Source organism: Trichosurus vulpecula, chromosome 4 (genome assembly GCF_011100635.1).
Source record: "Trichosurus vulpecula isolate mTriVul1 chromosome 4, mTriVul1.pri, whole genome shotgun sequence".
NCBI classification, from domain to species: domain Eukaryota; kingdom Metazoa; phylum Chordata; class Mammalia; order Diprotodontia; family Phalangeridae; genus Trichosurus; species Trichosurus vulpecula.
This window is the reverse complement of record NC_050576.1, coordinates 312,062,609-312,206,787: the sequence shown is the minus strand read 5'-3', so window position 1 is coordinate 312,206,787 and position 144,179 is coordinate 312,062,609. Positions and strand designations below refer to the sequence as shown.

Genomic DNA, 144,179 nt, shown 5'->3' with positions numbered 1-144,179 from the left:
TACGACCTTAAAAATTAGATTGGAGCAAGTGGAAGCTAGTGATTTTATGAGAAATCAAGATATTATAAAACAGAACCAGAGGAATGAAAAAGTGGAAGACAATGTGAAATATCTCATTGGAAAAAACCACCGATCTGGAAAATAGATCCAGGAGAGATAATTTAAAAATTATTGGACTACCTGAAAGCCATGATCAAAAAAAGAACCTAGATATCATCTTTCAAGAAATTATCAAAGAGAACTTCCCTGATATTCTAGAGCCACAGGGTAAAATGTAAATTAAAAGAATCCACAGATAGCCTCCTTAAAGAGATCCCAAAAAGAAATCTCCTAGGAATATTGTCACCAAATTCCAGAGCTCCCAGATCAAGGAGAAAATATAGCAAGCAGGCATAAAGACACAATTTCAGTATTGTGGAAACACAATCAAAATAACACAGGATCTAGCAGCTTCTGTATTAGGGGATCAAAGGGCTTGGAATATGATATTCCAGAGGTCAATGGAGGTAGGCTTAAAACCAAGAATCATCTACCTAGCAAACTGAGTGTCATGCTCCAAAGCAAAATATGGATTTTCAATAAAATAGAGGACTTTCAAGCTTTCTCAGTGACAAGACCAGAGCTGAATAGAAAATTTGACTTTCAAAAACAAGAATCAAGAGGAGCATGAAAAGGTAAACAAGAAAGAGAAATCCAAAGAGATTTACTAAAGTTGAACTGTTTTGTTTACATTCCTACATGGAAAGATGATGTGTATAATTCATGAGACCTCAGTATTAGGTAGCTGAAGGAAATATACATGTACAGATATGCATATATAGACAGAGGACACAGGGTGAATTGAATATGAAGGGATGATACCTAAAAAAAAACAAATTAAGGGATGAGAGAGGAATATATTGAGAAAGGAAGAAAGGGAGAGATAGAATGGGGTAAATTATCTCACATAAAAGTGGCAAGAAAAACCGGTTCTGTTTGGAGGGAAGAGGGGGCAGGTGAGGGGGAATGAGTGAATCTTGCTCTCATCAGATTTGACCTGAGGAGGGAATAACATACACACTAAATTGAGTATCTCACCCCACAGGAAAGAAGGAGGAAGGAGATAAAAAAGGGGGAATGATAGAAGGGAGGTAAATGGGGGAGGAGGTAATCAAAAGCAAACACTTTTGAAAAGGGACAGGGTCAAGGGAGAAAATTGGATAAAGGGGGATAGGAGAGGAAGGAGCAAACTATTGTTACTCTTTTACCACATGATTATTATAGAAGGGTTTTGCATAGTGATACACATGTTACCTATGTTGAACTGCTTGCCTTCTTAGGGATGATGGGTTGGGAGGGAAGAGAGGAGAGGATTTCAAACTCAAAGTTTTAAAAGATGTTCAAAAAAAGTTTTTGCATGCAACTGGGAAACAAAATATACAGGCAATGGGGCATAGAAAGCTCTCTTGCCCTACAAGAAAGTAAGGGAAAAGGGGGAGGGGAGGTGGGGTGACAGAAGGGAGGGATGACTGGGGAATGGGGCCATCAGAATATATGCCATCTTGGAGTGGGCAGGAGGGTAGAAATGGGGAGAAAATTTGTAATTCAAACTCTTGTGAAAATTAATGCTGAAAACTAAAAATAAAAATAATAAATAAATGAATAATGATTAAAAAATAAATCAGTAAATAAAAATCATGATGGTGAAAATATAGATGTCTTTGTTTAAGGGACTATTTGATGGACCAAGTATAGTTTAAAATGTGAGCAAGAGTGCAGATTCAGTAATGATTTGGCCATTATTGAGAAGAGGTTGAAAAATAGGACCACCAAAACCTTTTCCAATTCTAAATTTATGATCTTGATGTGGCATATGTATTCAATTATTCAATCATTCAATAAACACATATTAAATGCCTACTATGTGCCACTCATGCTAAATACTGGGGATGCAAAGAAAGGCAAGAGGCAGTCCTTGCTTTCAAGGGGCTTATAGTCTAATGCAAAAGAAAGCATAAGAACAACTATGCACAGACTATATATACAATAAGTTGATGATAATCATCAGAGAAAAGGTAGCATCTTAAAGGGCATCCAGAAGTTTTTCTTGTAGGAATGAGATTTTACTAAATCCAAGAGTTCTTTTTTACTGATTTCTTTCCCCTTTACTCTCCTTAACCTGTCTCCAAATACAGAGGTTTGTTATGAATGAATGTATGATTCTCAAGGAGCTCACAGTCTCATGGGGGAAAAAAAACACATTGATGAAGTTTTAGCTTCAAATCAGACGGAAAGTCCAAATGTAATAAGGAGCAGTGGCAAAGCAGATGATAATGCATCTTTTTAATGTTGTTTTCATGAACAAAACCATTTTTTGAGGTTGAACTATTTGACAGTACTAAATACTTTGGTGGTGAAACTTTCTTTTTTGGGTCTTCATTAGCTGTGGTTTCTGTGGAGTCAGGGCTATAATGTCTGAAGAGGTAGCTACCAGCTCACATCTCCACAAAGGTTGATCCCCTGAATGATGACTCTGGAGGCTGGAATGGAAATAGGACACAAAAAAAGCTAAACAATTTTACAGTTGTAATTATTTCCCTATCTACCTCAGCTCTCAGTCTTCATTTCCTGGTGAATAATATGGCTTATTAAATGCCACAAAACCCAAAGAAATAGCTTACTTTTAAAAAATGAAAGTTATATAAATGCAGTTCAATACTTTGAAGATCTGTAATTTCTTCTGTGTGTGTCTTCCCTCCAGCAATTTAAATCTAAACCTCTTGATGAACTATTAAATGGTTCTTAAAGATTACTATGATGAGTCTCTTGAGTAATTGGCCAGGCTGGTACTTGGATGACAGACACACAGGTGGTCTGTGACAAGACCCAGACTCAAAACCTTTCCAACTCTGCTTTGTAATTCCATCCCCGATCTTTCTCTTGAGCTCTTGGTACCCATCTTCAACTGCTTATCTGACATTTTGAGGTATATGTTGATATTTTATAGACACTTCAAAATTAAAGTCTGAAAAGACAGAAGAGCTCATTATTTTCTACCAAACCCACCTCTCTTGAATTTCCCTGTTTCTATCCAAAGTACCACCATCTTCTGAGTCACCCAGTCGAACAATCTTAGTGTCATTCTCACTCCTCCCCCTTTGCCTCTCTTATCCAATTAGTTGCCAAATGCTGTCTTTTATTTCTCTGGTAAAGCTCAAAAAAGCTACCATCAATTATTTAGAACTCGGATGTTCCTTTATTTTCTTTTGCAGTAAAATAGATGATTTGGTTCACCAGCATAAAAAAATTATGTGATTTATATACTCCCGCTGTTATTAATATGCTAAATTACAAAGTAACTTGAATGCTGATATTACTCAAAAATATTATTTACTTGGTCAATGGAGAAATGTTCACTTCTTTTGTGTTAGAAATTATGCCATTAAGCTTTCTTGACTCCAGAGAATGTTGCTTCTGGTTACGCAAAAAGAGTTGAAGAGCAGAGCACAGAAAGACCTGAGTAAGTAATCTGGGATTTGCTCTTTCCCTGTTAATGGTCTTTCAAAGAAAGGATGGAAGATAATTTCCAATGAATTATTATTTTTGCATCAGGAAAATCAAATCTCCCTCTGTTCCCTATGTAATAATGCCCAAACACACACGCACACACACACACACACACACACACACACACACACTTTTTGTGCATAATCGTTGCTAATCCTGATAGCAGATACTTGACTAATCCAGATTGGTGATACTAATCTATCCAGAGGAAGAAGTGTTGGACTCATTTGGTTTGTACCATGAACAAATAGTAGTTGAATATCACAACTTCTCTTGATGTGTTTTTTGTAAATTAATTTCGTGCAGGGATACCTTAGTGACTACCTTGGTGTATAAAGATGTATCAGTAAGGCAAGATTCATGACTTTGAGCATGACTGTGAACATGCCTGTATGGTTCAGAATCACAAAGTATGAAAAACTCTCTAGGTAGAAGGCAAAGGAAGTATAACATTTATTTAGACACCAGAGGATTCAATTCCAAGACCAATAACCCCAATTTGATATAGCAGTAATTATATTCCAAAACCAGTAAGCCCATCTCAATATAGCAACAAGGAAATTATAACAAAGTATTATAGCAAGGAACCAAGTCACCCTGTAACCTTCCTCCCTGCTAAGGCCTTCCCTTAAACAATCACTCATAAATCCTAAGTGTCTGTTTGCCTACATCCTCTCCTGCAGTTCTAAAAGCCCTTGTAGTTCTCAGAGTCCTCACAGTCTCCTGGATTCTCTGAATTCTCAGCTTTCCAATCTCTTGATTCTGTAGATTCTCAGCTCTTTGATCTCTGTAACTCTCTTGTCTGCACTCCCAGCTCTGCAGTCTCTCTTGACATTGGCTGCCTCAGTGTCTTCTTGATGTCTGCTTCTCAGTTCTCCTAAGTTCTGCTGCTCTCAGTTCTGCTTCTCTCACACTCTGGGCTCTCTTTATATGCAGTCCTAGCTGGCATCTGATTAGCTAGAACTCAGTGCACATGAAATTGGCTCAGGTCTTAACACCTCCCCTTAGAACTCTGAGGGTGGGTCTGGGGCCTCCTACTTAGTAAGTAAAGGGTGTAAGTAAAGGCCCTGTTGAATGGGTGGGGAAGATCTTTAACCACATTAATATTACAAAAGCACAAAATTCAATCATAGAATATTTCTGTGCAGCATGATAGAATTTCTAGATGTAGTTATTATGAGAGACCATTTTGTAGTTGTAAGCAATTAACTTTTATAGGTAATAAATAATTGAGTTAACCCATATGAAATCTAGGTGGTGCTGTGGATAGTGTGCCAAACCTAATATCAGGAAGACTCATGTTCTTGAGTTTAAATCTGGCCACAGACACTTGCTAGTTGTGTCACTCTGGGTAAGTCACCTAACCCTGTTTGCCATAGTTCCTAATCTCCAAAATAAGCTGGAGAAGGAAATGACAAACTATTCTAACATATTTGCCAAGAAAACCCCAAATAGGGTGGGACACAACTGATGTAACTGAACAGCAATAATATAAGATCTGGATGCTAATTCATCTGTTGGCTGTGAGTGTATTTTGAAACTTATTTCTAGTAAGGCTACAAAGCTGATACTTGAAAGAAACTATTGCTTCTGACTAGTGAATGGAGTAGATATATGGACCAAGGGAAGGTCACACCTTCTGGGGCCACCTAATAATCAGAGAAATCTGTGGTCTAGAATGAGTCTGTCCATTCCATTTATCCAATGTAAGAAGGTAAAGATAAAAAGAATTATCTATTTATAGTTTTGCTTCCTGCCCTAGTCTTGTGAGCCTTGCCAACTAGTGATACGTGCTGGCTATACACAGACGCAGATACAGACACAGACACAGTTGCAGACACACACACACACAAGCAGATCTCTAGCATTTAATGGTGCCTAATAAGGTTTGAAAAGTGTTTTGCAAATAATTTCTCATTTTATCCTCACAGTTCTCTCTTAATCTTTGCCTGGAGATTCTCAGAATGGAGAAACTATACTCTTTTCTTTTCTCCATAACCAGGTAATATAGACAAGGGGCTTTGCTCATGGTGATGAATTCATTATGTCCTTAATGCCTAACCTTACTGAATACTTTTCTCCTCCTATAGCTAAGTAAATCTTTAAAAAAAACCTTTTTTAACAAATTATTGAGGGTTTTCTTTTTTTTTCAAATGTCAAGCCTAAACTACCAGGGGACTATCCTGATTCAGGACCAGCACATAACAACTGCAGACAGATAGATATTTAGATAGATAGATAGGTAGATAGATAGATAGTTATAGACTTAGGTAGAGATATAGATATAGATGTGTAGATAGAAATATCTATATAGAGATATAAATATAGATAAAGATTAGATAGATAGATAGATAGATAAATTCCCCAAAAATGAAAGGATTGCTTTGTTATTAAGGCAAAGTTGTTTTGTTTTTTTTTTTTACAGGATTCTCTTCCAGGAAAAGCTAAAGTATAATCTAACACTTTGATGTGTTTATCTGCTGATAAGTTCTTATGTGTTGTCTGCATGATATACATTCTCTGTGGGTTGAAAAAAAAGGCTATCCTATACCTATATTCATTTAGTATATTGAGTATTTATATCACAGCTCAGAATCCTAATGCCCATATTTTGGGAAACATACACAAACTGTACCATGAATATATTTTACTAGATTTTCGAGAAGCAAATTCAGGTGGGGACAATAACCTATACAGGGAAAGTTATATCATTCAGGTCATCCTTAGAATAGAACTTATCTTGTGTGAGCCCAGAGCCCTGAGGGTATCAGGGACATGGGTATATTATTAGTTATATTATTTAGCTATGTTTTGTGATGGAATAGGAAACTTGGAGTTAGAAGACTTGGGTTTAACTACTAGCTTTTTCATTTACAACTACTAGCTTTTTTGTTTACAACCCATGATGGGCAAAACACAACCTTTCTCAGCCTCCTTTTCCTCACCTATAAACTGGAGATAAAAATATTTTTGCTTTCCCTCTGTAAAACTTAAAGCAAATTATTTTGCCACATGTAGAAATCAATAAGAATGTAAATTATTATATTAATGTGGTTTATTATTATTAGTTAAAAGTTGACATATTAGTTGATAAAATTTTTAAAATTAAGGGTAAGAGGGTTACTAGTTTATGAGTGAGGATGTTGATGAGGAAAAAAACATTGTCCAGAGAAAGCTTAGGAATATATCATCTTTATCAGAATTCACAATGTAGAAGGTGTTGCATAGACTCATAAATCTATAGTTGATTTTTATCAGTTATTGTGACATTCATGAAGTAGAACAAAATATCAAGGGACAAACCAAGAAGACAGTAGCCAATGTACCAGAAAAAAAATAGAATCTTCTTAATTCAACTTCCTCTCCATCCTGTCATTGTCCCCATTTAACTGCAGGGCTTGATTACAGGATGAGCGTAGCTAAACACTACATGAGCAAACCTGACCACTGTGCATACTTAATAATTGATAGTTATTTAATAAATGTGATTTACTTTTTTCTATGTGAAATTTTTGTTAGTGTTTTTTTATAATAGGAAGGAGCTGTTGTGGTTGAATCTTCAGTGAACGATGTCGTGTTTGGGGCAGTGTGAGGATAAGAGGCTTTGGAGAGGTGCCATCTTAGCTTGGATGACCATACTTGAGCCAGGTTGATATTTTGGTTAACTCTGTGTATGTATTGGTCAAATGAATGCATGTGTAAGTTTTAAATGGAAAATGAAAAACCAGAGTGAAAGCTTTTTCAAATAATCATGGAAAAAGAGCTCATGATTATATTTACAGGGACATGAGTACAATCATACTGGAAAATAATTAAATCAGGTTAATCAAATAGGCTAAAAAGAAACCAATGAATAGTTTTTTGGGGTGGGGTTGTTTTCATAAAAAAATCAATCAGATAAATACTTCCCTGACCATGGTCACTTTAACTCAAAACTAATGCTAAGATATGTTTTTTAATTTTTAATTTTATTTTATTATCTATTTTTGTGGGTTTTTTAAATTTATTGCTAGTTTTCAGCATTCATTTACACAAAATTTTGAGTTACAAATTTTCTTCCTATCTCTACCCTGCCCACCACCCCAAGATGGCACCCAAGATTACCCCTTTCCCCACTCTGCCCTCACTTCTATCATCCTGCTCCCCCCATATCCCCTTTCCCCTTAGTTTCTTGTGGGTCAAGATAGATTTCTATACCCAATTGCCTGTATACCTTATTTACTAGTTGCATGTAAATTATTTTTATTTTTTTAGAAAAAATTGCTTTTAGAACTTTGAGTTCCAAATTCACTCCCTTCTTCACTCCCCACCCACCTTCCTTGTGAAGGCAAGAAATTCAATATATGTTATTCATCTCTTGTTATGCAAAACGCTTCCATAATATTCATGTTGTGAAAGACTAATCATATTTTCCTCCATCTTATCCTGTCCCCCTTTATTCAGGTTTCTCCTTTGCCCTTGTCCATTTTCAAAAGTGTTTGCTTTTGACTATCTCCTGCCCCAATCTGCCTTCAATTCTATCATCACCCCTCCAACCTCATCCCTTTCCCCTCTAATTTCCTATAGGGTAAGATGCCCAATTGAGTGTGTATGTTATTCCCTCCTAAAGCCAAATCCAATGAGAGTAAGGTTCCCTCATTCCCTTTCACCTACCCCCTCTTCCCTTCCATAACAGCTTTTTCTTGTCACTTTTTTGTGAGATAATTTACCCAGTCTATCTCTCCTTTTCTCTTTCTCCCAATATATTCCTCTCTCATCCCTTATTATTTTTTAGATATCAACCCTTCAAATTCAACTCACCTTGTGCCCTCTGTCTATATATATGTATATTCCCTTCAACTACTGTAATACTGAGAAAGGTCTCATGAGTTATAAATACCATCTTTCCATGAAGGAATGTAAACAGTTTCACTTTAGTAAGTCCCTTAAGGTTTCTGTTTTCTGTTTACCTTTTCATGCTTCTCTTTATCCTTTTTAATTGAAAGTCAAATTTTCTATCCAACTCTGGTCTTTTTATCAAGAATGGTTGAAAGTCCTCTTTTTCATTGAAAGTCCATATTTTGCCCTGAAGTGTTATACTCAGTTTTGCTTGGAAGGTGATTCTTAGTTTTAATCCTAGCTCCTTTGTCTTCTGGAATATCATATTCCAATCCTTTCAGTCCCTTAATGTAGAAGCTGCTAGATCATGTGTTATCCTGATCATATTTCCATAATACTTGAATTATTTCTTTCTGGCTCCTTGCAATATTATCTCCTTGACTGGGGAACTCTGGAATTTGGCTACAGTATTCCTAGGAGTTTTCTTTTTGAGATGTTTATCAAAAGGTGATCAGTGGGTTTTTCCATTTCTATTTTACCCTCTAATTCTATAATATTGAAGCAGTTTTCTTTCATAATTTCTTGAAAGATGATGTTTAGGGTCTTTTTTTTTATCATAGCTTTCAGTTGCCCAATATTTTTAAAATAATCTCTCCAGGATCTATTCTCCAGGTCAGTGGTTTTTCCAATGAGATATTTCACATTGTCTTCCATTTTTTTCATTCTTTTGTTTCTGCTTTATAATATCTTGATTTCTCATGAAGTCACTAGCTTCCACTTGCTCCATTCTAGTTTGTAAGGCATTATTTTCTTCAGTGATCTTTTGGACCTCCTTTTCCATTTGGCTAATTCTGCCTTTTAAGGCATTCTTCTCCTCATGAGCTTTTTGGAGCACTTTTGCCATTTGGGTTAGTCTATTTTAAGGTGTTATTTTCTTCAGTATTTTTTGGTCTCCTTTAGCAAGTTGTTGACTTGTTTTTAATGATTTTCTTGTATCACACTCATTTATCTTCCCAATTTTTCCTCTACTTCTCTTACTTGATTTTCCAAATCCTTTTTCAGCTCTTCCATGGCCTGAGGCCAATTCATATTTTTCTTGGATGTTTTTGATGTAGGATCTTTGACCTTGTTGACTTCTTCTGGCTGTATGTTTTGATTGTCTTTGTCACTAAAGGAAGATTCTATGGTCTGAGTCCTCTTACACTGTTTGCTCATCTTCCCAGCCAATTACTTGACTTTTGAGTTTTTTGTCAAGGTATGACTGGTTTCAGAGTGGACACTGCTTTGTCCCAAGCTTCAGGGTTTTTGTGCTGCTGTTTTCAGAGCTACTTCTATTCTGAGGTAGTATGATGCTCCTCTTGTGGCCTGTGCTCTGGTCTGTGAGTTCAAGCACTCCTTTCTGCTGTGTAACCATCAGGAGGACTCCCTCTCCACAGCTACCACAAGCTCTGCCATACCAGCACTTCTCCTCCCCTGAGAACCACCAACATGGAATGTGACTCAAATTTAAGCAGGACAAAGCAAGAGATTCCTGCATTCCTGGTTTGATCAGCTGCTTGATTCTGCCCAACCCCATCTGTGTGCCTGGAGCTCTGGAAGCAGCCACAGCAGCAGCTGCTGCCACCTCTGCCCCAGTGCTGGTGCTGGACAGGGCCTTCTCTCACCCAGGTCCAACAGTTTTCCCACTGACCTGCTAACTTGTTTTGGGGGTTGGTTTGTGGGTTGAAAAATCTGGAAACTGCCAAAGCTCAGTGATTCAGGGCCCTGAGGCCTGCTCTGCCCAGTCTGTTCCAGTCTAGTCTGTCCTGGCATGGCCCAAACTGGGCTGTACTCTGCTCCCAGTACGGTGAGATAGACCCTTCCCAGCAACCACCCAGGACATCTTGGGCTGGAGATCTGTTTCACTCTGTCATTTCATGGGTTCTCTAGCTCTAGAATTTTAGAGTCATTTTGTTTCGAGGGATTTGGGGGAGAGCTCAAGTGAGTCCCTGTTTTCATGCTGCCATCTTGCCTCTGCCCCCTAAGATATTCTTTTTATAAAATTATGAATGATGGCTTCAAAATTATTCCAAGAAAATCCTCAGGGACCCCTAGGATTGTTGCTTTTTTTCTGATGGACTGCATGTCTGAGAAGAAAGTGGTGAAAAACTAAGGAATGGAAAGGAAGATTCATTTGATACCATATCTGAAGTCTTGACCACATATGGATTTCTTGGGAGAATACCCTAGACAAGCTATGTCAGCGACATAGCCCCATTGTGAACTGCAGCATTACCATTTCAATCTGCTGAATCAGATTAAGATGTCATTGAGAGCTATTTAACAAAATAAATAATAAAAATACAATAAAATATAGATAATAATATGTGATCTTTCTGAGACAAAATTGGTGTCAATCTCATCATTAATCCTTATTAAAAGTGACCCTCCTCTTCCCCTCCATGGAGCAAAATTATCAATGAATACTTATGCAGGGCTACAGAATAGGAAGTTTCTAAGTCTGCCTGAATAGCCCAGAGACCAGGGATATCTTGGAAGCCTCCTGGTTCTGAGTTAGGGAAGCATTTACCCCATTAATTTTTTTTATGACGCTGGTCATACTGCATGTTTGTAAGCCCCCTCCCCCAAGTATTCAATTAATTAGCACTAATTAAGTGGCTGCTAAATACAAAGCACTATGCTAAATTCTGAGAGCTATAGACATACATAATAAAAAATTTCTTTCCTCGCGGAGTTTACATCCTACAAGAGGGAACATAACATGTACAAAGATAAGTAAATGCAAAATAATTTCCATGGTAGTAGGGCTGGGGTGAGGGGGTCAGAAAAGGCCTCTTGTAGGAAATATATGAAATGAGTCTTAAAGGGATCTAGGGATTCCTAGAGTTAGAGGTAAGGACTGAGAGCATTCCAGGCATGGAAGGACAGCTGATATGGGCAAAATCATGGAGATAAGAGATGGGATGAAATGAACAGGAAATAACAATTAACCCAGACTGACTGTTGTGTCTATTTGTTTGTCTGGGTGGTAGGGAAAATTAAATTATTTTTTTAAAAGCAAGTTGAATTCAAACAGGAGTGTGCACTATAATCATGAAGAAGAGGGAACCATGAGAACTTCTTGATCAAGGGAGTGGGATGGTTACACCTGAACTTTAGAAATATCAAATTGGTTGCCATAGGAAGGACCTATCAGAAAAGGGAGAGGCTGGCAACAAGCAGGCCAGTGGGGCGGGGGGTTTGTTTGTTTGTTTGCTTTAATTATTTAGAAGGGAATAATGAAGGTATGAGGTAATATGGCAATCACATGGGCATAAAGAAAAAGGATAGATGCAAGGGGAATTATAAAGATAACTTTGATAAAACTTGGGAATTAATGGGTTTTAAGGATAGGGGAGATGTGAGGTTAACTTAAAGAATGAGAATCTGAGTGACTAAAATGGTGGTAGCTTTGACAAGAAACCACAAAATGAGCGTGAGGAATGGGTTTAGAAAGAAATATGAATTCCATTTTAAATCACCAAGGGGTTTGTGTGTGTGTCTGTCTGTGTATACACACAGACAGACACACACATACACACACACACATATCATGACCCTGTCAATGGTACACATTATTTCAAATTCATTTAACAGAATTTAATAGCAAACATTGGGACAACCTGCTAGTTGGTTTCCCTGCCTCAATTCTTTCCCTACTCCAATCCATCCTCAACTTAGCTGTCAAATTTATCTTCTTAAAACACCACTCTGACCATATCACTCTCCTTCTTCAAAAACAATCCAGTAGTTCCCCATTACCTACAGGATCAAATATAAAAATCTGTTTAGCTTCTCAAGCCTCTCAAAACCTGGCTCCTTCATACTTTCCAGGTTTGTTTCTGTACTCAGAGATCCAGTGACATAGCACTCCATTGACTGATCAAATTATTTCATTTGTTCTCCATGTGTGGAATTCTCTCTCTTCTCATCTTCACATCTTTCTAGTTTCCCTTCAATTTCTGTTAAAGGGTCACATTCTGTAAGAATACATTCCTGATCCTCCTTAATCTCGGTGGGTGCCTTTCCCCTGATACTATTGAGGGTATAAGCAAAAGTGAAAGCAACTCAGTTTTGTCTATAATTCCTTTATCTTGCCCCTGACCCTGTTTGTATTGCAACCCTCAACCTTTCTGAACCTTTCCTTGCAGCTGAAACAGCAAGGCCAGTCTTATCTATTAGAAAGGGCAGGGCTACAAGAGATAGCCCATCTAAAGAAGAACCTTGTTAAGAGTCTAGCAACAGGCCCTGTCCAATCATGGGATGCAATATTCTTTATTCCTATCCCACTAAATCCCAGCAACAGGCCTTGTCCAATATTAGGGTACCCTATCCCAAATTCACATCCTGCCTAAATTTAAACTTATTGTAAGCTTTGTCATTTGGCTCCTTCTGGGAGTCTCCCCCTTGTGAGTGGGGTTCCATAGTTGGCAAAGTCAATAAACCCTTTTGAGATCCTGAATTTATGATATTTGGTTTAGGTTATACTTTTGGTTTGTGGGCATTGGTTCTGGTATTGGTTCTATTTTAGAGCAGTACCAACATTTTATCAACACTATCTTCAGTTTGTCCTATATAGACATAGCATTTTGCCTGTTGTCTCCCTCATTGTGACATAAGCTTCTTAAGAGTATTCATTTTTCCTCCTTACTATTCCCACTGATTAACACAGTGACTAACACATAGTAGGAGCTTAATAAATATCATGCCACTAATTGAATAAATTAAGCTAAACTATATATATATATATATATATATATGCACATATATGTTGCTAATTTTATTAATATCTTAAAGTCTTTAACTGGTGTGTTAATTTTCAATTTTGTTATTTTTCATTCATTTAATAAAATACATCATCTCACAAAAGGGAAAATAAGACCCTCACTTTCTTTCCAGAAATGTGAATGTTTTTATAATGTACAAATTTGACTAGTTACTGAGTAAATGTCTATGCATAGACAATGTAATTTGTTATTTTATTCCAGAAAGATCTATTCCATCACATTGCCTTGTGAATAATAAGGTATTTTCATGAAATATAAAAATTAAAAGTATGAAAATATTTACATTTAATTAAAGCCCAATTTTCTGCTGATAAAATAAAATTTGGCTTGAAGGATTTTTTGTATTATGATAAATTTTAAGAGTATAAATGTTTGCAATCATATGGAAAACAAATACATTTTTTCTGCGTCCCATATGGAAAACGTATTGATAATTTTAAGTAAAGATACCATTAATAGTAATATAATTTTGAAAAGAATTAATTAGTGAAAATGTTTTGTTAATTTAAAAAAACCTTCAAAATTAATGTGACTCTTTGTGTTAATTAAAACTCCATAAAACACTAATTGCAATTTTCTAGAGCATAATTTGCATTCATGTTTTTGAACAACTTTAAAAAAGGTTTAAAACTGGTAAAATTCTTAAAAATAATATGACGATCATATTCCATATAAGTGGTATGTGAAAATTCCTCTGGTTATATTCCAATGAACTTTTTTTTTCAATTAAAAAAATTAACTCTGACTTCATAGGAAACTTAAAAAATCACAACCTTACAATTTACTTTGGGAATAACTTCAGTGTTCCAATATGTTGCTGTTGTTCAGTCACGGCCAAGTCTCTATGACCCTATTTGGGGTTTTCTTGGCAAAGATATTAAAGTGGTTTGTTATTTCCTTCTCATAGTCATTTTACAGATGAGGAAACTAAGGCAAACAGGGTTAAGTGACTTGCCCAGGGTCACACAGCTAATAAGTATCTGAGGTCACATTTGAACTTATGCAGAAGAGTCCTCTCAAGTTCAGGTCTGTCACTCTATCCATTGTGTCACCTAACTCCTCCATTCCAAAATGAGATACTTTCTTCCCCACGCCTTCTACTTTATCTGGCTTTGAAAATTAATTAGGGCCCAAAATGATAGGTTTCCTGATAGATTTTTCAACCTAGCTGTTGCAGCAATTGAAATACATTCCTTCCATTATAATTTACAATAACTCAGGCTAAAATTATCAAAAGATAGTCATTCCTCTTTATTTGTGGAATTTTCATTTATATTTAGCACTGCTTATATGAAGTTGTGAGGGGTCAAATCTTCCATGTTAGTTTTCAATTCCATTCTGTTCTTCTCAATAGAATTCAATTACCTTACAGAGAGAGATTATGTGTGTGTGTTTGTAAAAAAAACCTATAAAAATAATACTAAAAATAAAATGGAAAAACTATTGGCACGCCAATCAGCTCCCTTATGGCTCCACTCATGACCTGTGGAACTTCCTAAATGAAAACATCTCTCTGACTACTACTCACCAACATATACTGTCTTTCTCTATCAAAATGTAAACTCCTTGAGGCAGATATTGTCTTGATGTGGTTTTTATCTCCGCATACTGTAGTACAATTCTTAGTGAAAAAAAAGTGTTTCACATATAGAAATATATAAATACATGTATACATTATATATTTTTTCAATTCATTAATAAAATTTTTAAGTTGTATGAAGCTGTTCACATATATTATATAATTCACATCTCACATCAACCTGATGAATAGGCACTATAGTTAGTATCTTCCCTATTTTATAGATGGAGAAACCAAAATTCACAGAGGTCAGGTTACTTGCCAATGGTAACAGATAATTTCATGAATGAAATTTTTGCCCAAATCTTCCTGAATTCAAATCATAGACTCTGTCTCCTATACCAGATGGACTCCTTATCTGTATCCCTATTACCCAGCAAAGTTGCTGTCACAATATTTTTCTTCAGTCATTTGTTCAGTTGTATCTGACTTTTCATTACCCTTTTTGGAGTTTTCTTGGCAAAGATAATTGAGTGATTTGCCATTCCCTCCACCAGCTCATTTTACGGATGAGTAACTGAGGCAGAGGCTTAAGTGACTTGCCCAGGGTCACAAAGCTAGCAAGTGTCTGAGACCAGACTTAAACCCAGGAAAATGAGTCTTCCTGACTCCAGGCCCAGAAATCTATCCACTGTACCACCTTGCTGTCTCTGTCACAATATATGTGTTTAACAAAAGTTTGTCAAATTGATTGATTTGAATTCTGAGAAAAGATATATATTTATGGAAAAATGAAGTATGAGAAGTAAAGACCGTAAGCTAGCCATGGATATAGCTAATGGTCTTATTTTCATTCCCCCCCCAACACACACACACACACACACACACACACACACACACACACAAACACCCACATACACACACATACCATAGAATCTGTGGGAAAGAAGGTGACTTAGGGAAGTTATTTAGATCTCCATATTTATCCTTTAGGACTCACTGATAGCAAGTTTCTTGGCTCCAGGGGAAAAACAAACTCTGTTGTAACAAATGAAAACCTGTGTTAATACAAGATTCTTTGCTTGAATGCAAGGGAATGTCTGGGGGAAAAATCACTTGTCACAAGAGTTCATCCTCCTACATGATTCTAGAACATTAACTTCTCTCTCTGCCACAGAAGTGCATGTTACTATGACATAATCTTAGAATATGTCTGTAACCAACCGTGCAGACTTGATCGATACTGCTGGCATTATTTTTTTGAGGGCTACTTTTCATATGCTGAGCATTTTAAAGAAAATAATTTAAGTTGATGAGGACACTAAACCGATTTCCTGCTCACTTAAAATCAGTCATTTCAGCTGTTTCATAAAACTTAGAAGTGGACTAATGATACTAAGTCACTTTAAAATAATTGGTTCTCATCAAGGTGTTCAAAGAGCTGCAAAATCGGTAGGTTTCAAGGTACTAGTTAATCTGAAACAGAAGAAAGATAATTTGTGTTACATCACAACTGAGTCAGAACTAATGAGAAATTTAAGGTTAATTTCACAGTTTGGGAAGATCATAGGATGAGCTGTGAGACTAGAAGTCACAAAAAAAATTGTGACCTTCAGATACTGAGTGGTTTAGGCTAAGTCTAATGGGATAAAGATATATAAACACACACACACACACACACACACACACACAATGTATGTATAATGTGTGCATGCTTGTGTGTTTATACCCATACTCATACCCATACATAAATATTTGAATGTATGCTTTCATACATACAAATACTCATCTAGATACATGAGATCAAACACAGACAGAACCATATTAAAACATAATTGGGAAATATTTAACAAAATACAATAAAATATAGATAAAAGTGTATTTTATAACTGATTTACTATATAGCTCCTGGGATCCTTATTATGGATGAGTGGCTTCTATTTCTATTTGAGTTTAACATCAGTGATTCAGATAATGTAAATTGCAAAATAATAATACAATTTGTCTTCAATTTCTCATTCAAGAAAAAAAAATCTTCATTTTGCATTATCTTAATCAGTACACCCTTCCTCCATTTTTCTGGATGAAACTTTATAGTACCTTTTATGAGTTGACGTGTTAAAACGTACAGTGAATAATCTTTCCATAGGGTTAAGGACAGTCTGCAATTCCTGCTCCTACTCTGACTTTTTATCCTGATTTTTAGTAAGTAGGCTCTTCTTTCCTTTCTTGTGTCCTAGTTTCTATAACTAACTGAATCTGGCACAAGATTCTCCAAGTTAAAGCTCTGAGAATCTTTACCTACCAATAATAATAACTCAGGCAGTGCTTTCATTTGTATGGAGGACTTTCTTGACTCAGCTCAATTATTATTGTCTTTTAAAAAAGGGAAAATAAGAGTCAGATAAGATAAATACTTTGTCTAAATCCACATAAGCTATGACTTGAATTCAGGTCTCCTGATTCAAAACTGAGCATTGATTGGCCTACACTGCTTAGTTGACATGACTCATTCCTTCTCTTTTTCTGAGACTTTGATTAATTGGTGATTAAGCAGTAGGCACTTATTAAGTCCCTACTCTTTGTCAGTAACTCTGCTAGGTACTTGGAGTATAAATACAAAATAAAAGGAAGCTTACATTCTACTGATAGTAAGCAAGTATACTAATACCTGTAAGTACAGAAAAATATTATGTGAGCATATGTGTATATGCATGTATATGTATATATCTTTTTCCCAGATAGACAGATAGATAGATAAACAGATAGACAGATAAATAGATAGCTGGATGGGTGGATGAATAGATATATAGATAGACACACTGGGATATTTTTGGTGGAGATGTGAATTAGAAAGACCATTTATGAAAATGATTTCTAATTCATGGTGATAAAGTCACTGAAAATGTCCATTGAACAAGAAATTCCAATAGTAGTAATATGTTCTAAGGAGGTCATTGGCAAAAAGAAAGTAATTATAAAAATCAAACTATTAACACAGAATTTTCTGCAGCAAGGAATTATTGATCAAGTAAATAGCTGTTTATTAAAGAATTTTATGGAAATGTTTGTGTGAACTGATACATAAATAAGTAAGCAAAGCCAAGAAGTTAACATACAATATGAATATAGAAACACAAATGGAAAGAATAATCACTGCAAAATATTCAAAATTAATGTTACAATAATATAAAAAACAAGCACAGACCCAAAGAAGAGTTATGAGAAGATTCTTCTTCCAACTCCTTAGAAACCAGGTAGGTCCATGTGTGTGGAACATTGAGTAGGTCTTCAGATTTGTTCAATGTATTGGTAAGTTTGTCTAGTTAATTTTTTTCTTCCTTTCTTTTTTTCTGTTAAAAAATTCTTTGTTAAATTAGATTGTTCTCTGTGAAAGAAGATAGGAAGAAATCTGAGGCAAAAGTTTAGTCAATGTAGAAACAATATATCAGTATAAATTAACGAAGCACATGATATGTATCTATATATGTATACTATATGTTTTATATGCATATATATTACACACATATGTGTTGCTATTGTTGAAGAAACTAGGTGGCACAGTCCAGAATGCTGGGCCTGGTGTCAAGAAAAACTGAGTTCAAATCGGGCCTTACTAGTTTTGAGACCTTGGGCAAGTCACTTAACTCTGTTTGCCTCAGTTTCTTCATCTGTAAAATGAGCTGGAGAAGGAAATGGCAAGTCACTACACTATCTTTTCCAAGAAAACCCTAAAAGAAGTCACAAAAAGTGGGATATGATTGACAATGACTAAATAACAATAATATGTAGATGATGTGCTTGTATAACTATTTGTGTGTATATATACATATAAGCATTTAAAAAGCAAGAATAAAATTATTTATTAATTGCTTATTCTATAACAAGTTCTAAGCTAAGTACTGGGTATGTAAATAGAAAACAGTGCAAAGGTCTCTGCTGTTAAGGAGTTCATATTCTAACTGGGGTAGACATATATATGTAACATTTTAGCTGCAGGGAAAATTGTAAGAGCTGAGGTAGCTTTATGTCATCAAAAGGTATGAACATGTGAAATGAGAAAGGTAATTGACAGACAAAATAGAGTTAGGATTTTGTGCTCACTTCTGTATGGGTAAGGATGGAGAGGTGGGGTTCATTTCTGGTCAGCAGAGGGGAAACAGTTTAAAGTAAGATAGGAGAGAAGGGTTCTTGGTAGCAGATGTTTTTGTTCTTTCACCCCAAATGGGTGTATGAATATGAAATATGTGCATTAAAAATGTGTGTGTGTATATATATACATATATACACATATACAGACATTGTGTGTATATATGTATATATGAGTAAATATTGAAGATATACTTTAAACATACATGCATATATGTGTACATATATTTGTATTCATGTGTGTATTTAATGTACATAATATGTATACATATATTGGAATTTATGTATATATCTACAAATATAATCACATAGAGATATACACCCATATGTGCCACAAGACATGATGAAAACATGAAAGGAGAGGAATAAAAGGAAACTCAACTACTTAATGCATGGTTTCTATCCTAGTCCTTGAAGAAAGAAATCACATCACTAATAATTTAGCTGTCACCTGTTCTTGGGACACCTCCTACCTATAAAATCATTTCAAGTTTGTATTACAAAGTGAAGTAGAATAAGAGTTGTCATCAGGATAAATCAGTTGGTTTTTATTTTTTTATTTTTAAAGAAAATCCTCTCTGGCTCAATTATCTGGATGTTACAGAAAGGAGAAAAGCAATTTTAGAATAAGATAGATTGGCTTGAATATCAATTTCATGACTCAACTTAGTTTTGTTTGGCCCATGACTCTAGATGCCATTAGGTAGATCTTTATTTTGCTTGGAAATGTCTGTGCTGCATGTATGGAAAGGGCATCTTTTGTTAATTAGAACTGGGACAATGTAATGATCCAATGTCAAAGAGGATGAAGCAGGTAAAATCAAGAAAAATTCAAATTATCATTTTTCCCAGAATTTAGGCTGCTTGTCTACAAAATTCTTCACTCTCTGAATCTGGCCCATGTCTATCTTTCTAATCTTGAATTTTATTCTTATCTACCCTTCTTGCTGGCCCTTGTAGGTAAGTAGCTGGGAGTTGTTATTTGTGTGGTTGTGGTTTGTCCTTTGTTCTCAAAAAGGAATATGACATTGGGAAGATGATAACATGACTTGCAATTGGATTGGATTTGAGGGTGGGAGGGCTCTGCAAAGTCATCAGCCTCACTTTCTTCTCCAGAGGCTTCTGCATCCAGTGGCCAGATATGGATAAATATGACTGGCAATGGCCCAGGATGCAGTGGAAGACCTTGGTTTTTTAAGCTAAGATCTTTCCAAATTCTCACTTTGAATGAGAACACCTATTCAGTGAATGGGCCTGTTTAAGAAGTGAGTCAAGGCATGGCCCCTTTAGTAAAAAAAAATCAAACTAGGAGAGGAAGACTCTCTGGTTCACATAGAACACTGGGACCAGAGTGAGGAATATCTTAGTTCTAATCCATTCTCAAACATTTAGTAGCTCTCTGATCCTGGACAAGAAACTTAATCTCTGCCTCAATTTCCTGAACTGTAAAATGGGGACAATAATTTCATCTATCTCACAGTGTTCTTCTGAGTGTCAAATGAAACATTTGTAAAACACTTAGCACAGTACTTAGCATATAGCAAGTGTTATATAAATACTTATTACTTCCCCTTCCTTCCCTTCTAGCACAAGACACTTCATCTCCCCAATTTTTGCCTTTTCACTATATGTTCCTCATGTTTTCAATTTGTTGATTTTTCTCATTTACTCTTTTCATTTGTTGTAACTCTGATAATAATACTTCTTTTGAGTTCATTATGCTTTGGCCTTCCTCTCCCAGAACTTGTGTTTCTTCAGTCTTTAAGCAATTTGAAGGGATTTGTTTTGCTCTATGAAAATGTCCCATTTCATTCACTATTTTCTTGTTCTAAGTATTCTTAGTAGACAGCTTTGCCACTTATACTATTAATTTATCTGTGTGCATGTCTCCAGTTTTATCTTTTCCTTCATTTTCCAAATTGACATTCATTGAATCCACCACTTACAGTTCCAGAACAGTTATGACTTTTGTTGAACACTTGTGATGGAAGCCATTGACTTCATTGAAGATAATTGACCTACAGAGAGTCATTCCAGATTTTTTTTTTACAATTTTATTCATTATGCTTGTATAATTTAGATTTTGATGGTAGAAAGGCTAGGACTAATGCATTTCCAAATGACTTATATTAATAACAATTTGGTTTTCTCTATTACAGAAGAAATACAAGAAGAATGGATATGTTGCTCCAGCCCAGAGTTTGATACAGCCATTAAAACAGTAGACTACACAAAATCAGAGGTTTTTTGTTTGGTTTTGTTTTTTATTAAATGATGTAACTTAGTTCAGAAGAAAGTAGAGTGATGAAGATTTAATTAGCAAGGAACATATTTAAAGTAATCCCAATATTGATCAGTAGGGCTTCTAGTTGAGGCAAAAACATAAGAAAATAGTGGAGAAATTGAGGATGTTGACAGTTGCAGCTAAGTTTTCTCTTTTTCTCTCCAATCTTATTGAAATAAAGACATTTGACATAGGACCTATAGTCAGTGAACTCAAGTTCACTTGGTAACTGTTTCTGAACAATAGCCTCAGTTTTGTGAGAAGTATAATCTTTGAATTCATCTCTTCATTATTATCATTGAAGTATTTCCAGATAGTCCATTTGACATTCTATTTGTTTATTTTCCTTTAAAAGTCCAATCACCTATTTATTTGTCTGGGGTTTTTTTGCTATGTTTTTTATTTTTATCTTATTTTATGTCTCAGTTTAGTCTTGGTATTTCCAGTGCCTAACACAGTGATACCTTTATTTCATTTATACCTGTGTTCCATTACATTCCATAAATGCTCTATATTGAATTAACCTTCTGGGAGACAGTGTCTCAGATTCTTGACATGTAATTACCATTGCAGCATGTGGCCTATGCAGCTTTTTCCCCCTTGGTCTTTCTATGTGGCCTTCCCACTTCATTGCCTGGTCACACTTTTTAATGATATTGTTTACATTATTTTCTGCATGTGTTTGTGTTAATAATATTTCTACAATCTAATTATACTCACTAAGAGCCTATCAGTCTTTGGATGACCAACAATTTGGATTCTTCAACAATAGTACCATTTTAATATCTGTAGACTTATAGTGTCACCATAAGAATGTTGGAATTAGAAAAAAAAGTGTTTATTTAAAGGAGTTTAAGTAATTAAAAGAGCTATAGTTCACCAATTGAAACCTAGTGCAATGTTTGTTTTTCTGTTTTTCCTATCAAATTTGTGGTCTAATTCATTGGTCATTTACAATGTTTTTGCCAAGCCTATTTTTAGAAGAATCATTTCTATGTATTGTCTATCTAACTGCTTAGCAATATTTTAAAAAGCCCTTGTTATTTCATGTATTACTTGCTAAGATATATTCAGTTTCATTTTCTCCATGAAATTAGTTTGAACTATTCATTTCTAGTGAATATCATTCTCTACTTGAAGAGAATATGGGAAAACATAAGAAAAGTTTCAGCATAATTAATTTGTATTTAGTTTTTATTATTTCTTGATCCTTTAGCCTAATTCCCAACATTTTTTTTTTGCAAGGGTAGGGTTCTCTGGATCTATCTAAATAGTGAAATCACTTAACATTTAAACTTATGTTAATTTAATTTGGAAGTTCTTACTGAGTTTTTTTAATGAGATGAATTTTTCTCTATTTATTCCACAGACATATTAATACATGAGCTGCAATTATCTTCATAGTGGTCTTCAGGTTTATGTCCATCACTAGCAGTATACCAGTAGATGATTCCATGAAACTATTCTTCTTTTTACCCTTCAAAACTTAATAAGGCTCACCCAAAGACTCCTTCATTTACCTTTTTGAGGAAAATTTAGGAGGATATTTCTTTGCTTGGCTACAACTTCCTTACATGTTCTGCTTTCATTTATATTGATCATGGTAATATGGGTATGTTCCAGTTTACCCACTATTATTTTAGGTTGTAGTTTATTTGGCCAGACTGTATTAAGACTCAAATATTGAAGATGCCTGCCTCGTGGAATAAAATTGAAGAAAGGTGGTATGATGTGTATAAAAAAAACTTAATTTCCAAATAGATTATGATTGAGAAATAAGAAAAATATAAATTTCTATTTAAGATACCAAGAAGGAAATATCAATTTTGACTAGGATGATTAGGAAAGCTTGCATGCAAAAGGTACTATGTAAGCTGTGTCTTGAAGTATCAGTAGGATTAACAAGATTCTCTAGAAGCAAATATATTTGGGCCATAGGGAATGGAAAGACTTGGTAAGGCAGTTATATATAATATTAAGAAGCACAAATTGGCTAGAATGCAGAAGCCATCAAAAGTAATCATGTGACATACTCCTGAAGGTAAAGTTATTCTGACTTATACAGGCTCTTCAATGTCATGATAAGGATATGTCTTGGTCATAAATATGGAGCCACTAACATTTTGAGGAGAATATGAATACAATAATAACATCTATTAATGATGATTAAACTGATGAACTCATGGTAGTGCCAGGATATCTCTTCAGTAAGGACATTCACAGTTGCTCTTTTTTTCCCTTCCTTTCTGTCTTTTTAATAGTCATGTAGGTGGCTCAGTGGACAGAATGCTGGTCCTAGAGTCAGAAGACCTGAGTTCAAATCTGTGACCCTAAGCAAGTCACTTAACTTCTGTCCACCATAAAATGAGGATTATGATGATGGTGATGATGATGATAGGATGTGCTTCCCAGAGTTATTGTGAGGACCAAACAAATAATATTTGAAAAACACTTAGCACAGGGCATGCCCTATAGTAATTGCTTGATATATGCTTGTTCTTCTCCTCCTCCCTTCATTCCCCCTTTAATAAGGGTAATATTATTTGGTAGAGTAGGACAATATAGGAGATAAAGTATACCTTGATTTCAGCAAGGCATTTGTCAAAGTTTATTGCTATTCCTGTGCACAGACAGATGACAAACCAGTTAGATGGATTTGGTACTTGTTTAATGATGAGACCAAAAAATTAGTCATTGATTGCTCAATGTCAGCTTGAATGGAGTTGGCTATTGGAGTGTCTTTCAGATGTGATATTGGCCCAATGCTTTTCAAATGTCCTATCAATTATTTGGATGAAAACAATTGACATAATCATCTAATTATCAGGGAATGTGAAGTTGGGGAAGATAGTTTACTTCAGAAGTATCAAACTTATTCTGCCTGTGGGTAGCAAGCACTCAAAACTCCAGAGTATGAAAGTACCAGATTAAAATGTGAGTGTGAAATGTAAACAAAATAAATAAAAATGTAATATTCATAATGTTAATTTTTTATTTTCTAAATCAGCATAAATCCCCCAGTATAATGGTAATCATGGAAGGACTTTTTGCTGTTCTTGTCTTTTGGGACGCTAATGCTATCAAGTGCCTTTAATGAGTCTCACCTTTGTTTGAATGGGGCAGGTAAAGTGGGATCTTTTTCTTTTGCAGTGTTTCTTGACACTAAGACAATCAGGAGTCATTGATTTGTATATGCTATGGTGCTAGGGATTGAAAAACTGTCCCAAACTCTAAATGCTAAGCAATTGAAAGAGTGATGAGACTCTGGGCAAGCTCTTGAAACAGCCTGCCCTCCCTCAGCTTTGATAACCCAGATGTTGGTAACTATTGCTATAGATAGACTTGTTTGTGTTATTTGCTCTGTTTATAATGTATGCTTGTAATTTCTGTTTGTATTTGCCCTGAAGTTCAGGGGGCTGATCTTTTCCCCCTGACCTAAGTGAATGATATATGTATGTTCAATTAAATTGAGACTGTTAACCTTTTAAAGTTGCTTTCCTTAGAAAAGCAGATCAAAGAACCTGTGTTGGCAGCCCCTCTGTGTGCTGGTATTATGAGCCTTACATAGCCACAGCAGCTGCTAGCAACATTGTTGTTACACCCAGGAATCTGTTTTTCTTGGAGTTTGACATCCCTGGTATTATAGAATAGTAAGGATCCCAAAACGTTTCAACAGAATGGAGTAAACTGAAGTTATATTTATTTGTGATAAACATCAAATATTAGACTTGGATTGAAAAAATCCATTGCTTAAGTACAGTATGTAGAAGACATGGTCAGAGAAGAGTGCATGTGACAATGATCTCTTATTGGACAGAAAACACAAAACGAGGGTGGTAGTGTGATACGGAAAACATATTAGACCACATTAAGGGAAGCTGAATATCAAGAAAGAGAGAAGTAATAGTTGTATTATACAGTGCCCTGAACAGACCACACACTTATTACTGTTTTCAATTCTTTGTGGTTTCTTATACGAATAGTATTGACAAGTTAGCAGGTCACTGTCACAGTAGAACATGAGCAATATTTCATAAGAAGTTCTCAGAGTCATTACCAGTATATAGGGACAACTGATTTTTGAAAAGGTTAGTTAGTCAGTCTTCTTGGCCAAATATTCTTTTTTACAGGGACACATCTTAAACTGTTATCTATATAGGATGTGACAAAGAATTCTACTTAAGTGCACAGTGGGGGAAAACTGATTAGCTAATGTTCATATTTAAATTTATTTACTCAAATGTTAGAATTCTTTTAAGTTTTTCTTTTTCTTTTTTTTTACATGGATAGATAAAGCATTTATTAAGCACTTCCTCTATACCATGCACAATGCCAGAGGCTATGTTTACAAATATAAGAAAACAAAATCTTTCCTGGTCTAAAGGATCTTTCTAATAGGAGAATATAAAACATCAAAAGAAGCTGAAAAGGGGAAGGAGAGGTGGGTTAATGCCATAGATAGGGAAAGGAAGGCTGTTGGTAGGGAGCAGCCCAGAGCATGAACTGAGCTGAGAGTGAAGTGAGCAGCATATCCAACAAATACGCACTTAACCAGCCTTTCTAGGTGCACTCCATCTCTGATCAGAAATCTGCCATCCCCATATTTTAAATTTATTTATTTAATATATTTAGTTTTCAGCATTGATTTTCACAAGAGTTTGAATTGCAAATTTTCTCTCCATTTCTACCCTCCCCCCCATTCCAAGATGACATATTTTCTGGTTGCCCTGTTCCCCAGTCAGCCCTCCCTTCTGTCACCCCACTCCCCTCCCATCCCCTTTTCCCTTCCTTTCTTGTAGGGCAAGATAAATTTCTACACCCCATTGCCTGTGTATCTTGTTTTCTAGTTGCATGCAAAAACATTTTTTTGTTTTTGTTTTTGAACACCTGTTTTTAAAACTTTGAGTTCCAAATTCTCTCCCCTCTTCCCTTCCCACCCAGCCTCCCTAAGAAGTCAAGCAATTCAACATAGGCCACATGTGTATCATTATGTATAACCCTTCCACAATATTCATGTTGTGAAAGACTAACTATATTTTGCTCCTTCCCAACCCAACCCCCTTTATTGAATTTTCTCCCTTGACCCTGTCCCCTTTCCAAAGTGTTTGTTTTTGATTACCTCCACCCCCATCTGCCCTCCCCACCATCATTCCCCCCTTTTGTTATCTTCTTCCCTCTTCTTTCCTGTGGGGTAAGATACCCAATTGCGTATGTATGGTATTCCCTCCTCAGGCCAAATTTGATGAGAGCAAGATTCACTCATTCACCCCTCACCTGCCCTCTCCCCTCCTCCCACAGTACTGCTCCCTCTTGCCACCTTTATGTGAAATAATCCACCCCATTCTATCTCTCCCTATCTCCCTCTCTCAGTATATTCCTCTCTCATCCCTTAATTATTTGATTTTATTTCTTTTAGATATCTTCCCTTCATCTTCAATTCACCCTGTGTCTACTCTCTCTCTCTCTTCATATATAAATACACATACATATATACATACATGCACATTCACTTATATATATACATAAACCTATATATATATATAAACATATATATATATATATATATATATATATATATATATATATATATATATATATATATATATAATGCATATTCCTTTCAGCTACTATGATATTAAGGTCTCATGAATCATACACATCATCTTTCTATGTAGTAATGTAAACAAAACAGTTCAACTTTAGTAAGTCCCTTATGATTTCTCTTTCTTGTTTACCTTTTCATGCTTCTCTTGATTCTTGTGTTTGAAAGTCAGATTTTCTATTCAGCTCTGGTCTTTTCACTGAGAAAGTTTGAAAGAGCTCTATTTTATTGAAAATCCATATTTTGCCTTGGAGCATGATACTCAGTTTTGCTGGTAGGTGATTCTTGGTTTTAATCCTAGCTCCATTGACCTCCAGAATATCATATTCCAAGCCCTTCGATCTCTTAATGTAGAAGCTGCCAGATCTTGGGTTATTCTGATTATGTTTCCACAATACTCAAATTGTTTCTTTCTGGCTGCTTGCAATATTTTCTCCTTGATCTGGGAGCTCTGGAATTTGGTGACAATATTCCTAGGAGATTTCCTTTTGAGATCTATTTGAGGAGGCGATCAGTGGATTCTTCCAATTTCTATTTTACCCTCTGGCTCTAGAATATCAGGGCAGTTCTCTTTGATAATTACTTGAAAGACGATATCTAGGTTCTTTTTTTGATCATGGCTTTCAGGTAGTCCAATAATTTTTAAATTATCTCTCCTGGATCTATTTTCCAGGTCAGTAGTTTTTCCAAGGAGATATTTCACATTGTCTTCCATTTTTTCATTCCTTTGGTTCTGTTTTATAATATCTTGATTTCTCATCAAGTCACTAGCTTCCACTTGCTCCAATCTAATTTTTAAGGTAGTATTTTCTTCAGTGGTCTTTTGGACCTCCTTTTCCATTTGGCTAATTCTGCCTTTCAAGGCATTCTTCTCCTCATTGGCTTTTTGGAGCTCTTTTGCCATTTGAGTTAGTCTATTTTTTAAGGTGTTGTTTTCTTCAGTGTATTTTTCAGTATTTTTTTGGGTCTCCTTTAGCAAGTCATTGACTTGTTTTTCATGGTTTTCTTGCATCCTTCTCATTTCTCTTCCCAATTTTTCCTCTACTTCTCTAACTTGCTTTTCCAAATCCTTTTTGAGCTCTTCCATGGCCTGGGACCAGTTCATGTTTTTCTTGGAGGCTTTTGCTGTAGGCTCTTGCACTTTGTTGACTTCTTTAGGCTGTATGTTTTGGTCTTCTTTGTCACCAAAGAAAGAATCCAAAGTCTGAGACTGAATCTGGGTGTGTTTTCGCTACTTGGCCATATTCCCAACCAACTAACTTGACCCTTGAGTTTTCCAGTGGGGTATGACTGCTTGTAGGCTAAAGAGTTCTATGTTCCACGTTTGGGGGGGATGCGCCAGCTCTGCCACACCAGCACTCCTCCTTCCCCAAAAACCCACAACCCGGACTGAGCTTAGATCTTCAGTAGGCTGTGCACTCCTGCTCTGATCCGCCACTTAATTCCTCCCACCAGGTGGGCCTGGGGCCAGAAACAACTGCAGCTGTAGCTGCCCCACCTCTGATGCCCCGGGGGCGGTGGCTGAACTGTGAACTCCTTCCACTCCTGCAGTTTTTTCCACTAACCTTCTCCGCTGTCTTTGGTGTTTGTGGGTTGAGAAGTCTGGTAACTGCCTCAGCTCACTGATTCAGGGCACTAGGGCCCGCTCTGCTCAGCTCCTGCTCTGGTTGGTCCGAGCAGCTCATGCTGGGCTCTGCTCTGCTCCCAGCTCCCAGCTCCCAGCTCTGTGTGGGATACACCTCACCCAGAGACCATCCAGGCTGTCCTGGGCTGGAGCCCTGCTTCCCTCTGCTGTTTTGTGTGTTCTGCACTTCTAGAATTGGTTCAGATCCATTTTTTATAGATTTTCAGAGGGACTCAGTGGGGAGCTCACTGCTTTCCAGCCACCATCTTGACTCCCAAGTTTTTCTTTTTAAATATAATCTTCCCTTTTTTCCCACTTCTCCAAGTTGTTTTTTATAGCAAGAGACCAGGCTAAGCAAATAGTCATATGAACTTGAAAGATTGTGACTTCATGGATAGAGAACTAAAGCTAAGAGTCAGAACTGAGTTCAAATGTCACTTAAAATAAAAAAAAATAGGAATTCATTAAACATTAAGTACATGCAAGAGACTGTGTAGCTACTAAGGATACAAAAGACAAAAGTCATAATAGTTCTTGCTTTCAAGGAGCTGTTATTCTATTAGGGGAGACAAAGTGCAAATCAATAAGTAAATGAGGTAATTTCATAGGGAAACAGCATGAGAATTAAAGGAATGTGTCCCATGCACATGTCCAAATCACGCCTATTACCCTGAAACATATCATAGAAATCACTTTATTGCACATGAGATTATTAATATCAAGAGAAACCTAACAGGAAGAAATAATGTATGCTTACTAAATGTGTTCATGATTTCACAGATGCAGGCTAGTGAAGAGATATCTCTTGGAGATTAAGAGATCTTCCACATGCTCCACTTTGCAGGTGGCATTGTATTGTATACACCAGGCTCCTGATCATTACAAAGTCTCCTAAATTGCATCCATAATTGCTAAAGTGCTTGGCTTAACTGTCCACACAGGAAAAATCAAGGGGGTGGAAGAATGCTCATTTTCAGGCTATGATACACAGTTTGGTAAACAACCTCATCTATCAGAACATGTCTTATAAAAGCATTACAAATGGATACTGAGCTGGATGCAGAATTGAAGAGGTGGGAGAGAACACTTTATCCAGCCCTTGGAGAATTTTCACAGTTCTTTTTAATAACCCAAAACTTCTCTCTGCCACAAAAGCTCACCTTTTTAACACCAATAGTCGTCTGATGATGTTGCATGCTTTCAGTTCATAGAATACTATAGTTGCTAGTGGGTTGAAATTAAAGGTTGTTCAAAGACATATAGAAAATATAGGGTAGGTGCAAATGAGCAGTAACATATTTGAAATAAAGAATCAAAGTGATTTACTGTAAGGAATATAATCAGAATAATAAAGGGTGGGTTATACAATGAAAATATGGTTTGTCCATTGGGCAACTTACATTTTCCCTTACTATTCATGAAATGTGAAAATAATATAAGGAAAGGCCATTTCTCTCTCCAGCTCATTTTACAGATGAGGAACTGAGGCAAACAGGGTGAAGTGGCTTGCCCAGGAAAACACAGCTAACATGTGAGTCAAAATTTGAAGTCGGGAGGACTTCTCTTCCTGACTTTAGGCCTGCAACACTATCCACTGTGCCATACAGCTGCTTCAAGGAAAGGATACAGTACAGTACAACTTGATTTTTTCTGGGGCACAGTATTTTACATATTGTTGTTGTTGCTCAGTTTTTCAGCCATGCCCAACTCTTCATGAACATGTATGGAGTTTTCTTATCAAAGATGCTAGCATGGTTGGCCATAAGGAAATAGAGGCAAACAAGATTAGGTGACTTGCCAAGTTGAATAGCTAGGAAGTAAGTGAAGTTGGATTTGAGCTCAGGGCTTCTTGACTTCAAGCCTGGCATTCTATTTACTGAATGACCTAGTTGCCTCCATTTTGCACATATTAGGTTTCTAACAAAAGCTGGTTGATTGATTCATTGACAAAATGTGGATGGATTGGGATATACATTGTTCAACAGAAAGTATCTGGGTATTAAGGTATAATTTGGGGATTATGTTAGGCAATATTTGTTTTTAAATTTTTATGTAAAGTTTTGAGTTCCAAATTCTATCCCCCTTCCCAAGATGGTAAGCAATCAGGTATATGTTATACATATACATTTATGTAAAACATTTCCATATTAGTCATTTTGTACAAGAAGACTCAATTTAAAGGGAAAAAATGAAAGAAAGTGGAAAGCAGTATGTTTCAGTATGTACTCAAACCATATCAAGTCTTTCTTTGGAGACAGATAGTATGCTCCATCATTAGTTCTTTGGGATTGTCTTGCATTATTATATTGCTGAGAATGGTCCAGGGGTGGGGTACCTGCAACCTTGGGGCCTCATGTGACCTTCTAGGTCCTCAGGTGTGACATTTTGACTGAATCCAAGTTTTACAAAACAAATCCTTTTATTAAGGGGATTTTGTGAAGTTTGGATTCAGTCAAAAATCCACACTTGAGGACCTAGAGAGTCACATGAGGTCTCAACACTGCAGGTTCCCCAACCCTGTTAGACAATATCAAAATTCAGCAAGATAGTCATTGACAATTTTCATCAAACAATATTGTTGTTACTGTGTGCAATGTGCTCCTTGTATTTTCACTTCATCGTGCATCAGTTCAGGAACATCTTTCCAAGTTTTTCTAAAATCATCCCACTTGGGATTTCAAAATAATATTCCATTACAATTATTTAATGCAGCTTATTTAGCCATTTGCCAATTGTTGGGCAAACCTTGGATTTCCAATTCTTAGCCATCACAAAAAGAGCTGCTATAAATATTTTTGCAAAAATACATTCTTTTTTCCCTTTTTTGAATGTCTTTGAGATATAGAACTAGCAGTGATATTGCTGGATCAAAGGATGGTTGGATCACTTCGCAATTCCACCAAGAATACATTACTGTCACAGTTTTTCACATTTCCTCCAACAAACAATATTTTCTTTTTTTGTCATGTTAGTCAATCTGATAGATGTGAGGTACCATGTCAGAATTGTTTTGACTTGCATTTCTCTAATCAATAGTGATTTAGACCATTTTCAAATATGACTATAGATAGCTCTGATTTCTTTGTCTGAAAACTGCCTGTTCAAATCCTCTGACCGCTTATCAATTGGGCAATGACTTGTGTTCATGTAAATTTTACTCAGTTTTCTCTATATTTCAGAGATTAGACCTTTATCAGAGATACTTGTTGCAAAACATTTCCCACAGTTTTCTGCCTTCCTTATAATTTTAATTTCATTGGTTTTGTTTGCACAAAAAACTTTTTGATTTTATATAATCAAAATTATCTATTTTATATTTGTAGTGTTCTCTATATCTTTTTAGTCCTAAATTCTTCTGTTATCCATACATCTGACAGATAAACTATTCCATTCTCTCTTAATATGCTTATTGGATCACCCTTTATGTGTAAATCTTATACCCATTTTGAGTTTGTCATGGTATGTGGTGTCAGATGTTGGTCTATAACTATTTTCAGCCACATTCTTTTCCAGTTTTCCCAGTATTTTTTGTCAAATATTGAGTTTTTGTTCCAAAAAATTGGCTCTTTGTGTTTATCACACACTAGAGTACAATGGCCATTTATACCTAATTTGTACCTAATCTATTCTTAGCCAGTATCAGATTGCTTTGATAATTACCACTTTATGATACATTTTGAGTTTTGGTACCTCTAGTCCATCTTCTTTCACATTTTTTTCATTAATTCCCTTGTTACCTTGAGCTTTTGTTCTTCCAGACAAATTTTGCTATTGTTTTTTTTCTAGGTCTACAAAATAATTTTTGATATTTTTATTGTTATGGCACTAAATATATTAATTTAGGTAAAATTGTCATTTTATTATATTAGCATTTTGATGTTGAAAAGGCTATGTTGAACTAACCAAACTTTAAACTGATCAACAAATGGCTGATAAATAGCCCACATTTATTCTCTTCTCTAATTACTTCTTTAAAAACATGCATTCTTCTAAGAACTTTCTTAATGTTAACTAGAATGATGAACAGAATCCAAATCCAAAGACGAATTTGTAATAAACCACATTAATTTGAAGAAAACTGAAATATCCAGATGTCAAACATTATTGCTGTTATTTACTAATCAAAAAGTTATTTTTTAATTTGATAGTTTTTTCAATTACATGTAAAGATAGTTTTCAACATTCATTTCTTCAACAAAATTTTGAATTCCAATTTTTTCTCTCTCCCTTCCTCCTATCCTCCCTCCTCAAGTGAGAAAGCAATCTGATATAGGCTATACATGTACAATCACGATAAACATATTTCCACATTAGTCATTTTGGGAAAGAAGAATAAAAACAAAAGGGAAAAAAACATGAGAAAGAGTTAAAAAAGAAACAAAAACAAAAAAGTGAAAACAATATGCTTTAATCTGCATTAAGACTCCATATTTCTTTCTCTGGATGTGGTTAGCATTTTCCATCAAGAGTTTTTTGGAATTGTTTTGGATCATTGTATTACTGAGAAGAGCTGAATCTATCATAGTTAATCATTGTAAAGTATTGCTATTGCTGTATACAATCTTAACCTTGTTCTATTCATTTCACTCAGCATCAGTTCATGTAAGTCTTTCCAGGTTCTTTGTAAAGTCTGCCTCCTCATTATTTCTTATGGAACAATAGTATTCCATTACATTTATACGCCACAACCTGTTCAGACATTTCCCAATTGTTGGCAATCCCTTTAATTTCCAATTCTTGGCCACCCAAAGAAGAGCTGCTATAAATATTTTTGTATGTATGGGTCCTTTTCCCTTTGGGATAATCACCTAGTAGTAGTATTGCTGGAGCAAAGGCTATAAAGTTTTATAGCCCTTTGGACATAGTTCCAAATTGCATATTACATAACTACATATTGATTCATTAAAAATATAACCAATGATAGATAGTATGTATGCAGTAAGTCAATAAGCAGATAGTATAATGAATAAAGAGTTAGAATTCAAATGTAGAAAGCCTGATTTTAGACCCTGCCTCAGACTCTTAAGGGATGTATGATTCTTAGGAAGTCACTTATCTTCTCTAAACATCAGTGGCTATAAAATGGAGATAACTTCTATATCACAGCATTTCTATAGGGATTAAATGAAATAACATGTATAAAGTGCTTCACAAATCTTAAAGTACAATCTTTAAAGTTTAAATGCTATCTGTTATAAAGGAGCTCACATACTAATGTGGGAGATATGTAAATAACTAGCTTTTTACATGATAGAGAGACAGACAGAAATATATCTGACAGACAATAGATATGGAAATAACCTGAAAAGAGAAGGCACTTTCAACTGATAGGACTAGGAAAGGGCTCTTGACACAACTTGAGTGGAATCTTGAAGTCAGGGAAAACATGATGTAATGGTGAAGAGGGAGGGCATTCAAGGTAGGGGGGAAGTTAGGGCAAAGACATATAAAAAAGAAATGGAGTGCTGCATTTAAGAAACTGAAAATAGGATGTGTAGGGTCATGGAAGGGAGAAAAGTATGAGAAGGCTGAAAAAGGTAGGAAGATACCAGTTTACAAAAAAGCATTTAGTGCCAAGTAGAAAACTTAATATTTTATTCTAAAAGTCACAGGGTATCACTGGACTCTATGAACAATGTAGTGACACAGTCTGATCTACACCTTAGAAAATCACCTTGATCAGTGAATAGAGGATGAACAGACTTGAGGCAGATAAACCAGTTAGAAAGCTATTGCGATAGCTTCTCATCTCTCCTGGTGAAAGGGACTGGTAGCAATGTAGTAGCTGTGTGAATGAAGAGAACAGGGTGTAAAAGAGAGATGATATTATGTTAGAAATGACATTATTTGGCAAAAAAAAAACCTGTTTTTAAAGTGTGAGTGAGAATGAGAAGTTGAAGACAACATCAAGGTGTTACAAAAATGCTACTTGCCACTACTGTGGCTGGCTAAGTCCAATAACACCAGCACACAGGAGGGCTACTAGCACATGTTCTTTGCTCTACTTTTCTAAGGAAAGCAACTTTAAGAGGTTAACAATCTTACTTTAATTAAACATGCATATATCATTCACTTAGTTCAGGGGGAAAAGCCAACACCTTGAACTTCAGAGAAAACGCAAACAAAAATTACAGTCAGAAATTATACAAACAGAGCAAATAAACACAAATCAACAGACAGGCTTCTATCTGACCATAGCAATAAATACATAGTTACCAGAGAGAGAAGCACCAACATCTGAGATTTCAAAGCCAGGGGGCTACTTAATGGCTACCCAGAGTCTTCACACTAACACTTTTCCAATGAGTGAGCCCCAAACAAAATGCTAACTTCAGTATATATATACACTTCTTCAGGGTCAGAGGACTTCACACCTCTTATGAATTAATTAGCAAAAGGGTGTGGACCTTCCTACAAACAAAGGCAAGACTCAATGGAAGGTGATTGATTACCTTAGGGCTAAGAAGCACTCTAAAAGAAAAAATAAACAGTAAAAAGTCCCACTTTGCTTGCCCTTATGCAAGGTTATAGGGTACTATTTTGTCTTCTGCATCTATTGAACAAGAAAAACTTAAATAAGTCTACAAACTAAATCATTCCATTTAATTGCTGATGCAACCATCCTCCTACATCTTAATTTATAAAATTAGTTTTCACTACTATTTTTCTTGTTCTGAAAGTGATGGAATATCAATTTTCCTTTTCAAAGGTCAAAAATGATTTTTTTGTGAAGACTATGACCAAAACTAACATTTTAACATTTATTTCAAGTAAAAGCTATTACTTTTATAGCACCAATTATTGAAACATACTCATAAGGAATGCGATGAAGAAATAAAATTTAAGTATGTTTTCTAAGACTAGAATGATAACTTTAATGAAACTGAGAACTAACAGAAATAAAGTCAAATTAAACTATACCAACCACCATGGAAATGATTAAAAATGATAAAAAAAAACCAAGTGATTCTGTTACAAATTCAGAAAAAAAAAACTTGCACATTATGCTCTGAAAAACTGTCTTAAGATGAATTAAAGCAATATGATATATCTTCTTTGCCACCTGCTCTCTCTACTGTAATGTCTAGCTATTGCTTGTTCTAGAATAGGTTCAATGATGCCATCGTGATAATCTTATTAAGATAAATACACAGGCATACAAACCTTTTTAATAAATGCCACACATTTCACTGGAAATGCCCAGCCATGAAGACAAATCTTTTCATGGCATTCATTGGAGTCATATGAAACTGAGGAATAATTTTCAGTTCATTTAACAATAGGTCCCTGGAACAAAATAACCAGAGCATATGTGACAATGTGTTGTACATTCATCTAACATGACTCATTTTGAAAGGGATTGTTGAGTATGACAGGCTCTAATAAGTAAATTTGATTCTATAGTCCAGGGATAAATGGGAGGGATAATGAATAGTAGAAGTGAGGATGATATGCCCCACCAACTACGAATTGATAATAGTTGGAGTTGTTCATTGGCTGTACAGTGCTGAAGATTAAATACTTTCACTTTGGGTCTGAGCACTAGTTGTTTTTCTCTTTTTGGATAATTCATAAGAGAAACTTTTGGTTCATTGTGTAGTTTCCCCTCTGTGCTATCTTCCAATTCAGATTCTAAGGCTGGGGTCTAGGCATCATCTATTTATACATTCTAGGTCCTCTGTGTCTACACTCCTTAATCTGTAGCTCACAGTACCTCACTAACATACTTAACTTTAATTTACATCCAAAAGATATCATTTTCTCAAATTAAAGACATTTATTGAGTTGGAACTATAATAATAATATATATTTATCTTTCCTCTCATAAACCTTGGCAACACTCACAGAAATACATAGCATCGATAGGAAGAGTTATACACAGTTAGAGTCAATCAGCAGAGAGGTACATTCTTAGAAAACATGTGAGATCGAAGTAACACATACCTGTGAAACTGGAGGGCCACATACTCCTTTTCCTTCTTGTGGCATCTTCATGGTGCCCTCCACATGTACCTCAACAATGCTGATCAGGTGGCTCAACTGGGCCCCCTTGGCCTGTTCCATTCCACAGCTCTATTTCAGACAGTCATTGATGACTCTCATTCTGAGAATCATGGAGTTAACCCATTTCAAAGCTGTCACAAACCTCAACACTTGACTATCTTCCTAAAAAGTGTGTGCTAAAGGAACACCAAAGATGTGGTCATCCTTGGCTGGTCAATGGCCAGCTTCTCTCTCATTTCATCAAGCAGAATTACTGCATATCACATAAAGGAGTAACAATAAAAACCCATCTTTGCACTTAGTTTAAAATCTTACTACCTTATTGTCTCTGTTATATTCCTGTTTTGTTACTTTTTCAACTAGATGGTGGATAAGTTCAGCTAGGTGGCACAGTGAATAGAGTGTTGGGTCTAGAGTCAGGAAGATCTGAGGTCAATCCACACTGGTCACTAACTAGTTTTGTGATGTTAGGCAAATCACTTAACCCTGTTTACCTTGGTTTCCTCATCTTTAAAATGAGCTGGAGAAGGAAATGCTAAACCATTCTAGTATCTTTGCCAAGAAAACCTCAAGGGACCATGAAGAGTCGGATATGAATGAAAAATGACCTAACAACAGTAACAGATGAGGGATATAAATTGATGGGGTGGGGGGTCTAAATCAACTCCCTTCACATACTTGTAAAAGTAAATTTATGAAACATAAGCACAGGCTTTTAAAAATAAGGATGTGTAGAAGGAAAGTAAGGTATACCATTATTCATTTGTCATGATTTTGATATTTGTTTGGAATCCTATTTTTTTACTTATCATTATGGGGAAATTTAACTATTTATCTATATATGAAACAATTAAAATTTTCATTTAAGCTATTTTTTTCTTTATATGCTTAGAGTCTATCATATTGTTTAGCATATAGTAGGCCTTTGATGCATGCTTGTTGACTAATTGGTTTCATCTAAGAGTATTGAGATATACAAAGAGAGATGTCTTAGATAAGTCTTGAGTAACTCTCTAATATCTAACAAAGTATATTAGAATTCTTACATGAAAAAAGATTAAAAATTATTTTACAAATTAAATGAATGTTTTAGAGAAAGAAATCAAAAAAAGTTGAGAGATATAAGGGAAAGACATGGAAAGAGAAGTCACATCTTAGTATAAGATATTTGAAATCTTATTAAAGTTACAAACCCCTTGAAAATTAGAATGAACAAAACAGAAGTCAATGACTCACAAAGTGAACAAGAAATCTTAAAGGAAGTTGACATAAATAGAAGGAAAAATAAAGTCTAAGGTACTTTGTAGTAAAAATAACTAACCTAGGAAAAAAAGTCAAGAAGAAAAAAAAATGTAAAAAAAAAGGCTGGATACCAATAGAAGGGCTGGGCAGATTCTAAAACTTTTCTAATGAAAGTATGCTGTAGTAGAGGGTTCAGGGAAAAAGTCCTACAAAAAAGGGGAAAGGACAGGCCATCCCATCTCCTCTTGCAAATATGATGAGAAAGGAAAGAAGTTATGAGAATAATCTACTCTAGGGATCTCTTTCTGCCTAAGTAGCTTCTGGTTATTTTAAGCTGTTTTTACCCCATACTAGAAAATTCATCATCTCTGGAGTTAGGGATATTTATTAATTTGTTATGAATTGCCACATATGAAATCCTCAGCAACACTCCTGGTTAATATAAGCATGTCCCCATTCCCAGAGAAGTATGGCTTCAAATATTTAAGATACTAGGAGTCCTTTAGGGACTTTTTTCCAGTAGGAACCAGGACCCTAGAAGCATACCTAATTTTGGTCTACAATCTAGTCACTGTTCCTTGAGGGTCTGAACCTTGAAGTGGCTCTCTCAGCAAATCTTGGTCCCTGAAAGCTCATCAGCATCCCTAAGGCAACCATCTTTTGTTTAAAGAGAGTGTGGGACCTGAATATCCTCCCAAAATAAATGTCACATGATATTATTTCACCTGTTTTTGCCTCAGGTTAAATTCAAAAATCTCTAGTTTCACTACTATTTTGGGATTTCAGGTTTGCCAAATAAGGCTCAATGACACATGGGTACCAGGTATTTTCACAAGTTAACAATGAAAGTCAAATTCAACAAATGTTCATCTAAAGATATATGACCTTTATCCTGTAGGAAGAAGAGTTGGAGCAAAAATCTTTTTTTTATAATCTTATGATTTGCTATCATTTATGAATCCCTTTCCTATTGACCTAGATGGAGGATCAAGCAACAATTATCAAGAGTGTGGGAATGGAGGGCAGAAGATATATGACAAAGAGGCCTTTAAACAAAAAGAAGTGATTAGAATATTTTATTTTATGCTTGGCAAAGAAAAAAGAAAAGTGGTATCTCAATGCAACAGTACATTATATCCTTGCTTTAGACACATTTCTGCCACTAGATTCTGTAGATTCTGTAGATATATGTTAGCCTCAAGCATTTAAAAATTCATGCAATCAGGTGGGCCATTAAGGTCAGCCAGCGCAAGATAGCTGAAATCTTCAAATGAGCTCATTTTTTACAGTGCCACCATTGGATATGATATCAGCTTTCTCTGTCCATTAACCCTGTTAACTCCATACTTAACTTTATGTTCCACCAATATAGACTTGCAAAATAACAATGAAGGTTAACAATATATTTTACTAGAAGTTACATGTAAAGTCACTATTAGTGTCATAAAATTTAACATTGTATGCATGTGTATACCACATTGGAAGTGAGAGCTGAATAAAATTGAAATGCATCCAAAATAAGGCACAAAATGTAACAAAACACCATAGAACAGGTTCAGTCATTACTTCTAGGATGAAATTTTGGGTTTTGTTTTCCTGACAATATTTTGGCTAGGATAAAGAAAAATACTTGATGTTTGATTTTATTAAGTACTCCTGTCTGTTTAGCTCCTGTATGTACAACTTAAATTCAGCTTGTAATCAAATGTATTATTTCTTCCAAGAAGATAACCCCTCTGTTGATGCCCCACCCTCCTATCAATAATTTAAGACTTCTCTAAGTACCCTAGGGACAATAACTTAGAGTCATATGTCAGTCTGCCTATCTGTCTCTCTCCCTCTCTCTCTCTCTCTCTCTCTCTCTCTCTCTTTTTCTTTCTTTTTCTTCTTCCTTTCCTCCCTTCCTTCTTTCCTCCCTTCCTTCTTTCCTACCTTCCTCCCTTCCTTCCTTCATTCCTTCCTTTCTTTCTTTCTTTCTCTTTCTTTCTTTCTTTCTTTCTTCCTTTCTTTTAAAGCATCTAGACATGTACATTACAAAGACAACAAAGAAATAGTATCTCAGACAGCATACAATCTTTTAGGAAAAACAAAATATACACAGATAAATAAATATGTGTATGTAAAGCATGTGTGATTTTTTTAAATGGAGGACAAGAAGGACTGGCTTCTAGGGGGTTTAGAGAAGCCTTCATAAACAATTGATTTTGAAAGCACCTAGCGAACTTAAGAGACAGCTTAAGTGAAAGCATATCACAAGCATGGGTGATAGAAAGATTATGCAAAAGGTGACAGAAGATGGAATACCATATATAAGAAAGAATGTATTATCCCTCTTCTTTCAGTCCATTTGACTGGACCATCCAGAGCAGAAAGGGAGGAAAGTGTAAGAAGTCTAGAAGTGTAAGCTGAAGCAAGATTGTGAATGGATGTAAGTGCCAAAAAGAGGAGTTTGTATTTTATTCTAGAGACAAGAGCAAGGGAATAATGTGGTAAGAAATGTATTTTAGGAATATTATTCTCTTGGCATTAATATAACTTGCTAAATTTATTGAACTCCTTTCACAATATTATTCACGTTTGTTTTTTCTTTCCATACTTCCTATTACCCTAGCCTGGGCCTTTATTAACACCTAACTTCATTATAGAAATAATCTGATACCTCACATCCCAATCTCTACACTCTCCACAGAATCGACCATTGTTATGTTGATCTTTCTCCCCTCCACAACAAAAACCACAACGACAATAATTGTAAATCTCCTCATTCCCTCAATTCAAAATCTTTGCATGGTTTCTCATCATTAGAGAGTCAAGTCCGGATACCTTAACCTGGCTTTTAAGACACTTTCGTAAGCTAGCTTTGACCTACTTTTTCAACATCCCCCTCATTACATAAAACTCAATTCTGTGACTAACGCAGTCTACCCAATCTTCTCCAAATCTGTTAGGTATATTTCTGCATCTATGTCTTTGTCAATACTGTTCTCCCTTCCTAGAACACCCTGAGCTTCTTTACTAATCATTCAAATCCTACCCACTTTTCCAAGCATATTTGAGGCCATTTTTCTCCATGAAATCCTATTTGAGTATTTTAGTTCACTACCATCTCCCCCTCTCTGAAATCATAGCATTTTATAATATACTTTCATGATATCTCTTGTTGTAGCATATTGTTATTTAGCCAATTTTGTTTTCTTTTTATATATGTTGGTTTTGTTCTGCCAAATAGATTGCAATTTCACAGTGGGCAGGGATTAGCGATCTATTTATTTCCATCCTTAGCATTTCAGATAGTCCTATACATTCCACTAGAGATCATTAAAGAGTTGTCAAGTAAATGAATGAATAATGCCCACGTGTGTTTAGAGAGACCTTGAGCTGTCTCTAGGTAATCCAGAATTAGGTTGTGGTTCCAAGAATCTAAATTATTGACTATTTTCTTTCCAGTTTTCATCCAGATGTTTCTCTGTGCATCCATGAGTGAAATATGTAGTCCATCTGTTATTTTCAGTGATCTACAAGATTAATGCACAGGATTTATTCAACTACAACAATTGGTGTTGATTTTGAAGTTGTTGAAAATAAATGTATTCTTTGCTGCAGTAGCTTTCCAATTGCATATAAACATAGCCTTGAATCTGTGAATTAACATTTGTTGAGTTTGCTCACTCTATCAAAAATTGGGCTTATCCCTAGAGATGCAGCTGCAAATTAAGTCAAAGCATAGTGCATACTGTTATATGCAGGTCAATTCCTATAATAATCAATGTTTATACAAAAAAATCCTAGACTATGAAATGACTTCTAAACTAAAGTTTCTGGCCAATTGACTTGAAATTATATTAAGCATAATGAAATTACATATCATTAGACTGGATGGAACACTAAAGTTTGTCATAATGTATAGTGTTTGAAGTGTATGACCTCTAAGATCCCTTGGAACTCAGGTGGATTCTAAGTTTTTTTACAGCTAATTAGACAGCAAATTTTATCAAGAACTATGGATTTTTTTTTTCATTTTTATTGCCCCAACACCAGACACAGTGCCTTGCATATAGTAGGTATATAATAAATGCTTGCTTATTTGAATTTGTTTAATTTCAATCAACAATTAATTAGCTTCCAATTAATGGAGATATAGAATCTCAACCAAGTGGCAGAATTGTCTGTCATACTGGGTGATTTAATTCTAAAAATTTATCCAGAGCTTTGTCCAAAAATGGCAACTTGTACATGACAGCACCTTTTATATGGTAAGCACCATGCTAGGTGCTAAGCTAGGTACAAAATAGCTATGCTATAAAATTGCTGCTTTCAAAAGGTTACCAGGGTGACTTTCTTCAAAACTTGCTTTGTTACACACTTTAGAGAAACCTCTTTTGGATTGGTCTGTATTTACCATGCTATATGAGTTCCACAATATTCTCATTCCTAGATCCCATCTAAATGCATTAAATAGTGGTAACCACTATGCATGGACACTCTTTTAAAGTATATTGTTTTATTTTTGTAATTGTTCCCAGCGGGACTTCATAGAAAGTATTATAAATAATCAAATATGTTAACATTAAAGAGATGAATAATATTTAATTATTTATAGTCTTGCACATGACTCATTATTAGTTAACTGGCTGAATTCTTTCCTTTGTGTCCAGCTGAATGTTATCAACTGCCTTGCTAAGGGGTGGGGGTAGGGGTGATGAGGCCCTTCTAAATTTGCCTTTCAGTTTTGGCTGCTACATTTTAAGAAAATCATTGATAAGCTGGAGAATGCCCAGAGGAGGTCAACCAGGATGTTGAATAACCTCATGTTCATTCTATATGAGCATCATAAACTATGGAAACTGGTGTTTTGCTAAGAGAAGAAAAGATAGGATGGAGAGAGCAGAACATGTTGACTCTCACGGAGTATAGGAAGAAGAGCTATATCCTAGAAAACAGATTATGCTCAGTCTTTTGACTACACACAGTGGAACTAGGAACACTAGGTGGAACATGGAAGGATGATTTAAGCCAAGGCTTCTTAATCTTTTCTGGTTGTCAATTTTTTTTTTTTGTAGACAACTTTAACAGTTTGATAAAGCCTATAGAACCCTTCCCAGAATAATGTGTCAAAATGCATAAAATAAAATTCACATGATTACAAAGGAAACAAATTATATTGAAATACTTCTATACGAATACTTTAAATTCTCAATTTTCTTTGATGGATCATCATGTATCCCCCAAAGCTCTACCTTAAGCCTTTCTCTCTTCTCCCATTACTGTATCATTTGCTGATCTCATCAGCCTGTATAGATTCAATTATCATCTCTTTGCAGATGCTTTTGAGATATATTTATCCACTCCTGACTTCTTTTCTGACCTCTAGTCTCTATCCCCAATCACCCATTGGACATTTCTAACTGCATGCCTCATGAACCTCTTAAATTCAACATGTCCAAAACAGAAAATATTTTCTTGACCATAAACTCTCATCTCTTTTGAGCTTCCTTATTCCATTTGAGGGCAGCATTATCCTTCCATTTACCCATCCTCTATTTTTCACTTATACTCACACCACATATCCACTGCATTGCTAAGTCTTGGCACTTCTACTTTCACACCTCTCATTTACATCTACTCTCCTCTGGGATAGTTGACACACCGACACAGGCTCCAATCTCCATATACCCATACTATTGCAATAGCCTTGGGATTGTTTTCCCTGATTCATATCATTCCCTTCTCTATTCGAACCTCCACTTAGCTGCCAGTTATTTTCCTTAAGCACAGGTTTGACTATGTCACTTTCTTAATCAATAAAATCTAGTGGCTCTCACCTCCAGTGTCAAACATAAAATCCTTTGTTTGGTTTTTAAAGCCCTTTATAACCTGGCCCTTTTTTTATCTTTCCAGTCTCCTGGAACCATACTTCTACATCTTTTTCTTCATTGTACTGTCCTCCTAACCTCTTTGTTTTCCAATCCCATGCCTTTTCAAAGGCTTTGCTGTATTCCTGGAATGATCTCTCTCTGTCTTCACTTCCTGGTAGTACTCATCAAGTCTCAGTTCAAATTCCACCTTCTACAAGAAGACTTTCCCTAACACTTCAATGCTAGTTCCTTTTCTCTTAAATTACTTCCAATCTACCCTGTATGAAGTCTCTACCTACGTAGCTTGCATGTTGTCTCCACAATTAGATTGTAAGATATTCGAAGGCAGGAACTATTTTCATTGCTCAGCACAGTGCCTCACATTTAGTAAGCATTAAATAAATGCTGGTTGGCTAAGCTTAAGAAAACAAAAACACAAACAAAAATAACTTCCTATATCACAGTTTAAGACTGCTTGCTTTTATGCAATCAAAATCTTCCTAACAATTGGAGCTATCTGCTTCAAGAGGTAATAAGTTTTTCTTTAATTAGATGACTCTAAACAAAGACTGATTGAATGAAAAGTATCTATCAAGCTGTTACTATAGGACTTGCACTGTACTAAGGCTTGTAGATATGGACATAAAAGCACTTTTATTCTAATACAGAAGACAGACATCTTAAGGCTGATGAGTTGGAGAGATACGAAAGTATTCCATGCTCTGTCCAGAAGCAATAGTTACATTATTTTTTATATAGTTCCCAAAGCCAGAGGTGGAAAATATAAGTGGAGATGAATAATTATAAGGCATATTTTAAGGGCAGCTAGGTGGTATGGTGCATAGATTCAGACTTACAAGTTAGAAAGACTTGCAATTAAATCTTGCCTCTAATGTCGACTAAAGGTGTGAGCCTGGGAAATTCACTTAATCTCTGTTCTTCATCTATAAAACGGAGATAACAATAACACTTTTGGCAATTAGGTAGTATAGTAAATAGAGTGCCAGGCTTGAAGTCAGGAAGATTCATCTTCCTGAGTTCAAATCTGGTCCCAGACACTTAGCTGTGCGACCGTGGGCAAGTCACTAAACTCTCTTGGCCTCAGTTTTCTCATCTAGAAAATGAGCTGGAGGAGGAAATAGCAAACTACTTCAGCATCTTTGTCAAGAAAGTCCCAAATGGGGTCATGAAAAGTCAGACATGATTGAAAAAAACTGAACAATATTTTAGAGGAGCTTCTTGGTTGAATTAGATGGCCACAGACCATTTTTTAATCCTGAAATTCTGTGATTTCTTCAAGTGTGGATTTAAGAGAGAAGCTTTATATTATCTTCCCCTGCCCAATAGCACCCTTTTGAGTTTCCATAAAATAGCTGAGAAACTATGCAGTGAAGCCATGGCTAGACTCACAGGCTCTTTCAGGACCACTGGGTCAGAAGGAGAGCAGCATGAGAAAGGAAAAAAAAATATATCTATTTATCTCAATGACATTATGACCTCAGTTGCCTTTCTTTTACTTAGCAGAAAATACTTCAATGAAATATCAAGCAAGCAGATTGTTGCTGTTGCTGTGGTTGTTCCCTTCCAGTTCACAAGAAGAGTACTAACTATTCATTTTCTGTGATTCACTGGGGAGAAAAATTTAATTCAACAACACAAACAGAAAAACAGAACAATAATAACATACTGGTCCAACCCTGGTAAAACACTTTACATAATTATCTTGTTTGAGTGTCACAATTTTTCTGTGATAAAGGTTCTATTATTATTCTCGTTTTATAGATAAATGCACCAAGGAGGAGAAAATACATCATTTACAAAATCTACAAAGCTACCAACTGGCAAAGGCTATATTTTAACCCAGCTCCTCTAAATCAAAACCCAGAACTTTTAACTATGTCTCAACACGCTACCTCAAATAGTATATGTCATTTTGTCTTCCACAATTTTGTCACACACATTTTTTAAAAGACTCACTAATTAAAAAAAAAAATAAAAATAACTTTGACAAATGAATTTTCATTATTTTAATTACAAAGATAATTTGTTTAATGGATAAATTACAGTGTTAACAGTTTGGTCTCAAATTTCAGATGTATCAAATGGTAATAGGAAAAAGAAGAATCTGCTCTGGTAACTGGATGCTGGTAAATCCTACTTTCATTTGCCTCATAACTGGTAGTTGAGTACATGGGAAAGAGAAATTTTTTTTAAAAAGTGGAAATAAAGAGAACCAGGTATGTATTCCTTCCTCTATAAGCATCTACACATCCAAATATTTAATAAATATTTGTTGATTGAAAATTTAGTCTTTGCAATCAAAGAGATTACTTTGCCTTTGAGAGGCAGGGCTTGTGGATATGCAGGACAAGATTGATTATAGACTACCTACAATCTACTACTAGTTTGGGGGAAAAATTTGTAGATGAGTCTCTGGTTTCATGCATATGATCACTTGCTTCTCCAATAGTATTTACACTCACCTAATGCCTTTTGATTTCCTGTGACTTTTATTTGTTTCTAGCTATTTTGTGTTTGTTTTCAACTAAATCAGATACCAAATATTTTAATCTCTTTTTTTCTTACTGAGTTGTCAACTTTTTCCCCACTAGAAGTGTCTTTTAGATGAGTTCTTGACACAAAGTCATCATTGTTGTTATGTTACACAATGTTAGTACCTATCATATATCATTAGGTTCATTTTTGGTAGTTATAGTAAGGCATAAGTATGTAATAATCATATTGGGCATAGACTGGCTACTTCATTTGCCAAAGGCCCATGGACTTTTATTTCTTTTCAGAGTGGGAAGGGGAGACCATATGGGATTGGCATTCCGAGGTAGAATTTTCTGTTAAGCAATATTTTTTTTTAAATCTTTCCTCAGAAAGAAGGAGAGATGCAGGGGGAGAGACTTAGAAAGAGTCACTGATGTCAGAAACAAAAGCAGCAGAAAGAAGACTATTTCTAGAAGATTGCCTCAAAGCTCCCCAGTAGCCTCAACTTTTCCCCCTAGGTTGCCATTTCCCTTAAGGAAACCCAGTGAGGAGTAATTGGATTTTGACTTCTTAGAAGTCTTTAGGAAAATGGTTAATTTAATCTACTCTCTATTTTCCCCTTATTTTTATGGACAGCTGCAACAGGTGTTATGATTCATTATTGTGTTTCTGTTACTTTCAATTCTATTAAATGACTATTTATATTTTTTTAAATAAAAGCTTTCCAGAGAAAGATAAGACAATTTAATTGTCTTATGTTTGTCCTTATGTTATTACTAAAAAAGTTTCATAAATGGAGGAGGGAGGTGACCAGTGAATACTTACTTATACCAATTCACGTGGCTTGGAGATTACCCTCCCAAAAGGGAAATTAACAAATTGCCTTGCAACTCAGAATATTTTCTGAATTTTATTTATAATTTATATTAAACTTTTGTAACTTTCTAGAGAAGATGAAAACTCTCGTGAGCTAATCTCATTATCTCAAAGCGGGAGATGGCACTCAGCAACATTTAGACTTTCTTCACCCCCCAAAGCAAAGTGAGATTAGGGAGAGTGAAAGCAGACACCTCAAAAAAGTCACAGAATGACCCAGTCTAAATGGGTGAACACAGGTTGAGGAAGAGAATCAGTTTCACACACTCCCTCTAACAAAAGGAGATTAAAAGTTCTTCTCATTCAACCTACCCTTCACAGTGAAAGTTGTTGGGCTTTAAATAAAGGAACATAACCTTGGCACAATGTTATCAATTATGACTCCCCTATAAGGTTGCTTCAAAACGGAAAGCAGATCATTCAAAATTTATTAATGATGATCAAACTTGCATGGATCCCCAAATATAGACAGTATGCCTCGGGTTAGGGCTACAATAAATGCTCCAAATTAATAAGCTTTCCTTTGACATGTTGAAAGGAAGGACAATAACAGCCAAACTCAGATTTCCTTAGCTATGCTCTAGCCAAAACTTTATATCCCCTATTTTAGCTTATCATCACTTTTGAAAGAAGCTAATGAATCATAAATTTCCGTAAGGTATATGTGTATTGGAGAAGGCAATGGCTGCTACAGGGGTATGGAGAAGAAGGGAAAAAAAAATTATTTTTGTTGAAGAGGTAAGATTGTTAAGGACTTTCTAGATATAAATGACAAAAATCATGTAAGTTTCATGTTCCCATACATGCACTTTAAAAGTATTACTTTAGAAAATATGAAAGAAATTAAAATGGACTTTATCCTTTTATATATATTTTCAGTGACCTTCTTCTGGGCTGACAGTTGCAAAGTACACATAAAAATAAGTTCCAAAATATTTCTTTTTTCAAATACGAAAAGGAGTTTTCTGAATTTAAAGTGCATGGCAAGTATTATGGAAACAGATGGATAAAACAGTGGGTGGATATGAATTGAAAATCATATTAGATTATCCTAAGTAATACCATCTGACATCCAGTTAAGGAACTGCTATAAAATTCATTTTCTCTATATATCCATCTGACATCTATTGGTAACATAAGAGGTTGGCATATTGAATGCGGATAATTTCTTTTAGATTCTGTTAGTATTGTAGTATTTTGTTTTGTATTATAACATAGCTTGAGGAAGGCAGCCATGTGTTTCTAATAGTGTTACATAGGTCACCAACTTGTGTTGTTGGTTACCCCAGAGCCTGCAACTTGGTTTGTATTCATAGTCCCTCTCGTCATCCTTTGTTCACGGCTAATCCAGGGATAGAGATCAATTCGTAAAATAAATTCCTAAATATTTTACATATTTTTCAATTGATCAACTAAACTCAGTTATTTTCTCTTCATTATTCATCTTTGATTGGATTATGGTATAATCCATATTTTTTCTATCTTCTGTTAAAAGTAATAATATTTTTAAAATGTTTAGCATAGTGTATGACAGCTAGTGGCCACTTAATAATCCTTCTGTCCCTTCTACTCTTCCTTATTTCATCTCCTCTTCCCTTTTTTACATCCTACTACTCTGCAGTTTAGGATGATATATATATATATATATATATATATATATATATATATATATATAAATTCAGTTATAGGTGGTATATTATGATGTTTAGTCCTTGAGAGGTTTCAGATCTGTTCCTCTATTACCACTTTTTGTATTTGCCTTTGGCTTTCATACTTGTCTCCTCTTCTACTTTTAAAAAGGAATCTCTTATTTCTGGCTTTGTTCTTATGATGTTGTTATTCTTACATTTAAACTCCTGGTATCTTTCTCTTCATAATTTTCTTTTCCAATTTTTTCTGGGCTAGTTTATTTCATTGCTGGTGCCTTCCTTAGTTGCTGTATTTATTTGTCTTACTTATATTTCTGTTGGCTAGAGAGTTTGCAAAGCAAATGATCTGATCACATACTTTTATTTATAGGAATACTATGTAGGAATGCCTCTTTTCAAGATTTTTTCCCCATTGGTGTTTAGGCTTGGGTTTCAAGTTATGCCGCTTTTGGTTTCATCTTGAGCTACTTTGTTTTTCAGAACATGTTATTCCATTCCTTCCTTTGGATCTTGCTAGGGGCAGGATAATCTTGTGTTATTCAAATTTCCCTGGCATTTCAAGGCCTTTCTCCTGGTTATCTGTAGAATTAGTTTGCAATGTAATTTTGTTGTCATTTTTGTTGTTGCTATTGTTGTTGTTTTCCTCTGTCCTTTGTCATTTTATTTCTCATTTTCAGAAACTCCAGACAGTTTTATTGCATTTTGCTGTTCAGGTTTTTTTTGACTTCTCATTTTCTTCTGGAAGATGCTTAATCCTTAATTTTTCCCTAGGTATACCATCTTTGAGATATATGTTTTGCTCCTCCAGGAAGGACCAGATATACATACATACATACATACATACATACATACATACATATATATATATATATATATATATATATATATATACACATACACACATATATGTGTGTGTGTGTGTGTGTGTGTTTCTCCTCCAGGGAGGACCAACACCTCTTGTGTGAGAGTTTACCAAGCCCTTTTCAGGACTGCTATTCCTCTTTTGGTGTCCACCTATCATCTGCTTCTCACCTATGGCTCTAAAAAAGGTGTAGTATGCACAGAGGCCACACCCCAGTAACACCATCTCTGCAGATGGGTTAAAGCAGATGAAAGGTAACCAAGACACCTCAAACACGTCAGGGAGTTAGGGGGACATCTATCAAAAGCATTGGAAGCCTTCCCCCAGTGGAATGGGTGAATAAGAACAATTTGTTCTAACAGTCATGAAGGTGGCTGAAGCAAGTATTGTGAAGCACTTAGAGCTTGGTCAGACATTGAAGACAAGATCTTCCACTGCATTGCAGGCTGTTGCCAGTCATCCTAACTTTAATCTTGCTACTGGACTTCAATGACTGGAACAAACAGTGAGAATGATGATTTTGTGTACCTCTGCCTCAACTAAATTGAATTCACTTGTAAGTTAAGACATCACTTTGTGCTGTCATTGGTCTTCTTCAAAATGGAAGGTAAACAACAACGTCTCACTCATTTTTTATTCATTTCCCTCTGTCTTGCAAAATTTTCTTGAGGCAGTAGCTATGGTAGAAGTGACTTTAGTAATAACTAACATTTATATAGTACTTTAAGGTTTACAATGTACTTGACAAATATTTAATTTTATCCCCCAGACAATCCTGGGGATTAGCTGTTTTTATTATCCCCATTTTATAGATAAGAAAACTGAGATAGAAAGAGGCTATACAACTTGCCCATGTTCTTATGGAGTAAGTGTCTAAGTTGGATTTTTTTTTGGCTGACTCTAGGTCCCATGCTATCCCTGCTTTGCCCATATTCTCTTCTATTATTTCTATCATCTCTGATAATTTATCTGATTATATGTGAGGTATTTTACTGAGTTTTCTTTCTGAGTTTCTTTTTCTTGAAAACTTCAGTATTTTAAGGTTTGTTTCTACACATTCTACTCTTCACCACTCTCTGAATCTTTCCCTTTTGATGGTGGTTTTCCTGAGAACTAGACCTGAAAATTGACTAAACTTCTTTCCGTGCTGAGAAACTAACTTTTCACCAACTTCAATCTAGGCACTAAGTGACTTTTGGGAGAATAGGATGGGCTACAGCTGGATCCCAGTTTACCCCCACTTTCTTTTTCAGGCCTCTAGATTGTGGAAGGGATAGAGTACTGGGCCTAAAGTCACGAAGACTCATCTTTGTAAGTTCAAATGCACTTTCAGACACTTACTAGCTGCATGATACTGGTCAAGTCACTTCACCCTGTTTGCCACATTTTCCTCACCTATAAAATGAAAGAAATGGCAAAACACTCTAGTATTTTTGCCAAGAAAACCTCAAATGGAATCACAAAGAGTTGGACATGACAGAAAAACAACAGAACAAGAACAAAAGAAACATCCCCAAAAATGTTGGCATTTGTTCTTCAATTTTCTGCCTGAGCATTAATGCAGCACAGTGTCATCCCATATTTCTCTTCTACGGAGTGCAATCTTTAGGGTTTTAGCTTTCTATGTTGTAGAGATTGGATAGGGGCTAGTTCTGTTGTAAACAAATAGGTGGACTTGTGCAGGCCAGAAAAAACAACAGCAACAGCAACAAAAACAATATGGTGGCCAGTGGAGGAAGGGTGCTGAATGAGTGTATTAGGAATTGGGAATCAACCTTTCCTATTTCTAGTTCAACTGGTTGCTACCTCATTAGAATTGTTAGAGTCTCAGACTATGGAGAAAAATCAAATTGCTTTTTTTTTTCTATTGCATATAATAACCATTTGGGGGAAGATTTAGATGTCATGAGCATCAGAGAAAGTATTTATTCATTCATTGTTTTTGTTGTATTGTCTATAATTATTGGAAGAACATGGAATGTTTTTTTTAAATTAAAAGGCACAACCTCCCTTTTCCTTGCTTCAGTGCTGCTCATTTATTTTATCCATTAAGGCACAAGCTGTGTGGAGATAAAGTGATAGTGTTAATAGGAATGGAAAAGAGATAATTGAGAACTAAGGATAAATCTCAAATGCAATTGGACAATTCTCCCTTATCTCTTTTTTCAAATAGACAATTGTTGAATAATATTTCACTAGTTAAATGGAACATCGAGCAGTGGTATGAAACATGGAATTTATAGTTTATTTTGTTGTTTATAGCATTAGTTATGGGCCATACCAATCATTTGGAAATTAATTATGTATTACAACTTCCAAGCATGATGTCTGCCTGAACAGAGGCAGACTGTCCAACTTCCCCACACCTATTCCAACAAAAATATACAATGTACACCAGACTATTTACTGATCAAGCTATACAGTGAGAAGCTGCATTAAATGACTTCTTATACTTCTTCTATCCCAGGGATAGACATAAATCAGCCAGCAGCCCCACAGTCAATTAGGGTGAAAAAGTTGGCCTTCCCACAATGATGCTCCAATTCAGAAACTACAGCTATAGAGATGAATGAGTAAAAGAAAAATCAACTAGTTTTTTTTATTGTAGAACTAAAGATAATTCCAAAAAAGAATAACTATGTGTATAACAACTCTAAGTAGAGGTTCCATGGAAAAAGATGTTTTCCACAAGGACTATATGATCACTTAGATATATTTAAATCAGTAATTTTTAAAAATGAAATAAAAATTCTGGAGGACAGAAGTGAAAAAAAATAAACAGCTTATAAGAGAAAGTGGTTAACCTTACCCAAAGAATGGACTCCCTGAAAATTAGAATACATAAAAAGAATTCAATGACTCCATGAGAGAGTTAGAAATATTGGAACAAAATCAAAAGATTGAAAAAAGGCCTGAAGAAAATGTAAGATATTTCATTTAAAAAACAACTGACCTAGAAATAATATAAGAATCATTGGATTCCTTGAAACTATGACTTGGAAAAAAAAGTCTTTGATATTTCAAGAAATTACAAATAAGAACTGCCTGGAACCACAGAGTGAAGTGAAGATAGAATGACTCTACCAAAGACATCCTGAGGAAAAAACACTACAAAAGCAAAAGTCTAAGAATATTGTAGTCAAAATTCCAAGCACATAAGAAAAAAGGAAAATAAATAAATATGTATGTATATATGTTTTTATTTATCTTGTATGCATTTTTGCATTTTATCTCCTGCCTTGATTTCCTTGAGTGAAGACTTGTCTTTTGTCTTTCCTTGTGTCCTCTACTCTAAACACAAAGCTCTTAATAAATGTCTATTGACTGACTGACTGAAAAGATAAGTATAACCCTACAGAAAGCAAACAAACAAACAAAAAGATTTTTAATGGAATAGAGGACTTTCAAGAATTTCTGATGAAAAGAACAGAGCTGAATAGAACTTTGAATGCAAATATAAGATTCAGAGAAATGAATAAAGGTAATATAAAATTAACAATTGTGAAAAAGTGGGGGAGGTATGTGGGAAAAATAAAATTCATAGAAAAGCAAAATAATTAGAAGGAAGTTCAGTAGGAAGCACAAGCAAGAAGGAACAAGTGGAATTTGTTACATATTTTTTAAAATGCACTATGAATTGCAGATTTACAATTTCTTATAATCTCCTTTTTATGTTCTGCTATGAATATGGAAATGCAGTTTTTTGGTGTTCAAGTTTAGAATTTAAAAAAAAATCAGTTCTTGCCTGTTGTCATCTCTTACCCTTTTAAAATTTTTTTGTCTTCTTTAATATTTTGTGTATTAAAGTTCCTAACCATGAACCTGAACTAGATTGTAAACCTATTAAGGTAAGGGGTTGTGTGGTCTTTGCATTCCCCCATAGGAAAGATGCAAATAGTATCAATACTTTGCATATAGTCTGAATGCAATGATATTTTTTGACTCATTGAAGACTTAATGTGATAACCAGTTAACATTTCCAAGATTCATTTTTTGGCTTCCCCGTAAATGAAAAGAAGAAAACAAAATCTGTTATTCCCCTCTATTCACTCCTTCACATAGCCATTGTGAAGGATAAAATGTGGATGAAACTTAGTAAGAAGCAATTCTTAGAATTGCCTACTCCCAACTTTTTTTCCTATTTCTTAAGTAATTGTGGTGCAATGAAACTGAGCTTGCCTAGTTCTTTGAAGCTCTCATCATTGTTTTTTCTACCTTCTTTTTATTCCCTCTGATGTCTTCTCTAGACCACATCCTTTCCAAAATGGATAGTTATCCTCTCTATTCTAAGGAGTTTTTCAACGCCTCCAATTTGTGCTTTCATAAAATTGAAATAATGGATAAATATTTGTTGAGTACTGACTGGGTGCCACACAATGCAACAGATGCTGTGAGAGATATAAGATGAGATATGAGTTCTGATATAAGCAGTGCTAAACTCACTGATACTATAAAAAAATAATGTAGGCATTTAGAAACAGTAAGGAGTAATATAAGCTGACATTTTGCACATTTCCTTTGCTTTAGGTTAGACAGCAAACTGATTTTCTTCATATTCTTAAAAAAAGGTTAAAAAGTTATTTTATGCATAAAGTAATATTTTCCAGGTCCCATAGTTTTGATCTGTTTAAAAAAAAAACCTTCCCACTCTTCCAGTCATCTTTGTTCCATATACTTACTTCCTTTTGAGCTTTTTCAACTTGTTTCCTGGAAAGCTTTAGATCTTTTTTCTTTTTTCCTGAAAGTTAATTTTTACTTTTTTCTGATTTGAGTTCTTTCTAAGTTCTTTTTTTTAATTCTGAAGATACTGAACTTTCTCTATGTGTAGGTTCACATTCTATGAAATTGCCTTTTATGAATGGACACAAATAGGACTATAATTTGCAAATGAATTTGAAAACCTTTTTTAAAGGCAATGAGCTTGTCTCCAAATCAAGAGTCCACAGTGATGTATTCTAAAACTAATTTGTTTTAAAGTACTAGTTCTGTCATTAACTTACAAATATTTCTGAAGAGGCATATTCATTGACATAAGGATAATACAGTGTTTCTGCTGCCTCATGGAGAAATACTGCTATTAATGTAATTCACTTCAGTAGGAAGGAATGTCATTCAGTTATGATTTGGGAATTTTTCTACCTTTTTTTCTTCTTTGAAACAATCTTAAACTATTGCATGAGAGTGTGAAGTACACTAGATGAAGGTTTTAAAGGGGAGAAAGTGAGCAAATTAGTTCCAATTTAATAAAATGCTATCTTCCACTTGAATCAAATTAGCAGAAAATATTTCATTTCCTCCAGTCAACAGGTCCAATTTGGGAGGAAAGTCACAAAGAAGCCTTTGTTTGACATGCAGCCAAGTGAGGTGCTTTGTTATAACCACATATGCCATGAGAAGTCATTATTCTTTACATCTCTCAACCACTGATTTGTTTATACTGAAACTAACTGTTCATGAAGCTTCTTTGTGACAAGAGTTTTAATATGTATGTCAAAACTGGCAACCCACCCCAAGTCCTAAGTAAATAGAACGTTTGGCCTGTCTGTCCCTGATAGAAGTCTTTTAATTCTTCGTGTTTAGAGAAGTCAAAGCTCCAAGGATACTGGGTGAACAATAAACACATGACATCTTATTATATGTCCTCCTTGCTCAGAAGGTTACCTTATTTTAAGAAAGTCTTATATAAATCTGCACTTTCAAAGTAATTTAAGTATTCTATATAGAATAGGATTCTTGACATTATAAAAGGATTCAACCTAAACCACTTTTAAATAACAAACTCTTCCCAGATTGTAATATAATTCTAGCTACAAACATGTAATGTACACACAGTTTTTTTGTTTTTTTTTTTTTCGGGGAGTGGGGGGTACTACTTATATTGCGTAATATGGTGAATCTTCTTTTGGTGGTAATGGGGAAAAAATTCTTCACTCAAAAATCTTTTACAGTGTATTAACTATCATAGAAAATCAGCTAGATTGCACAGCAGATGGAGTGCTGGGCCTGGAGTGAGGAAGACTCATCTTCCTGAGTGCAAATCTGGCCTCAGACACTCATTAGCTGTGTCACCCTGTGCAAGTCACTGAACACTATTGGCTTCTATTTTCTTTTCTGCAAAATGAGCTGGAGAAGGAAATGGTACAGTACTCCATTATCTTTGCCAAGAAAACTCCAAATGAGGTTATGAACAGTTGGACATGACTGAAATGACTAAACAAAAACAACTATCGTAGGCAACCAAGGTTTTGCCACAGAGCCCCAACATCTGAGAAAGAAAATGTTTCCTCCCGGTAGCAACTGCCATTCCTAGACCCCATTTCATAATTCTTTTCTGGCCAGCATCAACATTCTGTCCCACCCCAAAATGAATTTGCCAGAGGTAAGCACAATAATTTTTGTTCTGGTTTTACTTTAAAATATTGTGAGGATTTAAAAAAAAACCTGGCACAGGATTCAAAGACTTGATTCCAATCTCCTTTTAGATATTTAATATTTTTGTAGCTTTGAGCAAGTAACTTATCCTCACTGGTCTCCATGGTCTTCATTGTCTAATGAAGAGGAGGGATTATATGTCTTCAGGGGTTTCTTCCTGCTTGATCTATATCTTTGATCCTCCTTAAGTGATTCCTTCCTTGAAAATTTAAGAGAATTACCAATGACTATGTTTTTGTTTTTGATTTTTTCCCCTAGCACTACTCTAGTCCCTTCCAAACCTCATAACTTTGGAAATCCATGCTTTGGACTAGTTTGCTATAAGTATGATACACAATATTGGAAACATGCCTTTGAAGTAATAACTATGGTTATTCTGGTGACAACTACAGAAAAACTTTCCAACAAGGAATTTCAATATGGCTTTCAATGCTATTATTTTTTACTTACAACACAAACACATTGAGGTTTTTTTTAAAAAGCCATGCAAACAAACAGCTGGTGTTTTGCTACATGGCACCAAATGCCCAGTTTGGCTGAATGTTTTAAAGGAAAAACCAGTTTGGGGATTTTTTTTTTGGATATTAAAAACAATCTCCTTTCAAAATTTAATTTGAGTAGAGCCAAACAGAGATGTAACTATGAGGAAAAGTAAAGGCAATCAGATGTAGCTCTTTAGATGGTTTCTGTATCTTTCATTCCATTTCTTAGTCACTTCAATGGAAAGGTAGGTTAACTTGTAGAAACTGTGTTTTTACTGTCCAAACATGACAGGATGGCTTCCCTGGACCTCTCCCCAAAATGGAGGCCCTGGGAAAAATTTACCAGTGAGAGCAGAAGTCAAGAGAAGCAGGGTAATGTTTCAGAGTAAGAAAGTCCCAGCTGCTGATGGAAGGTCCAAGGTGAAAATATAGACCAGGCATGTTGTTGTTATCTAGAAAGGCAGAAGCAGACTCAGGAAGGGATTGTTGTAGATTAACTACTTTTCTGTAGTGGAAAAGGAGTTTCTTCAACTTTAGTTATCTATACTAATGAGGTCATGGATCTATGGAAAAAAAGAAACAACTCTGTAACATAAATAAATGATAATTATCATTATCATGATATATGAGTGGTAGCTGGACATAGTAAATAGAGAGCTGAACTTGGAATAAGGAAAAAATCTGGTTCAAGCCCCACTTTTAACAAGGGGTGTATGTGCACACACATGCATGCATGTGGGTGTGGGTGTCTGTCGGGAGGAGAGAGGGTTGAGATAGGTTAGGAAAAACTTTGCACCACCGAAAGGATTTTATATTTGATCCTACAGGATTTAGGGACCCACTGGAGTTTATTGAGTAGGGGGATAATATGGTCAGACCTGTGTTTTAGGAACACCACTCTAATACTTATGGGCAACAGTGGAGAGACTTAAGGCAGGGAGAAACTCAACCAGCAAGCTATTGCAATTATCCAGACATGAGATTATAAGGATTCACATCAGTATGTGGTAAGGATTGTAATAAAGACCTTATTTTTAGGCTACCAAGAGTATAAGTTGGAGAGAAGGTGCTAATCTAAATGGGTAGAGGTCGTTTTTCTCACCCAGGAACTCATTACACCAATGATTATAGAAATCTGGTCCCTACCCTATCCTATTATTAAATATAATGTACTATTTTATTTTTTCTTGGATATAGCTTAAATACATTAGCAGGTATGGGTTTTGTAGAATCTTTAGTTTTAGCTAACTTTTTTTAAATGTCAAGGGTTCATGTCTGATGATTTTTCATTGTGCCCAGACAATTAGAATCAATTAGTATTTCAACTTTGTAAGCATCAGTATATATGAATAAGGCATAGATACCCACTATATACAACATCTTTTCACTTTAAAAAATCTATTTTTGGAAACAAGTTCAAAGTATTTGGAAAGGAACTACAGCTATCTTCACCAAAAAAATGAGGTAGATATCAATAAAAATGAACCTTTTCAGTAAAGTATCTCTAATGATTTAATTCAGAATATCATAGCATCAAGTAAAGATTGTTTGAAGCATTTTTTTCGGGATATTGCTCAATTTGCAAGTTCTTCGAGGAGAGCAAAATCAGACGGTCTATATATTCTAAAAATTCCCAACATGTTTAGTCTAATATCCCATGGATGTTCATTAAATATAACATCTACGAAAAATCTGAAAGTTATAACTTGTAGCTTCTAACGAACAATAGGATTTTCCTCTTTTTGATCTATAATTTGAAGTCACATATCTTTTCCTGTCTAAGCAAGGGATGGATTTAATAATCTAATAGGCCTTTTCCAGGTCTATCTATAATCTATCATTAAATATTCAAAGATATAAGGAGACATGAAGTATGGGAGTAGAGATTATACTATTATGATTTATGACCCAATTCTTCAAATTATTTATTAGAAGAACTTAACCCAAGCCTTCAACCATGGCCAGTCATCATTTAACTTTGTCATATAGCCTGACATGTAAAAAATGCTCACATTTACATTCTTCCATTAGAAACCCTAAATCTTCTCATTGTAAAAAGAAGAGTAAGTCCATAGCTTAAACCCATAACTGAATGCACTGTCCCACTGAGGACTTTGATTTTCTGTTTTCCTATGTATATTTTAAATATAGTAAGTAACAAAATGGAATCTTTAGGACAAAAGAGGTGGCTGATTCACACTTGAAATACATAGTAGTTATGCCTTTGAAATCCTTTAAATCCATGGGAATGAGCGAAAAGGATTCAAGTCAATAAACATATATATTAAATGCCTACCATGTGCAAGACAGCAGACTCTGTGTAGCAGTGAGTAAGGGGGAGAGGATAAAGACAAAAAAGGAAAGATTGGTAGCCTATAAAGAATTTATCTTGTGTCCTTTTGTAACTAGATCATAGATAACACTTACATAATGTTTTAAGGTTGGCAAAACCAAAACAAAAACTTTCATTTTCTGGGTATAACATTTATTATAACAAACTCTTTTTGCTGTGGACATACTGGCTCTTCCATATGGGTACTTCCTCCTTGCTCTTTGTCTGGAGCCCCTCATATCTGTAATTTTCAACAATGGATACTGACTAGATTTCCAGTAGATCTGTTAAACTAAATATGTCTAAAAGACAACTCATTATGTTTTCCCCTAAGACCTCCCCATTCTTAACTTCCCAATTAATTTGGAGGGCAACAGCATCCTGCTAGCCCCTCAGCCTCACAACCTAAAAGTTATCCTAGACTCCTCCATACCTTTTACCACCACCATTCCCACACAAACTGTTGCCAGAGTTTGTTGGTTTTAGCTTCACAATATCTCTTGAAAATACCCTCTTCTCTCGCCTGACACTGCCATACCTGGTGCAGGCCCACATTACCTCATGCCTTGATTAATGTAATAGCCTGCCGGTGGTTCTATTGACTCAAATCTCTCTTCACTCCAATCCAGCCACCAAAGTGATTTTCCTAAAGCACAAGTTTGACCATGTCATTGCCTTATTCAATTAATTCCAGTGCCTTCCTCACCTCAGCTTGGGGGTCATCTCACCCAAGGACTAGATGCATACTCATTCACAGATATATCTTATCCCTTTGGTGAGATGACAGTATATTGATCTTTCTAGTGATTATGATCCAGCTATATCCCTTCTTTCTCTTGCTATGAATTCTATTTTGTGGTCCTGAACATCCCATTGGGTGACAAGTTTCCCCTTGCGTGAGTTAAACTTGTGCTTTTCTTGATACATACTCAGGGAGGTTAAAAATGCCAAAAGTTCCATAAAAGGAAATGTGGTAATTTCAAAAACAGTAAAACAAGTCAGCTATATTGGGGGGGAGTTAAAAAATTAGGGAGAGCCAGGGAGAATAAAGGAAACATCCTCTTGGCCCCAGTGTGAAATTGAGCACCATGCTGGGGCCTCAGTCTGAAACTGGACACTCTGATGGGGACTCTCGTAGAACTGGATAGCCTTCTGGGGCTATAGAAGAAATAGGGCACTCTATCCCAAAAAAGTTAAATCCAGTGGGTTTTAATGTAGTTTTTACCTGAGTTTATCATGACCAGATCTTAGGGGAAGGAAGTAAAGAGGCTGGACCTGGAGACTGTCAATGATCTATGCTTGTAGTGAGGAGGAAAGAGTGCTATATTACAGGTTTTACTTTGACAGGGTGACTCAGCTTCCTGGGATGGGGGAGGCTGAGCTTACTGGGGCTTCTTCATTTAATGAGTCTAGGAGGATAGTCTAGTCCTTACAGTACCAAATAAAAGCCTGTTGCATTTAACATTTGCTCCCTGATCTGGTGGTTCTATGGAAATTTCTAAGTCCCCAAAAATCATTTGGCACAGTCTGAATAAGAAAATGCTAGGTGGCACATTAAATAGAGAGTCAGTCCTGGAGTCAGGAAAACTCATCTTCCTGAGTTCATATCTGGTCTTAGACACTTATTAGCTGTGTCTGGGAAAGTCACTTAACCCTGTTTGCCTCAGTTTCCTCATCTGTTAAATGATCTGGAGCAGGAAATGGCAAACCACTCCAGTATCTTTGCCAATCAACCCCAAATGAGGTCGTGAAAAATTGGACACAATTCAAATGACCAAAAAACAAGAACAACACAAACAAGAAAATGATAGCTATGAGCTTAACCACAGCGTTGCCACTTCTTTGACTAGCAGCCATGGAAGTTGCATGACATAGGAAATCATTTAATGTGCTATAAAATATTAGTATTAAAACATTCATTTTTTTTCGAAGAAGTTGGTCAAGGCAAGTTTGTGGGATATGGAAGAAAAACAAATGCGAAACCAACGATAGTAAGTAAAAGATTAGACAATGAAGTAGAGGGAAGTGTATGCTTCCAACAAACAAACGAAGTATCTACTTACTATATGTAAATCACAGTTGCAGGTTCTGTGAGGGATATAAGTTGACATGCTCAGTACTAATCCATTCCCTGTCAGAGGTTTTGAGCTTAAGGGGCCTTCTCCATTTAGTGGATCAAGGAAGCTATTCAATTCCTAACAATGCTAATCAGTGCTTACCCAATTTCTCACATTGCAATTGAGTAGAATATGAGTACATGAACTTCAATAATTATAATCCAATGTGCTAAGTACTGTAAGAAGTATATAGAAGAGTATTACAATGATTCAGAAGAAAAAAGGAAACAATGGGAACAATTAGTAAAGGAATAACAGAGATGAGATAGTGAATTTGAAGGATAAGTAGCATTTACAAAGGCAGAAATGGGGATTGCTTCTTGGCAAAGGGAACAACATGTAGAAGGAAACAGAAGTGGATACATCCAGCAGCCCAGTTTGATAGGAGTTTAAAAGAGTTGTGAAAGCATAGTGAGAAAACCATCTGGAGAGGAAGATTGGGGACAGGTAATGGAATTCCATGAACAGATTGAATGTTTTGGAGGAGCAAATTAGGAGATGAGATGAAAGTGATCCAGAGAATTCTCAAGCCCCCCAAAATCATCTTGTCCATCCATCTGTCTCTAAGGAAAAAAGTTGTCCCTAAGCTGTTCTTGGTTCAATTGAGAAATCTTCAGAATGACAAATCTTTTGAGCATAGCAGAATATGCCTATTTTTTCCCATTCTGTCATTTAAAAAAGACTAGGGAGATCATCCAGATTTCTTTGTTACTTAGTATGTGAAGAAGTGAAGCAGATAGTTAGCAGAACACTGACCAGATCCCAAATAACTAAAAAGGGTAAAACTCAGAAACGAATTTTTAGATGTTGTTTGAAAGGTAGCGAGAATGGAAACAGGAGGATGCTTATCAAATCGGCAAGTGAAAGAATCCAAGCTAATCAGGATCTATCAAACTGAGAAGCTCTAAATTCAATGTTACAGAAAATTTTTACTTTTTGTTTTCTTTTGGTTTTCTAACTGACCTGTAATAGTAAAGACAGCTGTTAGTTAGGAAATTCCCTCTCCCAATGAAGTTTTTCATATCTGTTCTGCCACTTGTAATTTTAGAGGATTCACTGGGAAACTGAGAAGTTAGGCAAATTGCCCAGCATCATAATATCAGTTTATATTAGAGATAGTATTTGAACCCAGATCTTCTTGATTCTGAGAGCACTATCCTATCCAATAATAAACAGTAATTCACAGAGGATCAGAAAACCCGGTAGTTATCAAATAGGAAATCACATGGTATTGTGGCAAACACAGGGGACTGAGTCCAAATAGATTCTTCTACTGGATCTATATGTGAACTATTCCACTTGTCATTTGTAGGTTTCTAATTATAATATTAGCAAGAGAAGCAGCTCTTGTATTACTTTCTATCTAGAAGTCAACCCACACACTTTCATTCCCTACTATATACTAGGCATTGGGCTCCAGCTGAGAATTCAAATACAAACAATAAAACAATGCTTCATCTCAGTTAAATTACATTCTAGTAGGTAATACATGCATGCACATACACACGTGTGTGTGTATAAAGATTAAAAGTCCTGTATATCTATAAAGTGAATATATGACAGATAAATACAAGGTAGTTAGAGAGGAAAAACATTTGAAGGGCCCAGGAAAGGCCCTTCAGGTGATGCCTGAATTGCACCCTTTAGGATCGAAGAGTTTCTATAATTCAATTTTATTATATTAAATAAATAGAACTGAATCAAAAGAGATCCCTCCCCTGTCTTTTTCTAGTCAATCTTTGGGATATTATAGTCAAATAAAATATTTTATAGGGGCTTTCAGCCTATTATTTTAAAACACAATTTAAAAAGCTTTTAAAATAGTAATAATTAATTACAAGCTATATCTGAAAGATATAGTCTTTGTATCCTCAGTCCCTAGCACAGTGACTTGCATATAAAAGGTGCTAAATAAATATTTATTGTGTAGTTTAGGTTGATGTTTTCAGTAATAACTCTATTGTAATAGATCTATAATTTAGCATGATCAGAAGAACAGTTATAGAAATGGATTTGGCAAGACTTCACAACTCAACAGTGAAAATATTACTTTGGTTTGGTGTGCAGTTCAAAAGTTAAAAATGAATTACTCACCATGGACCTGTATGCAGCCCAGATCTTCACCAGCATTGGTCACTTGTTGACTGAGTAAGTTATAATGGTTAAGATGAAATCACCACTCTTTTCTTTTTGAGAACCATCTTCTCATTGTAAAGGCAACTGATTTGATCATCACCCCTTTTGGGATCAGTATCAAAGTATCCTATTTTTTTTATCTTGTATGATATGAGGTAAGTTCCTCATTCACTTCAAGCAAGCTACATTCAGAGCTTGTTGTAACTCTTCTGTTCTTTAAAAGTATATTTGGTAGGTCAAGAACTCTAGAAATTACCAGCTTGCAAGGTCTCATAATATGTTGAGAACTGAAAAGGACATCAAAAGCCTCCTAGTCTAATGCCATTCTTTGAGAGATGAAGAAACTGAGGCCCAAAGAAGTTACTTACTTGTCCAAGGTAATACTGATAGTAAGTGGAATTAAAAGTTGAATATTCCTCTTTGAATGCACCCTTTACTATGAAGAATTAAAGCCATTCTAAGTCTATCTGCCAAGACAAACCCAGGGCCTATATGAACAAAATTATGAAACAATTTTCACATGAATAAAGTCAGGTCTAAATAAATGGAAAAATATCAGTTGCTCGTGGTTAGGCCGAGCTAATATAATAAAAATGACAATTTTACCTAAATTAATCTATCTATTCAGTGCCATACCAATTGAACTACCAAAAAATTATTTTACAGAGCTGGATAAAATAATAACAAAATTCATCTGGAAGAATAAGATGTCTAGAATATCTAGGGTATTAATGAAAAGAAATGCTAGAGAAGGTGGCCCAGCCATACCAGATATTAAACTGTATTGTAGAGCAGCAGTCATCAAAACTACCTGGTACTAGCTAAGAAACAGAGTTGTGGATCAGTGGAATAAGATAGGTACACAAGATGGAGAAGTCAATGACTATAGCAATCTACTCTTTGATAAACCCAAAGAGGCCAGCTTCTGGGCTAAGAATTCACTATTTCACAAAAACTGCTGGGAAAATTGGAAAATGGTAGGGCAGAAACTGGGCATAGACCAATATCTTACACCACATACCAAAATAAAGTCAAAATGGGTTCATGATTTAGGAGTAAAGGCTGATACTCTAAGTAATTTGGGAAAGCAAGGAATAGTGTACTTATCAGATTTATGGAAAAGAAAAGAATTCATGACCCAACAAAAGATAGAGAGCATTACAAAATGCAAAATGGATAATTTTGATTATGTTAAATTGAAATGTTTTTGTACAAAAAAACACAATGCAACAAAAATTAGGAGGGAAGCAGAAAATTGGGAGAAAATTTTTACAACTAGAGTCTCTGATAAAGGCCTCATTTCTAAAATATACAGGGAACTGAGCCAAATATATAGGAATATAAGTCATTTCCCAATTGAGAAATGGTCAAAGGATATGGACAGGCAGTTTTCAGAGGAAGAAATTAAAGCTATCTATAGGCATATGAAAAAATGCTCTAAATCACTACTGATTAGAGAAGTGCAAATCAAAACAACTCTTAGATACCACATCTCTCCTGTCAGATTGGCTAAAATAACAAAACAGGAAAATGATAAATGCTGGAGAGGATGTGCGAAAATTCAAACATCGTTACATTGCTGGTGGAGTTGTGAGCTGATCCAGCCATTTTGGAGGGCGGTGTGGAACTATGCCCAAAGGGCTATAAAAATGTTCATACCCTTTGACCCAGCAATACCACTTCTAGGGTTGTATCCCAAAGAAATCACACAAGCAGGAAAAGGACCCATATGTACAAAAATATTTATAGCGGCTCTTTTTGTGGTAGCTAAGAATTGGAAATCAAAGGGATGCCCATCAATTGGGGAATGGCTGAACAAGCTATGGTATATGAATGTGATGGAATACTACTGTGCTATAAGAAATAGGAATGATACAGACTTCATAACAACGTGGAAAAACCTACACGACATAATGCTGAGTGAGCGGAGAAGAGCCAGGAGAACATTACACAACCACAGATATATGGATTCTGTGAGGACCAACCCTGACAGACTTTGCTCTTCTCAGCAACACAAGGTACAAAGACAACTCCAAAGGACTCACGATGGAGTATGCTATCTACATCCAGAGAAAGAACTATGAATTATGAATGCAAATTGAGGCACACTTCATGCTAGCCTTTTTTTCCCCCTTTGTTTTGTTTTTCTTTTTCTCCCTCTTGTTTTTGTTTTTGGGTTGGTTTTTTTTGGTCCTGTTTCTTCTTTTGCATGATTCATTTCATTGATCACAGTTTTTCTCCATAACTTGACTAGTGTGTAAATTAATTCAATGCAAAGTTATACATGGAAGCTATATGGGACTCCATGCCGTCTTTGGGAGGGAGGAGGGGAGGAAGGGAAGAAAATCTGGAAGTCAAAAATATGTAGCACCGAATGTTGTATACTAAAAATAAAAAAAATTAATAAACTTTTAAAAAAGCCATTCTAAATTTTACTTCAGGAATTTAGGCTATAAAAGTACAAACTGGTGCTTCTCTATATTCGTCTGAAGATTTTTAAAAGGCCCAACACTAGTAATTGTGTGGTTCTCTGTATGGCTCTAACTACTCTTTACAGGTAAGATGAATTCCACATATAAGAGGTTCTGAGGTCATTTAAAAATAATAATATCAAGGTCAATTAAATCAACAAACATTTATTTTTTCCTTGGTGCCAGATAATGGTGATACAAACACAAAAATAAAACAGACTCTGATCTCCAGGAACTTAGATGTTTTACTGGAGTGAACCACTCATGTAATTGAGGAGGCATTGCTTATCCCAAAAGTGTCCCTCGTCTACGTAAATTTAAGTACTTTTAATAGTTCCATTTCAAAGTTTAAGTTGCCACATGTAATGATGAGAATTTTTCTTTCAGAGACTGCATGAAATTTTTGCACCTCTTTACTCCTGTAGTTCAAAGCCTATATGGAACAAAATGAAAACACATCTCTGCAAGTACATATGTAGCAGGACTGGTCTGGTTGTATCCTTGTATTTAAATTGCATTTCTTAACATCATTTAGCCTACTTTCACATTTGGATACTTTATAGAAATAGGACTATTTTTGAAGAGTAATTCTTTGAATGATAGATGTGAGATGAGTTTCTTTACTGCTCTCAGATTATCAACTGTATTTGATAAATGCTTAGGCCACTGGCAATAGAGTGCACTGATCTGACTCCATATGAACTAGATTTGTTAAACCTTAAATTATTTTGCTCTTTTCCTATGGGAGAGTTCTTGACAGTGATAGTGTATAATTTATACACTAACTCTAATGTTTTCACCTCTTTATTATTTACTACCCCATGTAAAATGACTTAGAATTGACTAACCAGAATAGTCTTCAAGTTCCAATTCAAAAATATATTGCTACTCTAATATAGTTGCCAGTACATTAAAAAGAGAAATGGAGGAGGAGGGATTTTGAACAAAGTTGGTGACATGAAAGGCATCTCAAGAACAATAGTAAACCATATAGAATTAAGAAAGGCATTAATAAATAGCATGGGTTTAGTAATAGAAGCACAAATAAAATGAAAGGAAAGGAAGAGGGGAAAACACAACAAAGCATCTCCTATAAGCAAATGGGTCAATAGCCAGTTTGACTCATCCTGACATCCATAATCCCAGGCATAAGTAAGGAAGAAGTAAGAAATACAGAACAAGAACCTTGCCTCAGGACTCCCTATCCAAATAACTTGATCTCTAGTTCCTTTAACCCACCTAAGAATTTGAGAGGGTGTGGGATTTGGGATTTTAATCCTTATTTTAGCACTTCTTCCTCCGTACAGGCATGTGGGAATAGATAAACTCAGCATGCCAGATTGGGGCTGTGGCAGAAAGAGTCTGGGAAGCCATCAAGATGCCAGATTGATCATCCCATCTAAAATTAATAGCCCAGGCTAAGAGACCACAATCCTGAAACATTATCCGTATATAGATGTCCCAGACTCAGTCCACTGGAGGGAACAAAGTCACGAGGATATCATGTTAGGCTTCCTGGCTACCCTACTTCAGAACAGTGATTGAGAACTCAGTTTGGCAATTTATACTACTCCATTCCCATCTTAGGTCCTGTAGTGTGAGAATAGAGTGGCAGCAGCTTAAACAACTGCAAAGATAGTTGAAGTGAGAAAGAGCAGTGGCAAAGAACTGCAAAGTAATTGAGCAAACCAACCATTGGGAAATAGCTAGACAAATAGTTGCATATGAATGTAATGGGATATTGTTGTCTAGTAAGAAAATACAAAAGGAGTAGTTTCAGATTAACCTGGGAAGGCTCCTATGAACTGATAAGAGAGTAAAATGAATAGAACTAGGAGAACAATTTATACAACAAACAAGAATATCTCAAAGAGTGACAACTCAAGGACCCTGATCAAGGCAAATACCAACAATGGTTCTATATGGTAAAATATGCTACCTATTTACTTATATAAAAAAGATTAGTCTCAAGACACACAATATTTGTGTATGTTTGTATATTTGTACATATGTATGTATTCATGTGTATATATATGTATGTGTGTATGTACGTTGTGTTGGGTTTGTCTTTTATTTTTGAAGAGGACTATGACATCAGGGAAATGATGACATGACCTGAAGTTGACTTTGATTTGAGTAAGGGAGGGCTGTGCAAGACCACCAGCTGTATTTTCTCCTCCAAAGACATCTGGATCCAGTGACCAGATATTCATCAGGATGACTGGAGATGACCCAGGATGCAATGGGAGACCCTGGTCCTTTTAGGCTAAGGCCTTTTCATGTACTCACTTTTTCATGTACATCAGGGAAATGATGACATGACTTGCAGTTGACTTTGCGTTGAGTAAGGGAGGGCTGTGCAAGGTCACCAGCCTCACTTTCTCCTCCAGAGCCATCTGGATCCAGTGACTAGATATGCATCAAGATGACTGGAGATGACCCAGGATGTAATGGGAGACCCTGGCCCAGTTTCACTTAATGGCTGTATTTTGGGTCCTCTTAGGTTAGAATGAATGTCAATGGTAGGTGTTTCTCTTTGGAACAGCAACCCTGAGAGTCTTCCCCTCCGAGCTTGATTTTTTTTCTAATTAAAGGTGCCATCCTTTTATTCACTTCTTAAAGAGGCCTATTCGCTGTTACCCAACTAGCTGGGTCCCCTTTCAGGCAGCTGGTTGGGTAACTCAACTCATCCTCTCCCTCTCCCTCTCCTTCTCCTCTCCGAAGAAGATAAATTATGATGGCCAAAAGCTGCCCACTTAACTTGGGTTTTACTGGCTAGATTTCATTCTTTCTCTCTCTTTTTTCTTTTCCTCTTTGATTCTATTAATTGAAAAGAAAGAAAGGAAAAAAAAAAGGAAACAGGATCAAACCTCCAAAAGTCTGCAGAAATGAACAAGTAGAAAACTCCCATTGCATTAAAGACATAATAGAAATTAAGAAAATCACAAAATAAAAAATATAATTAAATAATTCCACAGTACTTACAAACAAAATTATAGAATAAAAGTGATTTGGAAAAAAATAAAAGAAGAAATGAAACAAGAATAAAAGAATGACATTAAATTTCTTAAATGAAAATTTGGAGGGAGAATAAATAATGAGAATAAAATATAGAAAAAAAAAATTAAAGTAGAGGATACCATGAAAAATAACATGGAACCAACAGAATCACCAAATGCAATGATATAATAAGAAATATCAAAAGAAAGACAAAATAACAAAATTAGAGTATATTGGTAGCTATTAGGGGGAAAATGAGTGAATGAATGAATGATTGAAGGAATAAGAGAATATCTAGGCTGGAATTTGGGAGAAAAGATCTCAAGGCCCTTGGAGTGTGATGGCAAAATAGATTTTAATGTGTATTATTTAATATCATTTTATGATAAAACCATATCTACTATTGATCATAAATCATTTGACTGGCCCAAGGTCTTTGGTGGTAAGGGCTATTTTCTCCCCAGGTCCTCAGTAGTTTGATTGCTTAGGAGGTACAGGCTACAATTCTTAGAGAAGCATTCACTAGTTCTCATCTACACCAGAACTGATTACCTGGGTGATGGCTATAAGACATGGGATGGTGGGAGAGTTTTTGGTCTGGGAGACATTAGTAATCCTTCAATTGAGGGCCTCAAGTGCAGGGCTTATCACCATCAAGGAAGTGGTGCTTGAAGTGGTGGTAGAAAAATTACTTGACTGACACTTCCTCTACTTTCTCTTAAAGAGCCTTGGTGCTTTGACTATGCTGACTTACCTGCCATGTGATTAGCAGGTAGTCATCAGCTTATGGAGATGTCTGTGTATGGCTTTGTATTTTCCATTGTATTTGGTTCTTTAGATAATGGCTGCAAGAACTGTACTGAGGGAAATAAAACATGACCTGGAAATCAAAGCAAGAAAAGCTAATTTAAATAAAGACCACTAGGCTCCCTGAAAACCATGACACAAACCTTATTCACCACTAGCCCCGTAATAACAACAACAGCAATCCATGAATACTCTATTTTAAGAAATCACAATAGAAAATTAATCAGAACTATTGACACTAGAGGAAAAAGTGAAATTAGAATTCACTGCTCATGATGTAAAAGAATTTCTAAATTTAGGATAACCAGAGATATACTAGCCAAACTCTTGAGCATCTTGATAAAAAAGAAAATAGTATAAACAAAAATAAAATAAAAATAAATAAGAGCTCAGGAACTATTGTAGGAATAACACAAAATAATGTATCAAATATCATAATGGAAAGAAAATCTTGTAATATGATCACCAAAAGGCAAAAATTAGATCATTTAGAGTCAAAAGTGAGAAAGAACTGATAAATAGAACTATATATAGAAGGATTTTAAACATATGTGTCTATATGTATGCATACATTCACATGCACTCATATTTGTAACTAATGGGAAGAAAAATATTCAAAAAGAAATGTATATAACTTTATTATATATTTAAAAGGAAGAGCAAATTGTAGACAATAGATTTTCAATTTCATATACAATCATCTTTTTATTATGTTATAGAAATGCTTGTTTTATTGGATAAATTAAAATTTAAATAAATAAGTTTTTTAAGTAAAATAAGCTGTAGAAGCAAGAATATTACTATAAGAGGTAAAAAGGACCTCAAATATAATTTATTCTTTTCAAAAATTCCTATTAAAGAAAACAAAATTGAATGTAGGAAAGGAAAACTAATAAAAATAACTAAATGGGAGCCAACTAAACAACATTGATGATATTAAAATGTTCATTTCCTAAGAATTCTCTTTTCAAATTCTTACCAGTTACAGAGGTAAAAAAGAGACACCTGGGTGTATAATGTGTATGTATGTATACATGTATATATATATATATATATATATATATATATATATATATGTATGTATGTATGTATATATGTATACATGTATATATCTATGTATATAGATATATACATGCATGTACACTGTGTATTTGTGTGTTTTAAGGAGAGAAAAAAGGAAAAAATGGAAAGGTGGTTTAGTATTTAAGTGCTTAAATAAAAAGTAATAAAATGCATATAAAATTCATAATATGACAACAATTTTGGGATTTCAACTTTTTTCCGTTTTAGCGCTAAATCAATTTAACATAATGACAAAAACGATGTTAATGAGTTGAATAGATTTTTAAAAATTATACATTTTTATATTATAGACAGATGGTCATTACTGCATGAAATTTTTAAGGGATATACATATTTCTTCATTTAGTATGGCATTCCTAAAAATGATAATGTGCAAAAGCATAAAAAATCAACAAATACAGAAAAGTAGAAATTGAAACATCATTTTAGAGTTCACAAGAAAATACAATTGGAACATTTTAAGAAAATATTTAATTACAGGTTAAACAATACAATCCTAGAATATGATTGGTTTAAGGAAAAAAAACATAGAAATAAATAAATATGAAATAAAATTATGATAATAAAACAGTATGACAATTTCATGGGAGCAGCAAATTCACTATTGTAGCAAAAGTATTTATACAAATAATTTTACTAATAACTTGGGGGTAAGGAAAAATTAATGAGTTGAGCATGCACTTTAAAACAAACCTGGAAAATCAACAAATTAAGTCTTTCTCAAACTAAGAAAAATGTAAGTTCTCAAATCAAAGATAAACTAAAATTAAAAACAAAATAAAAATTAATTAATAAAATTAAGAGCTTGCACATTTTGATGGCAACATCAGGAAAACCAAAAATAGAATGGTCTTTAGCTAATTTGATTTTAAAATGAAAAGTAAGAAAATAAAATTACCAAAATGAAAAAAAAGAAATTCACATCTATAAAGAGAAAGTGAAAGATAGTATCCAAATTTGATAAACTTAATGTTATGCCAAAATACTGAAAACTTAAATGCAATAATTAAAAATGTTTAAAATTTTGTTGTTGTTGTTGTTGTTGTTTTTCAGTTGTTCAGTCATGTCTGACTCTTCATAACCCCATGGAAGATAGCACACCTGGTCCTTCTATCCTTCACTGTCTCTTGAAGTCTAGAAATATTAATAAAAAATAATTTAGTAAGTCTAATTTCAAAACTGGAAACCAAATTATCTATACATGAAATCCCTAAAGTAGGAGATGGGGGGAGGCAGTGAGCTCTATTCCCAGATGGACATACAATAAGATTATATAAAAATTAAGTCCTATGTTAGATATACCATTTTCAAATTATATCATATATCAATATATGACCTAAATATGACAAATAACATCATTAAAAAAGATTGAAAGAAAAACTTTTCACAACAAAAGGAAAATAATTCATAATTAGATAAAAGGTAGAGGTGATCATAAAAGAATAAATATGCAGTTCCAATTTCATAAAATTAGAAAAGCAATTGCATGAATAAGAGTAAGGTATCCGAAAATAGAAGAGAAGCTGTGAATTAAGAAAACTTAATGAGAAAGAGATTTGTTAAATATCTGATATTAAAACTTATATGGACAACTAATATAAACATATGCATATACGTATGTATCTATTCTCTAATAAATAAGTAATAAATGGATATACACAATTTTCAAAAGGAAAAATGCAAGCAAAAAGATCATTTGTTTTTCAATTTTGAGTCAGTATGGTATTATGGAAAGAATACTAAGTAAAATCAGTTCATTTTTCCAAAGTGCCTTCCTGCTTCAAATCTATGGTCTTATAACTATGAACTCAGTTTTCAATTTGTACCATCATATTCACCAAAAAATATGTAAATATGGGAGAGACTGCTTGAACATTGTTGCAGTAATGCACTGTTATTGGCACTCTGAATGTATATAAACCCCTTGGGAGACATTTTGGAATATACTAAAGTCAATCAACTATACACAACCTTTGTTCCAACAATAGCACTGATGCATGTACATTAATATCAAAGACATAAAAAAGTAAAGTACATACATACATAAACACACATACACACATACACATGTGATCATACACAAATATATGTTTAGATTTTGTATAGAGGGTATATGTGAATATATATGTACATTTATGTATATGCATACATACATATACACACATGCACATAACTATATTAAACTACTACCATCTTTTTTAGAAGAAAAAAAATTAGAAGAAAAGTAGGTTCTCTTTGATGGGGATGCGGCTAAATAAATAAATTTTGTATTTGCCTAATTTGTTAATATTATTGTGCCTTAAAAATGTTGATTACTAAAAATCCAAATAAATTTGTATGAACTGATGCAGAGACAAAGAAGAACCAGTCTATCAACCTACATAATGATCTCAATATTGTAAAGCATAATAAAATTGAAAGATTTCAGAACTCTGATTAATTCAGTGTCTGATTATGACTTCAGAGGACTTAATATGAAGGACAATAATATTAAAATCAACTGAAAGTTCTTTGCCTTTTAACTTCCCTATAAGAGGGAATAACAAAATGTTTTTCTCCCATTTATGATTGAGGGCTCACATGATGTAAAGGAGGCAATGTTTTCTGTAAACCTTTAAAACATTAGGTAATTCCAAACATTGGTAGAAATAACGTTAGTTCTCCTATTATTTTATCATATTTTTCATTCATCTTTTACTTGTGTTTAACTCTTAATGACACCATTTGGGGTTTGCCACTTCCTTCTCCAGCTCATTTTACAGATGAGAAAACTGAGGAAATAGGGTTAGGTAACTTGCCCAGGGTCACAAAGCTTGTTAAGTGTCCGATGCTGAATTTGAACTCAGGAGGATGTATCTTCCTGACTCTAAGCCTATGACTCTATTCATTTTACCACTTATCTGTCTTAGTTTATCATATTATTTCCTATTAAATGGACACTATTTTTGCAAGCATAAACCTTAATATTAAAGTTTAACACTGAAGAAGCTTTGTATCATCATTACCACTGCCACTACTATTGTCATTGTATTCAGTCATTCTTTTTTTAGAGTAAATTGTCCATAAATTTCCCAAAGTTCATAGTTTAAACTAACAAGGACCAAACTGCTCTTTCTTTATTATTCATTCAAGTATATAATATGCATGAATTAATTATTCTTTAAGAGGTCTCCTGAATATGTATTTTCTCACTTAGTAGATTACATTTCTAGATTCCAACATCTTGAGGTATAGGAAATCCCTCTAACCCCTGAAAAACCCTTGAATCAATAGAGAATTATTTCATTCATCCCACTTTTGAGAAGGCATGTTTGTGTCTGTGGAGCTTGAATAAGAGAACCACAATGACTATTAATAATCCAACTCCTATAGACTAATGGGGAAAAATAGGGACATATCTGGTTTATTTTTTAAAGTCAAAAGATTTTTTTCTGTCAGTTTAGATAATGAAGAAGACTCATTTGTGGGGCTGCTGTATATACCATACTGACAGATTGAGAGTAATAATCAGATATGATGACAGTCTTCACAGAAATCTGGAGACAGGAAAGAATCAGAAAAGGGTGACATGATCTATATATATCAAAGAAATATTCATGCCAAGCTGAATCTCATTTCCTTAAATTTCAGAGAGGCCCCCTCAATCACCTGAAAACCTTTCATAAGTCAAGTTGGAGTCACACAGGTAATGGCATTGATGATGACTTTGATGTCTAAGGATAGAAAGGTTAATGAAAATATTATCTACTCATAAAAAAGATGGACAGGATTATCCCATTCTCAGCAACATTCCAGGATTACTGAAACAATATTTCTTTACAGAATTTTATGACCCCTCCCCACTTTCCTTAATAATGGCAATTATTTTATCCAGAAGAGAGCTGATCATTCCAATAACATCTTGCTAAGGGGGAGAAATACCATGTGTAATATTTAGTGTCTCACGAAGCAAGTATTGATTATGTTTCTGCAAAATCCTTGTTTATGTGGTAAATACAAACATTTAGGTTCAGTCTTATCCTCAAATGGATTAAGCAGTTGAAAAGATTTAAAGTATGATCTCTTCCTTAAATATCTCCCACTCTCTCTGAAATTCTAAGAATTAATAATTAATTTGGTTCTAAAAACCCCATGATATTTAAAAGGGAAATACCTCTAAAAGGCTTAAGATAGATTCTTAATCATTCAGTCCATAGTATGAATTAGTAGTTATAATGATAACGCTGAGAGGATTGGAATTTTGGTGGGTGGGGAAGAAAGCAAGGGTTAATTTCAGACTGAAAAGAGATCTTGGAAGATCATTAATTAAGGCATACCACACTGAAAGAGGAAGGCTTTGGGCAACCATCGGGAAGCCTGAGATCAAAGATGTTTAGTTCCCTTCCCTTCCCTTCCCTTCCCTTCCCTTCCCTTCCCTTCCCTTCCCTTCCCTTCCCTTCCCTTCCCTTCTTTTCCCTTCTCTTCCCTTCCCATCTCTATAATGATTCAGCAGCTAGTGAGTAGGTAAAGATGAGAGAGAGATTAATGGAACATGATCATTGAAGAGATATGAGATGACAAAGTTGTTGATTAGATAGATAAATAGATTGATTAAAATTATTTGTGTGTTTGTGTGTGTGTGTGTATATAAAATCAACCACCCTGCCCTTTCATATCTCCTCAAGGACTGTGTGTGTGTGTGTGTGTGTGTGTGTGTGTGTGTGTGTGTAAGTATGCATGTATGTATCTATAATCAATCACCCTGTCCTCCTCAAGGACTGTGTATGTGTATACCTAGATAGATAGATAGATAGATAGATAATAAATAATTTTGGAAAGAAGAGTTACCTCTTCCTCAGAGACAAAAATAAAGGTGAAGTAAATGGGTAAAATTTTAGAGGAGTTTTGAAGTATCGAGTGGGACGAAGAATGAGTTCATGATGGATTGTTTCTACTTTTTTCAGAAAGGTGGAAAAAATGGGAACAGTTCCTTGGGAAGTGGCAAATGGTCATTAGGGGCTTGAGAAGAGAAAAGAAAAAGCTACTGAGAGGAATGAGGTAGATTATGAATCAAGGAAGAATAAAAATTTCACAATGTACCAGTGAAAGCCTTGTTGAAATTTGATAGACTAAATTTTGGCAGTATAGTAGTATGACTTTGTCTTGTGATGAATGAGGCTGGGACTGATTCAGGGATGAAGACTGAGAGAGCAAACAAAGGAATGGATAAGCTGAGATATTTCTCCCAAGGGTGGGAGAAGTAGAAAAAAATTAAACAGTTCAACTTTAGAATTGAACCAATCAAGAAAAAAAATAGAAAAAGTAAGGGTAATGGACAGACGCAGAAATGGGCAGAGCCCCTGGAGACTACAGTAAGCACAAAGAATAAGTTTAAGAAAATTGAGGCACAATAGTGTGGACAGTGTTACCAGAGGGGAGAATTTCAATGTTCAAAATCTCAGAGGTAGTCTAGTTATAGGGCACAGTGATATTTCTGATATAACTATACATGGAAGAGATAGAGTGGAATTTCTGTCATGTAATTTCCAAAGCGGATAACCAGTGGACAAGAAGACATATGCTTCATTATTAGAGTTGGTTTGGAGAGAAAGACAGAGTCAGATACTGAAATCCATGAGAAAAGAAGACAAGTGACTTGGATTTTGTGGGTCACAGTAATAAGTATTTGAGCCAAGTGATATAGAGAAATGGATATCAAAGAGGAGAGTTTGTTGATTGATGGTTGTAAAGAGCACACCCATATGTGGTAGCAGGGAGTGATGAGTATGTCAACTCCTCTTCCTGAGTCAGTGACTCAGTGAACATGGAAGGAAGAGGCATTGGCATTCTCTGGTTGGCCAGAGGTGCAGAATCTTGAGGAGAGGCAAAGGTATCTAGTTTTCTGTTTATTTATGTATCTATCTATCTATCTACCTAGCTATCTATTTATTTATTTACTTTTGTGCAGAGAAGAGATAGAAGATAAAGAGTCATTTTTAAATGGCTGAATAAGAAAGTCTTATAGGACATGATGGGAAGAGATTAAAGGAGAGACAAAGGACTGAAGAGTGGTATCATTGAGCTAGATGGAGAAGACAGTATATGGAGAAATAGCATGGAAAGTGTGTGTGTGTGTGTGTGTGTGTGTGTGTGTGTGTGTGTGAAGTAGGGTTGTCCTCCCTGGAATTATCACCTATGTCATTGGGAGGTACCAGTGCACTGTTAAGTGCCAAATCATTGGGGACTACTTTCCAGTGTCCTCAGATTTTTGAGAGACATATTACTGTGGAACATGATAGGGGGAAGCAAAAATATTCCAAAACTTGTGTCCAGTTTCTTGAATATAACAATGCTTGAACTTAGTCAAACTTGTCCTTAGATGGCAGGCAATCTTTCCATCAGCTGGTTCTTATCCTTCATACCTGAAGAGGATTAAAATGACATAACTATATTTGGATCAAGGTATAGTCAGACCAATATGAAATCAGAAGGCTCTAGCCCAGTTCGGGCACAAATAGTCGACGTGAATATTTGAAGTGAAATTATTTCTAAATTTGCACATCTCGTGTTTCTTTTGAGCTACTGCAAATCTGCTTTTCTCATAGAGCACAGAGTTTTCTTTGATGCAGGAAAGCCATGTTGAATGGTCCTATGCCAGTGTCTCCCATGCCTTACCATGGATTCCAAAGTTCTTCAGAGAGACCTTGAAAGTATCCTTGTGCTCTTTAGCTTCCTCTGATCTCCATGTGAGCACTCGCCTTGTGTGAGTTCTCTGTAAAATAGTCCTTTAAGCAAACATTTGTTTGGCATTCAAACAACAGGGCCAGCCCATCAGAGTTGTACCCTCTTCAGTAGAGTTCAAATGCTTGGCAGTTCAGCTCCTGAAAGGACCTCAATGTCTAGTGCCTTATCTTGCCAGGTGATCTTCAATATCTTCCTAAGACAATTCAAATGGAAGAAATTCAATTTCCTGGCATGGCACTGGTAGACTGTCCAGGTTTCACAGACATATAACAATGAAGTCAGTGCAATGGCTCTGTAGATATTCAGTTTGGCAAGAAGCCTATTACTTAGCCAGTAACTGAAATCTTTTTATCTTGATAAGACTGTCCAGTCTTGAGTTATGTTGATGCTGTCTTCAAGAATACAGAGTTATCACAACATACAAATAAGGCATTGGAGTGAGTTTTCAATTTATATTTAAAAGACATATTATAGACAAATATAGATTACATCAGAGTGGCAACGACATATTAACTGTCAAGGTGCAAGAAAGCGTGAACTTTGGCCCCAAGTGACCTTTGAACTAAGTTATTCTCCAGGATATCATTTTAGTCAGGTAGGGTAGAATCTAGAAACTATCGAAAGCTAACCATTAGTAAAGTTTAGAGGATGAACCTATGAATACTGATGGACTGAATGGTCATATCATTAACTGAACTATTGGGTAGTATAAGCATGTATCAATAAATAGCAACCAAAATTTAAAGAAAAAGGTTTAGCATTGTAAATACCTTCCCATTATACCTGTTAATGAAACATGTTAATGAAAATCAATAGTTCTTCCACCAACATATATTTAACATGGGTTAGTTTCTGGATTAACAGTGACATACCCAGAAACAAGAAAAGTGCAGCATGTTAATAAGAGCATGGGACAGAGAATCAGGCAATTCTAGACTCAAACCAGTAGGGTGGAATGACATAAGCAGTTTCGACTCTAGAGATGTGTTTCCTTGGTTTGAGTATCAGTGCCAACACTAACTAGGTATATGAACCTCTATAACCCTTTCAACCTTTCTGAGCCTTATTTTATCATCTGTAAAAAGATAGAGTTAAGTTAGTTGTTCTTTAAAGGTTTATGCTAAACCACGATGATTGTGGGCCTGAAGAGCAGCAACATCTTTACTCTGAAATATTAAGCACAGAAAGATACAGCAGCTGTCTTATGATAGAGCTCATAGAATAATAATAGCAATATTAATATTCCAACACTAGATTATTAAAATTTACTTTGTTAATGGTACCAGCACTGTTATAATGAGTTAATGCTAGATTTATCTAAGTTATAAAATATAATAATAAAGAACCTCACACTCATGTTGAGATTGTAACAATAACAAAAAAAAACCCTTTATCATTTATATTGCTCTATTTTTCGTGCTTACAACAATTGCCCCAAGGCGAGCATAAAAAAATAACATTATATAATTACTAATGTCAGTTGTAGTTAGAACTGTGTCCAGATTATCATGCTACTGTCTTCTTTAGACAACTCTGTAGATAGATAGATTTGTCTTAAGTAATGTTATAGTCATAGACATGGTATGGAAGAGTGAATAGAGAGGGAGCTTATGAATCAGAAAGACAGGAGGTAAAGTCTAATCTCTGACACATCTTGTTTGCGTCCCCTAGTGCAAGTCGTTTTTACCTTTTAATGTCCTAGCCAATTCTCCAAAATAATACATTGCATTACAGGTGCCTCTGCATTTGTAGGAGGCATTTCCTCATCAGGAGTTCCTTCTACCAATAAAACTATAGGTCTATTGTCCATCCCTAGACCCAATACAGTAAAATTCAGATTGAAAGATGTAAGAGGGTGGAGCAGCTAGGTGGAACAGTGAGTAGAGCATTGCCGCTGGAATCAGGAGGACCTGAGCTCAAATCTGGCCTCAGACACTTGATACGCTTACTAGCTGTGTGACCTTAGGCAAGTCTATTAACCCCAATTGCCCTTCCTTCCTCTATCAAATAAAAAAAAATTAAAATTTAAAAAAAAAATTAAAGAAAAATGTAAAAGGAGAACATAGAAGCAAATTCCCAGAAAAGTTGTGTATGTTTCTATTATCTCTTTAGGGTTATTTTAACATTAATACTTGTTCCATTTCTCACACATTCTATTTATAGGAACCATTAATACAGTACAATGATTTGCGCAAGAAAAATTTTTATTAATAATATCTCATAGAGTCATAGAATTTAAGAGTTGAAAGGATCTGTAGAGATAGTTTGGTCCAACTAGCTCATTTTATAGATAAAAAACTTAACTATAACTCTGTAGAATAATAAGTTAGTAGAATAATATAGGAAGGAAATGGCCTGGTGCCTATGAATGGTAACCTTCCCAGTCATAATAGATGGCATAGAAAATTCTGTGAAGATGGCAGTGAGGGCAGAGAACAAAGCTATAGAGAATGAATCTGACTTAATTAGGATGAAGACGGAGTATGACAGTAAAATTGTGAAGAAGGTAGTACCGAAAAGAAAAATCTGGTGGATGGCTTTAAAAGCGGGATAATTTTATTTCATTTATTTTTTTAAATTTAAAATTCACCTAATTTCCCTCTGATCCTCAGATTGAAAAACAATTTAAAAGGGAATCTTGTTACAAATGTCCATAGTCCAACAAAACGAATTCCCTCATTGTAAATTTATGTGTATTAATAGATAGATGATAGTTACATTAATACACATGTACATATATGTAGATATATGTATATATTAATGTGTGCTGCACATGTGTATCAATCTGCATAACAAGGTGACAATCAAATTAGGCATGAAAGAAAATAGAACCTGTTCAAGGTGTGCAACAATATCAAATCAAATATATAGGGGGGATGGTTTTAACAATGGCCTTTTGTTTGGATCAGAAAGCTTGGAAGAGGTTGCTGGTTCAGGGGTCTAAGAATTTTGAATTATCTCCCAGTCAATCTGACTCAAGTCTCTTGACTCCCCAATTTATCCTCTATACTACTGCCAAAGTTATTTCCCTAAAGTGCACCTCTGACTATTCCATTCCAATGCTCAATAAACTCCAATAGGTCCCTATTGTCTATATGATCAAATACATTGTAAACAGCTCTGTTTAGATTTTAATGTTTTTATAACCTGGCCCCAACATCACTTTCCAATGTACTATCCATTCCTTCACTCTACAGTCCAGCTGAACAGATCTCCATTCTATTCCTCACTGAGAACATTTCTCATTCCCTTATGTCCCTGTACTCACTGTCCCCTATGCTTAGTACATACTTCTTCTTCACCCATACCTCTAACAATCTTTTATTTCCTTCCAAGTAAATTCTCAAATAATGCCTATAAGATGAAGGCTTTTTCTGATGCCCTGGCAGCCAATGACCTCCCTTCCCAATTTATGGACATGATATCTCTCTGAATATAATTTTAGATACTTTAGGATGGTTTAATTTTTATTTTTGTATCCACAGTGGTTAGACTAGTGCCTGGCATATGGCACACTCTTAATAAATGTTTTGGGTTGATTGATTCATTGATTACATTGGTTAGGAATACCTTCAAATGAAAAGCAAATCTGTATAGATGAAGTACTAAGCAAGTTGCACACTTCTAGAAACAAAAAGGCCTTTAAAGTAAAGTCATTTCATTTAACACTAAATGATAAAAGAATCTCCTTTCCAATATACTTGATAAGTGGCCATCCAATACCTACTTTAAAACCTCCTATGGTACAATGAAAAGGGAACTAAAAATGAAAGTGCACAGGCTTTGCAAATTGTATATTAACTCCTCCTCTTGTAGTTATTGGTTATTGTATGGAGGAGTCAATAATTCATGCAAATCTAAATAGGATGAGTATGAATACTGCCTCTGATATTTACAGCTGTGTGACTATGGACAAGCCTTTAACCTCACTGATTCTCATTGTCCTTACTAGTACTATATGTACCTACTGGTACCTAGTGTACCTACTGGTACAATATGTACCTACCTACCTCTCTAGTACCTACCTCATGGTGTTGTTGGAAGCATCTAACAAATCCAAATTACACATCTTAAAATGTATCTGCATATATACATGTTTTCATGTGTGTATCCATATAGGTCTATATTTCAGCTATTACTATTAAATATAAGGCAACTCATTGCATTTTCTGATATAATCATATTCCTTATATATTGAGATAAAAGCTGAAACCTTACAATTTCCATCCATTGGTCTTACTTCTTCACTTCAGAGCCATGAAGAACAACTTTAAAGTGTCTTTCAAATAAGCTTCTTAGTCTGCTGCTGCAGAAAACCTTTGCCTCAAATCTAAATTATTTCACCAATACATCCCTGGACTTGACTTTTGACCTGTTCCTTTGTGAGACCCCTTGTTGGTTACTGGATTTTACTTTATCTAGAGTGATAGCTATTGAGTTAGTGACCCCTATTTCATTCCAATTATTTAATAAGACTTTGGTAGATGCGATGGTGGGAGAGCCTGAGAGCAGAACAAGAATCGTGAACATGATACTTCAGTTAGTGTAAATGTGAATGAGGTATCCATGTTCAATGTGACAGATAGGGCATGCAATTTAATTCTGGCCACTATAGCCTCTAGTGAAGTATAATCTCAGACCACAGTATAATCATGGGCTGAATTAAATGAATAAATGTAACCTTAAAGGAGCATAATTTCCCAAACATTACCAAGAGTTGGGCACTTGAAATGTTAACAGAAAAAAATATTACCCCAATGTTTAATAATAATAATAACAATAGCAGACAACATTTATAAAGCTTCTATTATGAGCTAGGTATTGTGCTAAGAACTTTACAAATATTATCTTATCTGATCCTTACTACAACCCTGAGAGGTATATTCTGATATTTCCCTATTTTGCAATCTGAGGAAACTGAGGTGGAGTTTAAATGATTTGTTCAAGTTACATAGCTGGTAAATGGGTGAGGTCAGATCTGAACTCAGGTCTTCCTGACATAGGGGCTGCTAGGTGGCACAGCGGATAGAGTGTGAGGTCTGGAGTCAGGAAGATCCATCTTTGTAAATTTAAATCCAGCCTCAAACATTCACTTAACCCTGTTTACCTCAGTTTCCTCATCTGTAAAATGAGCTGGAGAAGGAAATGGCTAACCAATTTCACATCTCTACCAAGAAAACACAAAATTGGGTCATAAAGAATCAGACATGACTGAAACAACTTGACAACAGTTTCCTGACTTGATGCCCAGTCCTCTATCCACTGCTCCATCTAAGCTTCCATAGAATAGAAGGTATTACAAGTCGTAGAGAACAGAAGGGTTATAATCTTTGATGTAGAATGCGACCTGTGGTGTGACACTAAAATTTGCGTGATAGCTGTATGGATATTTGTGGAAAAAATAGAAGGGTATGCTTAAGTTTGTCTAGTTTGGTTCATTCTTTTACATGAAAGGACTTGGTCTTCCTGAAATCTAGAACTGTGCAGGCTTGAGCAGGAGCTATCAGCTACTATTTCTTTTCCCCAACACTGTGCTTGAGATAAGGGAAAAGAAAATGTCTCAAAAACACTCCTATGTATGTGCTGGCTGAAAAGCCTTGGGCAAGGTAACATGATGGGCCATAGACATATTGATTTTATCTGACTCAGATTATGTTCTAATATTACTCCTGCAAATTTCTGAAAAACAAGACTAGTAGAATTTTCCAAAAGATCTCCAATTTCCCAGAACATACATAGTTTGAATTGCCTGTGGTTCATTTCCCATAGAAAGAAAACTCAGGGACCCATAAAAAATCCACACAAAAAACCACACACACACACACACACACACACACACACACACACACACACACATACATACACACACATCCCACCAAAAAATCCCTCATAAATGGAATGAGAAAGGCAAAGAGATTGAATAGAGATAGTGTGACTAGACTTATAATTTCATTGGTAGGAAGTACTGAGCAAGAAAACTTCCTCAACCAATAGAGGTTGATTTGTTCGTTGAAATTTCTAGTGTAAAAAAGTTGTCTGGAACAGATGCAAACATGCTTCCTGGACCACATTAAAATATAACTGAGAAATATTTTTAGATAAAATAAACAAAAATATAATAGAACACAGATAATGTTACTTTGTGGTGTTCTAAATCAATATATAGGCTTCAGATATTCCAGACTTCTTAAATATGATTTAGTGGCTTCAATTTCTATTTGAATTTGATGCCACTGGCCTTGGACATGAAAGGTTAAATGAAAGGTTGAAAGGATGATAGGCAGTATAAATTAGAGAGAGTGCTTCAGTATGCATCAGAGATAGGACTTGATCTCAGGTCTTTCTGGCTTTGAGGCCAGCTTTCTCTCTATTGCATCTCATCAGAATCCTGATGTCTATCCAAAAATTTCAGATGTTATTTTTAGATCTAAGCCCAACTTCATTTTTTAAAAGAATATGTGCAGTGCTTCTCAAAGTTGTCAAGGCATGTCCTGGATCTCTCAGAACAATGAGGCCAATCTTAAACCAAAAAAAAAACCAACAAAAACAAAACAAAACAAAGATCAACCTTCGTTTATACTTGACACTGTCTCTTAGATGATGCCTTCTTCAGGCAGGTCCATAAGGCCATAAATTACAGCCATCAATCCAATAATACACATCAATATTTCCCCTTTGGTTTAATATTCCTGCATTGATCCTCCTTATATTCATATGAATAATAGAGCCACTGCTACTTCAACATGGCTTTGCTTAGATCTCTGTTCTTGACAAGATATTATCTTTAACCTTGACTTTGAAACTGTTTTAGTACATCTTCTAACATAAGAAATTAGAAGAATATATGATCTATCTACTTTTATATTCTTATATTAAATAAGTTTTAGGATTCTGTGTCAAAATCCAATTTACTATATGGATAAATTATTTTGATAGTTTGAAACATTTGTATTTGAGCTAATTCCATTAAGTTCACCTAACATTCTAAGCATCTACTATATGAAAGACTACAATTTTTCCAAAGTAATTCATGTGTATTATAGTAGTGCTTGTTTAATCAAAAAGATCTATTTTCAGGGAGAAATCTATTTGTTCATAGCTAAGGCAACACACAGTTGGAACGAGAATAACAATATTAAAATCTTGGCTCTTCTGTCAACTACTGGCATGAACATGGAGGGGTGGGAATCAGTTTACCTTTCTGCTCCATAATTTTCTCAACAGTAAAATGAAGGAAGGCATTGAGATAGCTGATATAGCTGATGAGTTCCTTCTAGTACTAAAATCATATGACTGCCGTAATTTGTGGCCAGTATTCTATCAAAATACCTTATTAATCATGTTAATGATACTTTATTTCAAAAGACTAAAGAAATCTTAACTAGCCATGCATCCCTCTATCAAAAGTTCACTTCCTGTAGATGATAAGGTATGTTTGTATATCATAGTAAGAATTCAGTGTTAAGTAGTTCAGTCATTTGAGCATAAATAATTATGTTGCTATAATGTACTCTGTCCACCAGTAACCAACATAGATCATTATCTCTAAGTAACCTAGTCAATGGTCTTGAGGGGTCATTATGGTCTTAAAATAAATCACCTTGCACCAATTTTTGTGATTAAACTCTATGAACTTGGACAGGGTGGGCTCTGTATAACCTATACATATTGTCTATCACCCAACTAACAAACATGAAATCTTTTCCATCTTAGTGTGTCCTATCAGAGCCTGTAATTTTCTGGAAAAACTTCAAGAACCCTAAGGTGAGATGTTATTCATCCTTCGTTCTTGAAGACAACCAATGACATCAGGAGGGTGATGTCTTGACTTGAAAGTGAATTGGATTTGAGTGAAGCACAGCTGTGCAAAGTCATCAGACTCTCTCTCCTCCAGAGTCATCAGAGCCCAGTGGCAAGATATGGATCAAAATGACTGGTGATGGCCCAAGATATAGTGAGAGACTTTAGCCTTTCTAAGCTAAGCTTTTTCCTAGGTTTTGGTTTACCTAAGGCAACACCTATCAGTTCTTAAAGACTAGGTAAGAATTGAGGCAAAAGATGGCCTAGTTTGCCTTCATAAAAGAATGAGGAAGGGAAGGGAAAACACTCAGACTTTCTCACTATGGTGAGAACTTCCTTATACAATGAGGTATTGGAGTAGGATCATGTTTCAGGGAAGGGTATACCAACATGCTACATTTATTTTAATGAAATGATCAACCAGAAATTATGTGGGCAAAGAAACACAAAATTTCAAAGTTGGAAGGAAATACAAGGGTACCTAGTTTAACCTGCTTTCAATAAAATAATCCTTATATAAAAAGAATGATATGTCATCATCCAGATTTGACTTGAAGATTTCCAAAAAGATAGATCCATATACTTTATTCGTTAAGAAAATTTTCCTTATGTCAAAAGCAAGTTTCCCTCTTTGTAACTTCCACCCATTGTTTCTAACTCTGCCTTCCAAGACCAAAGAATATATCAATTTTCTCTTAGGCATAAGTCTTTCAAATGCTGTGTTAGACAAATATATATGCTACATGGGCAAAAGGTCCTATAGAGACTTGTCAGTAATAATAACCACCACAAACATCTGGTGACTTAAATAAGGTTGAATGATACTTATGAAGGAGCCAGCAAGCATCATTAAGTATGATGAAGTTCAAATCAAGAAATTGAAAATTTTAAAGGGACACATGTTATATTGTCACTGCTACTAAAACAAAATGATGATAGTAGAAGAGAAATGAACACGTTGTAAATAAACATAAAGAAAATTATATTGAAAAGGGTTCTCATTTTTTCTTTCTTAATTTTTATTGGGTATTAGCCAGCAATGAACTGCAATTTTTGAAGACAATAAAAAATGAAATCAGGTAGATGTGACAAAGAGAGTTACACAATAAATATAAAGAATGAAAATTTTAATTTTTGTCAAAATATTTTCATTAAATCAATTTTTATAAAATTATTCTCTGCCATGCCTGCAAATATAAGAAGAAACATATATGCCATAGAAAGAATAATAAATGAGATCATTAAATCAGAAGATTCATTGCTGGAGAGATATCAGTATTCATATTCTCAGATTTCTACACATCATAATTCAGATTATGAGGATTTTAAAGTGAACTATACATGTTAATATCAACTTATAAGTGTCACTATCATATATCTATATACACTTGCATATATGCATATATACATATATACACACAGATGTGCATATATACACATATATACGCATAAATATATACACACATATGTGTATGTATGTATTTTACAAAGTATTTACAAAGTATGTAGGTATAAAGTAGAGGTATGTAGGTATAACCTGAGGAGGAAACAATTATGAAGAGTATCTGGATGAAGACAAATGAAGAACAAATTAAAACACTATTCTAACTAAAGCATATTGATTATGGAGTGGTCAGGCAATAGATGATGATCTCTTAATAAAGACTGTCAAATTGTTTTGGAGTCAGGAGATAGTGGTTAAATTGTGCTTCAACTATTCTGAGATTTGGAACCATCTTTTCGCTAAATAAGAGCCATTAATATATACACACATACATCCACACATGCATATATGCACATATATGTATATGTGTATATACACAAATATATATATATATATAATTTCTTATTAATTATGAGCATGTGCCACCAGAAATAGAGGAAGTAATTAAGAGATCTATTATGAACCTTATTCTAAACAAAATAAATAAACTAATTGGTGAAGTATAAATGCAGGGAATTTTGAAAGAGGTGACCTAGCCAGCACATAATTCACCAAATATGTACATTTATAAGTATGTACACAGTATGTATATTATGTATACACAGATATGCACACATATGCATATATGTATAAGTATGGAAGTATTTCCCCCATTATGTTCATATATAGGATTAAATACATACACCTATTTACCACAGAATTATGGAATTTCTAAATAGACTCTACGAAATTTCAAAAATTCCAGAGAGAAGATAAGTAGACTCCCATGGCCTGGAATTCCAAAACAGAAACTGGATCAAAAGGGATAAAAGGGTCTCAAAAAAAAATTCTGACACGTTAGCAAAATTGGTTTTGGATTACCTCCTGCAGAAAGATAAATATATGGTTGCCAATGGATTAAAATTTATCCATTGTAATTACTCTTCTAAGTCCCATCGCAATCTAAAAAACTTACTTTTTTTATAATTAACTGTCCCCTTGAATCAGAGCAGTTTTTTCCCCACAAAAAACTTCGTAGAAAAGCCAGCTATAGCCTGGTTATTAAATATATTTTAAATATATTTCTTTTTAGTTTTCAACATTCATTTCCACAAGATTTTGAGTTCCAAATTTTCTCCCCATTTCTCCCCTCCCCCCACCCCAAGAGGGCATGCATTCTGATTACCTCTTCCCCCAATCTTCCTTCCCTCCTATCACCCAGCTCCACCCCCTCTTATTCCCTTCCCCCTTACTTTCTTGTAGGGCAAGATAGATTTCTATACTCCATTGCCTGTATACCTTATTGCCCCATTGCATGTAAAAACAATTTTTTAACATTTGTTTTTAAAACTTTGAGTTCCAAATTCTCCCCCTTCTTCCCTCCCCACCCACCATAGTGGGAAGGAAAGCAATTCAATACAGGTTATACATGTGTAGTTATGCCAAACACTTCCATGATAATCATGTTGTGAAAGACTAACTATATTTCCCTCCACCCTGTCCCACCCCCCATTTATTCTATTTTCTCCTTTGACCCTGTCCCTTTTCAAAAGCATTTGCTTCTGACTACCCCCAAACACAATATTCCCTCCCTTCTATCACTGCTTGCTATCTCTTTCCCCCCTACTTTCCTGTAGAGTAAGATACCCAATTGAGTGTGTATGTTATTCCCTCCTTAAGCTAAATCTGATGAAAGTAAGGTTCACTCATTCCCTTTCACCTCCCCCTTCTTCCCTTTCATTGTAACAGCTTTTTCTTGACTCTTTTATGTGAGATAATTTATCTAATTCTATCTTTCCCTTTCTGTTTCTCTCAATATATTCCTCTATCACCCGTTAATTTTATTTTTAAATATAATTCCTTTACATTCAACTCACCCTGTGCCCCCCCTCTCTTTCTGTCTCCACACACACACATACATACACACAGACATATATGTGCACATACATTCATATATATATACATACTATATATGTATATATATATGCATATATATGTATATATATTCCCTTTAACTATGCTAATGCTGAGAAAGGTCTCATGAGTTACAAATATTATCTTTCCATGTAGGAATGTAAACCATATAACTTTAATAAGTCTCTTATGATCTTTCTTTCCTGTTTTTTTTTTGTCTTTTTCTTGATTCTTGTCTTTGTAAGTCAAATTTTCTATTCAGCTCTGGTCTTTTCATCAAGAATGCTTGAAAGAACTCTATTTCATCTAAAATCCATTTTTCCCCTGAAATATTATTTCCCATTTTGCTGGGTAGGTGATTCTTGGTTTCAATTCTAACTCCTTTGACCTCTGGAATATCATAATCCAAGCCCTTCAATCCCTTAATGCAGAAGATGATAAATCTTGTATTATCCTGACTGTGTTTTCACAATACTTGAATTCTTTCTTTCTGGATGCTTGTAATATTTTCTCCTTGACCTGGAAACTCTGGAATTTGATGACAATATTCCTAGGAGTTTTACTTTTGTTATCTTTTTTCAAGAGTTGATAGGTGGATTCTTTCCATTTCTATTTTCTTTACCCTCTGGTTCTAGATTATCAGGGCAATTTTCCTTGATAATTACTTGGAAGATGATGTGTAGGCTCTTTTTTTTATCATGGCTTTCAGGTAATCCAATAATTTTTAAATTATCTCTCCTGGATCTATTTTCCTGGTCAGTGGTTTTTCCAATGAGATATTTCACATTGTCTTCTTTTTTTATTCTTTTGGTTCTGTTTTATAATTTTTTGATTTCTTATAAAGTCATTAGTTTCCATTTCCTCCATTCTAATTTTTAAGGAATTATTTTCTTCAGTGAGCTTTTGCACCTCCTTTTACATTTGTCCAATTCTGCTTGTTAAGGCATTCTTCTCCTCACTGGCTGTTTGGATCTCTTTTGCCATTTGGATTAGTCTATCCTTTAAGGCATTATTTTCTTCAGTATTTTTTTTTGCTTTCCTTCAGCAAGTTGTTGATTTATTTTCATGATTTTCTTCCATCACTCTCCTTTCTCTTCCCAGTTTTTCCTGTACTTCTCTTACTAGATTTTCAAAATCCTTGAGCTCTTCCATGGCCTGTGAACAGTTCATATTTTTCTTGGAGGCTTTTGACGTAGGAGTTTTGACTTTGTTGTCTTCTCATTGTCTCTTTTGATCTTCTTTGTCACCAAAGTAGCTTCTATAGTATGAGGTTTTTTTTTCCCACTGTTTGCTCATTTTCCCAGGCAATTACTTGACTTTTGAGCTCTTTGTCAAGGTAGTACTCTACTTCCAGTTTGGAGACTGCTCTGTCCCAATCTTCAGTGGTTTCCCACAGCTGTTTTCAGAGATTTTTCTAGGCACCTGTAAATTTTCAGTTCTTCTAAGGTGGTATGATCAAAGGAGAGGTGTTTACTCTTCTCCTGGTTTGAGCTGTGCTCTGTGAGTGACCACAAGCACTCTTAACTTCCTTGGAACTATTAGGATGGTTCCCTCTCTGCAGAAGCCACCAGCATGCCTCCTCACCCCAGGACTGCCACCCAGGACTGGGATGCAGATCCAAGTAGGGCAAAGCAAAAAAATCCCACCTTAGCAGCAACAAAGAGATCCCTGAAATCCTCCTCTGATCAGCCATTTGATGCTCCCACCATCTGTGGGCCTGGAGCTCTGTAAGCAGCTGCTGCTTACTGCCACCTCTGCTCCCCATGGCTGTGGCCAGACTTCGCTTCTCTCTCACCCAGGTCTGACAGAGTTTTCCCACTGAACTTCTATATTGTCTTTGGTGTTTTTGTGTTGACAAGTCTGGAAACCACCACAGCTGCCAGTGATTCAGTTCCCTGAGGCCTCCTCCAGCCCCTTCTATGCCAGCATGACTCCACTCCCAGTTTGGTGCGATACACCTTTCCTGTCCACCTTCCAGGTGGTCTTGGAGTGGAGATTTGTTTCACTCTGTCATTTTGAGGATTCTGTATCTCTCTGATGCAGATCTGCACAACTTGTGCATTAGATATATTTTAGATAAAATTCAATTGAAATATGAAGCAATTTTTAAACCAGTGAAAGAAACACAAAATTAAGATATCAAGTTTCCACTTGGAAACCAAGTGAGATGGAAAATATCTTCTGGGTATATAACTGATATATTTTCTTGCATATCTCTAAGTTATAAATACATACAATTTTCATTTGTGAGTTATATGATTGTAAAGTTATTCTCTGTCTGTGAGATATTCTTTGCAGAAAACATCAAGCATCTGTTTTATAATTAGGCACTTTGTTGTTGTTGTTTTTTCTCTTTTTCTAGGTGCTTATAAGAATCTATATACAAAATTTTCCTGAAAGGGAAAGATTAAGAAATTTCCCAAATCAAATAGAAAAGCTATTCGAAGCTTTACTGCAAAAACTCTATTGGCAACATAAATATAAAACAAGAATAAATTAGAAGTTAATAAATAATTGTGTCCATATATTTATCCATGTATATTTCCATGTTGGTTTATAATTAACTTTGGGGGGAGGTAGAGTCAGTTGATGTAAGATAATTGATACTTGGGTGAATCAAGTTATTTTTGCTCCTTAACCATGAAATATGTCAGAGTGATATTCTTTAATGGCAAAATTGGTATTTATTTATTATTGATTGAAGCCATGGAGAAATAAAATATTTTCTTTACTTATGCTTCGTTTATTTTTTAGATTTATTACAAGATGTGTTAAATATACAGCATATGCAAAAAGCAAAGTAAGGTACTCTCACTGTTTCTGGCCACAGCCTACTTTATCTAAATATAAACATATTTAGAATCTAAAACCTAACAACTTCCTTCTTAGTGTAACAAGGGATAATAAAGAAACAAGAAAAAGTAAGAAAAACTAAGTATGAATCTCATCTTTGGGGGAAGCTAGGTGATGCTGTGAATAGAACACCAGCCCAGGAGTCAAGGAGATCTGAGTTCAAATTAGGCTTCAGACACTTATTAGCTGTGTGACCCTGGGCAACTTAATCCTGATTGCTTAAAAAAAAGTATCTCATCTTTGACCATAATCTGGAATTAATGTGAAAATTTAAACCAAATACAATTTAAAATAAAACTATTGCTTAATCTTAAACAGAAAGCATGCCAATATTTCAGGTTGTTAAACCATTATCAAACTTTCATTGACTATGGGATTGGTGATTATGAAATATTATCGAGGATGAGGGGGAATTAATATGTATATATAAACATACCTCATATGTGCTATTAATAGAAGAAAATTACTTTACAAAAATTTCCTTTGTTGGAAAATATAAAATTCTCTTCTCATATCAGAATATTTACCATGCAAGAATCCTATGTGAAGGGTGAAATATGCAGTATGATGTTCCATACAAGGAAATAATGTCTTTCTTGCCAGTAAGCAGCTCTATGTCATTTATCCTGCTGAACTTGGGGTTCTAAACCCTATTTCTTCTTAAGAATTAGTAAAGGCTGAGGTAAAAAAGAGTCCTGCAACTTAAAGAAGGTTAAAGCAGATGGCCTGTCTTTTTAAAGAAAATTGAATAGTGAACAGGGTAAGGAATATTTCTAGATCATGATTTCCCATTGACAGTCTTAATGACAGCATCTGTTAGTGTTGCTATAAAAGTGGCTCAGTAGAAGAGGATAGGAAGTTACATTTGTCCAGCAGTTGAGCATTGCAGCAAGCATGTTGACTTAGACAAATAGTGAAAAAGGAAATGAGAGGAAGACTTATATGGCTTGAAGCAAGCTTAATAATATCTAGAAGCAAAGAGGAAGAGAAGAAAATTGGTATTTTGATAGAATGGATCAACTGCATTTTAGTTACCATTTTTTTTTACTTTTTCTTTTCCACTTTTGATCTACCAGATTAACTACTGGTCTACCTCATAGGTTCTGTAGGCAGGCTGCCTTCATAGTCTGAAAGTCTCACCAAAACCTATTTGTGCTATATTTATGTTTTGTTAAAACAACAACAACAAAACCACAACTTTCTCTACATATCTTCAATGAGGGGTTATATTACTGATCAAAAAACACTCTGGTCCAAATTTAATAAAAAAAAAGTGAGCAGAAAGATTAAAGAAAAATATAAAAATGAGAATGTTGATCATTTCCTCAACAACTATTTATTGAACACCTATTTGCATTCAAGGCACTGTGAAACCTGCTGTGCTTGGCGTTAGGAAACTTACAATCTAGTGAAAAGGGAAAAAATATGTACCAAAGTACTTATAAACTATGTAAATTAATTTTAAACAAAGAGATTTTGATATCAGGACATTCAACAATAAGATAAAATGTATATAGAAAGATGTATAGTTAGAAATACAGATAGACACAGATACAGGTAGAATTACCGACAGATACAACTTCAATTATAAAGACAAACACGTTTGAGTTATGAAGAAGCATAGATTGTTGGATGGAGAATCAGGAAGACCTGAACTCAATCTTATCTCTGGCTCTTATTAGATGTATGACCATAGGCAAGTCATTTAACTTCTCTCAGTCTCAGTTTCCTCACCTGTAAAATGGGAACAATAAAAACACAAATGAGAATAACAGTAACACCTGGCTTACCATTTGATTTCTCTTTAGGAATAAAATGAGAAATATGCAAAGCAGTTTATAAACTTTAAGGTGTTACATAAATTATTATAGTTATCATCATCAACTTGGACAATACTATTTCAAAAATCTGGAAGCATAAGAGGAAGATTTATTTAGCAAATCTTTTCTCCAGAGTGCCACTGAATGAGCAAGATTACAAACTTTTCAAGTTTCTCAAACCCCCTGAAGCAACCGTGTTTAAAAAAAACTATCAAAATTCAAATTAGAATGTTTTATTCTTGCTTTTGTTTTTAATACATTCTTACTATCTCCAGTAGAAAATGTTTTGTGAGTCTTTTGGAGATACTATCCCCGTATCAATATCTCACGAACTCTGACAAATTCAGTTGACTAAGAACCGACTAAAGCTTCCCTGGTCTCCATTCCCAGTCCAATGGATTGTCAGGGGCTGACCAGCTCTAGTCAATTCCAGCCTCTTATTATTTTGTATATCTCCCAAACTCTCCCCTCCAGAGAGCCCCAAGCTTTCTTTATGGACTTTTGCCTGTTATGTAAAACTACTCACCTAGAGGAAGCGTGAGATGCCTAATCCTTCCCATCTGCAGCCTAGCCATTCTCTATGCATTACTACCCTATATAAATGCAGTTCCCAACCCTCCTCCTGGGGTACCCAGCACTTATTGTGTGGTTCGCTGAGCTGCAACTCACTTACCCCAAGTAATGACCTCCACTTTTTATTGTATTGACTGTTTTTATTTAAATTCAGGTTTACAACTCAAAAATAAATGCAATGGTCAAAGGAGTTTTCAGAAGAAACCAAAGTCAACAAAGTCATCAATAGTCATATGAAAAATGTTCTAAATTATTATTAGTTAGAGAAATGCAACTTAAAGCCACTCTGAGTTAGTACCTCACATGTATAAGAAATGACGTCCTGGAGGGGAATGATTGAAAATAATTATACTAATAAACAGATGGTAGAGTTGTGAATTGGTCCAACCATCCTGGAGAACGATTTGGAACCATGCCCAAAGGACTATAAAATTGCACATATTGTATGACCCAGAAACATGATTACCAGGTGTGTACCCTAAAGAGGTCAGTGAAAAAGCAAAAAAAAAAAACCAGTATGTACAGAAATATTTGTAATGACTCTTTTTTTGTTTGTTAACAAAGAATAAGAAATTGAGGGGATGTGTATCAATTGGGAAATTGCTGAACAAGCTGTGGTATACAATTGTGATGGAATACTACTTACTATAAGAAATCATGAGTGAGATGGTTTCAGAAAACAAGTCAAGACCTGTATGAATTGATGCAAAGTGAAGTGAGAATAGGGAGATCATTGCACACTAACAGTAATGTAACAGTGATGATCAACTGTGAAATACTTGGCAACTCTGATCAATACAATGATCCAAGACAATTCCAAAAAAGTCCAACAAACAAAATGCTATCCACCTCCAGATAGAGAACTGATGAATTCCACATACAAAATGAAATAGAATACAGTAGAATATAGATAGTAGATAGATAGATAGATAGATAAGTGTGTGTATGAGAGAGAGATGATAGATATGGCTAATGTAAAAATGTTCTGCATGATTTCACATACACAATTTATATTATATTGTTTGTCTACTTAGTGAGTGAGGTAGAAATGGGAGGAAGGTAGAAAACTTGGAACTCAACACTTACAAAGAAAAAGAAAAGTTGAAAATAAATAATAAATTAGTAAAAGGAGAAAAAAATCATTTCGTGGACCCTGGATTTCACAGGTACTGGTAATCCCTTCATGATTAAGATTACAAATTCTCTTTCACTCAGCAATTGGTTTCCTTTGTTGATGTAGTAACAGTAACAAAATAATCATCACCTAGTAGCCAATATTCTGATGACAATAATGAATTAGCTCAGATTCTTGAAAAACAACATCATTTATTCTGTACAAAATTGAAGTCATTCCAACATCGCATAATTTACTAACCAAAACTTGCTTTCTATTGGCATAGTTAAGAATCTCATAATTCAAATAAATTATCACTGTAGGGCAGTAATGAAAAGTTGGCTACTATATTCACTTAAGAATTATACAATAATATTTATCTATAAATATTCTGTAATTCTGATTTTTTTTACTAACTCACAGTAGCCTAAAATTTATTTAAAATTGAAGTTTTACTCAATTGAAATAATGTTAAGTTTCTACGGATTTCTTAAGGTGGCAAAACAGTTTAATCTTATCATCGATACTTTAACATGGCTAATATTAAGCATTAGATAAATAGTAAGTCAATGATCCTCTCATTTATGATTTCTATTTCAGACTTTTAATGACATTTAGCCTGAAATTAATTTATGCAAGCTCTGAGGCAATTCAAGTAAGAAGACAGAGATTAAAATCTTTGAAGACCAGGAGTGTTTCATTTATTTTTGACTAAATGACATACATATACAATGTGGTTATGTAAATGTGCGTATATACTTAAATATGTGCATATATACACTTATTTGTGTATACATATATGTGCATATATATGTATACAGGTTTGTGTTTAAAAGAAAAAAATCATAAATCCAAATGAGAATGAATTGAATTAACTAATATAAAGAAAATTTACCTGTATGTAACAAGATTTTTTTTGAAAGAGAGGAATAGATAACATGAAAACAAATTATTTGATGTATACATGAAATATTTATCTCTATCAATTAATTTATATTACTGAAAATGAAGGAATGGCACAAAACCTATTTTTATTCAAGAAACTAAAAAAGCAACGTTGCACTTATGAGCTTATAAAAGTTAACAATAAGCATTAATAATGTCAAGGAGAAAATACATTGTTCTAAAAATCACCATAGATAATGAAAAGTAATAATATTAAATATAGTGTGAATACATTTTAATAAGAAAAGCTAGATGAATTGTTCAAAAAAGATATTGACAGTGATATAATAAGTAGGACATGAAAATATTTCTCTCTCAGGGAAAATTAAATGAAACAGAAAGTATAAATAAAAATGAAGGAAATTGTAGAGTGAATAAATTCCTGGAAAGAGTAGGTTTGTTTAATGGGTATAGTGGTAATCAGGGTGGGGCTATTTGCTGCTCTTCTCTAAAAAAAATGCCTTTAATGATTCTGGTCTTTGTTTGAATGGGGCAGGTATGATGGGATCTTTTGCCTTGGAATATTTCTCAGCACTATGACATTCAAGAGTCATCAAATTGTATATGATGTGGTGCTGGTGGTTGGAGCTTTCCCACACTGATTTGTCACACTCTAAATGATGAGCCTCAAGTGCCCCAGGGGCTTGAGAAAGGTATACAAGATCAGAGGTTGGCATTTGACTTTTGGGGGTACAGGCATTGAAAGAATATGGGTGATGAGACTCTGGGCAAGCTGTTGAACCCACCTCCCTGATGAGACTCTGGCCAAGTTGTTGAACCTGCTCCCTTCCCCTGCCCCTGCCAACTTTGCAACCCCGAGAGAAAGATGTTGGTGCTTCTCTGGTAACTATAAATTGTGATTTGAATCAGACAAGGTCTGTCTTTTGATGTTTGTAATTTCTGTTTGTATTTGCCTTGAAGTTCAGGGGGCTGATCTTTTCCCTCTGAACTTAGTGAATGATATATGTAAGTTTGATTAAACTGAGATTGTGAACCCCTTAAAGTTGCTTTTTTTTTTTTAGAAAAGCAGATCAAAGAATCTGTGTTAGCACCCCTTCTATGGTGCTGGTTGTTGTAGGTCTTGCACAGCCACTGCAGCTGCTAGCCACATTGTTGCTACAATGAGGCAACTGCATGACATAGCATATTAAATTACAGACTTGTAGTCAGGTAGACATTAGTTCAAATCCAGCTTCAGAGTTTTATTTTGTTTTGTTTTGTTTTTAATATATTTTTGCAAGTCATTTTACCTGGCTTAGCCTCAGTTTCTTCATCTGAAAAGTGGGGAAAAGCACTTATCTCGTTGGCTTGTTGTCAGGCTTAAGCAAGTGCGCTAATATAGAAAGTGTTTTATAAATTTTAAAGTGTGATACACATGCATATATGTGTGTGTGTGTGGGTGTGTGGGTGTTATTATCATGAAAACTTCTGAATGGAAATGTTAAAAAATTGACATATTTCCCAACATTCTTTGACAACCTTAGACAAAGAGTTCATGTACCACAGCAACACAATCAAGTGCAAAATGTCACAAAAATAAACATACACTTTCTATATCGTAATGTAAAATTTAAAAAAAAAAGATGCAGATTTGAAGGTATTAAGGAACAATGTGTCATTGCCTTTGGCAGCAATCTCTTTTTGGCAAGTAAGTGCAATGTTTGCTGATTATATTACTTTCTGGGTTCTTTTGGTCTCCATGTAATTAATCTACATTGTTTTACTTTCTGGAAGAAATTATTTTAGTCCATGTCAATGTCACTTCTGTTGTCATTTCCCATTTTTCAGAAATTTCCAATACCTGGTTTAAATAATTTGGTGTTAAACCATCTTAACTAAATGTCATATTCCTTCCTTATTCATATTTTTCTTTAGCATACTTTCTTAGTCTTATTAATTCATTCAAATGTAACAAATGCCACTTCTTTGTGATGTTCCTTGGTATTTGTCATTTTCACTGCCTACTATTTATGTATAGATAGGAAAATATTCTCTCATTTTGCTTTTTTCATGTCACTTAAAATTGTTTAAAACTGCTTCAGGTTTCCTTCATTTATTCTGTATTTTAACAAATTGACTTCGCTCTAGTTTCTCATGATGAATTCCTAAAGCCTCTAATTCTACTAAAGTTCTATTTTTTAACATTATTCAGATACGTTTTGCAAGGATAAATTGTTCTTTCTTATACACTTTTATATTTTCCTTTTTTAAAGTCCTTTTCACATTTTCTTTTCTCTATCTGCACTTTGTATAATTATAACTCTTAGTCCTTGGTATTTGACTATATCCAGTCTACCTTAAGTATTTATTTCTAGGATAGTCTATTTAAATTATGGAAATTTCCCATAACATCTATTTTTTTATCTTTTAACTTTATCATGTCTTGTTGTCTCATTGAATTCTTGAGTTCTCTTTTCTCTTCTATTTGTCTGTGGTCATACTGTTCATGTATATCTGAGGTTTTAATTTATTTACCCACAATTTTCCAATGCTCTTACTGTAAATATTTTTATATATGGTTTGTTTCCTTTTATTATTAAACCATGCATATGAAATACATCGGATGTAAAAATATATTTTGATGAAAGGGCCATCTTAAATGCACAATTGCTTCAAAGAAAAATCACTTAAAATTTCTAAGGAGGAAAAAGTAGCAAAATCTCATTTTCATACACTCCATAAAGCTGGATCTCACTACCCCATATATTCTCACAAACATACACAATAAGTAGGCAGTAAACAAGAAGAATCATATGTGAGGTTACAGAAGGGGAAAGCATGTGCTGCTGAAACTTATGTCTATGGTTCTGGAGGACTGCTGATGTTTTCCAGTGTTATCATTGTATTACTCTTCCACTATTGATTGTCTTTCATTTAGAAGAGGACCAATGACATCACCAGGTGATTTCTTGACTTGCCTGTGAATCAGATTTAAGTGAGGCAGATTTACACACAGTCATGAGTCTCATTTGCTCTCCCTGAGTCATAGAAGTCCAATGGTGAGACAAAAGTTGGGACAACTGGTGATAGCTGGGATGAAGTGGATAACTTTGATGTCTTTGATGTCTGACCAACCTCCAAGTGCTGCACAATGCCTGCTTCAGCTTTTGCCATGACTGTTGGAATACTGTGGTGAGGTCTTCACATGCCTGTGATAGATCCTAACTCACCAACGTGCTTGAGGCCAGTAGGTTACTCTCAACCTGGTTTAGCCTGTCTGCCATGACGATTTTCCGAGAGTATGGCCGTTGAGGACATGACAGCTCCTTCAAGCCACAGATGAGAGTTGGGTGAAAGGTGGATACCAAAAGTAGGTGAACAGCCCTAAAAAGGGCCCTACAAGCCCTCACATCAGAGGTTCTAGTCCTCCGTGAACACACCATACACTTCACTCTCTCACTATGTTACTAATGGATACTACTTGGATATCACATCAGGCTTACATTCCACTGTAATTCTTTTCCTGCTGGGGAACTTAATACTTCTGTTCCTAATCCTGTTCCTCTTTCCTTGACTTCAGTAGGAGTCCTTACGTGAAATGGACACTTTGTGCCAGTTGTGTCAAACTAAAATTGAAGCAGGGGCCACAAATGCATACCTAAGAATCCCTCAAGGAAGCATATTGACTTAGGTTTAAAATGTAATGTTATCTATGTTTCATTGCATTTTTATTTACTTTGTGAAACAATTCTCATTTTAATCTGATTCTCATTGTGCTTGGGAGTGCTTAAGACTGGCCAGCATTGAAATCTTTCCAGTATACTCTGTAAGAAGAAGAATGGGCATTTCTACCTATCTTTTAGCTTAGAGATCAAAGCTTAAGTTTTGTGCTCCTTTTTTTTTTTTGAAGGAGAGTAACCCTTTTACAAACCAAGTTGCTCAGCAGGGGAAAATAAGTTCTAGTCTACACAAAGAGTTAAAAAAATTCTTGTATCTTACATTTAACCTCCTACATGATCCTGTGACTTTAAAAGATAATTGAATATCAGGAAGAGCTCTGCCATAGACTTTGTGTAACCTATGTGAAACTGAGGCACTGTGGGTTTCTCTGTAAGCCCAATTTTTATAAGAGTCTCATGAAAATAAATACATGTTTGAAAACATAATGAAGAATGCTAGGTGAGGCTACTGTGAGTCTGCTGCCTTATACCTCAACATTTTATTCACAACTCAAGCATTTATCATAATATGTGGTTGACAACAAGCATACCAGAATTCAAGCATCCCTAAGTTAACATTTTGCAAGTTGAGAAACCAGACAATCAAGATTGTAATAACTTATTGTGAAGCAACAGTAAAAGCTAAGTAATAAGAGCACATGTTATATAAGGTGCTAAGAAATTGCTTAGAAAAAAATTCAATATGGTACATGAAGATCTTAACAGACATGTTGGGTACTCAGTGTTTTTTGTCTGTCCATTTGTTTTACTTATTCTCTTGTTCCTATCTATGTTCTATATAGGCAAGTCGCTAGTGAATACCGTTTTCTAAAAGGCCACAGATATTTGTGTTTTTTTGTTGTTTTTGTTATTTCTTCATATATTGTATTCAGATAACAGAAGACAATTTTATTTTTTTCAAAATTGGTAGAATTCCTTCTTGTGCTCTAGATTAGACTATTATTTTAAAAGAAAAAAAACCTGTTTTGAACAGGCAAACTTCCACTTTCCTAGCCTCGTTTCCCATGAAATTATTAGTATATCATTTTGCCTAATCTATTGTTTAAAAATAAACAATCCAGTAAAGGCTGAAGTAACTTTAAAACTAGTCTCTAGACAGCAAGCATATACATGATGTATTCCATAGGCTTAAATTCATACAACCCCGTCGACATAATTCAAATTAACAATTAAAAATGTTTTCTATATACTGGTCTCCAGTTTCTGAAGAGCCTCTGTATGTATCAGAATTACTGAGGCGTTATTTACCAGTCATAATACTTAGAATCTATCTGGTTAACTAAGGAATGGATCTAGTTTAAGATAAATAGCAATGAAAAGGAGTCTACATAAGGCAGCAACATTGACTCTATTGCTTTGAATCATCCCCCTGCGAGTGAAGTTACATTTCTTATACTCTCAGATTTGTGTGTGTGTATGTGTATGTATATATATACATATATATATATATATATGTATATATATATATATACACATACACACACATACACAGACATATATATACATATATATATATATATATATATATATATGTACATATATAAAGAAAGAAAGAAAACAATGAAAACATGAGTTCTCATTGCTTTAGGCCTATTTCTGAGAGAACCAAAAAAGCAGAGCCCTGCATCTCTAAGATTTTGAATGACAGTAGCCAGCTTTCTATAGTGTATGGCATTGCTTGAAGGAAAATGCAGCCAGGTAGATCTCCACCACTGAATTGCTTAGATGTGGAAATATTGAAATGCAGCACAGTCATCTCCATTTATGGAAACATTGGGAGTTCCATAGCTGTAATCTGTCTCTAGGTAGTTCTCCTGAACTATTCTGAGGAAGGATTCTGTCTACAGAACAGCAAGTTAGTTACTATATACACAAATTGGTTATCTTTAAATCTCTTGCTAGCTATTAGTAATGTTCTTTAAAACTTATCACCAGAGCTGTGTCAAATACCTACTACAAGAGGATAGCTTTAACCATGAATAGGAAAAAATGATTTCACTTTTATAAAAATAAAGAGGAAGAAGAAAAACAAAATTGATGAAAAAAAGTTAGGCTGGGATGTTTTTGCTTGTTTGTTTTAACTTATTTGCATTTATGATAAACTGAAAACTCTCTCTGTTCAGATTGTAATGTCTAGAATCAAATTCCTATTTTCAGAACACTCTTTCCTCAGAAGTTCTAAAAATGCAGTTTAATAGTAGCAATTTGAAATAAGTTGGACAGAGTGTTCAAAAACCTAGGTAATAAGTAACTTCATAGAAATTAACTTTTATAATACAGAAAAACACTTTCATTCACATAATTGTATGTGTCTGATGAAATTCACTCACCCAGCCAATATACACTCATGCTCTTTGGTTATGTTGGTATAGAGGAAATTAAATTAATTTTCATTGTGATACACACACACACAAACTTTAATTTTGGTACTATAAGGTATTGCTTATGACCAATAGTAATCATGAATCAAAGTATATTAGGTAAAGGTACAGGGAAAGGTATTTTCTCAAAACTGTTAAATTCAAAAATCTTCTCACTTCAAGTTCAATAAGAAATTAACCAGCTGTTTGATAAGAAGATTTATATTTTGGATATGTTGTTGTATTATTATTCTGTCCTTGTTATTTTTCACATTTTTGGTTGTCAGATTTTCTTTTCCAACGTGTCTTTCCCTTTCCACTGCACTAAATTTTACCCATTAAAAATAATTACTCAGCCCATCACTGAGATCACATAATTTCCTCGTATATGCCATTATTTCATACTTTCAACAATGTCATTTTCCAAGGAAAAAAGATATTACTTATCTTTATCCTTTGTATATCATTGGTATGTCCCAAAAGCAGTAGCTACATGACCTAAAATTCTCATTTGTAATAAAATGCCTTATAGGGGAGAGGTTAGACTTGTCTTATTTGACTGAGTTTTTATTTTGGATTCCTTTCTTTGTGCAGGTATTATTTAAAAGCCTTGCTGTATGCTATCAACTTTTCTGAAAGGCCTGAATATGAGGGCTTTCACCACTCAGCCTATAGCAAGCCATTAGCAAATGACTCAAGGATCTTTATCTTAACCTACTCCCTCAGGACTTAACTTACTTCCAAAGGACTCCTTTTGTGGATTATCTCTTGGCTATCTCCAGTAGTTACAGCTCACTAGATGAATGGTAGTGAGACTTGGCAATTTCCTCTAGCCTCATGGATTTTCTTGCAGAACCTGGTACAAGGCTATACTGGGAGACAATGTAAAAACACTGCCAATATTATTCCATTCTGTATTGCTATGGTGCATAACCTCCCTTTTCTCTAGAAGGCCCTGAGATACTTTGTAGAGTTCTGATCTTAACTAAAGACCTCACATCCCTGGTTATTTATTTCCAAGTCTCACTCTGTCCCCAGTAACTGGAAATCTGGGGATGGCAGTAACACCTAATTTATTGAGGGGGTAATTCAGGGCCTTCTGTGGCCATATTCATTAGCAGAACATGATGCTGAATAGAATCTGTTTCTTTTTGATTTTTAACAATAAACTCTGTTTCATTCCACATCTGTAAATTTCTTACATAATCACGTTTCCTATCTTTTAATTCAAACTAGGGCATTGATGGACCTGTTCATCAGGATAAGTCCATTTTTAACAATTCTATTATCGCAGAAATATCTCCTCTGAGTTCATGTGATAGGTAGTTGCTGCTAAAATAAATCTACCACATCATGGAAATTATAGAAATAAGAAAAAAACCTACGTTTTATTATTGTGTTTAAGCATAGGTTCAGATCTCAGACCAAAAAACAAACAAACCTGAAGCCTGATTGAGATTCTACCAAGGACTCTTATAGACACAATGACATCATGTGAAATAGTTTTTTTTACATATTGCAATCTTACACAGTGCTCTTAGGCGGTAATAGATAATGAAAAGACAGATTCATTCATATGTCATATGAATGACATAAAAATTGAAAAATATCACAAAATGACAATGTGATATGTCAATATCATAAAAGTTGTACAAATTTGCAGAATCATTATCATTTACATAAACAAATCTAGTTAAACAGATTTTATAGGTAAACTAAGTCAGGATAATCTACATTTTTCACAGGCTGCCGAAAATCTTTTGGCAGACAGCAGGATATGCAGGCCTGATTTAGAGTGTTCACAAATAGGCTGATTGATAGAGAAGATTTACACCTTGCTATAATGGTAATCAGGGTGGGACTTTATTTTTACTGTTTTCTCTTTTGGAATGCTAAGGCAATGCTGAAGGCAATAAATGCCTTGAATGAGTCTTGCCTTTGTTTGAATCCAGCAGGTAAAGTGGGACCTTCTGTCTTTTGTTTTGTCCTGCTTCTCAGCACAGAGGTAATCAAGTACCTTTGAGTCTAGCCTTTCAAATGCAATGGCAAGCAAAGTGGGACTTTTTGCTATTTTTTTTTGAGTGCTTCTAGCATTAAGTGATCACCATGCCTTTGATTGAGTCTTACCTTTGTTTAAATCAAAAGTCTTTGATTGAATAGGGAGTTTTTGATAACCTATTTAAGTCACAGGAAGGCTTAGGTCACATGGGTTTGAGTCACATGGCTGTGACTCCCTCTTACCCTGAAAAAGGGTATATATACTCTGAGGTTAGCATTTTGTTTGGGGCTTTCACTCACTGAGAGAGTGTTGTGTGATTTTACCAGACAAAACTCTGGGTAGCAGTCACAGAGCCCCCCATCTTTGAAAATACAGATGTTGGCACCTCTCTCTCATAACTGTGTATGCTATGATCAGACAGAAACTTGTCTGTTGATTTGTTTATATTGTCTCCATAATTTCTGTTTGCATTTTCTCTGAGATTCAGGGTGCTGGCTTTTCCCCATGAACTAAGTGAATGATATATATATGTTTAATTAAAGTAAGATTGTAAACCCCTTAAAGTTACTTTCCTTAGAAAAGCAGGTCAAATAACCCATGCTAGCAGCACTCCTGTACGCTAGTGTTATTGGCCTTACACATCCACAACAGCTACAAGCAGCATTGTTACACTCACCAAGATAACCAACAACATTGGTGTCAGGGAAATCCTTCCTTACACAGTTAGTTAAGGGAGCCAACATATAACTAAATCATTTAGAGGTGCTCAAACTGCTCTTTGACTTTTATTGAAAGCAGGTCAAAAAGTCTTCCCTTAACATCATCATTCCAGGTATCAGTTTGTGGTTAGGCAAGTGAGGTTAATAGTAACAGAAGACAGGATTTTAATTAACCAGAGGATTCAGAAGGAATATCCCTGACCTCCAAATAATAAAAAAAAATAATAAAAGGCAATAAAGAATTCCCATGAAAAATCCCATATTTTCCAGCTTATTTTTGCCTATTTTCCCATTCACCCAACTTTACATTTAAATAATAGAATATGGAGCATATATTGTCTTAATTTGGAGAATCTTATAAAATTTCTTCTAGAAGTTTATCTTCCTTCATCCTTTCAAACAAATTCTACAATTAGCTCCAAGGTAGTATCCTTGGTTATGTTCATAACAAGCATATCTATATGACATGCCCTGAACTATTGTTCTTTTTTCTTGGGTGAATGATGGCATCATATCCTGTATTCTCTTCTCCAAGGAAGCCCTGTGAACCACCCTTCTATTTAGTGGTATTAAATGTCTTCTGAATTTATTAAAAGCAATAATATTAACATTCGCATGATTCATTTCATCCAGTGGTATATCATGAATTGGCCATTGGATGATACTCTCACATTTAGAAAGCTGAGATGTAATTTAATGTTTATAGATGGTTTAATAATTAAATGATTCTTAGCAGTATCTACCCCTCCCTTTCAATTGATTAGTATAGATTAGTACTCATTAGAATGGATTTTTAAAGATACTACACACAACTAATGGGCATGTTTACTTGTTTGTTTCAGCTTGTTCATGACCAAGCTTCTAATGATGGGCCTTTTTGAATCTGACTTTTCATTCCAATTTAGTGGCAAATCCTGATTTTTTAAAGGTTTAAACTGGTAAATCAGAAACTCCAACAGGTATTGTCAAGTGAGGAAAAGTTTAAAAAATAGGCCCAGTTACTGAAAATGAAGTGGTTTTCTTAGGACAGATACTAGAAAGAAGAATGAGGATGATAATAATGATGAAGGACAGCAACAATAATAGCATTTATATAACACTTAAATGTTTGAAAAGCAATATACATATATTTTCTCATTTGATCTTCCCATTAGCCCTATGAGGTAAAGGATTATTCGCAGACAGGGAAGCTGAAGTTGAGAAAGCTTACATGACTTGCCCAGGGTCATAAACCATTAAGTGTCTGAGTAGAGATCTGAATTCAGGTTTTCCTTATCCCAAGTCCAGCACTGTATCCACTGTACCACCTATGTGTCTATGACCAGAAGGTTAGTTGCCATAGGATATGGGGTTTTTTGGGGGTGGGGGGAGGAGTGAAGGAGAAGCAACTCATTTAATTATTTATTAAAGAATGAAGGGGTTGTTATACGGTTCAGGAGAAAGAATAATGACATTGCTAAAAGAACAGATTCTTGAAATAGCTAATCACAGATAAAGAAAATCCTACAAATTTGTGTTAGCAACATCACAAAACACATGAATTCAACCTTTGGAGTACAACTTCCTGAGTCCAGAGGGAAGGGCTCAGGAGAATAGACTACTGTGGAATAAATACCCATAGTCAAGGATAGAAAACTAATCACTTCTTTTTCCACACTTTACAAAGTCTGTCTTTCATCCATCACTCCTTCTATTTTGATCTGCGTGCCTGGTGAATATCTTTGATGTCAGAAAAATCTTTCTTTATTCAGCCTTAAGCTGAGTTGCACTTTCCTCCCACCTCCTTTGATTATGTCCTTATTAAATATGACTTAGAGTATGTTTTCCATTAATATTTTAGTGAAGACAATTAAAAAATTCTCTGATTTTTCCTGAGATAAAATATTTCTATTCCTAACCCATTTATCCAGGTAATATTCTTTGGCTTGTTAACTATAGCTATAGGTCTCTTTAGTATAAATTCCACTTCTAAATGTCCATATGTGCTAAGTCAAATCATCCTAATGGTATAATATTTCAAATAATGAAAGTGCTCCACAATTCAATAGCGTGTTATATGTTGGTCTTTATGTAAATAATATGGAAGTGACCATTTTTCAAATTCACATGCTCATAGTCAGGACTTACCGGCAATAACATTTAGGCTACATGGTCTAGAAGCCCTAGACTGAGAGTCAAGAGGCCTGATGTCAAGTCCCAATTGTGCTACAAATATGCTATTTGACTATTGACAAATCACTGAACTTTTCTAAGACTCATTTTTCTGTTTTTCAAAACAGAAGAATTGGACTGGATCTCCAGCATCCTACACATATCTATAAATCAATGACATTGAATTATAAAAGTGATAATATATGAGTAAAGTGATGTAAAGTGATAATATATGAGAACCCAGAATTCTACACATTATAATTAATAGTCTAATGACAAGTAATGTTAGTGTTAGAATGATTAGTTCCCACTTCCCACATGATACATATACTACTACTATTTGTCCATTCAGTATTATGCCTGTTTTTCTCACAAACTTTATTCCTACCTCTTTATCAAATATCTGAAAGTACCATTTTGTGTGTGTACACAGACACCAGATAATACCTCTCAAGTGGCTATTGTCCAATGACAAGGTAATTAATAGACTATGCTTGAGTTAATGATTTCTTTATTTGACTGATAATTTTGGTCCACCTGACATATTTTTTAGCATCTCAAATTGTATGTAAAATAATTAATCCTCCAAAAAATGTCAACCTAAGCACCTAGTTTTCACTTTGTCAGTGATTAAACCTACCAAAGATCATGTAGTGTGCTGACTTTCCCTTCCTCCTATGAGATGAGTAGCCAGTGATAAAATAAACACAATAAACATAACGTTAAGTTGCTGATTAGTGATGGAGATATAAATTAGCGGGATCATTGACATAAATTGGTGATGGGAGATCTCTCTTTTTAATCCTTTTGTATTATAACCTTACTTAATAGAATATATACATGAATCTGGTAATTCCTTGGCTAATAGTACCCTGAAACTTTATGGAAAAGCCCTTACCAAATGGAAAACAATATGAAAAGCTTAGTATTAAGTTTGGGGCATTATTTTAAAATTAATTTTACAGAATCTCTATGGTATATTTGTAGTTTATAAGAAAAGAGTTGACTTGTATTCATCCAAATGTTTTAAATATAAAACCTTCTTGCAGAGAAGAATTTATTGGCATATTTATATAGATTTAGCTAATGGAGTAAGCCTTTTCTTAATAATAAAACCCCTTGTGTTAGAAGGTATTTAGAGGATTCATAATATTGCATTCTTTGCAGTATTATAAAGCTTTAAAATTTAGCTATATTTTAACCCCATACTAAGCATAAAGTTTTGAGTAGTGCAGGAGAGTGTGCTTTTCCTGAGCTCAAAACAACCTATCATTCCATTCTTAGAAGAATTTTTGATAGCTAGGGTACCTCCCTGAGTGCAGAATGGAGTGAATATTTAAAATCCAGGTGCTAAATCCAGGCAAGAACACCTTTACTGTGATATCTTAAATAAAGAAGATGTTCATGAAGAGTTGAACTTTACTTAATTGGCTTTCTACTCCTTTTCCTAGAATGAGAAGTTCTAATAATTCTCTCAATGCTGCAGTCATGGAATATTTATTATTCCCTGTCCCTAAAATCTGCCAAAGTGATTTAGAGTGCTTAAATTGTTGTGGAACCACAGATATATTTTAGGGTCTTTTTTTTGCAGGGGAAGACAGATGCAAAAGATGAACCTGAAATATTTTGCTCAAACAGTAATTTTTGCAATTCTCTCATTTTTCAGTCATATCTGACTCTTAGTGTGACATTAAATAATTGATGCTGATAATAATAATAATAGAATAATTATTAATGATAATATAGTAACATACAATAACATGCAATTATATATTAAGATGATTATAATAGTTATAATCTAATGAGAAAAAATTGCACACCAATTAACCTACTGTTGAGATTGACTTCCCCATCTCAACCATCCCCTTTCCAACTTAGGTGTATATGTTATGTCCATAATATATCCTCTCAAGCCTTATCCTCATCTCAGACTCCTCTAGTTACACTAAGTCCCACTCCAACTCACTTTTATGATTGTTTAGCACGTTCTACTATGTCCTTTGAAACTCCTACTCTATTATTAACAATTTCCTGGCATCATTTAACTTTTTGATCATCATGATTTCCGTTATTTTTTCCTATTAATCCAATGCTAGCCTTTCAGTCTTCTTCACTAGAATCCAATTTTTGTCTGTAGTCTAAAATTCCTTGTTCACCATTGCCACATGTGGATCATTGCTCCACAGCCACCACTTTTCATTTTTTAGTTCTGTATCCTGTCAGAACTAGAGAATGTGTATTTCTTAGATGTGAGGCATAGTTTCCTAGCAACAATACCACCTTGCCTTTTTTCTGTTTCATTCCCCATTTCTCTAGTCCCTACTACATGTGCATAGAAATGGACCTATATATGCTAACTCTATGCTGTCCCTTGATGCTGGCAGAGAGTCAGGAAGAATTTCTTTTTAAGTAATTCCAGGATTATGGGTTTATTATGTGAGTAGAAAGAGAGGACTTCAATCTAACTTCTCCTGAGATACAGAACTATATAAGCATAATCACAAACATCATAGATGTTGCATTTATTTCCTTGATGATACAGACATCAAAGTGACCAAGGTCATACACTGCAACCGAGTCCATAGCCAGTCATTCTGACTTTTGTCTTGCTACCGCAGTTCAGTGACTCTGTAAGAGAGAGTAAAGCAGATGACTTCATGTAATTCTGCCTTACTTAAATCCAATCCATGTGTGAGTCAAAACATCTCCCCATCATGTCATTGCTCCTCTTTGAATCAATAAATATTTTAAGCACCTACAACGTGCCAGGCACTGGGCTAAGGGCTTAGGAAACACAAAGGAGGCAAAAGACAGTCTCTGCCATCAATGAGCTTATGGTCTCCCAGGGAAGAGAACATGCAAATGTATACAAAGAAAACTATATACAAGATGAATAGGAAAGAATTAACAAAGGAAGATATTGAATTTAAGAGGTGTTAGGGAAAGTTTCCTGTAAAAGGTGGGGTTTTAGTTGGAACTTAAAGTTAACCATACAGGTTGGAAGAAGTGGATAATGGATAGTGTTTCAGGCATGTGGGACAACCAGAGAGAATGACTGGAAATGAGAGATGGAGTATCTTGATCATGGAATAGCCAGGAATATGGTATCACTAGATTGAAGTGCTTGGGGAATAAAGTCTAAGAAGACCACAAAGATAAGAAGAGTGCTAAAGGGTTTTGAATGCCAAACAGAGCATTGAATATTTTCTCCTTGAGGCAATGGAAAACCACTGGAATTTATTGATTAACAGGGAAATATGACTGGACCTGAGGTTTAGAAAAATCATTTTAGTGGCTGGATAGAGGATGGACTGGAGTGAGGAGAGAATTGAGTCAGGCAGACTTACCAGCAAGGTTGTTTTTGTTTATTTGTTTGTTTGTTTTTTGTAATAGTCCAGACATGAAGTAATGAAAGCCTTCAAGGTGACAATGTCAAAGGAGATGGGGGATGTAATCAATAGATGTCATAAAGATGAAATCAACAGGTTTTGGCAACAGAATGGATATAGGGAGAGGGGTGAAAGATAGTAAGGAATTCAGGACAACTGCAATTTTTTGACCATGAGGGACTGAGAGGATGGTGCTCTTCTCTACAGTAATAAAGGAGATAGAAGGTAGGGGAAAGTTCAAGAGGGAAGATTTGATGCTCTTTGAAGGGAGGGACTATTAATCCATTTCTTTTTTATCCTCATAAAAATAGAGTGCTAGGTACCTATTAGGTACTCAAAAATGCTAAGGGTTGTTATGGGTCATCTTTGCTTAGTTTTGATGGAGGGAGGAAAAAAAAAACTTTTCCACAGATGTCTGAAGCAATTATCAATAAAACTTTGAAACAACTGCTGTGGAAACTGCCTTTATTTTCTGCCTAGCATTCAGAGTCCAAACATTTCATATTTTTATTACCATTTCAATTCAAAGCAATTAAGTTGTATACTCAAAAAAGTTTGCTTCAAATGAATCTTGGGAAAAGGACAAGTTCTATTTTAACAACTTTGAAAGAAAACTTAAATATCATCTTTTTCTTTTCATTTTTATTCACAGTGCGATCAAAATGAAATTTCTTTTTATCTTAAAAATGTTTGCCAACTACAAAAAAGTGATAATTATAAAAAAAACAGTGTACATAAACCTCAATGAAATAGTTCTCTGTTTCATTGGAATATATTTGTAGTGTGTGTGTGTGTGTGTGTGTGTGTGTGTGTGTGTGTGTGTGTACGCTTGTGAGCCTGTCCAAAACAGTATGTGTTTTCCTTCCACTGTGCCCTTTGCTTGTTTGGAATTGCCCCACTAAGGCATCTTTCTAAAGCACCAGTTTTCTTTAAATACTTTCTTAGTCATGTTTTTTTTAATTAGTAAGAGACTCATAGAACAAGAGGAAAATGGCCACAAAACAAATGCAATGAATGTTCCAAATACATTAATGTTCTTCCAATGCCCATGAATTATCTGTCTTATTACCTCCACATCTGGATATTTCAAATTCCACCCATTTCAAGGTCAAGGATTTGAGCATCTGATGAACTTGTAATAAATGATTTTAAGAGGCTCTCTGGAGTTGTGCCCTTTCCTCCAACTCTCGTGTAAAAGTGCTGGATCAATTAACAAGTACATGTCTTCTAATTTAGCACATTAATCAGAATGTGAATTAATATTCCATTTGAAATGTTCCCTGAATGCCCTCCCCATTCACAAGTTTCTATACTATGGAATATATTTAAAATAGATGTAATATGACCAAAGACATTGACAGGAAAACAAGAGATATGTTAAGGAAAAAAATCAAGGAAACTACATTGGTTAAAGCATAAACACATCAATTAACCTATCAATGAAAAAAAACATTTATCATTTCCTTACTATGTGCATTGTTCCAAGCAATGAAGTCTATATGGACAAAAATTAATCAAGCTCTGCCTCAAGACAGCCCATTTCATTTTTAGAAGGCTCTAATTGTAAAATGTTTAACTAAGGGAGATTTTCCAAACATCAAGATGAAATTCACCTCTGAAACTTTCACTCTTTTGCTCCTGGTTCTGCCTTCTTAGAACCATGTTACTGTTCAGTCTTCTATTCTCCATTCTAAATATCCTTGATTCCAGCAAACACTTTTCTATTTTACTATGTACTCGGTATGTGGGAAGAATGCCAAAACTGGGGAGATACAGAGGATCTTTTCTCCTCTCTCTGCAAACACAGTACAGGTAATAGAACAGTGGAAGGAAAAGTGCAAACTCAGTCTAACTCTCCAACCAACTACACCTGAGTCAGGGCCATGTAAATGTAAGGGAAACTCTTTGTTAGTTTCTATCTAGACCAAGCATTCCGTACATTCCCTCTATTCCATTCCTGCATGCCAAAATGAACTCACAGAGCACATTAATCTAGCAATGACACATAGGTACCTCTGGCTACTGACTTAAGGTTAATGATACTGTGTTAATGACAGCTCCATTATAGACTAGACTAGAAGTAGGGAACTGAGGAAAGTAGTAGAGAGAGAATTTTCTCTAGTCCAGAAGAAACTTAGAATAGGATGATGAATTATAAAAATCACAAGGAGGAGTCACCAGACCACTTACATGACATTAGTACCTGGCACAAATGTTCTAAGAGCACTTTTCCACACCTAGATTTTAAGAGAAATGCTTAAGAGAAATATGCGTGTGTGTGTGCGTGTGTGTGTGTGTGTGTGTGTGTGTCTGTTTTTCCTGACCTAAGCAGTATCACATTTCAGTAATAACTAACTTTATTTGCCTTACTCTAATATCCTTATTTTTGGATAGCTTTTAATTTTGCTAAGAAAAAACAATCTCCAGCCAAATAAGATAGTGTAGATAACATAGTTGTCCCAAACATGAACATCTACTTATATACCTAATTCTCTGGGAAAGAGAAGATTCTCTTCCTAAGACATCAAGGTAGGGGAAGGAAGAGGGATGATTAAAGACAGTGTTCTTTCTTTGGTGAAACTCTTATGAGTTTGGCATTCAGATATATTAGTACTCCAACACCAGGAAAAATTAAAGCCTATAAATTAGAAAGCTAGTTCATTCTAGCAAGATAAAGTGATCACAGGAATTGGGGGCACGTACCTAGCTGTATGACCTCAAGAATGACCATGAACATGACTGTATGGTTCAGAATCACAAAATATGATAAACTTTCTAGGTAGAAGGCAGAGGAAATATCTATTTAGACACCAGAGTATCAAATCCCAAGACCAATGACTCCAATTTGATATAGCAATAATTATATTCCAAAACCAGTAAGCTCAACTCAATGTAGCAACAAGGAAATTATAACACAGTATTATAGCAAGGAACCAAGTCATTCTGTAACGTTTCCCCTTTCTAGGGCCTTCCTGTAAACAATCACTCAGGAATCCTAACTGTATGCTTGCCTGCATCCTCTCCTGCAGTTCTGAAAGCCCTTGCAGTTCTGAGTCCTTGCAGTCTCCTAGATTCTCTGGATTCTCAGCTCTTTGCTCTCTGGAATTCTCTTTTCTGTACTCCCAACTCTGCAGTCTCTCTGGATGCTGGCTGCCCTCAGTGTGTTCTTGATGTCTGCTTCTCAAATTTCCTTCTCAATTCTGCTGCTCTCAGTTCTCTTTCTCTCACAGTCTGGGCTCTCCTTATATACAGTCTTACCTGGTATCTGACTGGGCTAGAACTCAGATCTCTGATTGGCTGAATTCATGCACATCTGATTGACTAGAACTCAGTGCACATACAATTGGCTCTGGTCTTAGCACCTCTCCTTAGGGCCCTGAGAGTTTCACACCTCTTGTGACCTAAATGTTAAAGGGGTGTGGACCTGGATCCTTGAACCTAGTAATTAAAGGGTGTAAGTGAAGGCCTTATTGAATGGATGGGGAAGATCTTTAATCACATTAACACTACACTGGCACATAATAGTCACTACATAAATTTTAGCTAATCTGTTGTTTTTGTTATTTGGTCATTCATTCATGTCCAACTTTTCATGATCTCACAGAGGGTTTTCCTGGAAAAATACTGGAGTGGTTCATGATTTCCTTCTCTAGGGGATTAATGTGAGCAGACAGAGCTGGTGAGTGTCTGAGGCTGGATTTGTACTCAGGTCTCTCTGACTTCAGGCCCAAACCTCTATCCACTGAGTCACCTAGCTGCCAGGTATTATTATTATATAAAGCAACTATGATGTAAAAGATCAAAGGGAATATCGTTATGTGCAAGACATGAAATATAACAATTTTCCAAAGAATTAAAAATTAACATCACACAGAGGCTAGTGGGCATATGCATGGTAAGCGTGAGCAGGCTACATGATATAACAATGAGGATCACTGAAGAAGAGTAATATAGGATGCCCTCAGGAAATGTATTCTAGAAAGAGAAGATGGAATGATCACTTAGGGAGGGCAAGGGATGATTCTATCAAGCCCATCTCCTTCACGGTGGTTTTGCTAAATAATAAGATACCAGGAGAAGTACTATCACATAATAGATAGACATATATATAGAAGTTATAGGTACACATTCAGCTCCTGTTACATGTTGATTATTTGACCATGGGTAACTCATTTGATCACTAGGCAATTTTCTAATTCTACACATTACACACAATTGATTGGCCATATCATTTGCAAAAGTTTTCATGTTATAAGGCACTTAGACCAATTAAATCATAAGCCCAGACACCTAGTCTTAGTCAGCCAAAATAATAATAATAAATGACAAAAATAGCAAAAAAATCTTGATGTCTTAAATATTTGAACTCATGACAATCACCTAAAGAAATGGGAAATACTGGAAATTTTAAAAATCCTCCAACAATCTCAACACACTTAAAAATTTCAGTAGACCACTTCCACAATGTCATCCTACTAAAGAAGACACAATCCTGAGTGGCTTGAGTGAATCATTTCTTTTTGGATCAATTCTCAAATATATTGGCCAGTTCAGGTAAATGCCACTTTGCATTAGCATTTGAGTCAATTCAGTGGGTTGCCATTATTTACCCAAAATAGATGAGCAGCTGCAAACACATCATTACACTGAAATTTAAAGCCATTGAGTGGCCAAAATTCTGAACTTGTCTTGAGAAGCATATTGTTTTATGGATGGTGCTGATTAGATTTCAGGTTGGGCGGTTTGGTATAGTAGATAGTGTTGGACTTTGAAGCTGGCTTTGAATCTAGGTCTTTCTAACATTTGAACTTCCTTTTTATATGATGTGCGATTCACCTAAATTTCTTTAGCCTCAGTTTCTTCTTCTTTGAAATGGGGATAATAATAGTACCTATATTATCAGAATAATTTGAGTATAAAATGTCATCTTATGTGTAAAACAATTTCCAGATCTTTAATTGCTATAGAACTATTAGTTAGCATCATTAAACTTATCTATGCTCCTGGACTCCAAGTTTCTTAACTAAAGACAAACCCAAATAAAGGACTAAACAAAACCATAGCCTTTCAATTTCCATCCTGTCAATGGAACAGCAAACAGCTATATTTAAAGAGAAAATTTCAAGTGTTACTATTTCTTTTGTAGGGAAGGGAAGGGAAGAGAAGGGAAGATAGGGAAAGAGGAGTGTAGGAAAGGAGAGATAAGTTATTATTTTCAATGCAAGCATTTCTCTTCTCTGTCTTCTCTTTTACCTCCACTTAAGAAAAAAGAAAAAAAAACTGCTTTTTAAAAATATTGCAGCAAGTTTTACTAACTTAGATGTGTCTATATATCCAAATAATTAACCTTGTAAAAACTAAGTTTCTGTGTATGCAATGCCAAATTTTAATGAAAAATTTAAAATTCAGCTATATGATTCAATCTACATGAACTAAATAAAATGTGATCAAAAGCCAATTTAATTCAATATAATTAAAATTTGTTTTAAATGCCTACTTTGTACTGACTAGTGGGAAAAGCATTTAGAAAGCTTGAAAAAAAAGTTTAGATAAGATGTGGTTCCTGTCCCCACTGTTAATATCATAATTCTTAATGCACCCTTCATTGTCTTCCAAAATTTCATGATAAATAAAGGTATAACTACTTTTCCCATTATAAGGTGATCTTAGAAAAGTGCACAGCAATGGGTTATGTAACAAGTTTGAAGATGTAGCTTTCTGTTGTTAGCAAAATCAGACTTCTCCCTGAAAAGAGGTGCCATACTCCTGAACATCAGATCTAGCATCAAACTTGAAATCTTAAAATATGATGTTGATTTCAACCCTCAAGAAGTCCTGAGAATTGTATAAAACAGGAGATAATTGTATATTAATTGATAAGACTGGAAGTAGTGGGAAGCATTTAAAGTCTTATTATTTGAGTGACTAGGAACAAGTCATTTAAGTTACCTATACCTCTGTTTCCCAATCTGTAAAATGACTAGATAGATTTTGAGGTCCCCATAAATGTGAGTTCCACATTTATGGTGTTATGATTCTGTGTTTCTATCACTATAGTCTTCTAACAGGTTCCATTGCCTTCATTCTTTCTGCTCCTAACCATCCTTTATACTAAATTATATTTATTTTCTTTATTAATAGATCTGGTCATATCAATTCCTACTTAAAATCTCTCAGTAAATCCCTGTTGCTGATTAATTCTTTTGCTTATCATTTAAGGACATCTTGTCTCTGTCTCATATTCCTATGTAAGATGATTAATCCATGAACGGATTTGGAGCTACAACTAACTTTTTTCCCAAAAGATACCTCAAGATTTTGAAACATTGGACAATAGGTGGGATTCTTGGCTGGTTGATCTTACTAGATAAACATATATATGCATATTTAATAAAAATTTGCAAGTACACAATCTTTATGGAGAATTTCTAGGTAAATAAAGAATAAAAACCCACCAAAGATCACTTTGATGAATTGAAGATATAATTCTTAACATTAATATGAAATTCACAGATGCACAAGAATTCCTGCAAATAAGATAAAAGTACATTACCAACTGCCCTAGATTCAGCTAGGTCTACACAGCCTACATTAATACTGCCATCTGCTAATCTGTGTCTCTGTACCATGCCCTTTCATTCAGGAAAGTAAGCAATTAACAAAGCTACTTTCTGTCACTACCACCACCTCAAAAAAAAGCCAGACTATTCTGTATTCCTTCCTGAAAGATGAAGAAGGGGTATATTTACTTCCTAGTTTACCCTTTAAAATATCAGATTCCCACTGGACTCAATCTAGGATAAACCTGCTCTGAGAATCTTCCCTATCTCCTTGTTTCTGAGGGGATTCTTGATGAAATCACAGAATTTTAGAGTTAGAAGGAATCCATGATCATTCCAACCCTTCCCAAAGCATGTATCCTTGTAACATACTCAAAAAAGCATGCAAGTATGTTAGCTATTTAGATTCTGCTAGAAGACCTCCAGTGACTCTGCTTGGACACTATTAATTTTATTTTTGAGAAGTTGCAATTATTATTGTTATTTTATTTGTTTCCTTTTCCTCAGAGTCCTATTCCTGCCTCCCTCTATTATCACCAAGTGTTCCTTGTTCTGCCTTCTGGGACAAAACAGAAGAAAGAAAAAATGATTAATACTTCTTCCATTTGACAATATTTCATGTATAGTTGGGAGGCATATCCCTTTAAGATGGGTCCTTAAACCATTTTTGGGTTATGGATACTTTTAGCAATCTGGTTGCAGCCTTTGGGTACCTTCTAAGAGTGTTTTTTTTTTTAATTATATTAGAAAGAAGTACTTTTTTAACCATTATATGGGTTATCCATATTTTTTTAAATAAAACTTTATTCCAGTTTATCAATGTTGCTTTTCAAATACAGAGCTCTGAACACCGGGGAATATATAGCTATCCTTCTCTCTCTAGCCACCATATTTCTAGGAAGCAATGCTAAGACCCCACAAAGGTTTTTTCTCATCTCCTTGTTAACATATTAATCTAGCAGTTTGGTAAAATGTCTCAGTCTTGTCCCACACACTTTCCTCTTATTTCCAAAGGTAGCATGATTTTGTCAAATGCCTTACTAAAACCCATTTACAATGTGTCTACCATATTACATTGCCTTAATCTTTAAGTAGATGCACCAACCCTTGACAGAGTTCATCATGATATGTGTGTATATTAATAAAGTAGGCTGACATGAGTTTTCTTTATAACTTTTTGCCTTTCAATAGTGGTCACCTTCTCTCCCTTCTAAGTTCTCACAAACTGTTCTTTTAATATTTATTCTATGACTTTGCCAAGAAGTGATAGGATATTTACTTATCTATATCCCATCTACTTAGCCCTCATATAATCTCCTGGGTTTTCCTTGTCATCAATCCAAACAATTATTACAAAATTGAGTTTTTGTTCAGTATACAATGACCTTACTTCTTCCTTCCATATCCTTCTTTTTCTTGGAGGGAGGAGGGCAGGGTAATTGGGGTCACTTGCCCAATAAGTGGCTTGGCCAAGGTCACATAGCTAGTAAGTGTGTCAAATGTTTGAGGCTGGATTTGAACTCAGGCCCTCCTGAGTCCAGGGCCAGTGCTCTACTCACTGTGCCACCTAGTTGCCCTTTCCTTCCATATTCTTAATCACTGTCTCCAAAACTTCTAATAGACAACTTGAACATTTTTAAAACTATAGGGAGTATACTTGTGCTAAAAGGAACCCTGGGATTTTGGCATCTGGATCCTGAATTATTTTCTTCAATTTCCTTCCATCTTCACAGTCAAAATTTATATATATATATATAATATATATCCTATAAACAATCAAAGATAAAGAATGGGTGGCTGTGGGAACTTTTACCAGTCCAAGGTATTCAATGAATGAACTGCAAAAATCCTTCCTGTCACTCAATTTTTGAACAACCATTGAATATTTTCGCTTTTCATCTTTTTTTTTTCTATTTAAAGCATAACTCTCAATTAAGTGCCTGTTGCTTTATAGCATGCTTCTAATTGTTCTACCCAACCAACGATAATGCTTTTTCTCAGAAGATGAGTCAACAGAATATAATGTAGCAACTTGCCACAATTCTCTGCATCTCCAACCTTTTTTTGTGTTGTTTTTCTTGACATCAGAGCAAATGTATAATAATTACATGCTTCTAAACACTATGGCAAAGAACACATCTAATTAGTTACATTTGAACTTAATTGTTACTTTACTTCTTGAACCCCACCACAATGTCTACCTGAAGAGATCCAGCCCATGGACAGAATAACAGAGTAACACTTAGAAAAGATATCACTTTACGTACTCAATGGAGAAATATTTCTTTGTAATCAGATACATCTTTACTAGCCCAATTTTCGTGGTCACAAGTATTTCTTAGATGCTGAATTGCATTTCAGTCAGTTTTATATCATATATTTACAATATATTTTGCTAGCTCTGAGAATTTATCTCTTACCTAGTTAGTCTATTAAAGGGAAGATAAAGATGAGGGATCTATTCTTCCCCAGAGATATATAAGAACTTATATTAACTGCTGTAAAAAAGAAAGCACAGGAGTATTAAGTTAAAATCAAAAGTTAGCTTTATTGATTATTAATAGGTAGAAGAATTCTATGGTGTCTATTTGGAATAGACAGTGAATTAAATATTTGTTGAATGTATAAAATCTTACATAAATACAAAAACTTCAAAATATGATCATATTCAAAATATGATCTTTGTTTTTCTGAAATTATATTTTAAGAGCTTCATTTTTTTACATGTATTAGGTGCCTTCCCATAGAATTTTATTCTTTTTTTCATATTTAAATGAAAACAACAGAGGCTAAGAAAGGACTATAATATGAAGTAAGTGTTTTGAAAACCATAAAGCAAACTAAAATGCAATCACCATCACCACCACCACCACCACCACCATCATCATATGAGAGGTAGTGTCATATCATAGAAAAAGTACTGGACTTGAAGTAAAGGATAGCTGGGTTCATTTTCTACCACAGACACTATGTCGCAACTCTGGACAAGTCACAATCTCTATGCCCTCTATTATCCTTTATAGGAATATTGTCATCATTATCATTTTCTCATCTTTGTTGATGCTGTTTTTGTAGAAATTGTATTAAGGAAAATTATATCCTACTGTTATTAGTATTTTGTAATTATTTTCCTATAAACTATTGCATAGCTTGAGAAAATAACTCCTTTTTCAGTTGAACAAAAGTACATGATTATGACCATATGTTCTGTAGGCTCATTGGAAGTACCCTTGGTAAAACTCATATAGCAGACGTGGTGACAGAGAGAAAGTATCTCTCATTCTGTTATCAGATGATTCATATGTCTTCTGGGTTAGGTCTGTATTTTGAAAGTTTTTCATTTTATATGGCTCGTAGGGAATGAATATAACTCTGGGTAAAACTTAGTGCATTGCATAAAACTCTCCTCCTTGATGTAGAAAATGATGTCTCAACCATGTATGGCTACATGATACACATAATTAGCAGAGTGCTTGACAGAGGAGAGCCATTCTTCCACCTTTCTTATTTGAAGGAACATAGTAGTTTCAGACACCAGGTTTTAGCTTTCCTTAATATGTTCCTGATTTTCAGCTCACCTCCCTAGAAATTTCAGGGAACTTATCCTTGGGAAAGATCACAGACTCTGTCTTGTTTTAGATGAGACATCTTTCTCTTCATGGAATATCCAGTTTACTCACATTATCTCATATAGTCTAATCTGTATACCTTTTCTGATTTATTTCAGCTATTTGCTTAAATAAATGGCTCTCCTTACTACTCACTATTTGTAATAGGCTTTTATATAACTAGCATGTAGTGGAGGGGGGTCAAACCTTCATATGTAAACTTGGGTCAGCCTTTCCTCTTTAGGGTTTAACCAAGAAGGGGAAATTTTCCTCTATATTAGCAACATTTAGAGCAGGAAGATAAATATATTTCTAGTCTAGTATCCCTCTTAAAGGAGGGCACAGTGACCAGTTTTGTAGCCCTTTTTCCTTTGCCCCTGTAGCCAAGATCAAAATCTCTCTAGGAGAAGGATGGTTAGTATTTTCAAGGTAGAACTTCCCAAAAAGCCACATTTAGACAAAACCCTATTGACCTATGCATAACCTCCCTTCATACATACTCTATAATAATATTTTGTGTGAACAAATTAATGATTTTTTTTTAAACATTAATGTGTCTATTAATGATGTTTTTGTAATGGTTTTATGAATCAAACTTATTTCCAGGCAATTGTGAGCAACATTTTGATCTGAAATAAGCTTCAATTTTCAGTAAAGTTTATTGGAAAAATTCTCCAAGTTATTTTGAGTTCCATATTTGTAATATGGGGATATGCTGTCTGCCAGTCCTTGAGAGATAATGGGCTTCAGATTTACAATTCTAGTCACCAAATAATGTCTTGCTAGGTATTCAGTATTTACTAATACTAGGTGCCATGTAATAACTTTCTTAATATTTGGTAGGTATCACATTTTTTTTTGCAGTCTTCAGTGATGTTTTGTGATTTTTCCCATTTGCTCCTAAAATCTGCATTGATCATTAAATATGGGCTCCTTGAGGACAATGCTTCTGTAAATCTGGGTGTCAACAGCTTGGTCGTGAATTGACAGAATAAACCCCTCACCACCCACAAATCCATATTACCAGGATGATGACAGTGATGATAATAATGATGAGCTAAATTCATATTTCTTTAATCACAGCCATGTTTAAATGCATTTATCTCAATGTTAGTTTGAAAGGGTTTACATTGCTGCTAGCAGACTTTTCAAGTCTCATTATTTTTGACAGTTCAGTTTTTGCTTTACAAACCTAGTAACTTCCCCAAGATCTTGTAACAGTGTCCTGTCCCCAGTTAACACTTAATAACAATGAAGCTAGTGATGTTGAATATTCTACTGAAGAGGCTTAGCATCTTAAAGCTCAAAAGTAGCTTTAAGAGATCACCTTTTTCTACTTCCTGCCAATACTTCCTGGATAATTATTCCTAGTGTTTCAAAATCAGGAGAGGAGAGTACTTAGACACTCTCTTGAAAGCATATTCCTTTCTCAAAGACTTATTTTGATAATGGACAATTTTCATAACATAATTTGGGAGATTAATATTAGAAAGCAATAACCTACGGCACCAGTTCTACAAGTTTCATTTGATCAGAAATGCTGAGTTCTTTCTACTGTGAAGTATTCATTCATAATGCACCGTAGATATTAACAGGGATTTCTATGATCAGAATTATTTTAACATCAATATGGTCAAAAGGGAATTTGATCAAAAATAGATTCAATTACCTTCATGAGATTACTGGAAGTTCTTTTTATGCTAGAGGCTTTGACAACATCACATCAATATAAATTAAGTGCCATAAGAACATACCTTTTTTCAGGTTCATGGTACAGAATTCCATTACATTATTTACAAGGAAAGGAGGGAAAAAAGTCACTTACACTTCTTCACAACATTGACTTTTTCAGATTCAATCATTTAATCAATGGCAGAATGGCCAAGAGAATAAAGGAAGCCTGTTTCTGATAGTTTTAAAGTTTTTTTTCCTACTTACAAGAAAAATACTATAATCATTTAAAGGCAGATGAAATGGCTTCTCTATTCAGACTAAATGGAAGGGTTTACTTGTTCAAGATGTCCATATTTTCCAATATCTTTATGGCTCAAAATTCTATTCTTACTCTAGGTGATTGACCCATTTTTCCATTATTATCACTCACAAAGAATCTAACCTCCCTGGAAAGAGGAACAGTAGTTAGCCAAAAAGGTAAAAGGTATAATGGCAATGAATGACCTCTGCTAAAATGCTTTCAGAGCTGTCATTGACATTATCACTATCATCTCCATCATCCTCATCACTAAAGATATTTCCTATTTTCTGTCTCTTCTGTTACTGCTGCTGCTGAATAGCTAGAAACGTGTGGCACCTCAGAGCTCAGACCCAAAACAATGAGGTCTACCAGGCAGTTGAATCTATATATGACTAAAGAAATAACTCACTTTCACTCAGATGATGGTAAATAGTTGAAATTTGGCTTGATGCTATCTATTTCAGAAAGACCCTGCTTCCCCGAACAACATAAAATATATTACAGGTAAAACATTTAGTAAATTCGAAGAAGTCATTGTAAATTGTCAATTGGTATAATTCAATCCCCCAGGATCTTTGTTTTTACCCTAACATACTTAACTATAGAAGCCATAATCATTCTGGAAAGAAGAATGGAATAATCATTGACTATAGACACACACTTCTTTGGTGTGGTTAATAAAATTAAGAAAAAAGGCTGTATTTTTTATTCCTATTTACATAATGACATCTATGTTATATATGGAGGTGTGATAACTTTTTTAATAGTAGGCAAAATCACTAGGTACACTTCACCAGCTTTGATAACAAAGGTATCATGGATAAAGACCAAAGAATTGGTAGGGTTAATAGAAGTAAAATATGACACTTAATAGAAGTAAAATATGATACAAGGATTCACTAAGACCAATGGTCCTTTTTCTCAATTATTTTAAAGTCTAGTAAACAACTTACAGTCTTAAAGGTTAGATTTAAATATCTCTGGCAAAAATCAAAGATTGCCTTTTCCTTTGGAGTTCTCACATTTTATGTTGCATATCAAAAAACATTTACATATACTTTAAAAATTATTTTTCTACTTCTATTGTTAAATAATATCATAATCACAGTTTGAAGAATTAGAATGGACCTTAGCAATTATATGCTGTTGGACCCTTGAACCCAGAGAAGTTTAGTAACTTTCCCAAAATCATAGATCCTTTTATCGTCAGAGTAAAAAATCAGGTTTTTGGCTCCCCTATCTTTCACTCTTTCCACTGTAGTACACAATTCATTGTCTGTTTCATCTCTCTCTGAAGCTGTAGCATATATACTCAAATCCTAAATTGTTTTTATCACAGGAACTGACTACACTGAAATCAGCACTATAGACTATAATGAAGCTTGTATGAAATTAAATTTGGACCCTACAATATTATATCCTATTGGCAAGAGAAAAGACAAAAGGAATTCAATCCTACACTACAAGAACCCCAACATATAATATATACCTAATTGGTTTCAAGATGATTCATATATCCTTGTTTTTTAAATTAGTGCAGAAGATCATTCATCTGTATTGGATGATTTTCATGCGGATCACCTTGGAAACAATGCACTCCTGTAGACACCTTTTTAGCAGTCCTCACAAAGCTAAAGAATCATATTTTCAAGGCAAAATGTTATGCTGACACATATGAACATTAACAAAATAAATAGGAAAAGAATGGAGATACACACATGAATCATTAAATTACTTAGAATTTGGTAAAAAAAAATCAAATGACAAGTTCTAGCATGTAATTAAAGATTTAATTTAGCATTTACTTTGGAATTTTACTGATATTTGATTAGTGAGAAGAACACTAAAATGAAATCCATGGTCCTTTTCCTTTCCTGGTTTAGCAGAACATAGAAATTTAAATATAGCTGTTAAGCATACTATTATACACACACACACACACACACACACACACACACACACACATGTGGGTATATATGTATAAATATAGACATAGACAAAGACATAGAGATAGACATAGACTGTGTTTGTCCTTCGTTTTCGAGGAGGACTATGACATCAGGGAAATAATGATATGACTTGCAGTTGACTTTGATTTGAGTGAGGGAGGGCTGTGCAAGGTCACCAGCCTCACTTTCTCCTCCAGAGTTTTCTGGGTCCAGTAGCTTGATATTCACCAAGATGACTGGAGATGGCCCAGGATGTACTGAGAGACCCTTGCCCTTTTAGGCTAAGGTCTTTTCAGGTTCTCATTCTCAGTGAGGCAACATCCATTCAGTTAATAGGACTCTTTAATCAAAACTCAAAAAAAAATCAAACTGGGAGGAGATACCCCTTAGGGTTCCCGGCCAAAAGAGAAACAGTTGTTATTTTTTGATATAGATATAGATAGATATAGATATATACTACTTATTTTATAGACAGTTGACATTAAGGGCCAAGAAGAATTGGAAAAGACCGTGTATAAGGGCCTTGTAAGAATGGATAAACGTATTTTTAAAAACTGGGTAATTGAATCAGAAGATTCCTAACCAGAGGCTTCAAAGTCACCTAGATTTAAGTTTGTAATATTTTACATATATATGTAGATGTATATACACATACATACATACACATGTATGAATATGTGTGTGTTTACATATTTATATGTGTGCATGTATGTGCATGCATATATATATATATATAAATATATGCTTCAGCTGATTATGAGTTGGGTTGGTAAAGATATTAACATTACTATAGTGACTACGGTTACTACAGATGTCTTAAAAGGTTATCTTAATATCGGAAATTAATAGTTGGAAAGTACCTCCAAGCTCATCTAACCCAACTATCACATTATTATTGTTGTTATTCTTCTCATTGTTAGTTATTGCCAATAATAATAACTGAGATTTATATATAACACTTTAAGTTGGCAAAGTGCTTTACAGTATGGCCTCATTTGATTTTCCCAATTTTCCTGTAATGTAGGAGCTATAATCTACATATTATGGATCCTAAAAGAAGTTAAGTTATTTGCCCAGGATCATATAACTACTAAGTTTCTCAGATGGGACTGAACTTCCTTTCTCCAAGTTCAATATTCTGTCCCCTGGACCTGGACCTACCTCATACTGAACAGATACAAAAACTGATACTTCAGGAAAGTAAAATGACACGATTAAAGTTACACAGTAACCTATTACCAACCTTTACAGCTTATTATACCATATCTGTCCATTTTTGTTCCCCATCATATGTATTTTATGGTGGATTATATAGAATTAAATAATCACATAAAGATACCTAAGAGGAACTTAAGAAGTCCAGCCTCCTATTTTCACAGAAGAAGCAACTGAGAAAAGTTATTTGCCCAAGGCAGTAACACTCAGGAAATAGCATTTACTACAGATCTTTAAGGCTGGCAAATCACTTTGCAGTAAGTAGTAAAGCTGGGATTTCAACCTAACTGTTCAAAAGTGGCATGAGCTACTTCAAGAGGTGGTGACTTTATTCTCCATATTGGGCATCTTTAAGCAGAAGCTGGATGAAAACTAGTTGGCCATGTTATTTTGCGGATTCCTTTTGTGTATGGGTTAGACTATATGACTAGTGAGGTCCCTTCCAACTCTCCAAATCCTGTGATTCTTGGATTCTGACCTGTTATTCCAAATCTGAGCTTTTCCCACCAAGCTATACTATTTCCTCCCTTTATTTTGTGATGGGGAATCTATGCAACATGGAGAGTTAATATATATATATATATCTAAGTTAATATATAATATCTAAGTTTTGTTGTAGCAGTACAAACTTCTATTGTTTAACAATTTCTTTGCCTGATAACTTCATCAACAAGTATTTAATAAAAGGAACATAACCATTCAAGATGGCTTGTGTCAGCTGTTAGTAAACAACATCATGTCATTGTTTATTCATAAAATTTTTCGCTATGCATTTTACTTAGGTGAAGACATCCATGGTCTTAAGGGCTATGTGCTTGATTGGTTTTGTTTTTCCCTCACAGTTCTGAAATTTGAATAGCCTTCCCTTTTCTCTTTCCTAAAAAAGCAATCTCAGCAGGCTATGGATTTTTAAAAAGAGAAGGAAAAATAAGATTTCTGAAGAGGTGGGAGAAAAATCACTTAAAATATCATTGTGTAATTTTGTTCTAGAACTTTAAAACAGTGAAATAAAATTTCTTCTTTCTCTATCCATGCCCACTATCAGATTTAATGCAAAAATACATTTCTAATAGAATACACAATAAATTCTGCCTTGATGTTCCATTCTTGTCTTTTCCTTTACAGACCCTTTTTCCCTTAGGATACATCTTGAGAGGTCGGTGGAAATTTCAACGTGGAACTACTCTTGACATTAATGGAGTCACAAAACTGAATTCTTCAGAGGCCAAATCATCATCTGAAGACTAGAACCTTTGACATAATGAAAGCTCACCTTTTTTGACTTAGCTAAAAGGGAAGAGGTGGGTAATTCAGACTTTCTTCATTCCTTTATAAGCTTTCTCTGGGGTAGTTTAAGCTTTAGCTGCACTCAGAAAAGAATTATGTTGAGAGGGTGATCCTGATGGAGTGATCTCATTCTGAATATTACTTTATAATTCCAACAGTTCTTTTGGATCCCACAGATGTAATACTTTGAATTTTCTTTCTATTGACTCAGTAGCTTGATTCCAATCTCATTCTTCACCATAAGCCTTGTCTTTAATCCCTGGCTTAGAATGACGAGTGAAAATAATAGGAGGCATTTTTTTCATCTCTATTGAGTAGCTATGAATCCTGCCTTTCACTATTTATTTTCATCAATGTTTCTAAAATATAGCTTTTAAAAAGTGAAGGTATTATCAGTGATGCTTAACATTCTGCACAACAAGCATTGTATCTAAATTGTTTCTTGAAGTTTAGGGTAATCATGGCAAAGAAAATGCCTTAAAGCAGATTTCTACAAGAACACCTGCAGTGAATCTCATGATCAATGTTTGTGTAATTCTATACCACTTATATTTTATATGGATTTAGTTAAAATATTTGGGAAACTTGAGACCTCATAGGAGTTTTGTATTTTATGCACATACAGAGTAAAATCTTGATTATTCCCAGTAATAACAGAGCAAGTACTGTTTGGGGTTTTGGCTTTTATCCCTATAATGTTTTATTCTGGCTCAGTGCCCGGCACATAGTAAGTGTTTTGTACTTGTTGGGTTGTGTTGGATTGAGCTGGAGACATGCCAGAAGGACAGAAGTAATTGAGGACAATAATTAATCCACAATTATTTATAAAATATAAAAAATATAAAATTTATAAATAAAAATATCAAAAATATTTATAAAATACTTGGAATTCATTGCATATGTATATATGTGTGTGTGTGTGTGTGTGTGTGTGTGTGTGTGTGCATGTATATATCACTTTTTCTTTATTCTTTTTTTAATATCATAGATGTGTGTTTTGCCCACCCCATAAATCTCTGAATATTTTTGAGCTTTTCATCAGCTTTCTTTATTTAAAGTTTATGCCTAAATTTGTTAAGCCCACATGCTTGTATTTTCCTGCTATTGCAAATTAGGACCTTTTTAAAATATAATCAATAGGAGAAAGCTTAGTTCTCAGTTACTGAAAACATCATGCTTGTGAAATTATATCTTGTGCATCTGTAGTCTTTATTTCTTGAAAAATATATGTGTGCATATACATATATATGTATACATCCATACACATATACATACACACATACATATGTGTGTATGTGTGTGAATTTATGTCTTACAAGTTTCATGAAGCAGGTACAATCAGTACGTCCATTATAAATGAAAATTTGATACTGGCCAGTTTAATGCTATCTCCTAATAATAAAAAACTTCTCCCTCTCTGGCCACAATCTCTCATTTGTTCCTCTAATAAATCCCTCTATATCTTTCTTCATTCAGCATCCCAACTAATACATCAGAAATCAAACTACAGTATTTTGGTTAACAATTACTCTCAGTAAATTCAGCTGTGATCTCACACCTTAACCAGTAGGATCATGGACTCTACTATCAGCCCTTGCCCCCTAGGTGGGCAAATGGACACACCGATACTTGGAGAGAAGGAGTACAGTACTGCAGGGTCTTTGGTCCCAATCTTCTTGTCATTATGATGAGATATCAATTCAATTCAATTCAAATTGAAAATTCATCAATTAAGTGCTTATTATGTTTAAAGTGCTGTGCTATCGAATAAAGACAGTTTTTCATTATAATGGAATCTTAAAGTAGAGCAAATTATAGGATCATGCTAGGTTATTGGCATAGCATTCTGACTAGTCAAACAAAGGGTTTGACTAATTAGGTTAAATAAAACAGAACATCCTGGAAGCATAGAAAGTGAAAGAAGATTGGAAGAGTGAAAGAAACAAATCTTAAGAGAATCTCAGTACCAAAAGATTGAGTAAGCCACCAGGCAAACATTCAATAATTGACAAAAAAGTAGGAATTAAAGCACCCACTAAACCCAAGTCATCTAAGAGCCATTCAGCAAGCTACAAAAGAGGATATATACAGGGAATAGCAAGGGCAAGGAACAGGCCCCCAAGAGGACTGGTTCATCATGGGAGAACATCTTGATCCTTACACTGGGTTAGACCTGACTCAGAACAATCCCTGATAACTTATATTCATTATTAGAACAAAATTAGGGGCAGATGATTCAGAGCTCAGTGGTGCAGAGCTAAGGGAGAGGAGTAGACTGAGGCAGAGAGAAGGAGAATACCATGAGGGAGACATGGAGAATCTATTCAAGTATGAGGACTATAAGGAAACTGCTGAGTGGCTTTTATCCCATGCTAAATTTCGACCAGAAATTGCAATGATCTGTGGTTGTGGATTGGGTGGGGTTGGTGGATAGACTGACTGAATTCCAGGCCTTTGACTACAGTGAGATACCCAATTTCCCACAAAGCACAATACAAGGTTGCGTAGGGTGGCTGATAATTGGATATTTAAATGACAAGTGCTGTGTGATGATGCAAGGCCGATTCCACCCATATGAAGGCTACCTACTCTGGAAGGTAGCATTCCCTGTGAGGGTTTTCTAACTTATGGATGTACACACCTTAATTGTTACCAATGCTGCTGGTGGGCTGAACCCTAAATATGAACCCTAAATAAATAGGATGTTATGCTGATCTGAGGTCATATCAACTTGGCTGGCCTCAGTAGCCAAAATCCACTCAGAGGCCCCAATGATGAGAGGTTTGGAGAAAGGTTTCCTCCCATGTCTGATACCTAGGACAGTATTCTGAAACAGAAGGCCCATTGCATATGGAAGCAAATGGAACAGTAATGACCACTGCAGGAAGGAACCTATGTTATGGTGGGAGGGCCCAACTTTGAAACCATTGCACAGTGTTGCTTTCTGCAGAAACTAAGAGCTGATACTGTTAGCATGAGTACTGTGCCAAAGGTGATAGTAGCCAGGTATTGTGGCATTCAAGTTTTTGGATTTTCCCTCATTACAAACAAATCAGTATTGGATTATGAAAGCCAGGAGACCACCAAGCATGAAGAGGTACTGGTGGCTGGGCACCTGGCTGCCAGGAGCTTGGAACAACTTGTCTGTACTCTTGTGGAAAACATGCAGCCACCTTTGGAGAAGACTTTTTGACCCACAGGCTGCCTGGCTTCTCCTTTCCCTGCTGCCCACTTTGCATTCCAGACAGTGGTCAGCTTTGCCTCCTTGCTTAAGTCATTTAGTTTCTGCCCTGAGGTTGTGGTTGAGCAGTGAGAATATTGGTATTCCACCTCCTTGGAATATCTGCTTATCTTTTCAAGCCCTTCCTAATGGTACCTAATTCTCTTTTATTCCATTGATCCCTTCCCCACCATGGAAAACTGGATCATTCCATTGTAGCTCACAACCATAGCCAACATCCCAACATCCTTCATTTTACCTCTAGTACACTTGTCTAGGATTAAGTCCACTTTATACTAAGGCTGCTGCTAATATTTTGAAAAGACTACTCGTACATTCCCTGAGGCCTCACCCTGCCATCCTATGACTTCTGAGGCCCTTTGTGGTCCAGAACAGTGTATACTGCAAATTTAGTACTATGTGGCAAAAAAAAACAAAAAAATAAATTAGAGGCAGATGAGTGGTACAATGGTTAGAGCACTGGCCTTGGAATCAGGAGGATCTGAGTTCAAATATGTCTTCAAAAACTTAGCACTTGCTACCTATATGACTCTAGGCAAGCCACTTAACCCAGATTGACTTGCCAAAAAAATAAGAAAATAATAGAAACAAAAAAACAAAAACAAAAAAAAAATAAAATTAGACACTTGTAGTAATTCTATAGTATAGTTAATATAGTTAACCCCCTCCTCTGGGGGAGACAAAATAAGTACTTAGCCACAACAGAAGGATAACTGAACTTGATTCTGCTGTTTGAAGCTCCTTTTCTCCAGTTTCCTCAGTGGACCTATCATGGTCCACCAGTCATACCTGTTGCCCTGGCACTTTTGATGTAGCTTTCTATCTCAGCCAAAGGCATTTTAATTTTCTTTGTGAGAAACAACAGGCCTGTAGGTAAAAAACAAGTGAAAACAGCTTGTGGGCAATAAAAGGGAAGGGAAAGGACAAAACATATTCTTTGACTGTGACACTTTACCAATTTTCTAGGAGTCAGGTTGATCTTTGTTTATCCTTGAACTCCCACCAAATTGACTGGCCTTTTTCACAAAGGCATGGTCCAGACATGCATTTGAATGTTATTTAGGACATTTCCCAAGTGTAGGTCAATTCTTTATATTCATGGGTCATCTCAATATGCATATTATTAAAATGAATATATATGCATATATTGAATGTTCTTGAAATATCATGTATTAACAAAAGCATTTAAATGTCATTTAAAACTGTAGGTATTACGAGATATATGTATATATATATGTATATATATATGTATATATATGTATATATATATGTATATATATGTATATATATATGTATATATATATATAATAACTAAAGGCACTTGATTTTTTTTAAATGTCACTCATAAAACCACAGAATTTTTTTTGAGCTCGAAGATTACTGGATATAATCTTATCCAGCCTGATAATATTGCAGATAGGAGTAACAAATAGAATTTTTCCTTGGAGTTAAGACGCTTTGCCTTCAAATTTTGCCTCTCACATTTATTAGTAATATTGATGAGGATGTCATTTAATCCCTATGAACCTCAGTTTTGTAACCCCCAAAATAGAGATATGAATGGCTGGAGTATTTACCTCACAGAGGTATCATGAGATTCATATGAGGCAATGTATACAAACTGCTTTACATCTTTTGCAAAAATAAAAGCAAAAAAACCAAACCAAAACAAACCTAGCAATTCTGATTATGAGGAAATTGGGGTCAGCAAGATGGCATGTCTTGCCCAAAGTTAATAAATTCCCTTCCTAACCATTTTAATGAATTATTCCTGAATGAGGAAGTAGCAAAAATATCAGCATTATCTAGGAGAGTCAATGGCACCAGGAAGGTTATAAGTAGAAAAGCTCTTCAGAGTACCCATTGCTCATCCACTAATTAAGCTAATGTTTATGTGACATTAATATGTAAAACAACAACCCCTAGCAACTTATGAGTTGCTTACTGTTCTTTATAGCAGGCTAATTGCACCAAATTGTTGCAAGAGATTTGTCTTGTCTAGTCACACCAGGGTTGAAGAATGTAGAATATCCAGTCCTCCATGGTGCATCGTCAATGGTACAAAAATGCCAATGTAAGTACCCACAAGTTATAATCAAATTCACCATGCTCGAGTTTATTTAAGACACTGCAATGACAGTGCTCACAATGAATGATCCACAACATTCAACATCACTATGACAACTAGGTGATTTTTTTTAATTGACAAGTATAGCAACTGAATAAAGATGCTCAGATTTTTTAGAATTATTATTTTTTTTTTTTTGCTTTTTGGCAGGGCAATTGGGGTTAAGTGACTTGCCCAAGGTCACACAGCTAGTACATGTGTCAAGTGTCTGAGGCCGGATTTGAACTCAGGTCCTCCTGACTCCAGGGCCGGTGCTCTACTCACTGCGCCACCTAGCTGCCCCAAGATGCTCAGATTTTTTAAAAATGAAAGCCATGTTTCTTTTGCCACTGATCATCTTGAGTGATGTTTTTTTGTACACAGGGTTTGTATTTGTAAATTACCCAGTTAAAATACCTGATGAAACAATGAATAATGGATAATTTTAGTGTATGTCTTGCAAGAGACTAAATAATTGAAAAATCATCATGTTTCCAAAACGACTAGTGATGCAACTTTTGCACATTTCCATTATTCATCTAACCTGGGTTATTTTCATCTATGACAAATACATACACATAAATAATTTTCCCGCAAAAGGATTGCTTTCTCAGTTAAGGATATTGAAAGTGATGACTTTTAAGTCATCTAGAAGGTTATATTAATATGAACAACGAACTTAGAAACTTCCTACAGAAAGACAAGTTTAAAGCTAGCAGGAAACTTAGAGGTTAGCAAGTTTAACCCCTTCACTTAACAAATGAGGAAATTACTGTCCAAAGAGGTTAAATGAGTTGCCTAAGGCCACAGAACTAATAAGTGATTGAAGCAGGATTTTAACTCATCTCTTCAGACTCAACGTCCAATGATGTTATGAGTACTAACACATTGTATCTCCACCTTGATGTTAAATTCTTTTTTTAAAAAAAAATTTTCTGCTACAATCAACCTTTTTTGTTATTTGCCACTATCAACTTGACAGATGACTACTGTGTTTCCATTGTTTTACAGGATAAAAGTGAGGAAAGTAAGGAAATGCCTCTGTCCCTAAAGTAGTGGGAATTGTGGAAAGAAAATTTGTTATCATTAACACTTGTTTGGGGTGAGAAAGAGAAAACTATAGTTTTAGGAAATAGTTAAAGGGAAATGTGTTCCTGGAGTTCTGAATTGCAGGTTGGAAATTTAGGTAAATTCATCTTTATAAACAAGGAGAAAATCTATATTTCCAGTTTTAGTGCTCTAGCAATGAGATGACTATGACCAAGCTGGTCACCAAATCTTCTCTATGCACAAGTAGTGTCATTTAATCTCATCTTTAGCAGATTGCCTCTTCCATCACCCCCATTCTCTCATCTTCAGCCTCTCCTTATGTACTGACTATTTCCCTAGAAACCACTAATATACCTATTTATCCTTCACCCTCAAAAAATCTTTACTTGATCCATCCATTCTATCATTAGGTCTCTCTTATCTTGCTTCTTTTAGAGCTAAACTCCTTGAGAAGGTTTTCAAAACAGTAGATGCGTCTACTTATTTCCCTTTTACTCTTTTCTTAATACTTCACATTATGGCTTCCAACCTCATCACTCAACCAAAATTTCTCTCTCCAATTACTAATGATTTGGTTTTTCCTAATATTTTCTTTTTCCTATTACATGTAAAGACAATTTTTAACATCCCCTTTTTATAAAAAAAATAATTAAGTTCCAAATTCTCTACCTCCTTCCCCTTTACTGCCCTCCCTGAGGCAGTAGGCAACTTGATATAGGTTATATATGTATGATTGTGCAAAACATATTACCATAATAATCATGTCATTAAAAAAAAGAAATAAAACTAAAGTGAAAGATAGTATGGTTCAATCTGTTTTCATTATCCATCATTTCTTTATCTGGATATAGACAACATCTTTGATAGTAAGTCCTTTGAAATTATCTTGGATCATTGTACTGCTGAGAATAGCTAGGTCATGGTTTATCATCATATAATATTGCTGTTATTGTGCACAATATTCTCCTGGTTCTTCTTCTTTCACTTTGCATCAGATCATGTAAGTCTTTCCAGATTTTTCTGAAATCATTCTGCTCATTATTTCTTACAATGCTGTTATAGTATTCCATTACAATCATATACTACCACTTGTTCAGTCATTACTAAATTGACGGGCATCACCTCAATTCCCAGTCATTTGCCACCACAGAAAGGGCTGCAGATGAACTCATCATTCTAAAATTCTATTTACTTCCTTAAGTTCTTTCTTGTTTATTTTTTGGTTAGATTTATCTAGTTGTTGGAGGGTAAGGTTGAGGATTCTCACTAATATAGTTTACTGTTTATTTTCTCTACTGATTCATTTAACTTTAAAATTTTGGATGCCATGCCATTTTGATGCATATATATATATATATATATATATATATATATATATATATATATATGCATATATAGAGATGGATAGTATTCATATTATTTCATTTTCTATGGTACCTTTAAGCAAGACATAGTTTCCTTCCTTATCTCTTTTAATTAGCTTTACTTTTTTTGCTTTTGCTTTGTCTAAGATCATGATTGCTACTTCTTTCTTTTACTTCAGATGAAGCATGATTCTGTTCCAGCCCTTTACCTTTACTCTGTGTATGTCTTTCTGATTTCAATGATTTTCTTCTAAACAACATAATATTGGATTCTGTTTTCTAGTATATTCTGCTGTCTCCTTTTACTTTATGGAGGAGTTCATACTATTCACATGCACAGGTATGATTGCTAACCGTGTAATCCCCCCCATCCTATTTTTCCCTCTCTCTCCTCTCTCTCTCTCTCTCTCTCTCTCTCTCTCTCTCCTCACTAGTGGTTAGCTTCTGACTACTGCCTCCCCCAAACTGCCCTTCAGTTCTATCAATAATCCACCCTTCTCTCATCTTATTTCCCTCCTACTTTCCTACATGGTAAGATAGATTTCTGTATCTTAGTGTGTATGTTATTCCCTCTTTCATCCAATTCTGATTAGGTCATGGTTCAAGAGGTGCCCACCTCTTATCTTTTCCTCTAATGTGATAGGTTTTATGTGCCCCTTTGTATGATATAGTTTACCCCCATTTTTATTGCCCTTCACTCTTCTTCCAGTGCAATTTTTTTCACCATCCATACATTTTGCTTATTCTGGATAGCATCCTCTGTCTATGAACACTCCTTCTAAGTATCCTATTATTGATAAAGTCCTTAAAAGTTACAAGTATCTGGACAGAGTCAAGATGGCAGAGTAAAAGCAGGGACTTCCTTGAGCTCTCCCCCAAACCCCTCCAAATACCTGTAAAAATGACTTGAAACAAATTCTAGAGCAGCAAAACCTACAAAATGTCACATTGAAACAAATTTTAGCCCAAGACAACCTGGAAGGTCAACAGGAGAGGTCTGTTGCACCAGTCTGAGAGAAGAGCACAGTCTAGTGCGGGCCATGCCAGCACAGACAAGGGCAGAATAGGCCTCAGGGGACTGAATCACTGGCAGCTCTGGTAGTTTCCAGACTTCTCAACCCACAAATGCCAAAGACAACTTAGAAGGTCATTAAGAAAGGTCTGTGATACCTAGTAAGAGAGGAGCAAGGTTTGGCCCAAGCCCCAGGGAGGTAGCAGTGGCAGCAGCAGCAGTGGCTGCTTCTGGAGCTCTCAGCTCACAGATAGTAGGGGGATTCAGTGGTTGATCAGAGGTGAATTACAGAGACCTCTTTGGTGGCACTGATGCAGGATTCTCTTGCTTTCCCATATTTGAATCTGGGTCACAATCCTGGGTGGCTGTCCTTGGGGGAGGAGGACCTCTGGCCTGGTGGAGCTTGTGGTGGTGTTGGAGAGGGAATTCTCCCCACAGTTCCAAGGCAGAAAAGAGTGCTTGTGGTCACTCACAGAGCAGAGCACAGACCGGGAGAGGGGTAAACACTTCTACTTTCATCATACAACCTTGAAAGAAGTGAAAATTTAGAGGTCTTTAGAAATATCCCTGAAAACAGTTGGACAAAACCCCTGTGCTTGGGACAGTATATCCTCCACATAAAAAGCAGAGACCTACCTTAATAAAGAGTTCAAAAATCATGTAATTGGCTTGGAAAATTAGCAAACAGTGGGGAAAAATATCAGACCATAGAATCTTGCTTTGGTGACAAGGAGGATCAAAACATACAACCAGAAGAAGGCCACAAAGTCAAAGATCCTACATCCAAAGCCTTCAAGAATAATATGAGTTGGTTGCAGCCTGTGGAAGAGCTCAGAAAGGATTTTGAAAATCAAATAAGACAAGTAGAGGAAAAATTGGGAAGAGAAATGAGAATGATGCAAGAAAATCATAAAAGAATTAATCAACAGCTTGCTAAAGGAGACAGATACAAAAATGCTGAAGAAAATAACACCTTAAAAAAAAGACTAGCCCAAATGTCAAAAGAGATCCAAAAAGCCAATGAGGAGAAGAATGCCTTAAAAAGCAGAATTGGCCAAATTGAAAAGGAGGTCCGAAAGCTCACTGAAGAAAATAATTCCTTGAAAATTAGAATGGAGCTAGTGACTTTATGAGAAATCAAAAAATTACAAAACAAAATGAATAAAATGAAAAAAGTCAATATGAAGTATCACATTGGAAAAATCACTGACCTAGAAAATATATCTAGGAGAGATAATTCAAAAATTATTTTAGATGATTCAAACAAAATAAAAAAGGAACAAAGGAACGAAGGAAGGAAGGAAGGAAGGAAGGAAGGAAGGAAGGAAGGAAGGATGGAAGGGAAGGGAAGGGAAGGGAAGGGAGGGGAGGGGAAGGGAAGGGAAGGGAGGGGAAGGGAAGGGAAGGGAAGTGAAGGGAAGGGAAGGGAAGGGAAGGGAAGAGAAGAATAAAGAAAGATGAAAGGAAGAAAGTGAAGATAGCACATTTCATCATGCGTCCTTTGGAATTATCTTGGCTCACTGTATTGCTGAGAATAGCTAGGTCATTCACAATTCCTTAAAATACAATGTTGCTGCTGATATGTACAACGTTCTCCTGGTTCTACTCATTTCACTTTAAATCAGTTCATGTAAGTCCAGGTTTTTCTGAAATTATCCTGCTTGTCATTTCTTGTAGAACAATAATATTCCTTCACAATCATGTATCACAGCTTATTCAACCATTCCCCAAACGACAGACAAGCCCTCAATTTCCAATTCTTAGCCATAACGAAAAGATCTACTTTAAATGTTTTTTGTACAAATAGCCCCACCCCACACACAGTTTTTTTTTTTTGTAAATCTCTGAGAAACAGACCTAGTAGTGATATTTCTGCATAAAAGGGTATGTAAATTTTTGAGTACATCTTTATAGAAAATTGAGCATAATTCCAAAATGTTTTCCAGGATTTTTAGATCAGTTTACAACTCTACAAACATTGTATCAACGTCCCAGTTTTCCTATATCTCTTCCAACATTTATGATGTTCCTTTTTTGTCATATTAGCCAATCTGATAGGTGTGAGGTGGTACCTTATGGTTGTTTAATTTGCAATTTTTACAAATTTGATTCAATTTTCTATTTATTTGAAAAATCCAGGCCCTTATCAGAAATACTTGCTGCAAATTTTTCCCCAGTTTTCTGGTTTTCTTCTAATTTTGGTTGCATTGGTTTTGTTTCCACAATATCTTTTCAATTTTATATAACCAAAATTATATATGCTGTCTATTTCTTGGCTGGCCCCAAATTCTTCCCTTCAAAGTAGATCAGACATGTAAACTATTATGCCATTCTAATTTGCTTATGGTATCACCCTTTACATGTAAATCATGTACCCATTTTGACCTTATCTTGGCATATGGCATGGAGATGTTGGTCTATACCTAGCTTTTTTCCATACTATTTTCCAGTTTTCCCAGCAGTTTTTGTCAAATAATGATTTTTTGGTACTAAAAGCTTGGATTTTTGAGTTTAACATATACTACATTACTATGGTTATTTGCTGTGATGTACTGTGTACCTGTTCTACTCTACTGATCTACCACTCTGTTTCTTATCCTGTACCAGACTGTTTTGATGATTATCACTTTGTAATACAGTTTGAGATCTGGTATATCTAGAGCACCTATTTTCACATTTTTTTCCATTACTTTACTTGATATCCTTGACTTTTTTTCTTCTAGGTGAATTTTATTATTATTTTTTCCATTTCTATAAAATAATTTTTGGAAGCTTTATTTGTATGGTACTGAATACATAGATTAATTTAGGTAGAATTATAATTTTTTATTACATCAGCTTGGGCTACTCATGAGCAATTCTGAAGCAATTTTCAAGTTGTTAGAAGGGGAATTTTGGAGGGCTCCAGGTAGTTCCTGACTCACTCTACCATAATGGAACTGAAAGTTTTGAGTCTTGTATTTGTATTGAAAATCAAATGTTCTGTTCAGCTCTGAACATGTCATCAGGAATGTTTGAAAGTCCTCTATTTTATTGAATATTCATATTTCCTCTGAAGGATTATGCTCAGTTTTGATGGGTAGATGATGCTTGATTGTGACCCTAGCTCCTTTGCCTTAGGGAATATCATATTCTCAAGTTCTTTAGTCCTTAAACATAGAAACTGTTAAATCTTGTGTGATCCTGAAGATAGTTGAATTGTTTCTTTCTGGCTGCTTGCAATATCTTAGCTTTCACCTGAGAATTCTAGAATTTGGCTATAATACTCCTGGAAGTTTTCATTTTGGGATTTCTTTCAGGTTATCATTAGAATTTTAAAATTTCTATTTTGCCCTCTGGTTCTAGGATATCAGGGCAATTTTCCTTGATAATTTATTGAAATATTGTGTCTAGGTTTTTGTTTTTTAATCTTGGTTTTCAGCATTAATCTTGAAAATGCCAAAGAGCTCACAGTGGTTAAATACCCACTGTCAACTCTGAAAAATAAAATAAAGTAAAATAAAATAGCAAACAACTCATAGAGGTTATGGGTTAAAAAGAAGGCTTCTTTATTCCTGTTACAGAAGGGAAACTAGACATGTGTGCTAGGTTTTCCTCTAGGACTGAGGAGACCGAAGACATTGACACTAAGTCTTGATACATATACATGTGGCTACACAAAGAACCAAGCAGTGAGGTGTAACCATAGCAGTGAGGTATAACAGCAATAGTCAGGCAAGTTTGCCTAGTGACAAAGTCTTTTCATAGCTAGGATTCTTGACTGGAACATAGTTCCTGCAACTTCTTGTCAAAGCTTGGGGATCACCTGGGGTTGGTTTGAGCTAATTCTTGTTAACTGCAGTAAAGTTCATCCAGAGTATGAGTGCAAAGGACTGTTGTTATGCCATGCTCAGGGCCCAGCTTGCTTGCTGGGCCTTAGCTCTGAAAAACAAGGTGTCTCCTAATAGTAATAAAAGAGAGTAGTGAAAAAAAAAACTGGTAGTCTTGGCATGGGGATCCTAACATCAGGTAGTCCAATCATTCTTAAATTATCTCTGCTGGATCTATTTTCCAGGTCAGTTGTTTTTTGAATAATACATTTCATATTTTCTTCTATTTTTTCACTCTTTTGATTTTGTTTGATGGATTCTTAACGTTTCATAGAGTCATTAGCTTCCACTTTGGCCAATTCTAATTTTTGTCTCTTTCATTTTAAAAAAAATAATTAAAACTTTATTTTAGACTCGGGGGTCAGAATACAAATACAGAATAGAGAAACAGCACAAAACATTTCTAAAACTTAAATATTGAAACTTAAATACAAAGTAAGAAAGAAAAACAGACCTACTGTGTGCATAGCAGAACATAAGAGAGGATTCGAAATATATAACAATAGATTTTCATTTCAAGAAAGCCTATGTGATAAATAATACATGTTGTGTTAAGAATTGTCCATCTTTTCTTTGCTTCCTTGTGAGTTTTCTTTTTTTCTCTTCTGTATACTTTTTTACTTTGTTTTTTTCCCTACCCCCACCCCACCCCTGAAGGCTACAATAAAGTTTAGATATGTTTATAGCTATATATATATATGCATATACATGTATAAATACATATAAAGACATATACTTTCCCAAACATACTCTACTCCTAATTTTTGTTTTTTATTTGTGCATATCTCTTGTTTCCTATTTCTCCTGATTCCTCTACTTTACTTCTACTGACTTCCTTGCCCTCCTATTACTTGCATGCCCCCTTCCAAGGATTTTTCCCCTATCCTCCCATTTCCATAAATCTAAACACCCTTATATACCCCACCTTTACCTATTCTCTCATTCTCTCCTTTAAAAATCCCCCTTGTCCTCTCCCCCCCAATACCCCTACCATTTTATTTCTTCTAAATGTAGAAGACTTTTATACTTTTCTAAATATATATGTAGTATTTCCTCTCAAAACCATTCCTGATGAAAGTAGGTTACCAGAACTAATAGCCTGTAGCAACAATCTTGCCAGCAGCTACTGTGCTGTGTAAGACCAACAGCAACCAGCATGCAGAGGGCTGCCAACACAGGTTCTTTGATCTGCTATTCTAAGGAAAGCAGCTTTAAGGGGTAAACAATCTCAGTTTAATTAAACACATATGTATCAATCACTAGTTCAGTGGGGAAAGATCAGCCCCCTGAGCTTCAGGCAAATACAAACAGAAATTACAAACATCAACAGACAGACCTTGTCTGATCAAATCACAATACATAGTTACCAAAGAAGAACCAATGGGTCTGGGTTAGCAAAGCTGGGGGGGGGGGGTGGGTTCAATGGCTTTCCCAGAGTCTGTCACCCACATTCTTTCAGCGAGTGTAACTCCGAAAGTCAAAATCTCAACCTTGGATCTTATATACCTGTCTCAGGGCCCTTGGCACTTGAGGATCACCATTTAGAGCAAGAAATCACTGTGGGAAAGCTCCAGTCACCAGTACCACATCATATACAATTCAATGACTGCCAATTGCCTCAGTGCTGAGAAATAGATGAGAAATATCCCAAAACAAAGACAGCAAATGTTTCCCACCACCAATTCAAACAAAGGGGAGACTTGATAGTCTTACCATCCCAAAAGGGAAGAACAGGGAAAAGTCTGATTGCTTTAACACAGCCCTCCTTCCCCATCTAATTCCTCTGTATCCTTTCTTCTACTTGCACCTCATATGAACAAAATAGTTACTCTTTTTAGCTGTTTCTAAATAGTTTTACTTTTTAAATTCATATCATAATTATGCTTACCCCCCTTTTTATGAGCTCACCTAATAAGAATCCTAGGCATACATTTTACATTTTAAGTTATATAAAAGGTAAACAGTTTGGCCTTATGAATACCTTATAGTCAGTCTTTGGTATGTACCTTATGTTTCTCTTGGTTTTTGTATGTCAAGTCTTCTATTAAATTAAGGATATTTTTTAACAAAGTCTTGAAAGTCTGAGAGTTTATCAAATTTCCATTTTTTTCATTCAAGATAATACTTAAATTTGCAGGGTATGTTATTTTCAGCAGAGCCCCAAGTCTTTTGCTCTTCAATATATTGCGTTCCAAGACCTGCAGTCCTTTAAGGTGTCTACTGCTAGGTCTTGTGTAATTCTAATTCTGGCACCATCATATTTAAATTGCTTTAATCTTGATGCTTTTAATATTTTATCCTTGAGCTGGGGATTTCAGAATTTAACTATGATATTCTTATGAGTTTTCCTCAAAGGACCTCTTTTAAGTGGTGCTTGATGGATGTTTTGTTCCACTTCTACTTCCCTGCCTTGTTCTAATGCTTCAGGACAATTTACTTTAATTATTTTTTGTATTATTGTATCAAGATTCTTTTTTTGATGATAACTTTCAGTTAGTCCAATTATTTTTATATTTTCTCTTCTTGATTTAGTCTCCAAATCTGTTGTTTTTCTTAAAAGATGTTTCACTTTCTCTTCTATTTTTTCATCATTCATATTTTGTTTAATTATTTCTTGATTTCTTATCATTTCACTGGCTTAACTTTGCCCAGTTCTAATTTCCAAAGTGTCATTTTCCTCCTTAAGATTCTGTATGTCCTTTTCTAATTGGTTGACTTTTCTTTCATAACCTTCTTGTTTTTCTTGTATTATTTTTATTTATTTGTTTGTTTGTTTTAGTTTTCTCTCCATCTCTGTTTTTATGATCTATAAATTCTTTTGGAGCAGGTAAGCATTTGATGTTGCTCTTTGGGGGTTTCTTAACTTCAATATCCTCCTCTGAAGATGAACCCCAGGCATCTCTATTCCTGTAATAGGTTTCTATGGTTGGATTCTTTTTCCTTTGCCTGTGCATTTTTTGTGGTAATAACTTGATTTTTTAAATCACCTTTAGTCCTGGAGTATGGAAAATGGTGCCTCTTACCCCAGATCTTCAGTTCTCCCCTTTAGCCTAGAAGCAAAGCCAAACCTCCAACTTCCTCTATGTGCCCACAGCCAGGGTTTTTCTGCCCCACTGCTTCTGCACTCACTGGTTGTGTGCTGCTTCCTTCTTGCCCCCACTGCTCTTTGCACCACAGCTGGGTCTGGTGTTCCTTATCAGTAGAGGTTCGCTCAATCTTCCTAGGCTAAAATGTCCAACTCCCCTCAATATCTCAGGGTGAAAAGTTCCTGTGGCTGGGGCTGAGGTGGCCTCTCAAACCAAATAACCCCAGGGCTTGCCACTAGTTGATTAAGGGGCTTGTCTCTCATTGTTAAAAGGGAAACTGGCCTTGAGGTGTATACTCCTTGCAGGGATGAAACCTCATCCTGGCATTTTTTTCTTTGGGTCTTCTCAAACTGTCCCAGGAAGATGCTGGTTGAACCCCTGTTCTTCTTTGTGTCTACCCACACTTTGTTTGCCCTAAGGTGCTACTTATCTCTTTTGTGGGGGAAAATTTTGAGAGCTTGGAATTTTCTGACTTACTTTGCTATCTTCCCAATTCTAATTTTTAAAGAATAATTATTTAAGTTAACTTTTGTACCTCCTTGTCCATTTAGCCAATTCCATTTTTTATGTTTTTTTTTTCTTCAAGGAATTTTCATACATCTTTTTCCTTTACCAAGTTGTCTATTTTTTCATGATTCAATTGTATCATTCTGATTTACTCTCCTAATTTCTCTTCTACCTCCCTCATTTGACTTTTTTTAAAAAAAAATTATGTAATATTTTATTTTTCAACATTGATTTCCACAAGATTTTGAGTTACAAATTTTCTCCCCATATCTACCCTCCACCCCATTCCAAGATGGCATATATTCTGATTGCCTTGTTCCCCAGTCAGCCCTCCCTTCTTTCACCCCACTCCCCCCATCCCCTTTCCCCTTACTTTCTTGTAGGGATGGATAGATTTCCATGACCCATTCCCAATATATCTTGTTTCCCAGCTACATGCAAAAATCAACTTTTTTATTTTTTTAAGCATCTGCTTTTAAAACTTTGAGTTCCAAATTCTCTCCCCTCTTCCCTTCCCACAAATCCTCCCTAAGAAGGCAAGCAATTCAACATAGATCACACATGTATCATTATGTAAAACACTTCCACAATGCTCATATTATGAAAGGCTAACTGTATTTCCTTCCATCCTATCCTGTCCCCCTTTATTCAATTTTCCCTTGACCCTGTCCCTTTTCAAAGATGTTTGCTTTTGACTACCTCCTCCCCCCATCTGCCCTCCATTCTATTAGCCCCCTTTTTTTTTATTCCCTCCTCAAGTTGGATCTGATGAGAGTATGATTCACTCATTCCCCCTCACCTGCTCCCTCTTCCCTTCCAACAGAACTACTTTTTCTTGCCACTTTGATGAGAGATAATTTGCCCCATTCTATCTCTCCCTTTCTCCCTCTCTCAATATATTCCTCTCTCATCCCTTAAAATTATTTCTTTTTTAGATATCATCCCTTCATATTCAACTCATCCTGTGCCCTCTATCTATATTCCCTTCAACTCTCCTAATACTGAGAAAGGTCTCATGAATTACACACATCATCTTTCCATGTAGGAATGCAAACATAAGAGTTCAACTTTAGTAAGTCTCTTATGAATTCTCTTTCTTGCTTACTTTCCCAAGCTTTAGGGTCCAAGCACTGCTGTTTTCATAGCTACTCTTATTCCACTGTCACCCCAGGGCTCTGTCCCAACAGTGCTCCTCCTCCCCCAAGAACTGCCAACAAGTACCACAATACAGATCCAAGCATGGCACAACAAGAGAATCTGCCTTCGTGCCCACAAAGTGCTTACTCCCACTCTGATCCACTGCTAGATTCCTCCTACTGTGTGAGCCAGGGACTCGGGAAGCAGCTGATGCTGGAGTTCTGGAAGCAGCCTCAGGAGCTTCCTGCTGCTGCTACCTACACCACCTCCTCCACCCCCAGAGCTGGTAGCCAGACCACTCTGAACTCATTCCCCCAGTTTCCCCCTAACCTGCTCTTTGGCGTTTGTGGGTTGAGAAGTCTGGTAACTTCCACAGCACACTGTTTTATGGCCCCAAGGCCTGTTCTGGCTGGCTGATTCCTGGTCTGGTCTGTTCGGGCATGGCCCATGCTGGCCTGCCCTCAGCTCTCAGCACTGTGTGATAGACCCTTCTCAGTGACCATCCAGGCTCTCCTGGACTGGAGATCTCTTTCCCTC

At 35.1% G+C, this 144,179-nt stretch overlaps 1 pseudogene; it reads left to right on the top strand.

Moving 5' to 3' along the window:
• Positions 1 to 128,580: 128,580 nt before the first annotated feature.
• On the top strand, positions 128,581 to 129,462 carry LOC118849142 (annotated as a pseudogene).
• Positions 129,463 to 144,179: the final 14,717 nt, after the last annotated feature.